Genomic DNA, 140,584 nt, shown 5'->3' with positions numbered 1-140,584 from the left:
ATATAAAATTTAATTTTTCATACCATTAATTTCAGCCCATAACCAATCATGTGCACACATCAAAGCTAGGAGAAAGGAAGGAATAATCGAATAAGTTTAATTTTAATTTTCAAAATATTAAAAAAAATATTAAAAAAAAAAGTAATATATACGGGCCGGGTTCGGGCCGGGGTCTTTAATACCCGGTCCCGGCCCATCCCCGCTTCGGGTCTAAGAGAGTAAGCCCAAGCCCGCCCCGTCACCCCGTTTTTGCGGGGAAAAACTGCCCCGTTAGGGGCGGTGCACCGCGGTTTCGGGGATGGGCGGGGCAAATTGACATCCCTAGACAGATAGAATTGGAATGTGTATTGAAATAGTGGAAAAATGTAGAGTCTGCTAGGTGAAATTGTTTGATGCCATGCCAGGGATCATAAAAGCTTAACATGTGAACAGAGAAGGAAGGCTTATTACATAAAAAACAGAAAAAGGAAAACAGAGTATTTAGAGAATACAAAGCATTATTTTTACATTCAAATTCAAACTCTACGTCTCCTCCTGTCTCTTCTCCTTTTAGGCAGGCTCCATCCGAAAGTCTCAAGACTATCAATCAACCATTTTACCAACCTTAGTGTCAGAGAGTCACTAAGAACCACTGCAACAATAAACCCGCCAATAAATCTCGCCAGAGCAAATCTCCAATCAACCTTAATTGAAGACCCTGATTGGTCTTCTTTTTCAGAAGTGGAAGGTGGCGATGGTGGAGTCTCGCATTGCCTTGGAGATGGTTTTCCACATAATCCCGGATTGCCCTCGTATGAAGTCCTGTCAAACGTATCAAGTCAGTTGCCTTGCGGTATTGGCCCTATGAGATTGTTGTAAGACACATTGAAGATTTCAAGGAATATGAGTTGCATCAGCTAGTGAGGTATTTCTCCTGACAGCTGGTTTTGAGAAAGGTCCAGTGACTCAAGTTCTGTTAAGTTTCCCAAAGTTATTGGAATGGCCCCATTGAGTAAGTTGTTAGAAAGATTGAGCGAATGAAGTCCCTGTAGACTCCCAATGAGGTTTGGAATTTCTCCTTCAAATCTGTTGGTTGAGAGATCATTGACCGCAAAATTGTCCATGATTGCTTTGTAGTACCTCTCCACCCCTTTATTTGTTATTGTAATTAAGTAACCATAAACGATGGGCAACATTTCATTGATCATAAGCAAACTTGTTTGTGCCTTCAAATAGTTTGAATGTTTTGTATTAGCCTCTTTCATGGAACTCCAAATGGACAAGTATTCTGATGGCAACTCACCTGTGAAGTTATTGCATGAGAGATCAATTATGAGCAACATGGGGAAGTCTAAATGCCTATTAGGCCTGCCTATCTTGCCATAGAACCCGTTTTGATGCAGCAGGAGAAGTTTTAACTCAAGAAGAGTCCCCAGCCAAGAGGGAAAAACATCACTGAGTTGATTGTTCGTGAGATCAAGATTCTCAAGCATGGCACAGTTCACCAGTGACCGGGTAATTGCCCTTGCAACTGTTTGAACTAAGGTCCATCATCCTCAAATTGCTTCCAATTTTGCACATTCCAGGAACGTTTCCATGAAAACTATTATTTCCTAGTATCATAACCACCAGAGAATCATTGAAGTTTCCTAGACATTACAGAAGTGTGCCTCTCAATTTGTTATCGGACAAACTGAGATACTCAAGTGAACTTAGATTGCAGATCAACGATGAGATTTCTCCAGTTAGCAGATTCTCTGAGATGTCATATTCAACGGTAGATGGTGGAGGAATTAGAAGGGGTCCCTGCAGCATGTTCATCGAAAGGCATAGCATCCGTAGATTAGCGTAGGGAAGAACATCTGGAAGTTGGTCAAAACCTGTAAAGAAGTTGTTAGAAAGGCCTAACAACTTCAAAGTTTTAGTGTTGGTGTTCCACATCCATTTGGGTATTTGGCCATGGATGTTGTTTCCGAAAGCTCCAACCATTCCAGTTGATCTTGATACCTAAGAAAATCTGGGAACTTGCTTACGTTGCATAGAGACAATCCTAGGACCCTGAACTTGGGAAGAGTTACATTCAGAGTACTTTCAGATTCAATGAGCAATGATACAGTGTTGGCGTTCATTTGGACATGAGTGAGATTTTTTAGACTAAGAAACATGTCAAATTTCACCATGCCACTCAAAACATTCTCATCTAAATAAAAAGTATTAAGATTCTTAAGTTTGAAAAGTGGCTCTGGAATCGGACCTGAAAAGTCATTTACTCTAAGAAGTAACTAAGTTAGGTGGGTAACGTTTCCTATCCAAGCTAGTAATAAACCAGTTATTTGATTTTGATCAAGGTATAATGCTATGAGTTGGGTAAGGTTTTGAAGAGAAGACGGGATTTCACCAGTCAAATTGGCAGAGGCCAAGTCTAGATAAGTAAGTCTGGATTGCTTACCAACCCAAGACAAGTTTCCACCACTAATATAACACCTCGTACAAAAAATTCACATATTTTAACAAGTTTGACCAAGTTTGATCAATTGAATAATATGTGGGTCCAAGTTGACTTTTTCAATGGTCAATGTTTTTAGTTTGATGAGATACCATTGTATAGATCTCGTCGATACGAGTTCATAGATTGGTGGCACGCCAAATTCCGAGTTACGAATAAAAAGTTATAGTTCCGAGAAGTTTTAAGCATAAGTTTTATATCAGTGTCCAAACTAGTCCCTAGTTTTTGTCTGATAGTGATCCAAGGCTTTATATAAGCCTCAATAAGCAGGAAAAATAAGAAATCAATTTCCAAGATACCCATTTCATCCCTAAAACCTGAGAAATTCTTCCCACAGACTCATGGGTCCGAACTGGATCTTTTCGACCCGTTTAACAGCGAATAGGGTCACTGTTGTTTTTGGCCATTTCGGCCATCAAGTTATTACACATGCGATCCATGGAGGAAGATCACGTTGAGGTGAGCTTGGACGCGAAATTTCACAGCAAATGGCGGCCGGCGAGGTGGGTGGCCGTCTCAGGCCAACCCGTAGACCTTTTCTACCATTTTTGAACCCTCTAAACTCATTTTCATGGTTATTTTGCCCAGATTCCTCACCGTTTGAGAGATACGACAACGGAAAGTTTGGCCAAAGCTTCAATCGAGTTTTCTGGCCACCGAAGGAACCTTTGGACAGAGGTGAGCTTATTGATGGGTTCCTTGTCTTTTGGGCTTTCCGTGGATATAAATTTTGTGAATTTTGGAGGTCGTTTGATAATTTTTCTATTTTTGGGTCAATTAGTTAATTATTGGATAATTTAGAACTGTATTTGGACAAAACTGGTCAAATTGGTTAAAATTGAAGTTGGATTAGTGAAATTAGATATTATTAGGACCTATTTGGGGGTTCAATTTTGAAATATTAGGCTTCGGATGAAAATCCCAAATTTTGGGTACTAGGTCCTAAGGACACGCGGTATAATTGGATTGTCCGGTGTCCAATTTATGTAATTTTATAGTACAAAAAATTAATTTAAGACATTTGGATCATATAAGTGTCTTCGGTTTAGTTATTTGGAGCCTAAAGAATATTTTATTATATTACATGCACTCTAGTTGAGCTTGGAGAAGATCTTATGGAGGAGCAGGAGTGAGCATCTGCAGTACTGTGAGTGGTTATTATTTTTAAAATGTTTTGGGTATATAAAATAATATATATGTATGTTTTGGATATTTTACATATATATAAATTGATTGAAATGGTTGCTTTATGCATATAAAATATCTGCTTTCACTTACACGAGTTATCTTTTTATGCAGATTTTAATAAGATTTTTATTCATTTTTAATTTTGATGAGTTCATAGTGAACTTGTGAATTATGTTAGTTAAATATCTTGGTATTTGAATTGAGATTTTAAATTATTTTGGAAAATAATTGATTTGAGAAACAGATTGAAAATTTATATGATTTTAAGCGGGAAAAAGTATATATGATCTTACAAGATTGTTTTAAGGATACTGTATTGGTTATTTTTAAACTGATATACCATGTAGTGCCAATATCTTGGATTAGTATTATATTGTATTATATTATATTATATTACAGTACGCTGGGTTTTGCCACGGTACTATGAGGTTGGGTTCAGCCCACAAGATATTATTGCCACAGACCGTGATGTTGAGTTTATCCCACAGGTTATTATTGCCATGGTACCGTGAGATTTGGCTCAGCCCACAGGATATTATTGCCATGGACTGTGAGGTCGAGTTTATCTGATGGTTTATTATTATTACCATGGTGTCGTATGGTTGGTCTCATCCAACGGTTTATTATTGCCACGGAACGTAAGGTCGGGTTTATCCGATAGTTTATTATTATTACCACGATACCATAAGGTTGGTTTCACCCAATGGTTTATTATTGCCACAGACCGTGAGGTCGAGTTTATCCGACGGTTTATTATTATTATTACAGTGCTGTGAAGTTGGTATCATCCAACGATTTATTGTTGCTATGGACCATGAGGTTGGGTACATTCCTACGGTTATTTGTTATTTCCATGAAACCGTTTGTATATTGAGGGTCGTGAGGTGGGTGTATCCCACGGTTTACAGATTGGTACATTGTATGTTACATTGTATACGTTTAAAGATATGCGTGATTTGCAAATATTGTGGTTATTTCTGCATTTTCATATTTATCTCGTGGAACTGTGTTTACAAGATTTTATGCTCATAATTTACATCATGTTATGGTATTTTGTAATTTTGTATTGATCGTTCATTTTATACCTTTGAGCATCAAATTTTTATGAGATTAAATTGGGATATAAGTTTGGGTTTTGTGAAATGAGTTTTAAACGGGAAACTTTTCAAAAGAGCGGAACGAGAGGTCTTGAGAGAAAGATTTTTACGGAAATAAATTATTAATTTTTTATATTATACTATACCATTCACTGAGATTCCCCTATCTCACATTTTATTGTTTTAAATTCATTCCCCTAGGCCCAGGCAGCTAGTAGCAGTCTATCTCGCGCACAACTTATCGCTTTGTTCCTTCCACGACAGCAGCCATATTTATCCTTTCTTTATTTATATTATCTTTTGGACTTATTTATTACTTGTTTGTACTCCTAGACTTCGTTGGCACTCAGTTAAGAACATAGTACTTATGTGGGTAGTTATGACCTGCAGTACAGTAGGCTGATTGTGACCTTATGCTGTTGTGGATTTAATTTTATATTTTTATATATTAAGGTATTATTGATAATGCTTGTGATCGATTGTCCACGTTTTAAGTGAGATTCCATTGGATGTCCTCTAGAGATTGTCCGGTGGAACTCCACTAGGCAGGACCACTAGAGAGATTCTGTGAGGGTTCCCAGAGCGGGTCTTGTCAACTAAAACCATTAAAAGAAAGTGAAAGGTAAGTCAGTTGAGTAAGGTCTGCCATGGATTCAAGTATTTGACCCACCAAATAATTATATGAAAGGTCCAAATATTGAAGAAACCTGAGTTTACCAATTGATTATGGAATAAGCCCCAAGAAAGAGCAATTACTAACATCTAATCCCCTCAACAAATGGAGCTTTACGATTAAAGAAGGTAGCTTGCCTGAGAAGTTGGTGCTTGCAAGCCTCAACCACATAAGGGAACTAGTTTTGCTAAACTTTGGCAAATAACCATAGAGATCTGGGTTTTCCCTCACACTAAGACTATGCAGGTTTGGTAGTTGAGAATTTCTTGTTAGAAAATCCCCATGTTGGTTATATTATTCAGAGAAGTCAAGCTTAAGGCTTATTTTTATTGCATAGTTGCTGTTATCAAAACTACGTCGTTTCACCTTTTGTCATTAAAAAAAACCGTGAGTTTTGACTTGGTAGTTTAAAGAGAAACTGGTATAGTCACGTGAAGGCTTTTCCAAGAGTCCTAACAGCAGGAGAGTTCTACAGCAACCATGTTCTTTGGTGTAATATAATCTAAGTTCTTTTTCCCTTTCTCTGAAAGGTTTTTTTCTCTTTAGAATTCTCTTGGGTGAGAGTTGTGAGGTGAGAAAGGTTGTAAAAGAGAATTTTGGGTCTGGTATATGGGTTTTGTGTGGAGCTTCTAAAACAAAGAAAGAGAACTAGATAAGATGTAAAAACATTCAGTTATAGTGCATTTGAACTCCTTGTGGAGCTCTGAGGACCTAGATTCAATCTTGAATCGAACCTCATAAATTCTTTGTGTTTTTTGATTATTTTATTAGTTTACTTCTTGAATGTTAGTGTGCTGAAATTGTAACAGTGGTATCAGAGCTTTTTTAATACATTCAAGGATTAGAGGAATTAATTCTTGTCTGCAACGCATTTGATAAAATTCCTAAGACGCAACTTTATGGGTTCAAAGGTTGAACTTGAAGTATTCAATGGAAAAGGGGATTTTCTTCTCTGGAGGCAAAAGATGAAGGCTATTCTAGTCCAGCAGAGAGTTACAAAAGCACTGGACAATTCTTTCCCTCCAGAACTGACTGAATCACAGAAGAAGATATGGATGAGATAGCTTATAGCACCATAATCCTCCATCTTGCATATAATGTTCTCAGAAAGGTAAATGATTCAGACACTACCTTTGCTCTTTGAAAAAAATTAGAACAATTATATTCTGTAAAATCTCTTCCCAACAAAATATATCTTCTAAAAAAATTCTTTGGATTCAAGATGAATCCTTCCAAGGATCTAGATGAGTTTAATATGTTGTGCTTGGATTTAGCAAACTATAATGAGAAGTTTTTAGATGAGCGCCAAGTTGTGATTTTGCTAAATTCAATTTCTGAAAGCTACAAGGAAGTAAAGAATGTAATTAAATATGGGAGAGAGGTTCTAACTACTGAAATTGTAATAAGTTCTTTAAGATCCAAGGAATTAGAGATGAAAATTGCAAAAACAAGAAAATATACATGGAGAATTGAAAAACAAGAAAATATACATGGAGAATGACTTATTACTAGAGGCAGGAAAGGTAACAGAGATTGTAGAAAATATAACAATAATTGGAGAAGCAAACCTAGAGGAAAGAGCATATCTAAGTCCAGAATAGGAGGAAAAAGATGCTTCTATTGTTAAAAAGAAAGCCATTTGATCAAAGATTGTTATAAAAGGAAGAAAAAAGAAAGCAAAGAAAATAGAGAAAGATCTAAGGAAGATGGAGATGCTGCTCTGGCCAGCAATGAGAGTGAAATTGGTGATGTTCTTGCTGTATCAACTAATCAAGCAAGTCAAGAATGGATACTAGACTCAGGCTACACTTTTCACATGTGTCCAAGAGAGGATTAGGTTAGGAATTACAAAAGAATCAGTGGTGGACAGGTTCTATTGGAAAACAATATGGTTTGCAATGTGGTTGGGATGGGCAATATCTCAATCAAAATGGCAGATGGAGTGGTTAGAATATTGAGCAATGTGAGGCATGTACCGGATTTACAAAGAAATTTGACTTCTGTTGGGGTATTGGATGAAGCTACATACTCTTGTAAATCTGAAAATTGACAAATGAAGATTTCAAAGGGAGTTTTGACAGTTATGAAAGGTATCAAGAGGAATGGACTATATGTTCTTCAAGGGCAAACAATAATAGGCTCTACTGCAGCTGCAAGTTCAGAAAATCATGATGAAACACAACTATGGTATAGAAGATTGGGCACATTAGTGAAAAAGGGCTTTAAGTACCTAACAAACAAGGTTTCTTTGGAACAAATAAGATCCGTAAAGTAGAATTCTGTTAGTATTGCATTTTAGGAAAGCAACAGAAGTTGAGTTTCAAGCTAAACTCACACAAATCAACCTCAATCTTGGATTATACACATGCAAATTTGTGGGGACCTTCAACAACACTAACCCATGGAGGTAATAGGTATTTTTTTTTTTTTATCTATTGTTAATGATTTCTCTAGAAAGGTTTGGGTTTTTCTTTTGAAGCATAAAAATGAAGCTTTTACAAAATTTAGAATCTGGCATGCTTTAGTACAAAACCAAACCAGCAAGAAACTCAAAGTTTTAAGAACTGATAATGGTCTTGAGTTTTGCAATTATGAATTTGATAATTTTTGTAGAGAAAGTGGTAAAATGAGACACAAAACAGTTCCATATTCCCCTCAACAAAATGGTATTGCTGAGAGGATGAATAGAACCTTATTAGAAAATGCTAGATGTATGCTCACTAGTTCTAGTTTACCAAAGCTTTTTTGGGGTGAGGCTATTATGATAGTATCATATTTAGTTAATAAATGCCCTTCAACAGCTATTGAGTTGAAAACTCCAGAAGAAAAGTGGAGTGGTCACCCGACAGACTATACAAAACTGAAAGGTTTTGGATGTGGAGCTTATGTACATCATAATGATGGAAAACTTAAGCCTAGATATTTAAAATGTGTTTTTCTAGGCTATCCCAAAGGAGTTAAAGGATATATACTATGGGTTAGAGACACAAAAAGTTATAAAACAATTATTAGTAGAGATGTTTTGTTTAATGAAGATATAATGCCTTGTTTGAGTGACCAAGTTGAAGATTCTAGTAAAACAACTACTAGAAATACTATACAATTTGAGGTGGAGCCTTATAACTAGGCAAGAAGTAAAGAAACTCAACAGCCAGCAGGTGAAACAGGTGAATTTCAGCAAGTACAACCACTGGAAGAAGTAAATGTATCTCAAAGAGAGAAATACCTCAACAAAGTCAAAGATCTGTCATCTCATAGCAATATAATCCTCGACAACATTACCAACTTGCCAGAGATAGAGAATGAAGGGTGGTAAGAACACCAACCAAATTTAATCCTTCTAATTATAATATGTTTGCTTTGGTCTCATATTAGGATCTTTCAGAAAATGAACCATAGTCGTATACCAAGGCAATAAAAGGTAAACAAGCTAAGCAGTGGCAAAATGCCATGTTAGAGGAGTTAGAATCTCTGCATAAGAATCAGACATGGATTTTAGTTCCCAAACCAAAAGGTCAAAAGTTGGTAGATTGCAAATGGATATTCAAGGCAAAAGAAGGTATGACTGATTCAAAACGTATAAGATATAAAGCTAGACTTGTGTCCAAGGGATTCACACAAGTAGAAGGTATAGATTACAAGAAAATCTTTTCTCCAGTGATAAAGTATACAACTATTAGAGTAATACTATTTTTGGTAGCTCATTTTAATTGGGAATTGAAGCAGCTAGATGTTAAGACAACTTTTTTACATGGAGAATTAGATGAGACAATTTATATAAAACAACTTGAAGGTTTTGAGGTGAAGAATTCAAAGCAAGAGTTGGTTTGCCTATTAAAAAGATCATTATATGGGTTGAAACAATCCTCTAGGTAATGGTACAAGAGGTTTGACACCTATGTAATTAGAATTGGTTTTAAAAGGAGTAGTTATAATAGCTGTTTGTATTACAAAGATGAAAATATTAATTTTTCAGTTTATCTACTTTTATATGTGGATGACATGTTGCTTGCCGGTTAAAGTTTAGAGAATTTCAATCAAGTTAAGGAAGCTTTGAAAGCTGAATTCGATATCAAGGAGCTTGGACCTGCAAAGAAGATTTTGGGAATGAGTATTAAAAGAAATAGAGGAAAGAATTTGTTATTCTTGAATCAGGAAGATTATATTCGGAAAATCCTTTCTAAATTTTCAATTTCAAAATTGAGATCAGCAAGTGTTCTTTTGGCAAATTACTATAAATTATCTGTAAAGCTTTGTCCTAGCACTGAAGAAGAAAAAAAGGAAACGACTAACGTTTCATACTCTAGTGCGGTTGGTTCTGTCATGTACACCATGATTTGTTGTAGACCGGATTTGGCTCATGTGATTAGTGTTTTGAGTAGATATATGGATAATCCAGGAAGAGAACATTGGGAAGCTATGAAGTAGCTATTAAGGTATTTAAAAGGAACTTCAAATGTTGGTTTACTATTTAGTCATTGTAAAGATGGTGTGGTACTTAGAGGCTATGTAGATGCTGATTATGGAGGAGATAGAGATAGAAGAAGATCTACTTCATCTTATATATTTACTATGTGTGACAATTGCGTTAGTTGGAAATCACAATTACAGTCTCATGTAGCTCTCTCCACAGCTGAGGCTGAATATGTTGCAACAACAGTAGCTATGAAGGAAGCACTTTGGTTGAAAGGCATGTTAGAAGAGTTAAAGTTGTTGGAGCAAAAGGTAGTGGTTTATTCAGATAGTCAATTTCTATTCAACTTTATAATAATCCAGTTTTTCATGAGAAGACTAAGCATATTGATATTAAATATCATTTTAGTAGAGATCTGGTTGAAGAAGGTTTGGTAAAGTTGGAAAAGATATCCACAGAAAAGAATCCTGTAGATATGGGAACTAAGGTGTTACCTGTGAGCAAGCTTGAGTTTTGCAAAAGTTTGCTCAAGGTTGATACAGGTTGATAATGAAGAAAGTGAGTTGAGAAGCAAAGGAAGTTCAATGCACTTTAAATTGCCTGACTTATATGGATCAAGGTGGAGATTGTTGGCTATATGATTCAAAGAAGTCAAGCTTGAGGCTTATTTTTGCTGCATAGTTGTTGTTATCAAAACTACATCGTTTCACCTTTTGTCATTAAACAAAACTGTGAGTTTTGGCTTGGTGATTTAAAGAGAAGCTGGCATAGTCACGTGAAGGCTTTTCCAAAAGTTCTAACAGCAAGAGAGTTCTAAGACAACATTTTTGCAGCAACCGTGTTCTTTGGTGTAATATAATCTACGTTCTCTTTCTCTTTCTCTGAAAGGTTTTTTTCTCTTTGGAATTCTCTTAGGTGAGAGTTGTGAGGTGAGAAAGGTTGTAAAAGGGGATTTTGGGTCTGGTGTATGGGTTTTAGGTGGAGCTTCTAAAACAAAGAAAGAGAACTAGATAAGCTGTAAAACACATTCAGTTATAGTGCATTTGAACTCCTTGTGGAGCTCCAAGGACCTGGATTCAATCTTGAATCGAACCTCATAACTTCTGTGTGTTTTTTGATTATTTTATTAGTTTACTTCTTGAATGTTAGTGTGCTGAAATTGTATCACCCCAAGCAATCCACAATCTTCCAACTTAAGGGACATTAAAGAAGAAAAATTTGCCAAAGAGTCAGCTACTGTGGATGTTATGTTAACAAAACTGAGATGAAGTTTTTCAAAATTAGTTTAGTTCCGAACTAGAGTTTCAAAATTGGAATTCTTGAGTTCTCGAAGACTTGTCCAGGTAAAAACATCAAGATTGAAGGCAGGTCAAGAGATGACAACTTGGAGAGATATGAGATTTGTGAAGGGATTTGGCCGAAAAATACAGAACTAGAGAGGTTGAGATACCTTAGCTCCGAAAGTTGCCCGATGCCAATAGGGATATGAGAGTAATTGAAGTTATTGTCAGCAAGGTTTAGCCTTTGAAGATGGAGGAGACTAAAGAGGCTGCTAGTGGAGTTGATAGAGCCAAAGAGACAACTACTATTGAGGCCAAGGCTAATCACATGCCCAGTCTCTTCATCACACAGAATGCCATCCCATGAGCAGCAGTTGCTACTTTCTCCTTCAGATTTCCATTGTAAATCCTTTGGATACGCACCGTTAGAACCAGATGTGGATTCGATAATGATAAAGCTTTCCTTGAATTGCAACAATGCGGACCTCTTGTCATCATGGCAAGATGGCCGCAAAGAAGAAGCAAAAGATATATAATTAACAACCGCTATATTACACAACAATAGCTTTAAAAGCAGACATCGGAACACAAATAAGCAGATTGGTAACCCCATTATGTCAAAATATCTTTTTATCGGTCTTTTTCTAACTAGATTTGCATAGAAGTGAGAACTGAAGAGCTTTTTATATTGCGATGGCGAGTTGAACTTTTTGTATCTGTATTAAAAATTGTGAGTGGTTGCTTACCCAAACTCTTATAAGTCACGGCCAGCTTTTTCTTAAAATGAAGTCAATACAACTAATTGTGTAACGCGGGTTTGAGGTTAACCAATTGATCATCTCCACGAACTTGCTTGTATCGAAGGCTTCTGTTTGGTTATCAATGTATCAAAGACTTTGATTGTTACCACGTATCTATTGTTGGAACTTAAAAATTGCCATATTTACTGCTATTCTTTAATTTCTTTTTTAAATATTGGATATAAATATAATATCTATATATATATATATATAGTCCTGCTCAAATAAAAATATATCAATATTTTAAGTTTAGGATAAATAGATTTGATCATTGGACTATGTATTAACCAAATACATATAATTTAACAGTTCTAAATAATTTAATTTTATTTATCTTCATTTTAAAAAGTTAATGGTATTATCTTGTGAGCACCATTTTACACTTATATACTAAAAAAATTATTATTTTTTGAATTTAAATTTCCGAGCTAATAGTGGTATAGTGTTATTGACCTATGACTTGGATGTCAAAGAAAGTGCTCTAAGAATTTACAAAATATTCATTTCATAAGAAGCAGCAGCGCCTTTATTATTTTTGTGTTTTTCTTTTGCTTTTGTTTTTGTTTTCCTGTTTTTGCTAATTTTGAGTGCTTGAAGATTTTTAAAAAAATAATAATAATAAAAGAATCAGCATCCGAAAACTGGTTGACTGCTAAAAGCTGATGTGAAAGACTCGCCAAATTAGTTATAAAGACATTAATTTTGGTTCTAAAAGTAGCTAGCTAAAGCAAAATATCTATTTGGACGTTTTTATAATGAGGATAAAGGCTATACTTTTTTTTTCTTTGGTTTATAGTAATTTTGTTTTAAGTAAATATCTTGATCGTGGACTATATTACCTTCATTTTAGTTTTGCAGAACATCCAATACAAGATCTTCCAATATGCTAAAAACATATTAATTCTTTTAAGTGGCAAGTTCTTACTATTGTTGTTAGAATTTTGAAGCAAGAGTAAACTGGTGCACTACCCTGGTTTAAAGTTTTGGTTGACCCTACAATAATAACAATAGATGGTTAAGGTCAAGTTCAAGAAATTGCCACTATGATCAACCGTGAAAAGCCTTTGATCTTAGAATTAGTGCGTGTAATGCCATGATTGATGATGGTTAAGGTCAAGTTCAAGGATATTCCGGGCTCAGCTTGGAAGTTGTTTTAAGGAGATGACAAATACATAGAAATGTGGTGTCTTAGGATTAGTATCAATAACCAGTCTGCTATGCCCAAGAACACAAAAGCTTAAAATATTTATCATACGTGAACAGGGAAGGAAAGTTAATTACATTAAAAGCACATTGAATAAATAAATAAATAAATAAAAAGGACAGAATATTTGGATTTTATTATTATTGTATTATTTTATTTATTTATTTTTGTGTGGCTGGAATAGGACTCTGTAGTCTAACTTGAAATCATTCTAATAGTAAAGTGCTAGCGAGAGCTGAAATGACGTGACAGGTTTATGAGTCCTGGCACAGCTCTTCAGAATCATATTGAAACGGTAGAACCTAACAAAGTCTTTCCCGAGACATTGCAAATAGAAAAAAACAAACATTGTAACATCTTGAATTAGTGAAAAATAATTAGTCTTCAGCATTCAAAATTTGGCAGCAGTGTATTATTTACTAAGTCAAAGTCAAAACCAAAGACTTGGTATTCAATTAGCTAGCCACCAAAAGTGGAAAACTGCTATATGCACTACGTAGGATTTGATACGCTTTAGTGTCTTTGTCCGAGATTATTCTTTGCAATTAGTATTTTCCGACTTTTCTTTTTCCCCATCTCAAATATTTAATAATAATATATTTGAAAATTGAAAAAAAGTATATCAAGTTGAAGGCTCTCTTGATATAATACAGACATGCTGAAAATTTCATACATTATTCTTCCATAATATTTTCTCTGTTTCTTTTTTTCCCTCTTAGTTTACGTATCCTTGGATAGTGTAAGTTTAATTCATTGTTGAATGGTAGTAGGTGACATATATATGCTGTTGTGCAAACAACGTTTTGTAAATTCAACACAAATGCTCGCCGGAAATAGATAACATCCTAATAAAATACTAGAAAAAGAAATGATTAAACGACATGTAATTGAGCTGATTAGATGCATAACCTCTCCTTTTCTCAGTTTCTTCAATGCCTCCTCCTCCTCTTCCTTGTCCTTTTTATCTTCACCAACCATCCGTGTCTCCTCATGATCACAAAGTCACTAAGAACTATTCCAACAACCAGTCCACTAATGTATCCCGCCAACACAAATTTCCAATCTAATTGGAGTGGAGACTCTGAATCATCATCTTTTTTAAAAGCTGAAGTTGGTTGTGGCATGAACTGTGAATTTACACATTTCTTTGATAATGGAGCACCGCACAATTTTGGGTTCCCCTCAAACAAAGTATTGTCAAATGCATTAAATTGGTTACCCTGAGGTATAGACCCTGGAAGATTGTTGTAAGAGACATTAAAGATGGAAAGAAACCAGAGCTGTGACAATTGTTGGGGGATTACACCGGAGAGATTGTTTTGAGAAATGTCTAACGATTCAAGGTCCTTCAAGTTTTCCAAAGATGACGGAATGTAACCAGTGAGCATGTTGTTGGAAAGATTGAGCGAGTGAAGTGCCTTTAGGTTCCCCATCAATATGGGAATCTCCCCTTCAAATCTATTGCATGAAAGATCGATGGCAGCAAACATGTCTTGGATGATTATGTAGTATCTCTCTACCCCTTGGAATGTTATCGTGATTCCATAAGGGTAAAATAAAACCCCAGGATTATTACCCGAAACATTATAATCCAATTGAGAATACATAAATGTTACACCAGTGCTTTTGACATTGATAGCTTTCATGGAATTCCAAGAGAAGATGTATCCAGATGGCAACTCACCTGTGAAATTGTTGTAAGATAGATCAATGACTTGCAACTTGGGAAACTGCATATCGTTTTTGGGTTTTCCAATGATACTGTGGAACCAAATATGACGCAGAGTTAGCAATCGTAACTCAGGAAGAGATCCCAACCAAGAAGGGAAAACATCATTCAATTGATTGTTTGAGACAGCTAGAACTTGAAGTATCATACAATTGGACAATGATTGTGGTAGATGTCCCTGCAATTGATTGTAACTCAGATCAATCATTTCCAAATTTCCTCCATTTTTGCATATTTCAGGAATGATGCCATGAAGAGAGTTGTTTTTCAGATTCAATACCAATAGAGAAGTAGAATTTTCCAAACATCGTGGAATTGTGCCGCTCAACATGTTATCTGACATAGAAAGAACATCCAGAGAAGTCAGAGTACAGTAGAGTGGTGAAATTTCTCCCGTTAGCATGTTGTTTTTGTTGTGGTTCTCTGACCACTTTAGAGAAGAAATGTGAGAAGAAAAATAAAAATTAATTTTATTACTCACTTGGAAATAGATTACAAAAAAAAACTTCTCTCGTGGAGGATTCTCACGTGGAACCTCTCTCTACACTGTCAAATTCTCTCTGGAATTGCTCACTCTTCTCTCAAGCTCTCTCTGGAACTTAAACACTCTCTCTCGGAGTTTACTCTCAATACGTCTCACTTGGGATGATATTGAGCTTGCTCGACTTAGCTTGGCTTGCATGCAACGTGATGGAGCCTATTTATAGGTTTACAAATTCGGTGCATGTCTTCCATTTTCAACCTCTTCTGACGTTAAGCACCGGCCTTCTGACATTGCCCACAATTGTTGAGCAAGTTGGAGTTCGGTGTTAAATGCAGCAATGGCCATTGTCAAAAATGGTGAGCTGCTGGTTTCACACTATCGGTGCAGTGTGGTGCGGCTGGACTTCACAATTCTCCCCCTCCAGCCGCATTTAAACGGATGGTCATCTACCATCCATTCCAGATATGTCTCTGCACAGCTTCAGCTTTTCTTGAGCAACAACTTTTGTTAGCATGTCTGCTGGATTCTCCTTTGTGTGGATCTTCATCAGTTTCAGCAACTGTTGATCTATTACTTCGCGTATCCAATGATAGCAGATGTCAATGTGATTTGTACGGGAATGATACATTGAGTTTTTGCTCAAATCCATGGAACTTTGGTTATCACAATGTATCTTGTAGTCTTCTTGCTTGATGCCCAATTCTGTGAGAAAATGCTTTAACCACAACATGTTCTTATCCGCTTCTGCTGCGGCAATGTACTTTGCTTTAGTAGTGGATAAAGCAACACACTTCTGCAATCTTGACTGCCATGATACAGCTCCCCCCACAAAAGTGTAGAGATAACCTGATGTAGACTTTCTATTATCAGGGTCTCCCGCCATATCTGCATCTGTATAGCCTTCTAAGATTGGATCACCTCCCCCGTAGCACAAATATAGCTTCGATGTATCTTTAAGATACCTGAGAATCTATTTGACTGCTTCCCAGTGTTTCTTTCCAGGATTTGAAAGAAATCTGCTCACAACACCTACTGCGTGAGTAATGTCTGGTATGGTACACAACATTGCATACATCAGACTTCCTACCATTGAAGAATATGGTATTGAAACCATCTCCTCTATCTCTTCTTTGGATGAGGGGCGCAATCTCTTGCTCAACTTGAAATGATTTGCAAGTGGAATGCTGACCGGTTTGGCTTTATCCATGTTGAATCTCTTTATCATCCGTTCAACATACTTTTCTTGAGATAGCCATAACCTTCTATTCTTCCTGTCTCGGATTATTTGCATTCCCAAAATTTGTTGAGCTGGTCCTAAGTCTTTCATATCAAAGGACTTAGACAATTCTTTCTTCAGCTGACTAATCTTAATTGTATCTTATCCAACGATCAACATGTCGTCCACATATAGCAAAAGTGCAATGAAGTTTCCACCTGAAATTTTTTGAATATAAACACATTGGTCTGCTGCAGTCCTTTTATAGCCTTAACTCACCATAAACGAGTCAAACTTCTTATACCATTGTCTTGGTGCTTGCTTAAGGCTATATAAGCTCTTCTTCAGCTTGCATACGAGGTTTTCTTTCCCTAAAATCTCAAATCCTTCTGGCTGCTCCATGTAGATTTCCTCATGTAAATCACCGTGAAGAAATGCTGTTTACACATCCATTTGTTCAAGCTCTAGGTTTAGACTTGCTACTAAACCAAAAATGATTCGAATTGAAGTCATTTTTACCATTGGTGAAAAAATCTCATCAAAGTCAATTCTTTTTTTCTGAAGAAATCCTTTGACCACCAATTGGGCTTTGTGTTTCACCACCCTTCCGCTGCCATCTTTCTTGAGCTTGAACACCCATTTATTTTTTAGTGCCTTCTTTCCTGTTGGAAGCTCAACCAACTCATAAGTATGCTTTTTTTGCAAGGATTCTATCTCATCTTGCATTGCTTGCAGCCACTTTTTCTTGTCTTGATGGGAAACAGCTTCCTGGAAACGCTCTGGCTCCCCCTCTTCAGTAAGCAGAATATACTCAGATTCTGGAAATCTCTTTGATGGAATTCGGCCTCGCTTAGATCTCCGAACTTGTAAACCACTGGTTTCAAGAGGTGTACCATCATCTAACCGTTGTGATGGCCCTGCAGCTGCTTGAGAGGATTGAGTCTCCCCCTGCTCAATATCCCCTTCTTCCTCCTGGTCTGCTTCTGGTATATCTTCATGCACCTCATTATCCTCTGTGGCTATTTGTGCTGGTGCTGGATTAGGACCAAAATTCTTAGCACTAGAACTACAATTAGGAGACATTCTGGGCTTTTCAATGTCTTCAATTGTCTGGTTTTCATGGAATACTACGTCTCTGCTTCTAATAACCTTCTTTGTTTTTGGATCCCATAATCTGTATTCGAATTCTTCATCTCCATATCCTATAAAGATGCATGGAATAGATCTTGCATCGAGCTTATGTCTGAGCTCCTTGGATACATGTACATAAGCTAAACAACCGAACACTCTTAAATGAGAGTAGGAGGGAATCTTACCCGACCACACTTTCTCCAGAATTTCAAAATTCAACGGTACTGATGGTGATCTGTTGATTAAATAGCAGGCAGCACGAACAGCTTCTCCCCAGAATGGCTTTGGCAGCTTAGCCATACTGATAATACTTCTGACCTTTTCCATAATGGTTCGGTTCATTCTTTCTGCTATTCCATTATGTTGTGGGGTGCGAGGGATCGTCTTCTTATGTCGAATGTCGTGTCTTCTGCAGTATGCATTGAACTCCTTGGAAGTATACTCGCTTCCATTATCTAAGCGGAGACATTTTAGCTTCTTTCCTGTTTCATGCTCTACCATGGTATGAAACAATTTAAAGTAATCCAATACCTGGTCCTTTGTCTTCAAGAAAATATACCCACACGTTCCGAGAAGCATCATCAATGAAGGTCAGGAAATACTTGTTGCCACCTAATGATTCCACCTCTATGGGACCACAAACATCAGAGTGCACCAGACTAAGCAACTCTGATCTTCTCGATGCAGAGGAACTGAAGGAGACTCTATGTTGCTTACCAAACAATCAGTGACTATAAGGATCTAGCGCAGCATCCTTGTAAACAGTGATAAGCTTCTTCCTCGGCAAAGTGGACAATCCTTTTTCACTCATGTGACCAAGTCTCTGGTGCCACAGATTTTGAGACGCCTCTCTTTCTACAATATTGAGGCTATCTGCATATATCTTCACATGAGTCTTGTACAGCGTTCCACAAATATGTCCTCGGACAACAACTATGACACCTTTCGTCATTTTCCATGTGCCTTTGCCGAAGTAGTTGTCATAGCCTTGCTTGTCTAAGGCTGCTCCCGAAAGTAGATTAAGCCGAAGATCTGGAACATGACGGACATCCTTCAAAGTGATTGTACAACCAACATTCGTTTTTACTTAAATATCACCAGTTCCCATAATCTTTGCAAAACTGGAATTTCCCATCTTTACCGTACCAAAGTCTCCTGCTTTGTACGTTTTGAAGAAATTTCTGTGTGGAGTGACATGGTAGGATGCTGCAGTATTGACTACCCATTCAACATCTTGGGTTGATATATGAAGGCATGTCTCTTCTTCGGTGGAGCAGAGCGCCACTTCTCCTGTAACAGTGATTAGTGTCTCTCTATCCTTCTTCGGCTGATTACCTTGGAGTCTCTGCTCTCTCAATAACTTTCTGCAGTTCTTCTTCATGTGACCCTTCAGGCCACAATGATAGCACTTATATGATGATTTTATGCCGTCTGTAGATCTGCCTCTGCTCTTGCTCCTACCTCTCCCCCTATCTCGACCACCTCTTTGCTGTCTTCCTCTCTCTGTGACGAGGGCATGTGACTGATCCATGCCAATGTCCTTTCTCCTGCCCTCTTCATTAAATAGGGAATCTTTAACCATTGACATAGTAAGTTTGTCATTCGGGCCCGAATTGCTGAGAGAGACTACCAATGTCTCCCAACTGTCTGGAAGAGAGCTTAGAAGTAGGAGGGCCTGATCCTCATCCCCTAGTTGGTAATCCACAGCAGATAGTTGATTTACCAAGCTTTGGAACTCACTGTTATGCTCGGCTACAGAAGTTCCACTCTGTAATTTTAGATTTACCAATCGCTTAAGCAACAAGGCTTTGTTCCGAGTAGTCTTGGCCTGGTACATATCCTCCAATTTTGTCCAGAGGGCATGTGCTTCCGTTTCCTTCGCTACATGATGGAAGACACTGTGGTCGATCCATTGCCTGATCTGACCGATCGTTTTCTTGTTTAATTTCTTCCATTCTGCTTCTTTGCTGGGATTGGGTTTTTCTCCTTTAGCTTCTATAGGATCAAACAGATCCTTACAATTGAGGAGATCTTCCATTCGAGGTCTCCAAAGTGTATAATTTGTGGCAGTGAGCTTAACCATAGCTTCTGAAGATGATTCTTCCATTGACATTATGGCTTGACCAAAAATGGAGCGAATTTGGCAAAACGGAGTTAACCGTTGCGTCCGGAACGGCGAAAATGGTGGACTTGACTCTTCCGGGGTCAAAATATAATTACCAGAATTTTTGGGGCAAAAATGTAATTTCCCAAAAATTTTAGGTCAACCTGTAAATATAGAAACCACATGGGTTAATCTGTAATTTCCAACAATTTAGAGGCTGTTCCGTAATTTCAGAAACTTCTGATGATGTGGCAGATTGCGTTGACATGTCAACACGTGGCAGATGACGTGGCAATTATGTGGCTGACGACGTGTCGGGTCGCGTCGCAGATGACGTGGCTGCGTACGATCACGTGTCTGCTGATGTGGTCGTCTTCAACCTCCAGACGGCGCGTGCAGCGCGTGAGGCGCGTGATCTGCTGCAGAAAATTTCAGACGATGCATGAGGGCGCGTTACGATCATCGTTTCTCTCCGACGAACTTGGTTGTTCTAGTCTCGTCGATTAATTTCACCTGGTATTGTCAAATTATTGATTTGAGCAACTTTTCGAAACACCAAATTGAAGAACAGAGGCTCTGTTTCTTCAAATTTTGAACCCAAGCTCTCGAGCTAGAGCTCTGATACCACTTGTTGTGGTTCTCTGACCACTTTAGAGAAGAAATATGAGAAGAAAAATAAAAATTAATTCTATTACTCACTTGGAAATAGATTACAAAAAAAAAACTTCTCTCGTGGATGATTCTCACATGGAACCTCTCTCTACACTGTCAAATTCTCTCTGGAATTGCTCACTCTTCTCTCAAGCTCTCTCTGGAACTTAAACACTCTCTCTCGGAGTTTACTCTCAATACTCCTCACTTGGGATGATATTGAGCTTGCTCGACTTAGCTTGGCTTGCATGCAATGGGATGGAGCCTATTTATAGGCTTACAAATTCGGTGCATGTCCTCCATTTTCAACCTCTTCTGACGTTCAGCACCGGCCTTCTAACATTGTCCACAATTGTTGAGCAAGTTGGAGTTCGGTGTTAAATGCAGCAATGACCATTGTCAAAAATGGTGAGCTGCTGGTTTCACACTGTCGGTGCAGTGTGGTACGGCTGGACTTCACAGTTTCCAGCCAAAATTTTCTTGATCGTTGGTGGAGGAATAAAAAGTGGACCTCGAAGCTTGTTGGATGCAAGTATCAATGTCTCAAGGTTGTTCTGATGCCTAAGGAAATCAGGAAACTGAACTAAGTTGCATGAACTCAATCCAACAAGGTTAAACTTTGGACGTGTTGCATTCCTATTTCCTTTCTCGAACAGCAGTGTCAGATTGTTGTGGCCTATTTGGAGTCCAATGAGGCTTTTCATGTTAAAAAACATGTCAAATTTCATAGTGCCACCTAAATGGTTGTCACTCAATGAAAGAAATTCTAGATTATTGAGTGTGGACAACCATTGCGGAACTGAGCCATGAAATTTGTTTCGGTAAAGATTAAGCACAATCAGTTGGGTAAGGTTTCCTAGTCAAGATGGGATTGCACCTGTTATTTGATTGCTTTGAAGTGCTAGAAAAGTGAGTTGGGTGAGGTTCTGAAGAGAAAACAGGATGGATCCATTTAAACTGTTGTCTCCAAGGTGTAGCATGCTAAGTTTGGTGAGTTTCCCTAGTGAAAATGGAATAGGCCCCAAGAAATAGCATCCACCAGTAGTTAGCCTCTCTAATGATTCAAGCATTTGGATTGAAGATGGCAGGCTTCTAGAAAACTTGGTACCTTCAAGTCTTAATATTTTGAGAGGACTAGGTCGGAGGAATTCTGGCAAATAACCAGTGAGATTGCTATTGGATCCTATATTCAGAATTTGTATATATGAAAGTTGAAATATTGTCGCAGGAAATTCACCCTGCAGTTCGCAATCATAAAGAAGGAGCGATGTCAAGGAGGTGAAAGTTGCAAAGAAATTGGGTACCACGGATGATATGTCTACATAATTGAGATTGAGAATTTGTAAACCAGTCAAATTTTGCAGTAAGGTTGTCAGATCAGGATTTTTAAGTTCCAAAATCTCCTTTTCGCTATTTTGATTGTAATTGAAAGACAAATCCAAGGAGGATAAGTTGGACAAATGTGAAATGTCGAAAGGGACTTGACGAGAAAATGCAAAATAGGAAAGATTAAGATGGGTCATCCCTGAAAATTGTCCAATAGAAGTAGGAATCTGAGAGAAATTGAAATGGTTATCAGCAAGATTCAATCTCTGAAGATGAACAAGGCGAAAAAGGCTGCTGGTAGAGTTGATAGAACCATAAAGACAACTATTGCTAAGGTCAAGAGCAATTACATTACCAGTCTCCTCGTCACACTCCATGCCATCCCATGAACAGCAATTACTAATTGTTTCTCCTTGTGAATTCCATTGTAAAACCTTGGGGTAAGCACCTTCATAGCCAGAAGCAGATTCGTTAATGAGAAAGCTATCTCTGAATTGTAACAAGGCTAACTTCTCATCATCATGGCAAGTTGCAGGCTGCAAAGAAGTAAAAGAGTAGTTATATTGATCATGATGAGCAACAACAATCCCATACAACAAACTTACTTTCAGAAACAGAAGCAGCAACATAGCCAATCCCATTTTGTAATATATAAAGCCTCGCATGTTATGGATGATTCTTTCTTTATCGTATGCATGGAAGTTGAGGTAATTTTAGTAAAGGTTCCTATATCATTAATATAGAAAGAGAAACATGTATGGACCAATATATTATGATCAAGCTTGCCCATATTCATGACGTTGCATGTGAATCTTCTTATTGTCAACTTGGTCTCATGTGAAGGATATAATACTTGTATTACATCAACTTAATTCAACATGTTTATACTTGCACCATAGTGATTGTCTACCAAAACCATTCATAAAGACTATTGCACTTGCCTTAACACAATTAGCTTCCTGTTCAAAGACTTGGTTGATTGACGAAGCTGGCCGCCAAAAGAGAAAAACTGGCTCAAAAAAACTTTTGATACCCAATTATATATTTGGTCCAACATGCTCTTCCATCTTTATCCATATATTGATATTCTTTCTGTTTCTTCTTTTTCCATGTTTTTCTTTCGTCAATTTTATTTATTTATTTATATTTTTTTGCTGATTCTTTTCAAAGTGAAATGACTAAAAATATATTTAACCTCTTGTTTGGCCATGTAATTTAACACCTACTTTCTATGCTTGAAAACAAAATATTTTATGTGAAAATTCTATACAAATTATTTAGTTTATTTCTTATGGCATAGGAAATCAATAATTCAAAAATAAAATTTAATTAAGAGATGGCACCACTAAAATGAAATATATATATATAGTCCGTCTATGGTACGGACGGTTCTCATGCGGACTACAGTATTGGTGACGGTTTTTCATAGTATTGGTAACGATTTTCTAAGAAACCGTCGTTAATACTATGAAAAACCGTCACTAATATTGCGGTCCTCATGCGGACCATCCTCACAATAAAATTTCCGTATATATATATATATATATATATATTTGTATGTGTAAGTTTTGCTATAGAAAGCTTCCATCCCCCTTCATAGTATATGTGCTTAATATTAAGCAACATATTCTAGGAAGCCTTTGTTAAGCAATATGTTGATTGATGGTAGGTGCTCATACTATGAAGGAGGTCAAGCGCTTTTTAACAAAATTAATATATATATATATATATATATAGGTTCAAATCAAGTTTTTGATGTTAAAATTGTTATCAATTTTTTTTTTCAGTATTTAAATTGCATTAAAAATTGAAATTTAAAATTATATTTATTAATTACGGATTCCGATAATGTTGACATTTCCTAAATAAAAATTTAACATGTTGTCTCCATCCAAAAATTTCTTGATTGATGGTAGAGGAATGAGAAGTGGACCTCGTAACATGTTGGATTCAAGTATCAAAATCTCAAGCTTGTTTTGCTGCCATAGGAAATCAGGAAACTCAATTAAGTTGCACGAACTCAATCCTAAAGTGGTGAACTTTGTAAGTGTTGCATTCATGTTAGCTTTCTCATCAATCAGCAGTGTCAGATTGTTATGGCCTATTTGGAGGTCAGTGAGACTTTCCATGTCAAAAAAACATGTTGAATTTCACTGTACCACCTAAATTTATTATAATTAAAGCCAAGCAACTTTACATTATTGAGTTTGGATAACCATTGTGGAATTGAACCATGAAATTTATTTCTGTTAAGACGAAGCTGAATCAGTTGGATAAGATTCCTGGGTGAAGATGGGATTGGACCGGTCATTTGATTGTATTCAAGTCCTAGATGAGCGAGTTGGGTGAGGTTCTGAAGAGAAGACAGGTACGGATCCATTTAAGCTGTTCTCTCCAAGGTATAGCTCCGTACGTAAGTTGGGTAAGTTTCCCTAGTGAAGATAGAATAGGCCCTGAAAAATGGCATTGACTAGCAGATAGAAACTCTAATGAGTCAAGCATTTGGATTGAAGATGGTAGGCTTCCAGAAAACCTGGCACCCACAAGGTATAATATTTTGAGATGGCTTGGTCGGAGGAATTAGAGCAAATAGCCACTGACATTGCTATTGGATCCTATACTAAGATTTTTTAGATTTGGTAGTTGAAAAATCTTTGCAGGAAATTCACCCTGCAGTTCACTACCATAAAGACCCGGCGATGTCGAAAGTGAAATTTGCTAGGAAATCGGATACTGTGGATTATATGTGTACATGGTTGAGATTACGTACTTCAAAAGCAGTCAAATTCGGCACTAGGCTTCTCATATTGGGATTTTTAAGCTCCAAAAAATTTTCAGACAAGGCCAGGGTGCATACGTCAGACAAGTTGGAAATTTCAACATGGACGGCTATAAATTATTAAGTTATAATACAATTTTTGTATCACTTGTTTTGACTTTAACGAGTTCAAGTTCACCACAAAGTCAGTCAATAGTCATTAATTATTTGTCCTTTCTAGAACTGGCCCACAGAGATTTTAGAACCGTTGCCGAAGACTTCTATGTACTTTCCCTAACAGATACTTTCATTCCCCAATTTGAAAGCCTCTAATACATGCACAAAATGGAATCCACCCAATTATTAAGTTATAACACAAATTTTTTTTTTTTTTTTTTTTCATTCAAGACTATAAAGTCTTTAGTCCCTAGTCCATGTGATTTTTGTAGCTACAAGCTAACGTGGAAGACTGGCTAGAAACTTTGTTTTCCATTAACACGCGAACTTTACACTTTTTTGTCTTTTTTATTTTTTACTTTATTTTTCTGCAGCTAAAGTTTGCAATCTAGCAAAGTCGCGAGCCTTAGGTGGGGAATATTCATTAATACAAAAAAATAATAAATAATAAATAACGATTAAGGAAATATTTATATATATGAGTTGTATAAAAATTTTATAAAAAAAAATTTTCATTTGTTATTTTTTTTAATTTTGTCATTATTTTATTTAGATAATACACTTTTAAAAAACTATTATTTATAATCTCATACAACAAACTAAATTTCAAAGACAGAAACAGCAAAATGGTCAATCCCATTATATGTAATATATATGTTAAGCTTCGATTGTTTTGTTTCTTTTTCTCTACTAGAAGTCTATAACCATGGAAGTGCTAGTATGTAATTAAAAAGGTTCTTATGTGTGTGTGTGTGTGTATATATATATATATATAAAGTTTTTCTATAATTAGAACGGTACTGATCCAAATAAAAAAAAAAGACGATGATTTTTTAGAAAAAAACATCGTCTTTTCTCTCATACAGACAGAGAAAAAGTGACGTTTAAAAAATGTCACCTTTTCTTTTGGTCCATATCAGAACCGTTCTGATCATAGAATTATCCTATATATATATATATATATATATGAAAAAAAATGGACAGATATAAATTATATTAAGTTATAATACAATTTTTATATCATACGGATTGACTTTAACCAGTTTTTACGTTCACGACAAAGTCAGTCAATAATCATTTATTATATGTCCTAAAATTGATCCACAAAGATTTTTAATTTTTATCTACATTTTAATTTTTATTTATTTGATAATATTTACACAAACATTAAATTTATTATTGTAAAAAAATATAATGATAGGTAGGTAGACTTATAACTTGTGATATTAATTTTCTCCATAAATATGATAGATAAATTTGTCTAGTGTAAATTTTGGACATTATTTATTAAATATAATTTTTTTTATTTTTATTTGCTTAATTATTGCAAGGAAATTAAAAGATAAAAAAAATCTATCAATAATGTTGATTTGGCAAAAAATTTACTAAACATAAAAAATGTTTATAAAAATTTTTAATGAAAAAATTAAAAAAAAAATCATAGTTTAGTAAATATTATTGATGGTTAGTAAATATTATTGATAAAAATATGCATATATATGATTTTTTAATATTTTTTTATAAATATTATTGATATTTAGTAAAACTCTTTTGTTAAATTAACATTATTAATATATATATATATTTTTTTGCCTTGTAATTGCATTCAAACAATTAAGCAAACAAAAAGAAAAAGTTTACATTTAACATAAAAAATCTAAAATTGCTTCATTACACTAGACACAACAATTGCTTGTGCTTCCACTGTGATCAGGTTTCTATGATAAAACCTTGGGATAAGCACACTCATAACCAGAAGTGGACTTGTCGATGACAAAGCTTTCAATGAATTACAGCAAGGTAGTCCTCTCTGAAGAGGAAGAATGAAATAATGAATAAGATGCCGTATGTCCATTGAATTAGAATCATGAGTTAAATACAATTACAAAGCTTTGATATGACAACATTGTGAAGTCCCACATCGGTTAGAAAAGGGAACGAAGCATATCTTATAAGAATGTGTGGATATCTTTCCCTTAAGACGCATTTAAAAACCGTGAGGGAAAGGTTTGGGCTCACCACCTTGCTTTCAAAGCGGATAGTATCTCGGTTAGGCCTGGGAGGCCTGGACCAGTGGGACTGGTAGGGGTTAGGGTGGGATCCCTAACCATTGAGACGCGTTTTAACAAAACCGTGCGGGCTGGATCCAAAGCGGACAATATCTCATGCGGGTGGGACTCTTAACTCGTGCGAGGCCTTCGCATATGGGAATGTAAAACCTTGAGGTTGTGGTGAGCTAGTACCCGGATCGGTGTGCCAGCGAGGACGCTGGGCTCTAAGAGGGGTGGATTGTGAAGCCCCACGTCGGTTGGAAAGGGGAACAAAGTATACTTTATTAGAAGGTGTGGATACCTTTCCCTTGAAACGAGTTTAAAAATTGTGAGGGGAAGGTTTAGGCTCACCACCTTACTTCCGCTTGGGGAAGGTTTAGGCTCACCACCTTACTTCCAAAGCAGACAGTATCTCGGTTGGGCCTAGTACCACTGAGACGCATTTTGACAAAACCATGCTGATTGGACCCAAAACGGACAATATCTCATACGGATGGTCTGGACTGTTACAAACATAGCTGCCAGTAGTACATACCAAGTATAGATACAATCACATATTGGCAAGAGATACAACAAATATATATATACGAAATGTTAAGGACAGAATAATACATATAAGGACAGAATATTAGGAGTAGAGTCAAGGGGAGATATGATCCTTATCACTCTCATTGTTATGGTAAGATGGCTGCAGCATATAGACGAGGACACACAGTTAGAGAAAGCAAGATGAAAAGCAAACATATCTACTAGTTTAGCGAGTTCATAAACGACAACCCCATTTTCTAAAGTTGCAAATGTTTAGATATAATGGAGGTTTGGAGCTTTTAATGACTGCTGCAAAAGCATCTATGCGTTACAATTTCCACGTGTAATTCCACTATGATCATAAATATCTATGAATCGATCTCATGGCAGAGGAAGCAAGGAGGCTTGCACGGTTTGCAGGGTTAGTCATTCTATTCAAATTATAAACTTTATCTTACTGATCTCGTTGTTAAATTTCTTGATCTTTGTTTTTGAGGAGAGCTTCACACTTTGAAAGCCAGGGTTATCATTTGCAAATCTAAGAGGTTTTGATATCGATTCTGTCATTAATCAGTACTACACTATCTAAATATCTTTCCTCTTTCATTCTTTGTTTTCTTTAGTATTCAATATATTTTGGTTAACAAAAAATCAATGATAAATTGTGTATAGCATTGATGATTCATGGTCAATGAATAACAGATTGAGAATAAAAATGCATTTGGTGAAAAAGAATTCCTAATATTTAATTAAGGAACACCATACCAAATATAAATCCCTTCCTGCAAGTTTGCCAACTCTCTCACTTAGTGAAAAAGTTGTAGTTTTATTTCCGTTACATGGATAAACTGCCTCTCTACTTCAAAAATTTTGTGAGCTCTATATTTGTCCTTTCAAAATACTTAAATAATATATATATACATATATATATATATAATTCGGTCAAGAATTAATAATAAGTAATTGTAGAATCTAATCTTTGCCGTGCCATTCATGAGATAGTTAAGAATTCAAATTGCAAATAGAAATCTAATATCATAACATATTGAATTAGTCTTTCACTCAAAATTTGTCTACAGCGCATTCTTTACTCATTAAAAGTCGAAATCAAAGACTTTGTGTCATTTTTCATTGTTCCTGGCGTATGTAATACTTGATAGTTGATACGCGATAGTTTTAGTCTTCGTCCAATATTATTTTTTCCGCAATATGCTCTTTCCAACTCTCTTTCTTCTACAAACATAATCAATGTTTACTTGTTCATGGGGGGAGCCAGCTGCCCCACGCTAAATTTTGAATTTCCATGTATATCCTTGTTATGTGATTTAAAAAAAAAAAAAAAGATTAATATTTATACCTTTTTGCCCCCTCATATACATGGTTTATAGTGTAGGTAAAAAGGTCAACGATGTCACTTTGAATTACTTCTCATTTATGATTATTATTAGGAAAGTAAAATCTATCAATTCCTATTTCTTTTAGCAAATTTTATATCACAATAAGTGATACATATTAAATTAATGCTAATTATAATTAAGTTAAGTAAAAATATTAATTTTTAAAAGTCATCAAAATGAATATTTTAGGAAGTTATTCCTACACTTGCTAAAAATATAAAATAAAAAATGTAGATATTCTCATTACCTCACTTGGGCTGCCACCATAAAAACAATCCAGAAAGGAGATCTTGTGGGAAGTATTTTAAGATAAATCCTATAGTTCTTTTATCAAATAAAAAAGATAAATCTGAAAATTACTTAAGATAAAATAATTGTATTCAATTTTTTTTATATAATTCTCTTCATGTTGTTAAACCAAAAAAAAAAAAAAAAAACCAAAAACAAAAACAGAGTCTCTTTATTATTTATTCTATTCAAACTTTTTTAACTAAAAATAAATTTCAGAGGTATTTTTATAGGAGTATTACCATTTTATTATAAATTTAAACCATATTTTTATTAAATCATGCCTAAATCAATTCTAAATAAAATTTCTTAAATTTAAGTAGTTTTATCTTTTCTAAAAATAGTAGTTTTTTTAAAGAATATATTACATTTTATTGTATAATCTTATTTGTTTAAACAATGATTGGTTTATTATGCTATATTAAGCATTTTTTTAACGTATTGCTAACCATTTGCTTTTTGTTTTGTTTTTTTTGGTAATTAAACTAAAATTTTATATTAATGTTTTATTTGCCTCCACCATTTAGAAATCCTGCTCTGCCTTTGCTACATGATTTTACATCACATGATATTTAGTGCATAAGAAATTGATAGTAGCAAATCAAGTGAAAAACTCTCCTAATACAATAGTATAATACAGATTTGCTGAAAATTTATGCACCATTCTTATATAAGATTTTCTCTCGTAGGACAATTCACAGTGACAGCACAAATGCACACCAGAAATAAATAACATCTAAAAAAAAAGCAAGAAAACGAAAAAAAAAAAAGGAAGAAGAAGATTAACATCTAACAAATATCGAAGGAGATCAGTCTGTATGCCAGCTTCTCCAATTCCGCCTCCCTCTTCTCCTTTTGATCTTAACCAACCATCCATGTCTCCTCACGATCACAAGGTCGCTAAGAATTATTCCAACAACCAGTCCACTTGTATATCCTGCCAACACAAATTTCCAATCTAATTTGAGTTGAGACACCGAATCACCATCATCTTTTTCGAAAGCTGAATTTGGTGGTGGCAACAACATTGAATTTTCACATTTCTTTGATAATAGAGCACCACACAATCCAGGGTTACCCTCAAATGAAGTATTGTCAAATGCATCAAATTGTTTCCCATGAGGTATAGGCCCTGTAAGATTGTTGTGAGAGACATCAAAGATGGAAAGGAAGCCGAGCTGTGACAATTGTTGGGGGATTGCACCAGAGAGACTATTTTGAGAAATGTCCAATGATTCAAGGTCATTGAGGTTTTCCAATGCTAATGGAATCTGACCAGTGAGTATGTTGTTGGAAAGGTTGAGTGAGCGAAGGGCCTTTAGATTACCAATCAATATGGGAATCTTCCCTTCAAATCTATTGCATGATAGATCAATGGCAGCAAAATTATCTTGGATGTATACATGGTACCTCTCTACCCCTTTATGTGTTATCGTGATTCCATAAAGGTAAATTAATCTCGAACGAGTAGTTCCCGAAACAATATAATGCAATATAGAATTCATATATGTTACATCAGTGCTGATGACATTGATAGCTTTCATGGAATTCCAATTGGAGATGTATTGGGATGGCAGCTCACCTGTGAAATTGTTGTAAGATAGATCAATGACTTGCAACTTGGGAAACTGCATATCGTTTTCCGGTTCTCCAATGATACTGTGGAACCAATTATGACGCAGAGTTAGCAGTCGTAACTCGGGAAGAGATCCCAACCAAGAAGGGAAAACATCATTCAATTGATTGTTTGAGACAGCCAGAACTTGAAGCATCATACAATTGGACAAGGAACGTGGAAGATGTCCCCGCAATTGGTTATCGCTCAGATCAATCATTTCCAGATTTCCTCCAGTTTTGCATATTTCAGGAATGATTCCATGAAAAGAGTTGTTTCTCAGATCCAATAGTGATAGCAAAGTAGAATTTTCAAAGCATCCTGGAATTGTGCCGCTCAACATGTTATCCGACAAAGAAAGTGCATCAAGAGAAGCCAGATTGCAGTAGTGTGGTGAAATGTCTCCCGTTAGCATATTGTCTCTAGCCAAAAATTTCTTGATCGATGGTGGAGGAATGGGAAGTGGACCTCGTAGCATGTTGGATTCAACTACCAACATCTCAAGCTTGTTTTGATGCCAAAGGAAATCAGGAAACTCAAGTAAGTTGCACGAACTCAATCCTAAAGTGGTGAACTTTGCAAATGTTGCATTCATGTATACTTTCTCATCAAACAGCAGTGTCAGATTGTTATGACCTATTTGGAGGTCAGTGAGACTTTCCATGTTAAAAAACATGTTGAATTTCACTGTGCCACCTAAATTGTTATGATTAAGGCCAAGCAACTTTAGATTATTGAGTTTGGATAACCATTGTGGAATTGGACCATGAAATTTATTTCTGTTAAGACGAAGTTGGATCAGTTGGGTAAGGTTCCTGAGTGAAGATGGGATGGGACCGGTCATTTGATTGTATTCAAGTCCTAGATGAGTGAGTAGGGTGAGGTTCTGAAGAGAAGACGGGATGGATCCATTTAAACTGTTCTCTCCAAGGTATATCTCGGTAAGTTGGGTAAGTTTCCCAAGTGAAAATGGAATAGGCCCTGAAAAATGGCACTGACTAGCAGATAGCAACTCTAATGAATCGAGCATTTGGATTGAAGATGGTAGGCTTCCAGAAAATTTGGTACCTTCAAGGTTTAATATTTTGAGAGGACTTGGTCGGAGGAATTCAGGCAAATAGCCACTGAGATTGCTGTTGGATCCTATACTAAGATTTTCTAGATTTGGAAGTTGAAAAATCTTCGCAGGAAATTCACCTTGCAGTTCACAATCATAAAGACCCAGCAATGTCAAGGAAGTGAAATTTGCAAGGACATCGGGTACTTCGGATGATATGAGTACATGGTTGAGATTAAGTATTTCTAAACCAGTACTCAAATTTTGCACCAGGCTTCTCATATTGGGATTTTTAAGCTCCAAATAGTTTTCAGACAAATCTAGGGAGGATAAGTTAGACATTTTGGAAATTTCAACGGGGACTTGACCAGAAAAAGCAGAAGCAGAGAGATCAAGATGGGTCATCTCTGAAAATTGTCCCATAGAAGTGGGAATCAGAGAGTAATTGAAATGGTTATCAGAAAGATTCAACCTCCGAAGATGAACAAGGTTAAAAAGGGTGCTGGTAGAGTTGATAGTGCCATAAAGACAACTACCGCTAAGGTCAAGCCCAATCACATTACCTGTCTCCTCATCACACTCAACGCCATCCCACGAACAGCAATTTCCACTACTTGTTTCTCCTTGCTGCGGATTATTCCACTGTAAAACTTTGGGATAACCACCTTCGTAGCCAGAAGCAGATTTGTTAATGAGAAAGCTATCCTTGAATTTCAACAAGGCTAACTTCTCGTCTTCATGACAACTTGCAAGCTGCATAGAAGTAAAAGAGTAGTGATCATGATCAGCGATAACAATCTCATACAACAAACTAAGTTTCAAAAACAGAAGTAGCAAAATATTCAATCCCATATGTATATATGTTTAGCTTCGATTGTTTTGTTTCTTTTCTTTACTATATGTCTATTATAACCATGGAAGTGCTAGTACCAAACTAGAAAATAAGGTTATCATATATGGAGCAAGAAAACGTGGACAGCTATAAATACGATTTTTATATCATATATGTATAGACTTTAAAAAGTTTACGTTCACCGCTAAAGTTAGTCAATGGTCATTTATTATTATTTGTCCTTTCTTGAACAACGAGAGATGTGACCCACTGAGCGTAATTTAGCTTTTTTCTACGGATTTAGATAAATTATTTTTTATCCAAAAAAGAAAAAATCCATTAAGATAAACTATTTGGATATATTATACTGCACACTTTCTAAGTTTCTCTTAATTACAACCAGATATTTTTATGAAGTTATAAAAATATAAGCATAAGGATATCCGATTGTAATAAAAGAAAATTTCGAGAGTGTACAGTATAATATACCCTAAACTATTAATATAAAATGGCAATTGCTCAAAATCTTCGGCGTTCAGTAACCATGTCTGGTTAAATTCAAATGATCCATACAGTTCCATACTGTTGGCGTTGTGAAAGAATATTGGAAGAGAAAAAAATTGGTCATTTAAAGAACACTTATTTTTATATTCTATCATGTATTTTTATGATCCCGCATATTTATTATCCTATAAGTTTTGCAAAATAAATGTCGAAATTCATGTTAAGAACATTTTTTAACAACTTCTTTATCTAATTCTTTTAATTGGCAAAGCCACAACTTTTAAGAATGGCAAATATCAACAAATTATTATCAATATTTATTTAGACCATAATATTAATTTTCCAAATTAATATTTTTATTTGATTGACATATTATTTTTGGAAGATCAATTAAATAGTATTAATCCCACATTGATTGGAGATGACAAAGAGACAAAACTTGCACATATATAAATTATGATTTTGAAGTTGTTTTTTTTTGGAAAAGTCCCACACCGAAAGCGCATGAAGTATTTGGCCAATTTTCTCTTATATAAATTGAAGCTCCATTAGCTTTGAAGAGATTTCTACACACCTCGAGAAGTTTGATTCAGTTGGCGTACCTTTTTCTTTTATTTTCTTTGAACTGTTATAGGTTTGAAGTGGTGATGCGAATCTACCCGAGACTGTTCAACCGTCAACCCGTTGGGGTGCTGACCCAATACAAATGAAGGTGGGATCGATCACTAGGGCCCAAGCCAAGAAGTTCAAGGAAAATCTTGCTGTCTTCATACAAGGAATAAGTCATAGTCAAGAGGGGCTGGCCATATCTAAAGAACCTAAGGCCTGTTTTACTTATACAAGTAATATAAGCCAAAACGGACCCGGGTGACGTTTTTGGTGACAGTATGGAGGTCAGGTTGTATGAATTGGAACCCCATCCTTATGAGTTCAATTCATATGGAGAATGAGTCATAGAAACCAGCCAAAGCAGCTTCAAAGCCAACCAATAAGGTGGTTTGCGCACAAGGGGAAGAAAAGGCCGGATTTGCTGTATTCCTTGCTGGCTTTACTGTATTTTACTGTATTAGCCTTTTCTCACACTTCCAAGCAAGGGCAACATGAGGAACTTCACAATAAGCTTATTTGGCATTCCACAAAGATTATTGAAGCTGATTTGGAGTCCAATTGGATCAAAGAAGGGTCATTACCAACATAGCCGAAAATTACCATTTTTAGTTTCGTAATTTGTTTTTACTTTTTGTTTTAGGAAACTACCATTACTTTTTGGCTTTTATTTATTTATTTTTTGGACAAATAACTTTAGGAAGGTTTTTATTTTATTCTTTCCATTGTAAATTAATTAATTCCTAATTTAATATAAAGGAATTAATTAATCAAACTTAGATTAGGAAAGGAAGTATAGTTTCGGCCAACTAGGTTTCTTTATGTGTGTGGCCGGTTTTTCCTAGGGTTTTTAAGGTTTATTTTGTTTCTTTCAAAGCCTATTTAAAGGCTTATTTTTCAATAAGAATACAACTTTGATTTGAAAAAGAAAATACTTGTGAGATTAATTATCTCTTTGTTCTTTGAGAACACCTAAAACACCATTAGAGAATTGGTTGTTTTAGCTTGACTTATCAATAGATTTTCCATCCCCTATTGTGGCGTCTACATTATACTAAGGTTTCTAACCACAGGTTGGTTAGGGGTTGAGGTCCATTCCATTAAAACTTGAACTTAATTGAGATCCGAGCTAATATAATACGGGTTTAGGCGCAGGTCGTCCTAGGTTCGTATCAAGTGGAATGCCCGCAAATTTAGGAGACGACAGATTGTTGGAAATTTTACGACATTGTTCCAACATATCTTTTTGGCACACCCAATGGGACTACACAAATTTTCAACTAAAGACAATGGTTCAGACTCGATCAAGGTCTCTAGAGTCCGACACCCGTAACAACAACAACGAAAAAGGAGTTCGTAAGACTCTCAACTTGACGGAGATGTCCACCCAAGAGTCAAGCCATGAACTATCCCGATATCTGAATGAGGGTCAAAAGAAGATGGAGTTATTCCAAGAAACCCAACAATGATTCCAGGAGACCCAGCAACGTCAGATGGAAGGCATTATGGATTTGTTCCGTCAATAATTGCAAGTTTCTCAAGCCTCGACGAGTGGCGTAAGGCCATTTACTAGCCAAGAAGAATAGGTGCAGGCCTTTTCGACCATGCTTGAATGCAACACGTCAAGAACTGATGCACCAACTATTCCGGTGAGAACAAACAAAAATGAAGGAAGGATAGTCGTGCTAGAATGACAACCTTATATTCCCCCACCAACTCGGAACCCAATTTATGGTGGAGGAGGAACTAAAAACCAAGGCCAGAATGTTAGAAATGGGTAGGAGGAACAGATTGTACTAGCCCCTCAGGCCGTATCACATGTAGTGCAGGCTTTTCAAGCCACACCTTATGGCATGCAGGCCCCTCAGGCTGTAAATAATGCTAATAGACGAAGGGCAGACTTTCAGCCCCATGTTTTCCTACCTATCCAAAGTTAAGATCATGGTAGGGGGCATGCTGAACAATTTAGTCAAAACTTTCTGTGTAGCCAAAATGGAGACACGGGCATAATGTCTGAAATTGGATGAATAACGACCATAACATGGATAGGGAGGCCGCTGAGACCATAATCTAGGAGATGATCGACCTCGTATTCAGAAGAGTTGATCGACCATCCTACAAAAGTCCTTACCCCGAGGCCATTGATCGAATAAAGTTTCCAAGAGGATTCAGATTTCCTGAATTCACCTTGTTTTCAGGTGAGGAGAATCAATCCACTGTGGAGCACATCGGCCGCTTCACTATCCAATGAGGAAAAGTTGTGGCCAATGAATTTTTAAAGCTCCATTTGTTTGCTAACTCTTTGACAGGTTCTGCTTTCTTGTGGTACATCAACGTGCAACCAAACTCGATCCATACATGGCAAGAATGAGAGTAGAAATTCCATGAGCAATTTTATAGGATTGAGCCGGAGATCTCCATGGCGGGTTTGTCTCTTTTGCGTCAGATGGAAGGAGAATCAGTGGAGAATTTTATTGCCCGGTTCAAGAGGGCAAGGATCAGAAGTCACTTGGATATACCAGAAAGAGAGTTTGTCAAGCCAGCCTAGAACGGACTGAGCTATAAGCTTTAGAAGAAGTTTGAGGGGACAGAGTTTCATGATTTGTTCGAGTTAGTCTCTCGAGCATCTAGATACGATAGTATTTTAAAGGAAGAGTATCAGAGGAAGAACTCATGTCAGGGATCATACTATAGAGACCCAAATATGGAGATTTACTTGATCAAAGCTGAAGACAAAGGAATCAAGGATGCCTCCGTCGAAATCGATGCTGCTGAGGTAGTGGCCACTAGGCCATATGTATGCAAAGCCTTAGCTAGACCAACAAGGAACCAGAGGATTGCTCAATTGGTCATGGATACGAAAAAGAATCAGCTCGAGCCGGAGAAAGTCTATAGTTTCGACATTTCCAAAGCTGATCAAATTTTTGACCATCTATTGGCCGACAAGGTAATTAAATCACCTAATGGCCATGTTTTACCCACAACTGAAGAAACTAAAAAGAAACCATACTGCAAGTGGCATGGTATGTGGACACATCAAACTGTTCACAGTGTGGTGTTTCGAAATGCCATCCAAGCACTAATTGATAAGGGTACCTTGAAGTTCCTGGAAAAAGTAAAGGACGTGATAGAGGTGGATAGCAATCCTTTCCCATCGGCCGAAGTGGATATGGTTTTAGCTAACATTTATGATTTGACCAAACCTAAAGTCAAGGTTTATTTAGGACAACCCTCATCTAGTAGAGTCTGGAAAAGGAAAAACAGATCAAAGAATGAGTATTCAGCCAAAAGGGCCAAACCATCTACTCAGGTACTTTGTACTCATTGCAAGCATGAATTTGATGATGGAGAGAAGCAACCTGTAAACATATGTGAGTAGAATGTGGTAAAATCGCCACCAAAGAATTACAGACCTCATAGTCCGAAGTCAGTGTTCCAGTGCTTAAGGCCAAAGGTGCAAGATGGGCATCGGAAGCTGACCCATTAATACCAGGGGGGGCAATTTGACTCCAAGCTTCAGCTAACATTTTTAAGAGAAAATCGAAAAGGATTGGTTTCTCATACAATTGAGAAGCCAAGGATATTTCAGCCACCGATTACAGAAATAGGCCGCTGGTACCGAGCAGAATATAAGCATTATCAGCCGCTCACCAGGACTCAGAAGAGACGGATGCAATGGCAACATGCTGCAGCTAGAAGATTGGCAGAAGAATCAAAAGCTCATGAGAAAGCTGCTGAAAAAAGGCCAATGACAATATTAACTCGGCCTGAAAATCAGAAAGATGATAATGTATTGAAGGAATTAAAGTCGCACCTTTGTGGTACAGAAGATAGGCTAGAGGGTTTGAAGAGGATGGCCTAATTAACGGCTAAAAAGTTCGTTGTCTCATCAGAATCCGTCCCTTCTGAAGTAAATAAGCAATCTATGGTATAGGTTAGGAAGCAAAGCGCTGAAGTTATCCCATGCATAAAGAATTTGGATGACGACCTTATGAAGGAAGACATGATTGATTCTTCAACCAATAAGAAGTTGAGGGTCAAATTTGGAACCATGGATGAAGTGACTTGTAATATGGTCGTTGTCTTGCCATTAGCATTTGAAGCTCACCCTAACCAAGTAAGTGTGATGGAAGGGGATGTTATGGAAGACGGAGACATCAAGGTAGAGATTGTAGAGGACACTGAGCCTTTAAGGAAGGAGTTAGATTATTCTCACCCTCAAGAGATGATTTTGAAGAAACCGACAGAAAGAATGGCACAACATTTGAAGCCACTCTATATTAATGTTCATTTTGATGGCATGCCTGTAAATAGGGTTTTGGTAGACAATGGAGCCGCGATGACTATTTTGCCTGCTTCAATGTTGGCTAAGTTATCCAAAAGCAAACATGACCTTATCCCAATCGAGTTGACAGTTAGCAACTTCCAAGGAGGAGTTACAAAGGCAAAGGGTGTTCTTCCAGTGGAGATTACTGTGGGGGAAAAGTCTATCATCATATCATTTTTTGTCATGGAATCCAAATCTAGCTACAATGTCTTATTGGGTTGTGATTGGATCCATGCAAGTTTGTGTGTGCCGTCGTCCTTGCATTAAGCTTTGTGGTTTTGGAATGGCGAGGAGGTTGAAGTGGTTCAGGCTGATAGTCGACCCTTCTTAGTTAGTGTTAATGCAGTTGAAGCTTGGTACTCCGAGGATGAAGTCGGCCTGGTCCAATTTTTTGGTAATGACAAGCAAGGCCACCCTGTAGGGGTCATGGCCTGGAAAGATATCAAAAGGTTGCACAAGGTAGCAAAGGAACTTGGGGATGAGCTGCTTCGACCGACAGTAGCCCGAATATTAGATATTAGCATAAATAGTTCTTAATGAATATACTCTAAAAAGAAGAAGAAAAGATAGTGGCAATTCAAACCACCATTAGGAAGTTAATGGCGTATATGGTAGAAAAGAAGTTGGAAGTTAATTCTGCTATAAACTTGGTCGAATGTATTATGGAGGATGATTCCGGTGTTGATGATAAGCCCATCTTCGATGAGATTCAGTTGGCACCAGTTAAGATGGATGACTCCAAAGTCGAGGTTCAGGATCCACTAATAGAAGTAAACTTAGGTACTGATGAAGATCCTCAGCCAACATTTGTAAGCGGCTTATTGGAAGCTGATTTATGAGACAAAATTATTGAACTTCTGAAGGAGTTCAAAGATTGTTTTGCATGGGATTACCATGAGATGCCTGGCTTGGATAAAAAATTGGTAGAACATCGTTTGCCAACAAGGAAGGATTTCGGGCACATAAACAACCACCGAGGAAAATGTCACACTTAAGGTGAAAGAAGAAATTGAGAGGTTGGTAAAGACCGGCTTCATCAAGACAACTCGATATGTAGAGTGGTTATCTAATGTAGTCCTAGTGGTGAAGAAGAATGGAAAGCTAAGAGTATGTATCGATTTCCGAAATATGAATTTGGCTACACCTAGGGTTGGGCAAAAACCGAACTGGACCGATCAAACCGACCAAACCGACATATTTGGTTTGGTTTGGGTTGGTTTTAATTTATTAATCGGTTTGGTTCGGTTAAATATATAAAAAAAAAAACCGAAATGGTCGGTTCGGGTTGTAGGTTGGATAAAATTTATCCAACCCAACCCGAACCAAACCGATCATCAATTAAACTAACATTTTATTTTACTTTTATATATAAATATAGTATATAATTATAAAATAAAACTATTATTTTATTTATTGTGAGAATGGGATTGAAGAGTGTGGAAGAAGACTTTTTAAAATAATTTTTATTTTTATGGGTTGTTAGTTTATTTAATTATAAGTTCATTTTAAAATTTAAGATTTCAAATATGGATTGTATTCTATTTTATAATTAATAATGGTTGTAGATTTGTTATAGAATTTATTTATTGGTGTATGATGTATTTGTATAATTAGGTTGTAGTTGTAGACTTATATTATAGTTATATGGTTTTATTTTGTATTATCTTACTTGTATTGTAGTTGTATGGTTTCATGTTGCATTGTAGTTAATAGTTAGTTTATTTGGTATTTTTGCTAGTTGAATGTATATTAAAATTATTTAATTTAGATATTATTTAATTTAGATAATAGCTTGAAAAATATGCTTAATTCAAAATATAATGCATGAATATGATTGAAGATTGATAATTAAAAAGGCCTAAAAAAACTTTATACAATTTTGAACCCAATGTGTACAATTTTTATCTCAAAATAGCATAAATAAAAAAATTTGGGCTGAGATCCAAACCGACCTAAACCGTTAACCCAACCCAAACCGACCAATGATCATCGGTTTGGTTCGGTTCGGGTTGAACATAGTGGTCGGTTTGGTTTGGTTTCGTATCCAATCCAAACCGAATTGGTCGGTTCGGTTTAAAAAAATCTATAAAACCGAACCAAACCGCACCGAACCCACCCCTAGCTACACCCAAATATGAGTATCCTATGCCAGTGTTCGATTTACTTGTGGATGGAGCGGCCAAGCATGTAATTCTATCTTTCATGGATGGACATTTCGAATGGGTTGTCATGCCATTTGGTCTGAGGAATGCAGGAGCTACATACCAAAGAGCAATGAATGCAATCTTCCATGATATGATTGGGCATATTCTAGAGGTTTATAATAATGATGTCATTGTGAAATCTGATGTCATGAAAGATCATATGGCTGATTTGAGAAAGGCATTCGAGCAGATGAGAAAACACAAGTTGAAGATGAATCCTATAAAATGTGCATTTAGTGTCTCTGCAAGTAACTTTCTAGGATTTTTAGTCCATCAAAGAGGCATTGAGGTTGACAAAAATAAAGTTTGGGCAATTTTGGAAGCTAAACCGCCGTAGAATAAAAAAGAGCTGCAAAGTCTTATTGGAAAGATCAACTTCCTTAGAAGATTCATCTTTAATACATCTAGAAAAATTCAACATTTCTCAAAGTTACTAAAATTGAAGAATGAAAAGGAATTTGAATGGGAAAGTCATCATCAAGAGGCATTCGATCGAATAAAAAAAAATACCTGGCAAAACCACCAGTCATTATGCCTCCTCGGAAAAATCAGCCGCTCAAACTGTATATTTCGGCCTCAGAAAATATCGTTGGCTATCTACTAGCCTAAGATAATGAATTAGGAAAAGAGTAGGCTATATATTACTTGAGTAGAATTCTCATGCCAAATAAGCTGAAGTATTCTCCGATGGAAAAGTTATGCTTGGCATTATATTTTGCAACAACAAAGTTACGTCACTACATGTTACCGACTATGGTGTTTATTATTTCTCAAACTAATTTAATCAAGTATATGCTGTCAAAACCCATTATCAGAGGGCGGATTGAAAAGTGGACAATAGCATTGTTAGAATTTGCATTTAAGTATGTGTCCCAAAAAGCAGTGAAAGGATAAGCTTTGGCAGACTTTTTGGCCGACCATCCGTGTTTAGAGGTGGAGGGTGGAATGGAACCAATAGAGATAGCTTCAATTTCCCTTACACCTTGGAAATTGAGTTTTGACGGATCAAGGACGCAGACTTCAGCAGGGGTGGGAATTGTAATTGAATCCCCTAAAGGACGAAAGACACAATTTGCATTTCAACTCGCCTTTGAATGTCCAAATAATCAGGCAGAGTATAAAGCTTGAATCATCGGTTTGGAAATTTTGAAGGAACTGGGAGCGTCTACAGTTGAAATAATTGGTGACTCAAAGCTGGTCTTGAAACATTTGACGGGTGAATACAATTGTCATAGCTTGTCTTTATCTGAATATTAGATGGTGGCAAATCAACTTATACAAAGTTTTGACGATGTAGTCGTTCAACATGTGCCAAAGGAATTGAATTTTAAGGCTAACGAGATGGCCCAGATAGCATCAGGAGTATATATTCCGGCCGAGTTGACGGAGAAGGTCATAAGTATACAAAAGAGGAATTTCTCAATGTTGAAGGAAAGATTCATGACGGGAGATATTTTTTGTACAGAGAGAGATGAAAATGATTGGAGAATTCTGTTGGTGAAATACTTAGAAAATTCTAATGGAAAAAATGACATAAAGACTCGCCTAAGAGCAGTTCAATATGTCTTATTTGATAAGCAGTTATATGAGAAAAGTTAAGACGACTTACTTTTGAAATGCTTAGGCAAACATGAAGCAATGTTAGTAATGGCCAAGGTGCATGAAGGCATCTGCAGTGCGCATCAAGCAGGAAAAAAAATGAGGTGCTTGATAAGAAGACACGTTTTTTTTTTTGGCTGACTATCCTGTCTGATTGCATTAATTATGCCAAAGGGTGTACTACTTGTCAACGTCATGGTCCAATACAGCATATCCCAGCCGTACCATTGAACCTGATAGTCAAGCCTTGGCCGTTTTGAGGATGAGCTATGGATTTGATTGGAAAGGTGTACCCTCCATTGAGTAAGCAGCATACGTTCATCATCATTACCACCGATTACTTCACTAAATGGGTCAAGGCATGACTGATGAAAATAGTGAACCAAGGCAATGTGATCAAGTTCATCAAAGAAAATATAATCCATAGATTCGGCATACCAGAAACTATTACTGCCGATCGCGGAACAGTATTCACTAGTGAAGCGGTTGAAACATTCACCAAGGAGTATGGGATCAAGCTCACTCATTCAACCCCATATTTTGCTCAGGCTAATGGTCAGGCCGAGGCAATAAATAAAGTCCTCAAAGGTATCTTGAAGAAAATGGTAGATGACAATCTAAGGGATTGGCACAGCTTGCTATCCGAGACTTTATGGGCTTATCGGACATCAAAGAGATCTGGTACCAGAACTACACCTTTCGCACTAACATATGGGCACGATGCTATTCTACCCATGGAAGTAACTGTGAGATCTCTATGGATTGCCCAGCAACATAATCTTACTCCGGATGAATATAGTCAAGCCATGATGCAAGAGATAGAAGAGTTGGACGAAGTGAGATTGGCCGCACTAGATCATCTCCAAATACAAAAGAAAGCTATGGAAAAAGTGTATAACAAGAGAGTACGATTTAAGGACTTCGGTGAAGGGGACTTAGTGTGGAAAGCAATCCTACCAATTGGTTCTAAAGATCCGAAATGTGGCAAATGGTCTCTGACCTGGGAAGGGCCGTTCACTGTCACCAAAATTTTAGGGAAAAGAGCGTATCAACTTCAAGACATGGATGGTATAAAGCATTCCAACTCGATTAACAGCTGCTTCTTAGAGAAATTTTACCCAACTAGTTGGGAGGCTCATGAAACAATGAAGGCAAAAAAAACTAGTTAGGTGCATTAAACATGAGATTAAGTCTTGTACTCATTATATCATTTGGCATTAATAAAGTTTAGGGCCGAAATTTTCACGGCCATTGTTCTTTATTTTTTGTATATGGCTTGGCTAATTTTGGCTGCTCATAAAATATGACTGTTATATGCCGAGTTCAAAAAAACTCAAGCATAGGATGAATTTTATTGTTAATCTCAAACAAGACTTAATAATTTAGAGAAGATAAATTTGTTTGGCCGACAAACGGCTAAGAATAAATTTATTAAGGAGCTATAAAATTCAATGGATCGGTCTGACAAAATAAATAACAATATCTAGAGAAGGAAAAATGATAAAAAAAAAAAAGGGCTACTGCTCTCCAAATACATCATAAGCTATTTTTTTGAAAGCTTCCCACAAACCATTACAGTGCTGGATAGTTTCTTCAGCTTGAGATCTCCTATTTCTAATTGCTTTGATCTTCTCTTTCGTATTGATAATTTTCTCTTTGACAGAAGCAGCTTGAGTAGACAAGTTCCTAGCATGATTAACCTTTTCCCTGAGATTAGCTTCTACAGTGGATAATTTTTCCTTCAATTCCTTGATCTCAATAGCTAGAATAGCAGCTTCTTGCTTTTTTGCAAAATGGTCAGCATGCAAGGAAGCAAAATTAGCTTGGAAATTAGAAAAAGAAGTGGAAAGTTTTTTGACCTCATCAATATCCCACTGTGCAGATAAAAAGGAATCCACATCCTGATGAAAAGTGGCATGGATCTCAGAGGCACAAGAACGGACACTAGCATCCAGTAAAGAAGTATTGCTGATGATGTCAAATGACTTGTCTAGTTTTTCTCATGCTTCATCTTTAGTTAAGGCCTCAAAACCTCCTTTGAAAAAGCTAACAACATAATCAAAACCTTTTTGGACTTTTTCAACTTCAGAATTATCCGTTTCTGTCTGAGTGACAATTGGAGTTTTTGCAGCAGGCATAGGCGAGACTGGTCCAAGAAGGTCGTCAACATCAAGGAAAGTATTTTCTCCAACAGATAAAATAACAGATAAAGAAAATTATTTCAATATTTGAAATATCTTGAAGTGTAAATTATTAGGTGAATATATATACGTTGGATTTGTTTCCTGTTGTGATAGAGGGAGGTTTGGGAATAGCAAACGAGGCCGGAGACACCAAAGGAAAAATAGAAGATTCGGCCAAAGAAGAAGGAGAGCATTTGTCCAAAGTTTGGCCATTATGTGATGATAAAAGAAATTTAATGAGTTGACATGTATGAATAATGGAAAGAAAATACCAAAAGTGACATAGCACCATATTAATAATATCACTATGTATGTCATTTATTGGAGATTGATCGTCGTGAGAAGATGGGACGATAGCCTTTTTATCTTCGCATGCCCGGTGTGGTTTTTTCTGCATTTATCGAAAAAGTTAATTTTAGTATAAATAAAACTAAAACCACATTTACGGTGCTAAGTTATACCTGATTTTGGGTTATAGGATTGTCCCACTTTTTTCGTTTTTTGGAAGTGGTTTCATCAGCAGATGAAGGGGCTAAAAGTTGGACATCAGATGAACAACCTACAAGAGTAAAATAGTTAGTTCAAGAAAAACCATAGTTGCCGAAGGATGTTGTTTGCATAAAACTTACTAATGTCTAGAGATTGGTTGGAATGTGGAGGCAAAAATGAATCCATTATCTATTCAAACTAACCATCGATAGCCTTGGTGGTGGGATTGTGTTTGGAAAAGACACGGATGGCAACATCCTCAACAGGACATCAGAACACAGCATTGACAATCTTGGTCCACCAATCATTGTAGTTCCAAATGGTATTCGAATTAGACAAGAAGACACTGTACTTGAAAGAATAGCTGGATTGCTTGAACGTAGTATTGCATTTCCTGAATTCGTTGATTGAGGAAAAGGATGGCCGATCTGTGGAACAAAGACACCCATGGTACAGGAATAGCTTGGCAAAGACCAAATTGTCGAGCCACGAGGTTTGGACAGTAAACTTCTACACCACACTGATTGGATTTGAATTTTCGATCGAAAGGAAGATCTCGATTAATCAGCATGCTACACCAAATAATCTTCAAAGTCTTCATTAATGCAGGGTTTTTCTCTATTTCCTGGCAATGATTAAGTACAGTACTCAACCAAGAAGGAAAAAAAGGATATCTGGTCAACACAGAAAAAGTCTCCGGAGCTCGATGGTCTGTGGAGTAGAAGAAGTCAAAGCAATCTTTGGCCGAATGTCCCTGCAAACCATTTTGAAGGATTTGATGGCCTAGGAGTGTATTAGGTTGTCTTGTGGACAGAGACAGCCTTTTCTCAAGAAAGTAAACATGGAGCCAAAGCTGCAATATCCACATAGGACTGGCGTGATGCGGACCCATGTTAGCAGTGACAACATTGTTGATTCCTCGGTATAGGTGACCAAGAACAAGTGGTCCAAAAGCATAAGGTGAACCAACAGCAAGATCTTCATCTATGTGAATGTACCCTTTCATCACTTGCATCGAAGGCACGCAAAAGATGTACCTACACAACCACAAAAGAAGAAAAGAAAGGCGTTCTTTATCCGAGGGTGGATTGTCTTTGCCTTGGATGTTCTTCAGGAAATGGTTGTAAAAAGCTTCTTACTTTGGGAAGTTGGCTTCTTCATAACGTAGCATGTCATCTCGAGATAGAGCAGTAATGGACAAAAGTTTGCCATGAGGTCTAAGGCCAAGCAGAACAGCTAGATCCATCAAGGTCGGTGTCATCATTCCAAACCTGAAATAAAAAACATTGGAAACAGAAGACCAAAAGCAAAGTGCAGCTGCAATCAAGCCGTTGTCGCATGGGATGTCAAGACAGGATAGACCTATCGTGGCATAAATTCCAGATTTCTTCTAGGTACTGCCATAATAGGGGTCCAGTCGATCCACCCATGTAATCCACTTTGGAGGTGTGACCGGCCATGACTTGAAAGGTTTAGAATCATCCCATTTAGCCCATTCCAAGGATGTTGAGGAGAATGGTAGAACTCTATCCAGGCGAGTTCGGAATGTATTTTCAACTTCACAAGGCATTTTGTCTTTGAATCGAGGGCCAAGGCTAAATTCTTTGTAGAGCTGGTTTCTCTCAATCAAAATCCTGTCATCAATAGCATCTTTGGTATAATTGATAGCTACTCAAGCTGCTCCACATATGACGATTTGTCTTTATTGGTGGTCTGCCATATACAGAAGAATACTTCAAAAAAAAAATATATATATATATATATATGATATGTTAAATTACGGCTATTAGTACTTTTGGTTGTGGAGATGAATCGTGAGCCTCATTGTTTTTTGTTTTGCGGTTTTAGTAAATTTGTGTCCTTATCTAGCCGATTATCTTAAATAATAATAAATAAATAAAAAGAGCATTAGATATTATGATATTTATATATATATATATATATAATAAAAAGGTGCTAGTGGCCGAATAAAGACATGGGCCACCCTTTTGACATTTGTATAATACAAAAGCCAGGTCATATTTTCATGCTTCTCATGGTCAAGTATATTAAAAACAAAAAAGAAAAAAAAAAAAAAAAAAAAAAAAAAAAAAAAAAAGAGGCATGAGAATGCTAGTGGCCGAATAAAAACATGTGAGCACATTTTTGAAACTATATTCACGTGAAACCATGTGCATATATATATTATAAGGAAAAAAAAAAAAAAAGGCATGATGTACTTTGACATATATGAAAAGGGACCACTATGAAAGCATTCATGCTTTACATATATTTATATATATCTATATATATATATATATGGAATTGAGAGAAAACATGGGTGGATGAATAAAGTCATATGGGCACCTATAAAACCGTGTACACATATATACATATACAAACAAAAGAAAGAAAAAAAAAAAAAAAAAAAAAAAAAAAAAAAAGAGAAAGGATGGGATGTTTTGGAACAGAGAGAAAGTTTGTATGGCCTAGTAGAGATAATGTGAATACACTTTTGCTATGAAGCCATGTGCTTTGGTGTGTGTGTGTTTTGTGCTTCACGTGAGTATACATATACAAACAAAAAAAAGAGGAAGCATGGGGTGTTTTGATATGTGTGTGTGTGTATATATATATACATACATGGAACTAGGGGTGGGCTCGGTTCGGTTTTGTAGATTTTTTTAAACCGAATCGACTAATTCGGTTTGGGTTGGATACAAAACCAAACCGAACCGACTGTCACATTCAACCTGAACCGATGATCATTGTTCGGTTTGGGTTGGGTTCACGATTTGGGCCGGTTTGGGCCTCATGATGGGCTTCAGCCCAAAATTTTTTTATTTTTTGTTTGGGCCGGTTTCGACCTCATGATGGGTTTTGGCCCAAATTTTTTTTTTTTACTATTTTGAGATATGAATTTTGATACATTGAGCCAAAATTGTTTAAAGTCTTTTTTAGGCCTTTTTAATTATCAATATTCAATCATATTATTATTCATGCATTATATTTTAAATTAAATATCTTTTTCAAACTATTATCTAACTTAAATAATTTTAACATACATTCACCTAAGTAAAAATACTAAATAAACTAACTATTAAGCATCAAACATGTGAAATAATACAACATAAAACCATACAACTACAATACAAGTTTATAGCTATCACCTAATTATACAAATACATCATACAATAACAAATAAATTCTACAACAAGTTTACAACCAATATTAGTTATAAAATAGAATACAACCATATTTGATATCTTAAACTTCAAAATTAACTTAGAATTTAATAAACTAACAATACATAAAAATAAAAATTATTTTAAATAGTCTTCTTCCACACACTTCATTCAACGAGCAACCACCATCAACCACAATCCCATTATCACAATACGCCATGCAAAGCCATATTCCATTCATCCTTCAACAAGCATTAAAATTACACATTAAACATTAAATATTAAATGTAACTAGCAATCAATAAACATTAAGTGCAATTTAGTATATTACTAAAATATTATCTAATTTAAAAAATAATTGGAATTAACAACAAACTTACCAAGCAATCATAGATCAATTAGATGGAGGTAGATTTTGTTTTGTAACACAAGATGCTCCTAAACAAATTAAAATATAATATTAAATTAATCAATAATTATACAGTGAGTAGCTCAGTTAGCTAGCAAACCAACCTATGTTGTAAATCTGGATAATTATACAAATAATTAAAATCTAAAATGAATTCATATGAAATTAAAGGAGAAAGTTCTCACAATGCATAGATATATATATATATATTTTAATCTTTCCTCATATCCAATTAGTTAATTACCAATGAATGTAATCCAAGAGCAAAAATCAAAATTTAAATGACAGACATTTTCTTATTTAGAACCCAAGTAAGGAAGAAAAACAACAAATGAAGTTGAGGTGGAAAGAGGTGGGTGGTAAGAAATAGAGAGACTAATCTAATGCAGGTATAAACTATAGGCATCAGCAGAAAAATCCTACACGGTAAAAAACAGAAAAATCCTACTATATATATATATATATATAAATAAAAAATAAAAAAAAGGTATTTCTTTCATCATCCGAAATTCTAAGCAACCAAACAGTCACAACCGCACATTTCCATTTCCAAAATCTCACACTTTTATTACAAAACACACAAAGATTGAAAAACAAAATCACCGAATGCCTACTTTACAAACTGTGAAAAAAAATTTGATTTTGCAACAAAAAGGCTTCATAAAAAGAAATAAAATTAGGGATTTTTAAAGAGAGAGAGAGAGAGAGAGAAACTCACAGTGATGTTAAGAAACTACCATTGAAGCTTGAAACCAGTCCTCTGCTCCAAAGACTGTTTGATGACAGAGAGAGAAATAGGCGTCTTGCAGATGCGAGAGAGGAAGACACTTCCTTTCTCTCACAGGGAAGGGGAAGCGTGTTTTAATTAGGAGAGAAAGGCTTAAAATATATATGTACAGAGGAGACAGAGGAGGCAGAGCCAGAGGATCTGGAGGAACTTTAGGAACCCTTCTCTTCAAATACCACTGGCTAGTGCAGACAAACCCTTCTCTTCAATGTCAACAAAAAAAAAAGCAAAGGAACTTCAGGAACTTCAATTGCCGACTAGATCTGCAAGAAAGAGAGAGAAACAAATGAGAAAAAAAAGCATGAAAACAAAACCCTAACAGAACCCTAATCTGTCCGATTAGTTGCCGATGCCCGACGGTGCCACACCATACACAGAGAGAGAGAGAGAGAGAGAGAGAGAGAAGCAATAATACAATCTGAGAAATGGCTAACCTTAGAAAAGTTCCTGGAGAGGTGGAAAGAGACGAGAGATGAAGGCAGAGAGCAAGAGATACAGTATAAGGCTATAAGCATCAGATTTCCTTTTTAATTTTCAAGCATCAAATTCACAGAAAAAGTAAAAGCTACGATTGGTATGGGTTGGGTAAATTTTCTACCCACCCGTAACCTGAACCGAAAATGATGGGTCCTCTGCGTCTGTAACCGAACCGACCCGATTAAGACTTAAAAACCAACCCAAAACGACCCAAATAGTTCGGTTCGGGCGGGTTGGTCGGTCCAAGTCGGGTTTTGTCCACTCTTACATGGAACCAAGAGAAAGTTTATATCGCTAAACAGAAGACATGTGGATACCTTTTGCATATACATGTATGGAGCCGTTACTACAACATATATTATTTTTTATAACATGTCAAAAATGCTATAAAAGATATATAATTGTATTTTCAAAAATATCATAACAGTCCATATTATAAAAAGTGTAATTTTTTTATAGCATTTTTAAAATGTCATGTTAAATATTATGAATAATTATTTAATAGCATTTGTCATGTGCTATTATGTATTTGAAAATAGTTACAAATATTATCTTATGGCATTTGATATGCTGTGTTAAATATATTTTATAGTATTTAAAAATACTATTTTAAATAGATTTCATAGCATTCGGAAATGCTATGCCACAATAACAAAAATTTAAATTTATAACACTTTAAAATGTTACTAAAGTTATACTATGGTAACATTTAATTAGCTAATGACAATCATTACAAATATCACTAAAAATTAGGATGACAATTCAAAATATCTCAATTAATGACATTTATTAATATCATTATAATATTAAAAAATCATTAGATTATACAATAAATTGATTAGTGACATTTGAAAATGTTAGAAAAATGATTAATGACATTAAATTGAATTTTAAATATTAATTTTATTATAGAAGTTCAAAAATACCAAAAAAATATGATTATAGTCATTCTCAAATGTTACTAAAAAGGATTATAATAATAATAATTTAAATCATTTTAACTTATAAAAATTAATTTCACTATCTATAAGAGGATTTCAAATTTTAATTTTAATAATACTTTTATTACATTTTATGAATTTAATTTATAGCACAACGGTTCCCCCTTTTTTTTTTTTTTAAGTGAAAGTTATCTCAAATTTAAAGTTGATAATAGTGAAAAACAATAATTATAAAAGTAATATATTCAAAAACAAATAATAAAAATTTAAAATTGATTTCTTGAATAGATTGTTATCAACCATTTAAAAGATAAACAAAGGTACATATGATAATTCAAATTATCTACATATATGCGCGAGCGAGAGAGAGAGAGAGAGAGAGAGAGAGAGAGAGAGAGAGAGAGAGAGAGAGAGAGAGAGAGAGAGAGAGAGAGAGAGAGAGAGAGAGGTTTGCACAACCAAGTTTCTTTCCTATATCTGCGACAATTACAAAAAAGATCTTTCAGTCTTGATCTAGGAACCCAAATGAAAACAACAATTCCAAAAAAAATAATCTTCATTAATGATTCCATCTCTTATTGCTTTTGTTCAAAAACCTGCAAGTAACAAAAATACAAAAGCTACTCCTAGAAGCTTTCGAATCGGAAGAGGCAGAGAAATACAGAGATAAAAGCAAAGCAAGAGGCAGAAAAATATACAGGTAAAAGCAAAGCACAACAAATAAATAGAACAATCCATGAAAGCTGCACATGTATAACAGTACTACTTCTTGGCACCAAAAGCTTGCCCACATAACCTTTCCAAAGTGCTTGCCATCCCCAGCTGAATATACCAAAAATTCCATAAAAATGAAAAATAAAAATAGAAACATAATAATTATACTTATTTTCACAATTTTCTTTAGAATTTTGATAAAAAAAATTTCAAAAAAAATCCAAGTAAGAAGTTTATTAAGAAACGAGTACCAAGAACCATAGTTGAAGCCAACGACAGTGGTAGAATAGAAATGACATATTATTTTTAAAATTTTGGAAAGAATTTTGTTTAAATAGGAAAGAATTATGGGAAAAAAATTAAATTTTTTTGTTTTGGATAACTAACATCCTCTCTTTTAGGTCGTTTTTAAATTAATATTCAAGTTTTGTAGCTATGTATAGTTATATACACACAATTAGGGGAAACGAACTTCCAAAAACAAAACCAAAAAAAAATTAAAAAAAAAATTAGGGGACAACAAATCAATAACCTTTGCCAATAAAATGTTATCAGATAAATTTTGCTACCTACTTAATTAAGCTATACTTCGTTCCAAACTATTTTATGGTAAAAACACTGCTTTTTTTTAAATATGAATATTGTTCAACCCAAATTAAAATTAAGAAAAAAACTTTACATAAAATAAACTCTTACAAGTTTGTTTTTTTATTTTATATATATATATATATATATATATATATATATATATATATTTATAGTCTTCTATACTTTCCTATCAAGTTTCCAGAAAGAATTTGGAAAAAAAAATAAGTAGGAAAGAATTTTGGAAAAACAAATTAATTTTTTTTTTTTGGGATAACTAACAACTTCAATTGATTTTATTTTTCTTTTTATACAACTAACAATATCAAAAAGAAAAACTTCGTTTTAAAAATAAAATCCAATGACACTTTAAAATATCATAAAATAATTTATTTAATAATATTTAATAAATCAGTGACACTCATAGAAATGACATAAATATAGTGTAACTAAAGGATTGATGAACATATTCAAAAAAAAGAAGAAAAAAAACTAAAGGGTTGATGAAGAGATAGACAAATTTAAAAAGAAATTTGAATCTTTAAAGAGTACAGGAGAAGATTTAATATGTGATATTTTGGATTAAATTGACGCTAAAATAAGTGTTACTGTATTAGGATTTTCTTGTATAGTAATTAATTTAATAGCAACTATAAATAATGTTTTAAGTATATTTGATAGCATTTGAAAATGGTATAGATTTCTATAGCGTTTGAAAATATTATTGAAAAGTAAAATTTTATCTAACATGTAAAAAATTAATTAAAAATGCTCTTATTATATATTATTAATAGCATTTTTTTTTAAATGCTATAATCTTAAGCTATAAAATCTCATATATGTTGTAGTGCATGTGCCTTGGTGAGAATCTTCAGGTTTCACATGTTTATGTCAGGACCCGTCCAAAATTCTTCACCGGAACCCTAGATAAGCCCTGATCCCAGGAAAACCCTACCGGACCCTCCAATGGAAAATCCGGCAGAACCTCCCCTAAGGGTTGGACTTACCACAATTTTCCTGCACTGAAAACACACTTCTAGAAACATCCCCTTATTCCTCCCACATTACTACAATTTAATTCCACAAATTTGCAGCACTCCAAATGAATAACAGGAATCAGTGCATAATTAATAACTAAATGTCCAATACAGTATACAGAGCATTATACAAATAAATGTGGAATTAATACAATGTCAGATAAAGAAGCAATACAAGATGAAGAGGAAAAAGGAAGGAAATGCTTCTTGGACTTTCGGCAATGAACTGAGACTTCAGGCTCGTCCCGGACGATCAACGTCTCCCAACCTGGACCTAAGGGAATAGAATTTAAAAATATGAGATGCTAATCATCTCAGTGGGTGACCCTATCTACTGTACAATTATAAAGCAACGATAATTATAGTACAATTGTTTAATTAAGAATAAATAAGTAAATAAATAATAATTAATTGAAAATAATATTTTCTCTCAAAACCCTCACGATTCACTCGGTTGGAAAAGTTCCCCTTTTAAAACATTTTCACAAAATCCATTATTCGTATTCCCCAAAAACCAAGGAAACAATTAGTTAACTAAATATCAAATAAAATATAATAAAACAAGCATCCAAAATTTATAATGAAAATAAAATCGGAATAGAAATAAAAATAATTTCGTAACAATTACTGACTGATTAATAAATGTCATAAACAAATAATATACAAGAATTTAAAGATCCAAAATTTATAACGGAAATATAGAATAAGACATCATTAGATACAATAATTAAAATCATAATTAAACTTGTATTAAAGAAATTTGGCATAAGTACAAAAATAAATCCAATATATAAATGATAAAATTTATTGTTTAAATCAAGAAAATAATCAAAGAAACATTTTAAATCAATTTAAACATCTATATAAAACAAATGATAAAAATATAATAGAATTTATTTTAAAATACCAATCGATTTAAATGATAAAATCAAGACAAATAACTTTTAAACATTAATGAGAATAGGTAATAAAATCACGATAACAATTTCATAAAATTTGTGTAAAGTTTTAAATTTAAATAAATAATAACAACAACATTAAATATATTATTAATTTAAATACAATTTCAAATATTTATTTTGAAATCCATGTTCTAAAAATCACTTGATGCACCCACTATATACCAGTGGCGCCAACAGTACCCAGCGTCCCAAGGTACCGCCAGACAGAAGGTTAAAGAGAAAAACTGGCATACGGTCGCGTGGCATCCCACCGTGCCGCTGCAAACAGGCATCCCAGCTATGGAGGGGCGGCCTACCCTCATCCGATGGCAACCACAGGACAACCCCATAAATCACCTGCGCGCTACTCACACCCACCTGCGCGCTAATCATATCCATGTGCGCACTAATCACATCCATATACACAGAACACCAGTACGTGTATGGTGCATCTAAAAATCATAAAATCCATATATTTATTTTAAATCTCAAAATTTCATAAATACTACCGGGTTTATTCTATCCAATTAAATCCGTAAATTTTCTACAATTCCTTTACAAATCATCGTCATAAATTCATCGCATAAATTCCATAAATTTCAAATCCATCAACTCTCAATTCCATCAATTTAAATATCCAAATCTTCCAATGGCATAAGATCAAGCCATTAATATTCCCAGCATAAATATTTTTAAAACATAATAATTTAAATCCATATTTTTCTCAAATTCTCAAAAATCAATTTAAATCAGTACTACGAAAACCATATAAATTCCATCAATATATAATAAATTTAAAATAAATAATTTCCTTCAAATCCATACAATCAATCCATACCCAAGTAAATATTAAATCACATAAATTCATAAGGTATTAAAATCATATAATTATGCACAATAAATATAATGGTAAACATAACCATAAATTAAAGGAATTAAAACCACAATTCCTTTAAATTCACAAATATATTTTTGGCACCAAAACACACATTAAAATTATCATAAATTAACAATATAAACTTAGGGAGTAATTTTATTAAATCACAAACACATAAAACATATTTTTTAAATAATCAATTAACACAAAATAATTTTGAAGGTGGGTCACTCACCTCGAGCACGCAATTAACCCAAGATCCTCCATGGGATCAATTCCATGAAGTACACGTGCTCCTAGAACAACAATATTACACAACTCAAATAAATTAATGTTTTATTCGGATAAATAATACCCGGTACCGGGGGGACTAACACAAATGTTAACCAAAATTGACAAATAATATACTGAAATGAAGCTTATGGAACGAGGATCGCATTACTGGACTCTATTGACCCCAATTCTGCCGGTGGTGGTCCGAATTTTCCTGAGAAGTATCGGCCGAACTTCACCTCCTCATAACTCACGAACCACTTCGAATTTAAATGATTGGAGACCATAATTGAACTCAAAGGACCCAAAATAGGGGGAAAGGGGTGACAATTCGGACTGGACTGGCCGGAAACGGCGAGAATCGCCGGAAAAACTCAACCCACCGCTGCCGACTTCACCGGCCCGATCTGGGCGTGTCCGAATGCGTCTGATCGGGAAACTTGGAGGTCGGGATCGCCGGGAACTGGGCTTCACCGGTGGCCGGAAACGGAGAAACGGCAAGGGCCCGAGAGGAAGAAAGGAAAGGAAAGGAAGAAGAAGGAAGAAGAAGAAGAAAGTTTCCCCGGGGGTGGGGGGGGGGGGTGGGATGTTTTCCCACATGGGGGAAGGAAAAAAAAAAAAAAATAAAATAAAATAATTAAATAATAATAAAATAATATGGTATTTAACCATAGTTGACATGTGGCATCTCACCATTGTGACACATGGCACTTTTTATTAAGTCACACGTGGCACACTATTCACATATTTAAAAATATTATTAAAATAATACTATATTTGAAAAACTCCACAGGTCCATAACTTTCAAACTACATGTCCAAATCGGACGTACCGCTAGTCTATGAACTCGTATCGACGAGTACTTCACAACCATGCATGAGTCAAAGCTCAACTTTGCATGAATAAAAAGTCAACTCCGGCACCCCTTGGACAATTTGGACCTCAACTTGTTTTGCTCATAACTTTCAAACCGTAGCTCCGTTTTCAACATGCTACTAGTCTACGAACTCGTGCCAATGTGTACTTTGTAACGGTACCTCGGTCAATGTGAAATTCCATCAGGATCAAAAAGTCAACATTTGACCCATTCTCGGTCAACAACGGTACCCAGTCAACCTTGGTCAAATTTGAGAAATTTCCGGTGTACTTCGGGACGGGATGTTACATTTATATATATATATATATATATATCAAAAAAACAAAAGAAAAGAAAGCATATGAAACTGTGTGCTTTTGTGGATTTTGTCCGTGCTTTACATGTATATATATATAAACAAGAGGATGTGAACATATGTGTTGGTGGGAGCATTGCTTTGTGCAGGATGCAGCAGATAAACAAGTCAATATATACACTTGTTCGGCTGATTAGTGAACTGAAGAGTCAGCAGCAAACACAAGAAGCCATGCATGGAGAAGGTCACGGGTGCAGTAAGTGAAGCAAGAGAAGCTGAACTTACCTTTCTGTAGAAAGGTTATCTCTTTTGACGACACCATTTGGAGGGAAAAGAAGCTCTTTATTAGGAGGCCTTTTCTAAGCAGAGGTAGTACTTGGGGTGGTATTGGCTGCCATTAATAAGAGGTAGAGAAACTTATCAACAAGAGATACAAAAAGAAATAAATGAAACAAGTGCAGTAGGGGTGCGTGTACAATTAGTATGTATAGATTTTGATGATGAAGAAACTTCAAGACTTACCTGTGGAGCCGTGATCTTGCACCAGATGAAATTTGCGTGTGACTTATCGATAGTATGAGGCGGGATGGAGAGAACTTATGCTTGAAGAAGATTGAAGAGAGGAACGACCTGGGAGATAGGAATTCTATATATTTAATATATAGGTCTAGGTTTGTTTTGTCTTCATGAGATGTATATTGCGGTATAATAAAATTTGGAAAAGGTTTGGGAAATCCCTTTAATTTGGAGACTTAAGATGGAAGCTTTTGTGAAAGTAAAATTTTCGGGGTTAATAAGAAGGAATTGTTTCTAGTATGGTTATTTGATATTCGGTGGGATCCATAAGGAAATCAACACGCAGTTGGAGGATGATTTTGGTTATTGCACCATGTCATATCAATCTTGGCTTGGAAGGATTCGTTTGTATAAATTTGGAAAGTAATATCATGGCTTGGCTTGGCTTGGAGAGAATAAGCCGTGTAAGGTTGGTATATAATGTAGGAGCTCATAAAGAAGGATTAATTGAGATGGCCATTGGATGGGTATGAAAGTTTTACTTGGTTTCAACGTGACATATGCCGAGTGTCGAAGAATGATCGGAGGAGGTCCAAATTCAATCTTAAATATGGCTAACTTCATTATGGAAAGAATAAACTATCAAATTTTCATGGGTAGATAGTTTTCTTTTGGCAAATGTAATTTGGAAATTTTGGCAATTCTTGATCGGCTGGACTAATAAATTGGAAGTTTGGAAGCTGATTTCCCAATTGAATGTGGATTTATTTGGAGAGTATCATAGGTGCGTATTGGATGATATTGTATTTTTGATTCTTCGCTTGTCCGTAAAGATATTCACTAGTAGACTTGGCAACTTTTGGAGAAGATTGAATGGAATTTGGATGGATCTTTTTTTTTGTACGGTTAAGGTCCAGTTTTGGTTGCTCATGATATGCAAAAATTGATTGCCAAAATTGGAGAGCATGGGTTTGACAATTTTAGAAGCAACGTGGGGCTTTTTTGTTTAAAGAAATCTTGAGCACAGTAATTTAGCACATGACATGAGCAAAGGAAATGGTATGGGGATGCTGCGTGGGAGTCTTGTGCTAGGAAACATGGTCATGCAATTAAATAGCAAACTGGTATAGATGATTTTTGGCAAGTCAATGTGGTCGGCATGCATTAAAATCAAAAGATCAAGGCCGGAGAGCTAGTTCAATATTGCTTTGCAATTTTTACGTTCCACTTCAAACTCACAAAGCAAGGGGGCAATGTTTGGACCATAATATTAATTTTCCAAATTAATATTTTTATTTTATTGAAATATTATTTTTGGAAGATCAATTAAATAGTATTAATCCCATATTGATTGGAGATGACAAAGAGACAAAACTTGCACATGTATAAATTATGATTTTGAAGTTGTTTTTTTTTTAAAGTCCCACATCGAAAGCTCATGAAGTATTGGCCAATTTTCTCTTATATAAATTGAAGCTCCATTGACTTTGAAGAGATCTCTACACATCTCTACTACAACTACAAGACACTAGACTAATTAGTTTATTCTTTTTAGAATTTATTTTTTTTAGTTTATTGTTTTTAGTTGTTTTTAATTGAAAATTTATTTTTAAAATTCCTTTAATCATTAAGGCAATCGGACCTTATAAGATTATTTTTGTTCTTCAATAATCGGAAGTTTGATTCAATTGGCGCACTTTGTTTTTATTTTATTTTTTTTAACTATTATAGGTTTGAAATGGTACACCCGCAAATTTAGGAGATGACAGATTATTGGAAATTTTCCGACATTGTTCCAATAGTATTACTTTTGAAAATGAATATCACCCAATTCTTAATCAAAAAAGAATATGTATATATATATATATATATATATCACCAAATTCGTATCTCCTATAAAAAAAGATTCTTTAGCTAAATATTTTCTTTCCATTTATTAAATTCATCTTTTGTTATTACAAGATAATTATACATTGAATTTAGAGTAAATAATATAGTGTTAATTTATATCTAAACTATTGAAATTTCCATACAACAAGATTCTTTCAGCAAGAAAAAATTCTATTAGCAAATGGTATTGCAACTATTTTCCAAAAAAAAAAAAATCCTATTGCAAATAATACTATGCTGTAAAAGTCAAAGCAATTATTTCATGTTTAAATCTAATATTTACTTTGAACAGTTTAAATGGTAATTACAAAATTCAGATAATAATGACCACTCTTGATAATCTCTATGTTCAACCTAGAGCCAATCAAGTATATATGATGCTGTAATCCCCGCACTAGTATATGTATGTATGTATATATATATATATATATATATATATATATAAAATCAAACTTCTATCAGGTTGACTTGATAGTTTACAATCAAAATTTTATTTTTCAACTTTTAGATGTCTTACTGATTGAGATTTAAAAGCAAATTTTTTTGTCTCTAGAATCCTATAAAGTTTATTTTACCCAAATAGGATTTTTATATTTCATTAAAACTCATATTTGATTTTTAATTGAATTTTAAATTTTAACTTTCAAAATAATCCAATAGTTAATAAAAAAAAAGACCTAATGATGCTAAAACTATCATGTCAACCTAATGGAAAATGGACTCTAGATATAAAGAAAGAGTCATATTCTATAATAATGCTAGAATTATTAAAATATTTATCAAATTTGTTAATCAAATAATATGGCAATATTCAATTGATTTTTTTTTAATTCACTTTTTCATTTGAAAATTTACTCATCAATATTTAGGTTATATGAATTCGTCAGACAATAATATTTAAACACATGTCATTTGGCAAATAAATATGATGAATATTTTGGTATGAATACCATTACTAAATGTTCCAATGTTCTCAACTTAAGATGGAAGCTTATTCATGTGTCAAGTATCAAATGTGTCTATATTTTCAAGAAATCAAAGCTGGTATGAATTACTTTATGAAATGCTGGACACTTTTTTTTGCATAATATGTTATATGATGTGTATTTATAATTTGAAAAACTTGTAGATGGTTGGAACCATTATAAAATCATTTACATATAAATAGATATAGAGATAAGCTCACATCAGAATGATCTGATAGTTTTAATATCAAAATTTTCTTTATTAGCTATTAGATCACATTAAATATTAAAATTTAAAATTTAAAAATAATAAAATATATACATAATAACAAACTAAAATATTATTTTAAAAAAAGTGAATCGTCAAAATTTAATAATTAATAAATATAATATTAAATGTTAATCTTTATTATGATTCTAGAATTGAAAAAGAAAATTACGATATTATTTCTGATATTAAAGACATGATTTAAGCCCTACTTCAATATATACATATATATATATATATATATATATATATATTTATGATATTCTAATAGTATATGACATTTTGTCGACTAATAAGAACGTAGAACTATACATGTATTTATTCCTAACGAATCTCTAGGTAGCGAGGTTCGGTGAAATATATCAACATATACTGACGTGGTTTGTCCAAGGAATTACAACTTTTGCACATGTAATAACGATCATACCGCTTGAAAATACCCATAATCGATTTTCCTACATTCAATATCTGATGGGGGCAAAAAAAAAAAAAAAAAAAAAAAAAACTTTATATATTAATAAAAATAGACAAAAGAGAAGTGAGATAGGAAAAAGGCTGGTCATAAAGTCAAATTTTGTGACGAGAAAAACTCATATAATGGCAGTATGGTGTCATTTTTACCATTTCAAATTATTATATTCTACTTGTTTCTCCTTGCTGCAAATTATTCCACTGTAAAACTTTGGGATAACCACCTTCATAGCCAGAAGCAGATTTGTTAATGAGAAAGCTATCCTTGAATTTGCAACTTGCAAGCTGCATAGAAGTAAAAGAGTAATGATCATGATCAGCGATAACAATCTCATACAACAAACTAAGTTTGAAAAACAGAAGCAGAAAAATATTTAATCCCATTATATGTATATACGTTTAGCTTCGATTGTTTTGTTTCTTTTCTTTACTATATGTCTATTATAACCATGGAAGTGCTAGTACGCAACTAGAAAACAAGGTTTTTATATAGAGAGAGAGAAAACGTGGACGGCTATAAATACGAATTTTATATCATCTAGGTATAGACTTTAACCGGTTTACGTTCACCACAAAAGTCAGTCAATAGTCCTTCATTATTTGTCCTTTCTAGAATAATTAGAGAGGTGACCCACTGAGAGTACTTTAGCTTTTTTTTTTTTTTTTTTTTTGGGGGGGTTCCAAATAAAGACCTACAGATTAGATAAACCATTTTTTATCAAAAAAAAAAAAAAAACTTTAAGATAAACTATTAATATAAAATGGCATGCAATAATTGCTCAAAATATTCGCCGTTCAGTAAACGTGTTTGGTTAAATTCAAATGATTCATACAGTTCCAGTATATGTATATATGTTTTGTTTCGATTTTTTTGTTTCTTTTTCTTATCTCTATGTCTATTATAACCATGGAAGTGATAGTGCGTAACTAGAAAACAAGGTTTTCATACATAGAGAGAGAAAACACGGACGGCTATAAATACAATTTTTATATCATATATGTATAGCCTTTAACCAGTTTACGTTCACCACAAAAGTCAATCAATAGTCATTTATTATTTGTCCTTTCTAGAACAAGTAGGGAGGTGACCCACTGTGAATATTTTAGCTTCTTTTCTTTTTTTTCCCCAAGTACAGATCTACAGATTAAGATAAACTATTTTTATCCAAAAAAATAAAAAAATAAAAAGATTAAACTATTAATATAAAATGGCAATTGCTCAAAATCTTCTGCGTTCGGTAAACATGCTTTGTTAAATTCAAATGATTCATATAATTCCGTACTGTTGACGTTGTGAAAGAATATTGGAAGAGGAAAAAAAAATTGGTCATTTAAAGAACTCTTACTTTTATATTTCATCATGTATTCTTATGATCTCGCATATTTATTATCCTATAAATTTTACAGAAAATCAAAAATAGATATTGAATCTCATGTTAAGAACATTTTTTAGCATCTTCTTTAGCCAATTCTTCTAATTGGCGAAGCCACTGTTTTTAAGAATGGCAATATCAACAAATTATTATCAGTATTATTTTTGAAAATAAATATCACCAAATTCTTGATCAATATATATATATATATATATATGTCACCAAATTCGTACCCCCCTAAAAAATAAAAAACTTCTTTAGCTAAATATTTTCTTTCCATTTAATTAATTGATTTATTCTTTCAATTTATTAAATTCATCTTTTGTTATCACGAGATAATTATACATTGAATTTAGAGTAAATAATATAGTGTTAAGTTATATCTAAACTATCGAAATTTCCACACAACAAGATTCTTTGAGCAAAAAAGCATTCTTTTAGCAAATAGTATTGCAACTGTTTTTAAAAAAAAGAAAAAAAAAATCCTATTGCAAACAATATTCTGCTGTAGAAGTCAAAGCAATTATTTCATATTTAAATATGATATTTCCTTTGAAACAGACTAAAAAGTAAATATAAAATTTAAATGGTAATGGTCACTATTGATAACTTTTAATTTCTATATTCAACCAGGTCTAGCTAAAAAGGAAATATAAAACTCAAATGATAATGGCTACTATTGATAACTTTTAATTTCTATGTTCAACCAGGTCTAGAGCCAATAAGGTATATATGGTGCTGTAATCCCCCTGCCAATATATGTGTGTGTGTATATATATATATATATATAATCAAACTCTTATCAGATCGGTTTGATAGTTTTATCATGAGAATTTTATTTTTTAATTTTTTGATATTTTAAGAATTGAGATTGAAAAATAATTTTTTTGGTTCTCTAGAATCCTATAGAATTTATTTGTCCAAATATAATTTTAATATATTATTAAATTCATACTTGATTTTTAATTGAATTTTAAATTTTAACATTTACAATAATGTTAATAAAAGAAGACCTAATGATGATAAAATCATCATGTCAACCTAATGTAAGACTGACTCTATATATAGAGAGAGTAACGTTCTACAATAATACTAGAATTACTAAAATATATATCAAATTTATTAATCAAATAATGTGACAATATTTAATTATTTTTTTTAATTTACTTTTTATTTGAGGGTTCATTCATCAATATTTAAGGTTATATAAATTTATCAATCAATAATATCTTAATATGTGTCATTTGGTAAATAAATTTGGTGAATATTTTAGTACCAGTAGCATTACTTAATGTTCTATTATTCTCAACTTAAGATGGGAGCTTTTAAGGTGTCAAATATCATTCCATGAAACCAAAGCTGTATATATATATATATATATATTTGTTATGGTATGAATTACATTAGTAACTACTGGATACTTCTTTCTTTATTAGTTTTTTTATTATATCAAATGTTAAAATTTAAAATTTAAAAATGATAAAATATGGATTTAGTGACATACTAAAAACTTATCTAGGAAAAGTGAATTTTGTTGGAATACGATGATAAAAAAAAATATAATTTTAAATATCAATCCTTGTTACGACTCAAAAATTGAAAAATAAAATTATGATATTATATTAAAGACATAATTTGAGCCTAATTGAATATATATATATATATATGATATTTCCAATGGTATATGATATTTGGTGGACTAATAGCAACATAGAACTATATATGTATTTATTCCAAACTAATCTCATATTAGGTAGCGAAGTTAGATGAAATATATCAACATATACTGACGCGGTTTGTCCAACGAGTTCAACTTTTGCAATAGTCATTCTACGATCATGCCGCTTGAAAATACCCATAACCGATTTCTTACATTCAATATCTGATGAGAAAAAACACCTTTATATATGAATAAAAATAGACAAAAGAGACAATAAGCGAGATAGAAAATAGGCTGGTCATAAAGTCAAACTTGGTGACGAGAAAAACTCATACAATGGCAGTATAGTATCATTTGTACCATTTCAAATTGATATATGCCACGTAAATCTAATATTTTATAAGTAACCGATTATTCAACAATAAAATATATGGATCATATTCAATATTTATTGTCCGATTATTCAACATACATCCTATTCAATATTTATTAAGTGTTCAATTATTCAACATAGATCCTATTCTATATTATTAAGTGTCCGATTATTCAACAATCATACCCTTGAAAATATGCCAAGAAGAATTTCTTACATTCGGTACCTGCTCAAAACATATACCCTCGTAGATGAAGAAAAACATACATAGACAATAAGGAAAAAGAAGGAAAAGAAACACAAAATAGAGGCAATAAGAGAGCTGGTAAATAGGCTAGTCATAAAATCAAACTCTGTGTCCCCTCCTGACTCCTCTTGTCCTTTTTGGTGACTTCCAAAATAGTCAACAAATTTCTCAAACAACCAAGCCAAGCCATGCCTCCACGGGGTCACCGTGTCATAAAAAACAACTGGTACAGGTAGCCCGCTAATGAATCCAATTGTAATAAATTTCCAATCTAATTGGATGCCACACCCTGATTTTCCATCTCCTTCTAGGATTGGATTAGGAGGCTGCGGCGAACTTTCACTTTTGTTTGATAATGGATCTCCACAACAATCCTGGATTATCCTCAGCAAATGAACTGCTTGAAAATGTACTAAATTGACCACCTTTCGATACAGGGGCTGAGAGATTATTATGTGACACATTGAACACTATGAAGGTTTTGAGCTGCAGTAACTCTTGAGGAATATCTTTCCTGAGAGAGAATTTCTAGAGAGGTCCAATGCATCAACTTCTGTTAAGTTCCCCAGCGAGCATACTGTTGGAAAGTTCAAAGGAATGAAGGCCATTTATGTCACCAATCAATCCGGAATCTTTCCTTCAAACTTGTTACTGGAAAGATCAATAAAAACAAACACATCTTGGAGGCCCTCATTTTCAAACTCTACCCCTCTGAATGTTACCGTGATTACGTGAGGATGATCTATCTGCCTGCACATCCTCGAACCACAATCGGCTTTCATGTACATAAATTGGCTTTCATCAATAGGTTTCATGGCATCCCAACTGAAGATGTATTGATATGGTAACTCACCTGTAAAATTATTGTAAGATAGATCAATGAATCACTCGCAACTTGGGAACTCAAACATTGTTTTTGGTTGGCCAGTTAGGCCTTGAAGCTCGTTATGGTGTATTGTGAGAAGTCTTACAATTGGGATGCAGAACAAGAAAACATTATTGGTGAAGCTGAAGCTGCAAAATTATGGTGCATTCCCATTGCTTTCAAGCAGATTGCACCAAGGAGGTCGAATGTGAAGCTGCAAAATGAAATATTATTGGTTAAAATTGGGATGAAGAACAAGAAGAATGAAAGAAGAAAATAACATCAACAAAGGAAAAAATTACCATAAAAATTAAAAATAAAAAAACAAAAGAAAGAAAGAATTTTTTTAGTCATAAAAAACTAAAAAAAACGACTATCTTAAAAGTGGGAAATAAAAATGTTTTAATAATATATGTTTAGAAAAAAAAAAACGTGTTTTAAATTTTAAACAATTATCTTTTAACTTTCTTCATTTTTGGTTTTGCAGCACATTAATACAAGAAAATAATAAAATAACGATTGACGAAAATATTTATACATGGGAATTGTGTAAATATTTTATAATGCTAGTGGGCAAGTAATTTGGAAGCTAGGAAAATAGAGACATAGTGAATCAACTATGAAATCTCAACAAAAGCTTTTTATAATAATCAAGTGATTTTTAGCTATACTACTAGAATTAGTTCTGTTTTAACGAGTACGGTAGCTCCGTTGGTTTGAGCACCTTCGAGTCTACTGGGTGGGGGACATAGGGGAAAGCCAAAAAAGATAATAATAATAATAATAATAAATAAATAAAAATACTAGAATTAGTTCCTGTTTCGTGCAGAAATATTTCAGCAAAGCTTTTTATGTAGGAGGCACGGTGTTCGATATGTAACATGAATCAATGAGAGCGCAACTGTGGAGCTCAACAGAAAGAAAATGCTTAGACCTCCTTCAAAGAACGACCACCGGAGTCTCTCTCCTCCAAACCCACGCCTTTATGCTCCGTAATGCCCTTCAAACCAATCTCAGTCTTTTTTCCAAATTCATCGTTTATTTCTTTGGTTTATATGTAATTTTGTTTTTTAAGTAAATATATTGATGGACTATATTACCTTCATTTAGCTTTGCAGAACATCCAATACCAGATCTTCCAATATGCTAAAAATATTTTAATTCTTTTAAGTGGCAAGTTCTTACTATTGTTGTTAGAATTTTGAAGCAACAGTAAACCGGTATACTGCCCTGGTTTAAAGTTTCGGTTGACCTACAATAATAACAATAAATGGTTAAGGTCAGGTTCAAGAAATTGCCACTATGATCAACTGTGAAAATCCTTTGATCTTAGAATTAGTGCGGGTAATGCCATGATTGATGATGGTTAAAGTCAAGTTCAAGAATATTCCGGGCTCAGCTTCGAAGTTGTTTAAGGAGAAGATAAAAATATAGAAATGTGGTGTCTTAGGATTAGTATTAAAAACCAGTCTGCTATGCCCAAGAACACAAAAACTTAAAATATTTATCATACGTGAACAGGAAAGGAAAGTTTATTACATTAAAAGCCCATTGAAAAAATAAATAAAAATGACAGAAACATATGAATTTTTTTTTTTTTTTTTGGGGGGGGGGGGGGGGCTGGAACAGAGTATTTGGAATACTTGTGCCAGGACTCTGTAGTCTAACTGGAAATCATTCTACTAGTAAAGTGCTAGCGATAGCTGAAATGATGTGACAGGTTTATGAGTCATGACAGAGGTCTCCAGAGTTATATTGAAACGGTAGAACCTACAAAGCCTTTCTCGAGACATTGCAAATAGAAAAAACAAACATTGTAACATCTTGAATTAGTGAAAAATAATTAGTCTTCACCATTCAAAATTTGGCAGCAATGTATTATTTACAAAGTAAAAGACAAAACCAAAGACTTGGTTTCCACTTAACTGGCTACCAGAAGTGGAAAACTGCTATATGCACTACGTAGGATTTGATACGCTGTAGTGTCTTTATCCGAGATTATTCTTTGCGATTAGTATTTTCCGACTTTTCCTTTTCCCCATCTCAAATATTTAATAATAATATATTTTGAAAATTGGAAATAAAGTATATCAAGTTAATGGCTCTCTTGATATAGTACAGATATGCTGAAAATTTTATACATTATCCTTCCATTAGATTTTCTCTGTTTTTTCGAAACCCCACCCCACACCCACTCACCTCCCGAGCTCCCCCCCCTCCTCCTTTAGTTTACATATCCTTGGATTATGTAAGTTTAATTCATTGTTGAATGGTAGTAGGTGACATACATATATTGTTGTGCAACAACGTTTTGTCAATTCAACACAAATGCTCACCGGAAATAGATAACATCCTAAGAAAAATACTAAAAAAAGAAATGATTAAACAACATATAATAGAGGTGATTAGATGCATAACCTGTATATACTCAGTTTCTTCGATCCCTCCTCCTCCTCCTCCTCCTCCTCCTCCTTTTGATCTTCACCAACCGTCCGTATCTCCTCATGATCACAAAGTCACTAAGAACTATTCCAACAACCAGTCCACTAATGTATCCCGCCAACAAAAATTTCCAATCTAATTTGAGTTGAGACACTGAATCACCATCATATTTTTCGAAAGCTGAAGCTGGTGGTGGCAACAACTTTGAATTGTCACATTTCTTTGATAATAGAGCACCACACAATCCAGGGTTACCCTCAAATGAAGTATTGTCAAATGTGTTAAATTGGTTCCCCTGAGGTATAGGTCCTATAAGATTGTTTTGAGAGACATTAAAGATGGAAAGGAAAGAGAGCTGTGACAATTGTTGGGGGATTGTACCGGAGAGAAAATTTCGAGAAATGTCCAATGATTCAAGATCCTTCAAGTTTTCCAAAGATGATGGAATATAACCAGTGAGCATGTTGTTGGAAAGGTTGATCGAGTGAAGTGCCTTTAGGTTCCCAATCAATATGGGAATCTCCCCTTCAAATCTATTGCATGAAAGATCAATGGCAGCAAACCTGTCATGGATGAATGTGTAGTATCTCTCTACCCCTTTGAATGTTATCGTGATTCCATAAGGGTAAAGTAAAAGCCAACTACTAGTACCCGAAACATTATAATCCAATTGAGAATTCATAAATGTTACATCAGTGCTGTTGACATTGATAGCTTTCATGGAATTCCAAGTGAAGATGTATCCAGATGGCAACTCACCTGTGAAATTGTTGGAAGATAGATCAATGACTTGCAACTTAGGAAACTGCATATCATTTTTGGGTTTTCCAATGGCACTATGGAACCAATTACAACGCAGAGTTAACAGTCTTAACTCGGGAAGAGATCCCAACCAAGAAGGGAAAACATCATTCAATTGATTGTTTGAGACAGCAAGAACTTGAAGCATCTTACAATTGGACAATGAGCGTGGTAGATGTCCCTGCAACTGATTATAACTCAGATCAATCATTTCCAGATTTCCTCCATTTTTGCATGTTTCAGGAATGATTCCATGAAAATAGTTGTCACGCAGATCCAGTAGTGAAAGAGAAGTAGAATTTTCCAAGCATCGTGGGATTGTGCCGCTCAACATGTTATGTGACAGAGAAAGAACATCAAGAGATGTCAGATTGCAGTAGAGTGGTGACATTTCTCCCTTTAGCATGTTGCCTCCAGCCATAAATTTCTTGATCGATGGTGCAGGAATAAGAGGTGGACCTCGTATCATGTTGTCTGCAATTAATAATGTCTCAAGCTTGTTTTGATGCCTAAGGAAATCAGGAAACTCAATTAAGTTACACGAACCCAATCCTACAAGGTTGAATTTTGCAAGTGTTGCATTTTTATTTCCTTTCTCAAAGAGAAGTGACAGATTGTTGTGGCCTATTTGGAGTCCACTGAGGCTTTTCATGTTGAAAAACATGTCAAATTTCAAACTGCCACCTAAATTGTTATCGCTTAACGAAAGAAATTTTAGATTATTGAGTTTGGATAACCATTGTGGGATTGAACCATGAAACTTATTTCTGTGAAGACTTAGCTCAACCAGTTGGGTAAGGTTCCCGAGTGAGGATGGAATAGGCCCTGAAAAATTGCACTGACTAGCGATTAGAAACTCTAAGTATTCAAGGTTTTGGATAGAAGATGGTATGCTTCCAGAGAACCTAGTATTTCCAACTCTCAGTATTTTGAGAAGACTTGGTTGGAGGAATTCAGGCAAATAGCCATTGAGATTGCTATTGGATCCTATAATAAGAATTTGTAGATTTGGAAGTTGAAAAATTTTTGCAGGAAATTCACCCTGCAGTTCACAATTATAAAGACCCAGCGTTGTCAAGGAAGTCAAGTTTGCAAGGAAATCAGGTATTGCAGATGATATGTTTACATAGTTGAGATTAAGTATTTCTAAACTGGTCAAATTCTGCATTAGGCTTCTCATATTGGGATTTTTAAGCTCCAAAAAAAAGTTTTCAGACAAGTCCAGGGAAGATATGTTAGACATATTGGAAATTTCAACGGGAACTTGGCCAGAAAAAGCAGAAGCAGAGAGATCAAGATGGGTCATCCCTGAAAATTGTCCAATAGAAGCAGGAATCTGAGAGTAATTGAAATGGTTATCGGAAAGATTCAACCTCCGAAGATGAACAAGGCGAAAAATGGTGCTGGTAGAGTTGATAGAGCCATAAAGACAACTACTGCTAAGGTCAAGCCCAATCACATTACCTGTCTCCTCGTCACACTCCACGCCATCCCATGAACAGCAATTACTTGTTTCTCCTTCTTGTGGATTATTCCACTGCAAAACCTTGGGATAAGCACCTTCATAGCCAGAAGCAGATTTGTTAATGAGAAAGCTATCCCTGAATTGCAGCAAGGCAGACTTTTCATCATCATGGCAAGTTGCAGGCTGCGAAGAAGTAAAAGAGTAGTGATCATGATCAGATTCAGTGATTACAATCTCATATGACAAACTGATGAGTTTCAAAAACAGCAGCAGCAACATAGCCAATCCCATTATATATATATATATATATATATATAAAGCCTCGATTGTTATAGCTGGTTCTTTCCTCTATAAGCATGGAAGCTGAGGTAAGTAAAGGTTCTTATTAATCATATATATGTACCAATATACTATGATCAAGCTTGGCCGTATTCACGACGTTGCGTATTTTCTTACTGTCAACTTGGTACCATGTGATGGTTATTATTAATTCAAAAAACTCACTATCCATTACCCACTTATTCCCACAGATATTATGTACGTGTACCATTCATCAAAGACTTACATGTATTGGTGCTTGTTGAAAGACTCGGTTGACTGACGATGCTAGCTGCCCATGAGAAAAGACTGGCTTAAAGACTTTTGGTACCCAATCATTTGGCCCCACATACTCTTCTCTTCCATACTTATTCATGCATCGATATTTATTTATTTTCTTCATTATCATTTTAAAATGTAAAATGTAAAAAATTATTATTAAATAATATTATTTCAAAATGTAAAATTGTCCGGTAGAAATAGAAATCAGAGAGTAACTGAAATGGTTATCAGAAAGATTCAATCTCCGAATATGAACAAGGTGAAAAGAGGTGCTGGTAGAGTTGATAGACTTTAACCAGTTTACGTTCACCGCAAAAGTCGGTCAATAGTCATTTAGTATTTGTCCTTTCTCGAACAAAACGAAAGAGGTGATCCACTGAGAGAACTATAGCTATTAATATAAAATGGCAATTGCTCAAAATCTTCAACGTTCAGTAAACATGTTTGGTTAAATCCAAATGATACATATAATTCCACACTGTTGGCATTGTGAAAGAATATTTGAAGAGAAAAAATAAAAATTGGTCTTTAAAGAACTCTTATTTTTATATTTTATCATGTATTTTTATGATCCCGCATATTTATTATCCTATAAGTTTTACAGAAAATCAAAAATAGATGTTGAAATTTATGTTAAGAACATTTTTTTAAAATCTTCTTTAGCTAAATCTTCTAATTGGCAAAGCCACTCTTTTTAAGAATGGCAAATATCAACAAATTGTTATCAGAATGACTTCTGGTTTGTGAATCCCACCCCTGTTTAAATCAATCGCATTTGTGGTGAATAACTTCATTGGATAAGCCTTCCTGGAGTAAAATATGGTCAGTTGAGTCAAATTTCACCAACGGATACGTTGATCTATGACCAAGCAAGACAATGATGCCTCTTTTCACGGAAGGCTGAAGATAGTGGAACTTTTATTGTTCAAAATAGTATATTTCTTGCTTGACTTGGCTGATATGGTCAGTTCAGTCAAATTCCACAACGAATACGTTGACCTATGACCAACCAAGACCATGATGCCTCTTTTTATGGAAGGATGAAACTAGTGGAGCTTTTCTTGTTCAAAATAGTAAATTCTTACTTGGCTTGGCTGATATGGTCAGTTAAGTCAAATTTCACCAAAGGATACGTTGATCTATGACCAAGCAAGACAATGATGCCTCTTTTTATTGAAGGATGAAGCTATGAGTAGTTTTTATTTTTTCTTGGACGATGAAAGCTATGGATATTTTCTGTATTGAAAATTTGGAAGTTTTATTGGTCAAAAGAGTATATTCTTACTTGGCTTGGCTGAAGATCACAAAAGTCGTCAAACACTTATGTTATGACTAACCAAGACCAAATGGAAGACAAGATTTCAGTCTTGATGTCTCTATAGAAAATTCTATACGGTCAAATTGGAGGGGTATGATAAAACGGAGAAAAGGAGTTTATTAGCTGGAAAAAAAGCCACCATGTGCTGACAACAGGGCCCAAAGTTGGTATATGCTGAAAAATGAGTCAAGTAATTCCCTAAGTATACGGGCATTGTGCATTGGAGAATGATATTTTGTCACTGTTGGGTGATCTGTATCAGTGGGATCTATATTTAAGCATTTACTTTTCCATTTATAAATTTAATTTTTTTAAACCTAAAATTGATTTAAATGTAGCTAATTATTAATTAACATATAAGTAACGATGTCACGTATAATATTCATCCATGATAACAAGTAACAATATTTTTGTGCATTTGACATTTATCCTTGTGTTTGGAATATTGTTTAGGAGATTACCCTACCCAGCATGTGACAGCCCAGACCACCCGCATACCATTTTAGGCCTGGGGAATCCTCTTACAACCCAGCTCTGGGAAATCCTCTTACAACCCAGCCCTCACGGGTTTAAAACGCGTCTAGAAGAAAAAAGTATCCACACGCTTATAAGCCATGCTTCGTTCCCCTTTCCAAGAGATGTGGGACTTCACAATCCTCCCCCTTGGGGTCCAGCGTCCTCGCCGGCACATCGATCCAGGTCCGGCTCTGATACCATCTGTGATGGCCCAGACCACCTGCATGTAGATATTGTCCACTTTGGGCCTGGTGAATCCTCTTACAACCCAACCCTTACGGGTTTAAAATGCGTCTACAAGGAAAAGGTATCCACACGCTTATAAGCCATGCTTCGTTCTCCTTTACAACCGATATGGGACTTCACACAGCATGTAGGTATAATGATTTCTCACTGTCAAGTAAGTATGAGTGTCTGACATATAACTTAACACTAAACTAGCCACCAAAAAAGTCCAAATAGGTAGATACATGTCTTTTAAGCTACTAGAAGCAAAGGGCCTTATAGTGTGTAATGGTTATAGCATAGTTCTATAATGTGACCCACAAGCTCATCCCAAATAGGACCAACAATTTAGAGCGTCTCTAATAACGGGAAGCAAAATTATAGTTTTGACATTTGAATGGAAGTTGTAAAAATTTAACGTCCTCATTTAAGATGCTATATTTGATGCATAAATCATACGCTACAGAGCAAGTAAAGTTTGTCTGAGATGGAATTTAGAGTTGGAAATGTACAGCTTATTTTCCTCCTCAAACCATCAGGTCCTGATCATGGTGTTACATGGACATCTTCATGGGTAACATCTCAATTCTCATGTGTGCGAATATATATAGTATTAATTATGTGACCACCTGTGTTCAAATTGATTGAATTCTTACAGCAAACAGATATTGTAGTTGTAATTATTGCCATACAAATAAGGCACTTCCCCTGTTTTAGCTCTGCTTCAGTATGAAAAATTTCAAGCAATTTTTGGTTGTTTGTGTTGAAAATACTTCCTTAATGAGCAATATACATGACAAAAAATATGAACATAGTTTATCAAATCATTTAACATTTCGGAGTAGATCACAATGAGTGTTTTGTTCTTAACCAACTTGGTCTATATTTGAGTTTTAAAAGTCTAACTGTATTAGCTTAATTATTAATTGTCACATTGGATCAAATAGGAAAATATTTTTATACAAATACATCCATTTGCACCTGCAAGAAATTATGAAATAAATCATTCCAGCCATGCTATATATTATAGATTCAAAAGGAGGAGGTCAAAACTTTATATATCGAGCTCAACGAGCTTCAAGTGTAGTTATGGTAACGCTAATCAAAGACACAGGTTCTCCTGATCTTGACGTTGAAGAGTTGGCATAATGTGAGGTATTCTGTTGGAAAATAAAAGCAGGTGTGTTAAGTGGATGAAGAGAGGTTTCATAAGCCACATTGTCGTTCGATCTGTTGCACCTTCCAGCACACATAGTAGCCCAACTTGAATGCATTTTGACATTTCCTCCTGAGCAGAAAATGGCTGACACATCTTAGCCATTCCAAAATCTGAAATTTTTGGATCCATTCAAGCATCTTGCAGAACATTGTTAGGTTTTAGATCCCTGTGGATGATTTTAAGTCATTGAATCTTGGTGAAGATAAAAGATCCCTCGAGCAATTCAATAACAATTTCAAACCGCTTTGTCCAGTCCAACTGTGACCTTCTTGTTGCATCTAGAACATATAGCGATAAAGCTTCAGTCTAGATTAATGCTCAGTTAAAAATGTAATGCATGATTGGAATGATAATAATCATGATTTTCATCTGTGTAATTCTACTAAACTGGTAGTTTGGTTTGATAAATTCTCACCAAATATGAAATAGTCCAAGCTTTTTTTTTGGCAAGTATTTCATGTATTAACATCTTCTCTTCCTTATGGATGCAACAGCCCAAAAGCCTCACAAGGTTTCGGCACTGCAGTTTTGCTATCACCGTGACTTCATTCTTAAACTCTTCCATTCCTTGTCCCGAATGCTTTGATAACCTTTTCACAGCTATTTCCCGTCCATTCACTAGTTGACCCTGAAATCATACACCAGTTTTATCTATATCTATATATATATATATATATGGGGCATGAAATCCCCTCTCTCTCAAGCTCTCTTACTCTGGCATTATAATTTAACCAAACTGTTTCAGTTCTAATCACGTAGAGTTTGTCCTTTTAAATTTGGTACTAAATATTAATCAAAGAGCACTAAATTTGGTGCTAGATTTTGTTGCCGATTGATCGTAGAGGAGAGCTAGCTAGATTTTGTTGCAGGCAGAAACAAAGGACAAAAAAATAAGGCTTAAATTGCAACAGCAATTAAACCAAAACTTTTTTAGAGAGAGTATTAATTATCACATAGAATTCAAGAAGCTAGCAAATCCAACTTTGGGCTTCGAGAATCTATGATAGCACTGAATTTGAAGAGAATTTTGCTTGAGAATTGATCCAATTTGAAGGTGAATAAAGCTAGTTTCAAAAATATAAATCCAAATATGCCATCCTTGTGAAGATAAAAAATTAGGGATGTATCGTTGTTCTTTGTTCTCTGTTTTTGGTTTGTGTCCTTTTTGGCTTTTATTTTTTCTAACTGTTTGCAAAGCCACACAAATGATGTCTAATGACTAGACAACAATGCACATAATTAATTCATTCCCATTGTTATTCCATGCTCAAGTTCCAATATATTACATATATTTATTGGATTTTTTTTAACCAATAAAAGTCACATTACAGAATAGTGCTATAATAACTATTACACACTATAGGACCTTTGCTTTTGGTAGCTTAAAAGACTTGTATCTAGCTATTTGGACTTTCAAGTATAAGTGGCCAGTTAGTTTAGAGTTACACAATTTGTCAAAAAATCCCACTTTTTTTGACAGTGAAGAATCAATAATTACATACTTGCTGGGTAGGGTATAATCCCCCAAACATTCCAATATAGCAATACTACATTGGTGGTTTTAAATAGTAGCTATTTTTGAACAAAGTGTTCAATAAGTTATGGGAATCTACTTTGACAAAAAACTTATGAAGTCCATCCAATATAAAAAATTGATCTTATATAATGCCGATCTCAAACAATAAGGATGAGTTTCAAGAAAATGATATCCAATTATAAAGATGTTAAATATTTTCTCCCCATGTAATTAATAGATTTATTGTTCCATTTATTAAATTCATCTTTTGTTATCACATATAATTATATATTGAATTTAGAGTAAATAATATAGTGTTAAGTGATATCTAAAGTATTGTAATTTCCATACAACAAGATTCTTTCAGCAAAAAAAGATTCTTTTAGCAAATAGTATTGCAACTATTTTCCCCCAAAAAAAAGAAAAAAAAATTCCTGTTGGAAGTAATGTTATGCTGTAGAAGTCAAAGCAATTATTTCATATTTAAATTTGATATTTCTTTGAAATAGTCTAAATACTACTTACAAAATTCATATTATAATGATCACTATTGATAACTTTGAATTTCTATGTAATCTCTACGTCAATATCTATATATGTATATATATATATGCATATATAATCAGACTCATATCAAGTCGATTTGATAGTTTTACTATTAAAATTTTAATTTTTAGCTTTTATATATTTGAGGATTGTGATTTAAAAATAAATTTTCTATCATTTAGAATTTTATAAAGTTTATTTTATCCAAATAGAATTTTAGTATATTTATTATTAAACTCATACTTGATTTTTAATTAGATTTTAAATTTTAAATTTTAAAATAATTCAATAATTAATAAAAAATATCTAATGATTTTAAAATCATCACATCGATCAAATGTAAAATCGACTCTATATATAAAAAAAGTAATATTCTACAATAATGTTAGAATTATCAAATATATATTAAATTTATTGATAAAATGATATGGTAATATTTAATTGAATTTTTTTAATTCACTTTTTTGCTTAAAAGTTTACTTATTAATATTTAGGTTCTATGAAATTTGTCAACTACTAATATCTAAATATATAATATTATAGAATATTCTATTATTCTCAATATAAGATGGGAATTTATTAAGTGTCAAATATCAAAGGTGCCTATATTTCCATGCAATCAAAGCTATATATATATATATATATATATATATATATTTATTTTATTTTTTTTTCACTTTACGCTACAAACTGCTAGACACTTCTTTTCGCATAATATGCTGTGTGATGTGTATTTACAATTTAGAAAACTTGTGGATGACTGAACTATTAAAAAAAAAATTATTTACATATAAATATCTATAGAGTTAGGCTATTTACATCTATATATATATATATATATAATTAGACTCTCATCACAATAATTTGATAATTTTGATATTAGATTTTTCTTTATTAATTATTGGATCATATTAAATATTAGGATTTAAAATTTAAAAATAATAAAATATAAATTTAATGATATATTAAATTTTTATTTAAAAAAAATAAACTTTATCGAAATTCGATAATTAATAAATATAATTTTTAATATTAATCTTTATTATAATTTAAAAATTGAAAAAGAATTATAATATTAATTTTTATATTAAAAATATAATTTAAATCTATATATATATTACCAATAGCATATGATATTTATTTGGGGGACTAATAGCATCATAGAGCTATATATTTATTTAATCCTAACGAACCTAAGGAATCTCATATTACGTAGGGAGGTGACGTGAAATATATCAACATACATTGACGCGGTTTGTCCAACGAATTACAATTTTGCACATGTCATTCAACCACCATGCTGCTTGAAAATATATGAATTAAAATAGACAAAAGGGACAATAAGCTTGATGGAGAATACGCTGGCCATAAAGTCAAACTTTGTGACGAGAAAAACTCATACAGTGGCACTATGGTATTATTTGTACCACTTCAAAAAATTATTATATGCCATGTAAATTCAACATTCTATAATTATTGTCATACAATAGTAAGATAAAATATATGGATCACATTCAATATTTATTAAGTGTCCGATTATTCAACAATCATATCCTTGAAAATACGCAAAGCAGATTTTCTTACATTCAATACCTGCTCAAAACAAATACCATAGATGAAGAAAAACACATATGGACAATAAGGAAAAAGAAGGAAAAGAAACACAAAAACAGTGACAATAAGAGAATGGAAAATAGGCTGGTCACAAAATCAAACTCTGTTTCCTCTCCTGACTCCTGTTGTCCTTTTTGGTGACTTCTTTCCAAAATATTCTAACAAATTTCTCAAACAACCTAGCCAATGCAAGCCTCCATGTGGTCACGGTGTCATAAAGAACCACTCCTACAGGTAGCCCGCTAATTAATCCAATTGTCATAAATTTCCAATCCAATTGCATGGAACACCCTGATTTTCCATCTACTTCTAGGGTTGGATTAGGAGGCTGCAGCGAACTTTCACGTTTGTTTGATAATGGAGCTCCACAACAATCCTGGATTATCCTCAGTAAATGAACTGCTAGAAAATGTACTAAATTGACCACCTTTCGATACAGGGCTAAGAGATTATTATGTGACACATTGAACACTATGAGGGTTTTGGGCTGCAGTAATCTTGAGGAATATCTTTCCTGAGAGAGAATTTCCAGAGAGGTCCAACGCTTCAACTACTGTTAAGTTCCCCAGTGAGAATATTGTGGGAAAATTCAAAGGAATGAAGGCCATTTATGTCACCAATCAATTCCGGAATCTTTCTTAAACTTGTTGCTGGAAAGATCAATAAAAACAAACACATCTTGGAGGCCCTCATTTTCAAACTCTACCCCTCTGAATGTTACCGTGATTATGTGAGGACGATCTATCTGCCAGCACATCCTCGAACCAAAGTCGGTTTTCATGTACATAAATTGGCTTTCATAAATAGGTTTCATGGCATCCCAACTGAAGATGTATTGATATGGTAACTCACCTGTAAAATTATTGTAAGATAGATCAATCAATCACTCGCAACTTGGGAACTCAAACATTGTTTTGGGTTCGCCAATTAGGCCTTGAAGCTCGTTATGGTGTATTGTGAGAAGTCTTACAATTGGGATGCAGAACAAGAAAAACATTATTGGTGAAGCTGAAGCTGCAAAATTATGGTGCATTCCCATTGCTTTCAAGCAGATTGCAAAGCAAGTCAAGGAAAAACACCAAAGAGGTCGAATATGAAGCTGCAAAATGAAATATTATTGGTTAAAATTGGGATGCAAAACAAGAAGAATGTAAAAAGAAAACAACATCAACAAAGGAAAAAATTACCATTAAAAAATATAAAAATAAAAAGAATTAAAAAATAAAAAACTAAACAAACAAAAAAAGAAAGAATTTTTTTAGTCATAAGAAACTGAAAAAAGGACTATATTAAAAGTGGGAAATACAAATGTTTTAATAATATATGTAAACCAAAAAAAAAAAAAAAAAAGTGTTTTAAATTTTAAACAAGTATCTTTTAACTTTCTTCATTTTTGGCCTTGCAGCACATTAATATAAGAAACTAATAAAATAACGATTAACGAAAATATTTATTCATGGTAATTGTGTAAATATTTTGTAATGCCAGTGGGCAAGTTATTTGGAAGCCACGGAAAACAGAGACACAGTGAAACAACTATGAAATCTCAACAAAAAGCTTTTTATAACAATCCAGTGATCGCTAGCTACTACTAGAATTAGTTCCTGTTTCGTGCAGAAATATCTCAGCAAAGCTTTTTATATAGGAGGCACGGCGTTGGATATGTAATATGAATCAATGAGAGCGCAGCTGTGGAGCTCAACAGAAAGAAAATGCTTAGACCTCCTTCAGAGAACCACCACTGGAGTCTCTCTCCTCCAAATCCACGCTTTTATGCTCCGAAATGCCCTTCAAACCAATCTCAATCTTCTTTCCAAATTCATCGCCACCTGCGCTTCTCTCTCCCTGCTTCCTCACGCTCGCCGCGTCTTCGACCAAAGACCACAAGGAGAAGACTCTTTCCTCTGTAACACCATGATCAAAGCCCACCTGGATATACGCCAATTCGCTGAATGTTTCACTCTTTTTAGAGATCTTAGGAGGGACACCGATTTCGTTCCTGATGACTATACGTTTGTCTTGTTGGCCAAGTCCTGTGCTTTGAGTGTGTCCATTTGGGAAGGGGAAGGGATACATAGTCATGTTGTTAAAGATGGGTTTTGTTCAAATTTGTATGTATCGACGGCTTTGGTTGATATGTATGCGAGGTTTGGGAAAATGGGTTGTGCCAGAAAATTGTTCAATGAAATGACAGTGAGAAGCCAAGTGTCGTGGACAGCTCTCATTTGTGGGTTTGCAAGAGCAGGAGATATGGTTAATGCAGGGAAGCTTTTTGATGAGATGCCTGAGAAAGATTCAGCTGCATATAATGCAGTGATTGATGGTTATGTCAAGTTCGGGGATATGGACTCAGCTCGGAAGCTGTTTGAGGAGATGAAAATTAGAAATGTGGTGTCTTGGACTAGCATGATTTATGGCTATTGCCATAGTGGCAATGTAGAGTCTGCTAGATCATTGTTCGATGCCATGCCCAAGAAAAATCTTGTTTCCTGGAACACAATTATTGCTGGATATTGCAAAAACAAGCAACCCAGTGAGGCTTTGAAATTGCTGCATGAAATGCAGGCTACGACATTGTTTGAACCAGATGAAGTAACTATTGTAAGCATTCTTCCAGCTATTGCAGATTTGGGAGCTCTGGATGTAGGTAGTTGGGTTCACCAGTTTGTCAGAAGGAAAAGGCTTGATAGAATAATCAGTGTCTGCACTGCACTAATAGATATGTATGCAAAATGTGGGGAAATTACTAAAGCGAAAAGAATTTTTGATGAAATGCCTGAAAGGGAAACAGCTTCTTGGAATGCAATGATATATGGCTTCGCAATAAATGGCCGAGGTAAAGAAGCGCTGGACCTATTTTTGAAGATGCAACGATCAAACTTTAAGCCAAACGATATAACTATGCTTGGTGTTTTATCTGCATGCAACCATGGTGGTCTGGTGGAGGAAGGGAAAGAGTGTTTTAAAGCAATGAAGGACTTCAAGCTTATCCCACAGATTGAACATTATGGTTGCATGATAGATCTTTTGGGGAGGGCAGGATGTATGGAGGAAGCTGAGGAATTGATAAAGAGCATGCCTTACAAGGCTAATGAGATAATTTTAAGTTCTTTTCTCGTTGCATGTGGATATTCCAAGGATGTTACAAGAGCCAAAAAAGTATTAAATGAAGCAATCGAAATTGATCCCCAGAATGATGGAAACTATGTTGCAATGAGAAATTTGTATGCAGCAGAGAGTAAGTGGAACGATGCCGTTGAAATAAAGGGGTTGATGAGGAAGAATGGAGCAAACAAAGACGTGGGTTGTAGTGTCATTGAGGTTGATGGTATAATCAGGGAGTTTGTGGCTGGGAACAAGTTATATCCACATTGGGAAGGCATGCATTTAGCATTGGGGCAGTTATGGAGGCACATGAAGTAAAAGATCACTTGATAAAGAATAGGTTCTGAGACTGGGGAAAGAATATGATAATGACACTTGCATGGGTCGAAATTATTTATTAAATGTATGTATAAAATTAAGCTAATTCTCTGTACATTAACCTAAAATTAAGAATAGTAGGACCCAAGTAACCTTTTCCGTTTCTTTCTTCAATTTAAGGCACTGAGAAGCTTATTCGCATATGTCAAAGAGGATTCTTTATCAATAAAGAAGGGATAAGCAAAAGAATGCTATGACATTGGGCAAAAAAATTGAAACTTTTTGCAATTATAAGATACCAAGTAGAGGAACCAACCCACATGCTCGCCCTTCAAGCAAGCGAAGAATCAGACCTCAAATAAAAATAGTATACCTTTCTTACACTCATGAAACACGCCGTTCCCTGTTATCTATCATTCTCGTTCAAACATAAATACACGCTTTGTTGTAGCTCCTCTTAGTAACGAGTTTTGGCAAAATGGGGATGCTTATGAGTCTCATGGGATCGGGAGGAGGTTGGTTTTTTTTTTTTTTTTTTTTTTCCATTTCATATTTTAGTTTTCCTTAAATTTATCTTTGGATCGTCCTAACTTAGGTTTTTGTATTGTTTATTCTGGATAATCATCTTCCAACCCATATGTTACTCATGCTGTTACATTAGTTCTTGCAAACATTTTTCCCGACTAATGACAGAAATCCTTATGCCCAAAAAAAGAATTTTGACTCAAATGGCGACACGGCAGCTTTCATGAACAAATTGATTTCCAATTTTTCAATACTATTTTGTGTAAACAACAACTTTGAAGTAATTAATTTATGAAACATAATTCTTGGGCTGTTCTATTTGCAAAACAGGGCTGCCATCTTCGCAGATGATGAATTTTGTGTTTGAAAGAGTGTCAAAGCAGTTCATGGAGACAAAAATCAACAACTTTGAGGAATTCCATGTTGCCACTCTTGACATTTTCAGGTAAGGATTAACATTCTCATTATCATTTTTACTTCGATTAAAAACAAAACATTGATAAAATTTTGTTCTAAACTTTGCAAATTTTTAACCGCTTTCTATAACTAGTAAAAGCCTTCAAGTAAGATCTAAATCCTCCCTCTGAAACAATTTTATCCAGCGCTATCAACTCTGCATTGCCCGGAAAACATTACGATGTGCCATCACGCGACGAAGTAAAGGTCAGTATACGTAGGAAGTAAAAGTTGCGCTGCCATGTTTCCTTTCATCCTAACAGGTGTAATAAACAATAAGCAGGCAGTTTTCGATGTTTGGAAACAAGCCAAAGAAGAAAGAAAGAAAGAAATTTTCCAGGGGTTTATAATGGAGAAAGTTAATCTTAGCAAAGTTGATAAGACCACCGTGATGACAGGAATACTGACACCTCCAGTAGCCATGGCAGCCAAAAAAGCGGGAGAAAAAGTGCCCCAGCTGAAGATGATCAAGGCCGTTCCTGATGTCCTTTTTGTGCCATCAGCAACGGTTTTGAGTCTTATGTCTGTTAAGATCTCTAGAAGAATTTTTATGAGGAATATTAGATCTTGATAATGGGAACTTTCTAATATGGTAAGTAACAATAGTCTATAAAATGAGTAGCATGGTTCATAAATTGTATAACATTGGATATATTACTCAATGTTACTTATTTTATGGATAATTTATAAACCATGCTACTACTCATTTTATGGAATGGTCTTACCAAATAATTCCCCTTGATAATGGCCTATATATCTGTAAATGAGGAAGTTGAATTCATGGAGCAAGCAGATATTATCATAAAATAATAACGTTGCCATGTTCAGGACAAGTTGTTAATAAAATTTATTTATAATTTTTAACCATTTTGCATTACTGGTGTTATTTTAAATAAATAAATAAATAATAAAATAATAAAAAATTTAAAAAAAAATAATAATAAAAAGCCTACACGTTATGAAGATAAAGGTAGGGCTTTACAAAAAATTATATTAGAAGTAACAAGCATTTCTTTTTAATTAAATTGTAGGTTTGAGACATTTATAGAGTACTGCTACATATTTACCCCAAAAAAAAAAAAAAAAAGCACTGTTACACATCGAGTCCATTTGAGATTAATAAACTTGTCTCAAAAATATTTTGAATAAAGTCAAAAAGAAAGATTATCTTTGATTTGTAAAACGAACACAAATATTTATATGGTTATGGAATGCACATTGAAAGTTCTACGATAAATAACTTTTTAGCAACAAAAACAACAACGAAAAAAAAAAAAAAACAAAAAAAAAATCTTTCATTAATTATATATATATATATATATATATATTGAAAACTAAAAGAACACGAAAAGTATCATATATTTGATAGGCAATTTTACATTGGACCTTCCTTTAAAGGAGCGGGCAAAGGCCATGTTTCTAACTTTACTTAAAACCAGCTTTTTCGCTTCCCACGATATCTTGTGTTCCTAGGAGTATCAGGCTTCTTACTGGAAGCTGATTTTACATTAGATTTCACATTTCGCACACTGGTCTTAGAGGGCAAATCAGCTTCTGATACCGGTACCAGAACAGGAGGATTGCTTTGCTGATCTTCCGTTGATACCTGAGTCACCTCTAATGGCTGCTCTCTTACTTTTTCAAAATCATGCAACTCTTCCTTGGCTACCTCGTTATGCATCAGCATTCCATCCCCTGTCTGTACACCCAAAAGAACCAACACTTCAAAAAATATCAAATGCTGAACCTATGGCTCATAACTTCTACAATCATCATTTACCATGTTTATAATTTATTACCAACATTTCTATATCAACCTTCACCCAAAAAATTAAAAATTAAAAAATATAAATATAAAAAACATCTCTAAATCATCAAGCAAAAACTGAGAGGAAACCATTTTGCAATAGAAAAACCCACATTTTTATACAAGCTGCCAACCTGATGATGATCTGTGCCTTCAATCATATCAGGATGAGGCGCCACCTCTCCGTAACTTGAAACTGCACTCTCAAGCACAAGTGGATCTCTGAAGTTATGCTCGGATGTATGCTGAGATTCTATATATGGATGGTCAATGAGTAATCTATTTCCAATTTCAGAAGGAGAAGCAGGATTTTGAGAAGAGCTGGCAAATGCATCACAGGCTACGAGGGTTCTCTTGTTTACGGAAGAAAACTTTCCGGGATTTTCAGTTATCACCTTGTCGATTCGCGCCTTCAACTTGAGTACTTGAGACTGTGCTACTTCCATCTTCCAGAGTATTTCCTCCAAGAAACTATCACCATCTTGAAACTGAAGAGATGACCATCCATCATTTGTCCCAAACTCATCATTGCCATAAGTAGCCTTACTACCTACAAGATCAATGAACGATGTTGAAGAACAGCAAAAATAGTTAACTATTGGTGTTGCAGGTCTGGAATAATCTCTCACAAGCACATACATAGAATTACATATGATGAAGACTAGCCTAAAAAAATAAGGCATTTTAAACATGCTACTAAATCAACCAAAACAAAAACAAGTGTAAAATATGTAAGAGCAGAGTCTTACTAGAAAATTGAATAAAATAATTTATTTACAATACTCTTCTGCATTAATGAACATTGATGACTGCCTGAAGTTGATACCAATAAAAGAGGCAAGTACTGAGAAATATTTTTTGTTCTAAAGATAAAAGTCGAAAAAAGATTCATCAAGCAAATTATATACTGGTAATAATAGAGACTACCAAGCAATTGAGGATACATGGAACAAAGTTGAGTAATGGAAAAACAATAAATAAATCCTGCTTTCAAGCAAATTTTACACTGGTAATAATAGAGACCAACAAGCAATTGAGGATACATGCACATGCAAAAGTAAGAAAATGGAAAAACGATAAATAAACCCTCCTTTCCTTTATTTGGTCAATAAGAAAATGGAATTTGTATATGATGGAAGGGCTACTGGTTCTAAAACTTATCATTTTAAGGAAATCATATGGAAGAAATGGTTTCCACAACTGCTATGGTACCTAAATTTACTGGAAATGAAATGGTTGGGAAACAAACTTAAACACTGCTATTTTTGTGCAAAAAGTATATCCAAAGCCCTAAGAAAAGGCCCATTTGCATGACATTTCCTGTTTTTCTCATCTGCTGGCAAGATGAGCCATAATGCAACCACAAAATTTGGACTAAATCAAAATCCATTTTTCATACCTAGATTATCCAAACCATCTTCCACAGAAGCACCATCAGCAACAGACTTCCTATTCTCTGAAGAATAAAAAGGACATGAAAATACAAATCAGACATTTTGTTGAAGGCAAACATATACTGCATGAAGCAGAATTTGTGAATTTCATACCATAATAGGAGAACAGGTTATGGTGTGACATATATGATGCTATATCAGTTGTCTCCTCAAGTCTCTTTCTTTTCTTCCTCTTCATGAATCTATCTCTTCGCATTTGACTTGAAAATGGAAGTGATTTGGTACCAACATTTTCTGACATTAACCTTCCAAATTCAAACTCCTTCCTTTCATCATCTTCTGCAATTTCCCTTTCATACTTCAATGCTTGAGACTGGAGCTCCTTTATTTGCAGTTCTAGCCATTTACAGCGCCACATAAGAGGACGTATGAATCTTCTCCAGTGAGCTGTCACCTTTCTCCTCCTGGAAAATTAGATAGACATACAAATGCAGATATATCATTCAGGAGAAAGCACATGCAATTGATGATTGTATGAAAATGTATTTTTTCATGGTTTCACATATTTTTTAATGCTACCCCAGATATAAAATTAAATTTTTCATAAGAAACATAAATTTCAATGCCACATAAATGAAACCAAATTATAGATTACCTCATTCGAAATGCATCACCGTATTGGTCAAACTCAAACAGGGAAGCATTGCCACCACAAAACCGGGAGTCAACTTCATCAGTGTCCATCACTGAGTAATCCTCTGTCCTGGTTATTGTATCGTCAAAAGAACTTGACTGTGAATTCTCAGTTGCATCCTGGCAGTCAATTTCAACTAGTCCAACATTGCTAGGATTCCCAGGATCAGTTATATTTAGATCCTCATTCTCACTTCCATTTGTGGCTGTGATTTGCCCAACCGATAATGCTTCCATGTCAAACATGTTCTCCTCACAATTACTCGTGCAAGGCATAAGATTATCTTCTGGGTTCTGATGGATACTTCCATTCCCATCATGCAATGAAACTTTCACTGGAGCTTCTGACCTTGGCTTCATATCCAATTCAGGACCCATCATGCAATTTCACTTGAATATGGTTCATTCCATCTAGCAATCACAATACCTACAACTCCATCAGCATCAATATCGATTACAGAAACATTAGCAACTATATAAATACAAAACAGACTCCAAATTCATAGTGATTAAAATAACGTAGAACTACAAATTTCCAATCAAAGATTTCAAGTTGCAAAACCCCAAAAAAATATTAACAACCGCATATGAGCCATAAAACAAATTGAAGGACCCAAACAACTTTAAACGAAAAACCGCTTTTCCCCCGACCTTCTTATGTTCCGAAAGAAAGATTGAAACTTGCAAGGTTTAAACACATATCTACCCATAGCTAACCCATAAATTTTATCAAGACAAAAGCTTTTCAAACCAGAGAACAACACTACCTACAAAAACATAGAAAATCAAAAAAGAGACACCAAACAAATCAGAGAAACCACCACCACCACCCCCAACCCCACCCCCAAAAAAAAAAAAAATTATATGTAAAGCATAACTCTAGCGATGGAAATAACATTCTGTGCCACAATAAAGAAGAAAACTGATAAAAATCTTATGGAGAAAAAACATGAACTTTATAAAGTTTAGCAACTACACGAACTGATCACGCCATTCTAATTCCCTCAATTCCGATGTCAACCAAAAACCCTGAGCCCTAAAACACAAAAATTAGACAAGAAAGAAAAAGAGACCTGGAACTTTGAGCGAGTCTTTGATGGGTGAGGCAGAGAGTAAAGCAAGCACACGTTAACACCGTCGCCGGTGAGAGCCGACCGGAGTGTGGTGATGAGATGACTGGTACGGAAGAACTCTTCCAGTGTGAGTGGACGACGACGATTATTAGGTGTGAATTTGTGGGACTAAAGTCTCCGTCTCTCTACAGACGGTCCGATGTGGTCTGATCAAATCAAGATCATTCGTCTAGTGGGGTCCAATGGGTTCACGTGTTCTTTCTGGGAAGGCCTTGTTTGGCAATTGCTTATTCACCAAGAAAAAGTCTTTACTGCGTCCTTTACATGGAATGATGGGAAAGTAATTGGATTCTCGCTAATATGTGTAGTTTTACTCAACAATTAATTTTTTGGGGAATAAAAAAAGTAAAATTAAGTTGACTTTTTCACTTATTCTATATGAAAAATAAATAATTAAGACATTAAATAAATTCAAATTTCTTGTTTACTATTTATTTCAAAAGAAAAAATATAACTATTGTGGAAAAAATGCTTTTTTATTTTTTTTTTCAAAACACTAGCATTGTACTTTGGACACTTAGTATTTGCAATTTGTGTATAATATTTAACTCATTTGTTTTATTTATTTAGAAAAAAAAATTGTGAGAAAAAGTTGAGTTTAAAAAAAAAAAAAAAAACCTTTTATTATTTTTGTTAGGAAGAAAGCATCAAATATGATAGAATAGAGTTTTCCTAATTTTGATTTATGTTATTTTAAAAATAAAACATTTACCAAAATTCCAGGGTTTTTCCCAAATACTCCAAAAAGTAGGAAAACGACAATTCAGTTCGATCGTAAAGTAATCAATCAACCAGATGAGTCAGACTGTCTGTCGGATGTAAGAAGAGTAGTTGGCTGGGCGCGTAGAAAATAAAACCTCTCCCTCTTATGAAACATAAGCCAAAGCCAAAGCCAAAGCCACAGACCCAGGATTTCGGTACTGATACCCCAACGTGCTAGAAATCCAAACCTTAAATTCCTCAAAAATCTTGTTGCCCTGGCCATCTACGAGCAAAACCCATTTGACATCAATGGCTTTTTCACCGATTTTACTTACCATTTTCATCGTCGTCTTCCTCACCATCACTGCCATACCACTCACCCACTCTGTTCCTTTTGTTGTTTTGCATGGTAATTACTTTCATCTTATTGATATTCTCTGCAATTTCATGGGTTCTGCAGCTTTTACTCTTCTTCTCTTCACTATGTATTTTGTCCATACCCACTATGATGTTTTGAAAGTTTTGTTTTTTAGAATTGAACTTGATGTAGCTATAAAGAATTTTAGTCTTCTACTGCAATGAATGTTATTTCTGCTTAGTTGTGTGGCAAAAGTTCTGTTTTTTCCTTTTTTCATTTTCTTTTCTTTTTTCTTTTTTTTTTTTTTGGGGGGGGGGGGGGGGGGGGGGGGGGGTGTGTGATTCAGACTTACTGCGTAATTTTTGTTTTTCTAGTTTTCGTTTAATTTCTTTTTTTTCTTTTTTTCTTTTTTTCTTTTTTTTTCCTTTTTGGGTCATTGAGCTTTTTCGTTCTCCGCTATTTTGCCAGTTCTTGTATTAGGAAAACAGTGTTGTCTATAGCATATGCCCCAAGGATCATTGTCTTAATGGAAAATAGTTCTGGAAAAACAATGGGTTAAAATTTGACCTTTTGGTATCATATTCTGTGGTATGTACTATTATTTCCATGATTCCCTTTTTGTGGATCTTAATAAACAGCAGAGCTGTTCTTGATTAAATTTGATAAACGTATTATGAAACAATAGAATTAGAAGTCTCAAACTAGCATTTCTTTTTCTTTATCTTTTACTCAATTTTTCAGCAACCAAATGGTGGCCCTGTTTCTGTTGTTTTGATTCTTAACTCATAAGGAGAAAAAAGAATGAAAATGTAAACTCCTCAATTTAAACCACTGTTTTTTGCATTTCTTGTACAGGCATTGGAGATAAATGCAGAAATCGAGGAGTCACACGTTTTACTAAACTCCTAAGCAAGTGGTCTGGTTCTCAAGGATATTGCATGTAAGCTCTCATATTTTACATATTTTATTTGTAATGACTAAAACATATAAAATTCTACTTGTACATATAATTACTTTGAGTTTTCTTCATTACCTGCAAAGATATTCCACTTTTTAGGCTAATATCCAGTTCATAATTTATAAACCTGCTACGCAAATTTTGAATGCAATGGTTTGTCTCTGCCTTTTTTTTCTTTTTTTTTCCCCCCTTTGCCTACTGCAGAGAAATTGGAAATGGTTCATGGGATTCCTGGACAATGCCTCTTTTGCAACAGGTAATTCTCGAATTTATATATAATAAGTGCTCTTCTTTCATTTTTGTTTTTTTTTTTTTTTTTTTTCTTGGGTATGATATTTCACTGTAGTAATTCGCTAATCATTTTGTAGTTTTGCTTGCAGACAAGTATCGTTTGTGAGAAGGTGGTGAAATATTTTTGGTAATACATTTTTATTCTTCTATTTTGGCAATTAAAGTATAACATTTTCTTAAGAACTTTCATTGCAATTTATAGGTGAAGAGCATGAGTGACCTAAGTGAGGGTTACAACATAGTTGGACTTTCTCAGGTGATATTTAGGTTTCCACTGTTTGAAGATTTCAGATTGTTTTGATGATTTAGTTGCATTCTAACATATAATATTACCTTCTGCTTTTTTTCAACAGGGTAATGTGATCGGTAGAGGAGTTATTGAATTTTGCGAGGGAGGACCTCCTGTAAGAACTAATTCAACGATTAAACTGTTACTTTTATTATTCATAATTTGATATTTTATTAGATTTTATGAATTAAACTATTTCTTAAGCAACACAACGCTATTGCCATGCACAAGTTTTACATGCATTGGCTACCCTGACTTTTAGTAATGACTAATAGAATTTCCAAAATAGTAACAGAGAAGATTTTATCAGAAGACGACTATGGAAAGATGCTAGCAAGAGTGTTGGTTTGAACCTAACATTGATCTTCTTGGAACAATTTGCATCATTCTGTTGTGGACATAAATTATAGCATATTAAAGATGGTTGCTACCATGCTAAGAATAGTTCTTTTGAAAATTTATTGATGGTCTGACCCTGGAAGATTTGGAACCTCAGAAATGGTTTATCATTTCAGCATCTTGATCATTGGTTTCCGTTGTTTTTTCTTCATTATGTTTTTATTTAAAAAATTTTTAAAAAAACCTATCTTTATATAACCATTTTTGATTTTGTACATTTTTCTCTGCATTGATCAATGATCCATTCATTTTTCTTTGTGAAACAGGTTAAAAATTTCATATCACTAGGAGGTCCTCATGCTGGTACTGCTTCTATTCCACTTTGTGGAGTACGTAGTTCTTGCACTTACCTTACTATATCTTCTTTTGATCTCTTGCAGTTATCTATTCAAGAGAATAGTAACTTTAAATTTTTATATAATTGGCTAATTTAGCACTTAAGATACCTAAATCATTATTATTGCATATTATGATAAATACATATTGGCCATTTTTCCATAAAAAGAAACAATATTCAATATGGATACAGTTAATATTGTTGGAGAATTATGCAATAAATGCTTTATATATGTATATATATATATATATATATATATAATTTTTTTTTTTCCTTGTTCTTGTCTAATGGTTATAGAGCATATAAAATATACATGTCCATACAAATAGAGATAAAAATATGTGACAGTATGGTTTGGCATATACTATTTTGCAGTCTGGATGGTTTTGCATTCTTGTGGACAGTTTAATCAAGTTAGAGATCTACAGCGACTATGTACAGGTTTAAACTTCTGCTTTTAACAATAATATTTCAAAGTACATGAGATAGAAAACACTCATGATTTCTGCACTGAGATCATTGTGACAGAGGCTAATGGTTCCGTATTACTATTTGTTCTCTCATTTATATCTTGTTAATTTCCCATTTGGCAATTTACCTCGTTTAAGTTTCTAGTCTTTGATGGGTTTGTAGGAACATTTGGCTCCCAGTGGCTATCTTAAAATCCCAACAGTGAGTATAATATTTGAGTTTCCTAAACACCTTTTCTTTTTCTTTTAGCCATTCAAATCAAAGGGTTAGTTGATATGTAGTAGTGCTCCTGTTTTTACTTCCATTTATACTTTTAATATCTTTGCTGCTTTCTAAAGATTGCATTTTTCCAGGATATTGCTGGCTATATTGAAGGATGCAAGTTTCTTCCCAAACTTAATAATGAGATCGTTAATAAGAGAAACGCCACCTACAAGGAAAGATTTGTGAGCTTAGAGAATTTGATACTTATAATGGTGAGTTCAAGGTTATACTAACCTCATGGCTTATGCTACAATTTAGTTTTACAAATTATTTCTCAAGTTCTGTAAGGCTTCTCTCTTTTCCTTTGTGTGCTAGAACAGTTTGAGGACGATACAATTTTGATACCTAAAGAAACCTCGTGGTTCGGATATTATCCCGATGGGGCCTTTTCTCCTGTTTTGCCTGTGCAAGAAGTAATTTTAATAATTCAAAAAAATATTTTTCTGCTAAGCAAGTTTCTATTTATCAATCTAATGGTTGGTTATTTTATGTAACATGCTTGGAATCCTACAGACCAAGCTCTACACTGAAGACTGGATTGGTTTGAGAACATTGGATGAAGCTGGGAAAGTTAAATATATAAGTGTTTCAGGCAATCATCTGGCCATCTCTCAGAGCGACATGAAAGAGTATATAGTACCTTACTTGGAGGACCAGGAAGCATCATCAAAACCGCTGATTATAACGAAGACTTCATCTTTCAAGTGGCTTTCATCAATCTGGAACATGTTTTTGGGCGTGGCTGAGTACACAGCGGAGGATGGCCAGCTGTTACTGCACAATGCTGTGTAATCAAGTTGCAGAGTGCCCACCATTTTACTCGTGAAGGAGAAAAATGAGAAGACTGGATTTGAGGAAGAAAGAAGAAAGCAGAATACTTTGTTGAGAACGATTAGCACCACGTGTACCAAAATTGAGTCTTTAGAGGTTACAAGCTATGACTATGAGAGTCTTGATATTCATGACTTGGTTGTGTCCGTTAATGGTATAATGCTAAAACATGTTTGGTGCTTTTAATTGTCAAGAGTGGATAATTCGGCTTCTTATTGGGAATATTACATTTTGGGAATGTAAAATAGATGGAATATTTTATCAGAATCTAAAATATAAATGCCTCATCAAAACTGTGAATTCAACCATGGCGGCTGGTCAACTGGTGGCCGACCACAACAATAATTGCAAATTGTACAGAAAAAATTTCACAACTCGGTCGCAGTATTTGCGCACGTGGGATCGCTGTTTTTCTATGTGGTTTACCGTACGCAAGATAATTTCCAATCATTGTCTCTTAAGTGGAAGAAGATATATTTATTTATCATCCATTACGTAATTATAAAGTTTTTTTTTTATTTTACTGTAATATAATATTATAAATAGGGATAAAAATACGTATATACATATGAATTTTATTTATTGCATAATACAATTTTTATTTTCCGTCCTGCTCGGCCCAAAATAGAACACCTTGAATGATAAAATCCCATCAGAAAGAAAAACCAAAAATAAATGACAAATTATTGTCCAGTCTCAAACAGCTTTAAAATTATATTATTATATAGAAGAGATTGCCACAATGAATACAGACAACCAAAAAAAGAAAAGAAAAAATGAAATATAATAATAAGATACAGCTTTTTTAGCATGATCCCCAACCTAAAGTCGTTTAAACCTGTAACCTTTTGATACAAAAGGGGTAAGTTACTGAAACCTAAATCAACCAGATTTATGCCTAACAAGGAAATGAGATTCAGCACAGAATAGTTACAGCGCTTGGTAAACTTTCTTTTACACGGGGATTGCAGAAAGCAGCAGTTGGTTCTCATGATGGACTATGCTGCTGTCCAAGGGCCTCATACCAGGCGTGCAGTTGAGCTGAAATTCATCGGTATTCCCTAACAGGAGATGTCTTGCTGAATAGCATCCTTAAATCTTTTTATAGCGATGATTCTATGTGGTGATGCTCAAGATTGCGAAGCACGATTCTAGCAAAAATTTTGGCTGCAAGCGGAGCAGTTGCTGCTGCTGCAGCTGCCCGAAGAACACGTGCAGCTCCTGCATTCTGCATTAGGCTCGCATGATGCATTGCATGCCGACCACCAGGAATGGTAAACTGTAGTTGAAAGAGTAGAGCAATAGTTATCGAAAAATCAGAAAAAGAACTAGTACACAGTAACTCGAAATGTGTATGAGAACCATGCAAAATAAAAAATCGACATGCTCAAATTACCTGCAGAAGAGCAAATGCAGCACATGCCTTGAGTACAGATGATGGATTTCGTAGCATGGCAACAAATCTTCCAATTTCAGCTCCACTGCAGAGTACAATACCAAGTAAAACGATTTAGTTTCTCAAAATAAAAGCAGAAACATTTCTGGAACATAGACACAAAATGCAGTTGATTATCATGTTAGTGCAAGACAAACTTATGTAACAGCAACTTTGTTTATTAACATAATGTATCAGCAGATATGAGGGAATAGTAATTAGAGTAGAAAAGTAAGTATTCCAATCATAGAATTGCTCAGTAATTGGACCAGAAATAATGAATTAAAGGACATAGGGGGAAAACCTGCATCTAAGATGTCCTGCCTCCTGAATACGAGCTCCTTCTGTTACTTGTGCCAATGCTGCAGGTGCTGATGATGCAGCGGCAGCAGAGAATGATTGTGGATCAGAAAATTTTAGGACAAAAGATTCAATGTTTTTTAAAGCCATCCTTCTAGCCCCGTCTAAGCTCACACTCTTCGAGACACTTTCTGATGAACTTCCGATCAGTGCATACTCATCCATTCTGCAGAAAGTATAGAGTAATTCAATAAATAGGCATGCAAATTTTCTGTGCTCAATACTTGTATATCAAATTTTACTTTGCTGGACACTTCTGTTGGTATTATGACAAAAGAGCTTTATTGATACTATGGCATCCTTAATACTCCTTGCACGTGCCATACAGGAAATTTATCCTAATAATTGAGGCATGTTTATGGCTTGATAACTAAACAAAATAAGTTTGTCAAGTGAAGCAAGGCTGCAATAATTACCTTCCATCAAACATGTATGCTAATGCCAATGCAGCCATGAAACGCGCCATCTTTGATACTGATGAAGAGCAAAGATGAACTAGTGCAGGAACTCCTCCTTCCTCCACAATACGGAGAGCATTACCAGGGTTAAATGCAAGATTCCAAAGAGCTCCTGCAGCAGTTTCGTGGACATCCTGAAAGTGGAAATTATAATTGAGCCCAAATCAGCTATTCCCTCCTATGGCAGTAAAAATTTTGACAGAAAGCAAGAACACAAACTTGTCCTATATATGCAGTATGCCTGAAAAACTTACACACATATCTCCACATATAAAAAGACTAAAGCAGTTTCCTCAAGTTCACATTTTCAACATATGTAGATCACAGACTAGTGAGAAATGATAATAAATCTTGAACACATAAGAGGTTAAAGAATCTTTATAAACAAAGAACTTATAAAATTTTCATAGTAATACCGAGGAAAGAAAATGTAAGAAAATGAAATGCTTACTGCAGTGTCAGAGCGTGCCAATGCAATCAAAGGCGCAACCCCTCCTTCTCGTCCAATTGCAATGCTACAACAACAAAAGTAAATAGCTTAACTACTAACAGCATAATGAAGAATAAGTATTACTTTTATACAAGCACAGACGAATCACATTGAACATCTAGGCATGATTAGCTATTGTGAACATGAAAGCTTTGCAAATAAGTAATATAGTATGCCAGACCTACCAAAACCAAACACAATTATAGATCCTAGTAGTGTCATTGACAATTTTCATTACCAAAACTAAAACAATCTCTGTTTTGAGAACTTTTCCACTTCATTAAATCTGATGTATTAGATCCAAGCCACATTCCAAATCTGAGTTCCAAATCCTTAACAAAATTCACAACTATAATGCACTTACAGCTGTACACGACATGCACATTTTCAATAAGTTGAGAAAAGTAATCATTATTTTTGTCACCAATGCTAAATGCTAAAGAAGACAACATCCAGGATCAAGTGTTTGAACATCAGATGGTATATATTTAATATTTGATGCAATATTAAAGTAGTATCTGGAACAAGACATTCAACGTATTTGCTAAATATTTGAGCACTAGAGCTTCAAATTTTTTTACCCTCTTGCATATTGTTATACACAGAAAATAGAGCATATTGTGTCACGCCAATAGAGATGCATCAAAAGCCCATATGGATACTGGACATAGCACACAGCTCAATGAGATAGATACAATGTTCAAAAGTAAACTACTAAATCACTTTGAAAAAAATAGTAAAAGAAGGAGCACAAATGGACATACCTATTTGCTTCTGAGACTGACAATCCCCAAAGAGCACCAGCAGCCCTCTCTTGTAGACCTGGAGAGGCATTTGAGCAGGATTGTGCAAGAGCAACCTAAATAACCCACATGAGATAGCATAAACATACAGTTAAAACATATAAATGGCATAACGAGACAACAATTTGAACCACATATATAAGCATCAATACACACATGAGATAGCTCAGCAGACCATCTACCTTGTATACTCCATCATCTATGCATAATATCATAACAAATGGAAGCCTCAACTAAAAATATCAGTTACTTGAATATAAAATAGAATGAAATTCTCTTTGTTTTCTTTGTAAGAAATCTCAGCATTACTGAGACTGGAGGTAGATTTTTTTTTTTTTTTTTTTTTTTTTGGGTGAAAGACTGGTGGTAGATTAAATAGCAAAACTGCACAGAAACACACAACTTTAATTCTGTAAAAGGCATTATACATAGTTCTCCACCATGAAGCACCATTTTATTGTTGTTAACTGTCTACGAGGATATCATGGACTACAATGACTAAAATCGAATAGTTAAATGCATTACCAATGCTTCAACACCGCCAGCTGCTGCAATTGCTTCCCGATTTCTGTCATCAAATGAAAGGTTCCACAATGCACCTGCAGCTTCTTGCCTGTTTGGAAAGCACATATGATGATAAATACTAGTAAAACCTCACTTGGATGATAAACAAATTATTAACATTTTAATAAAACATCAATTTTACCATTACTAAAGTAGAGATAATAATAGAGGAGACAACAGCATTAGAAACAAAGAAACGAATGCATCCATAACATTACAGAGTAGTTTGTTTAAAGAAGAATGTAAATATAGAATCCACGGTTTTCTACCTAACACCTTCGTGGGGAGATTGTGTAAGCTGTACGAGTGCTTCAAGAGCACCTGCCTCCTGCCCAACTGCAGCATTATTACTATTACTATCTCCATGAGCAGCCAAATTTGCCAAGGCACGCGCAGCCTGGTTTACAGAAGAAATGGCATTAACTAGTTGCCCAAAGATAAAAGGAGGAAAAAAAAAAAAAAAAAAAGAGGAACACATGTACACCCTCATATGTGAAAAAGAGAACAAAGAGAACCAAAGAGAAAGACAATACACCAGTCACCACAAGCAAAACCTTGACAAGCTTTGTGTCAAAGGCAAAGCGATGAAGATCATGTTTGGAAGATTTTTATTTTTATTTGCTTTTGCACATATATACTTGTCCATATGTTTCAACTATCTATTGCATAGTTGCAGTAAAGGCTTTGTCATATGGTTGTCACATTGTGTTTTACTATACGGTAACATCAAATAACCCAACACAACCTAGAATAATATAAATAAATTAAACAGATAAACAAAATCTATGTAGTAACTCCAAACAATTAACAAGTAATGTCAAAACAAACAACATAGAATTCTGATATTTTATTTGTAAGCACATCCATGGACATGCAATATGCCCAGGGACATCAGTACTCCCATTCAGGAGACTGTACAGAGGAAAGTACTGCTACCTGCTCTTGCACTCCCTCATACTTGCAGTTTCGAGCAAGCATCACCAAAGCATGCACACCACCTGCCACTGCAACCTCTGTGCTACACTCATCGTCAGCTGCCAAGTTTGCAAGTGCACCAGCTGCACGTTCCTGGAACACATATATGAGAGGAAAACCACATATTTAGTCATCTCACAGCAGCACTGATAAAAAATGCATGAGAATGAGCACTGTATTTTAGCAGAGAACGAATGCATCGCATGAAAGGAACATACCAGAACTCCATCACCATCAGAGGACCATTTGAATATAAGATCAACTAAAGCTTTTACCCCACCAGCCTCAGCAATGGCACTCTGAGGAAAATCTCATTTATTACATATTTGTACTTAAGCATATACAATACATGATAAATCCAATAGTGAAAAAGATAAAAACCTTATGCTCTTCTCCAACAGAAAGATTCCATAGGCCTCCAGCAGCCTCTTCAGCAACCAGCCTGTTCATAGACCTTGCTAAACCAGCAAGAATATTGATTCCTCCTTCTTCAGCAACAGCTTTTGCAACACTGGAATGTACAGACAAATTTGCTATAGCCTATACAAGTAAATGTACAAGGAGGAAAAATAGAGTTAATCTAATTTCATATTTGTGCATAAAAATCAAATTTCAATGAAGATCATTAACTGTGTCTGAATGCAGGAGTTACACTTTATTATACAATTTACCAACCTATTCACATTAAGCTACAAACTAAATGAATCATAACAATCAATTAGATTCCTGCATTCACACAAAGTTCTACCTTTGCAGCCTCTGACTGGAGTCCCTCCCGCCAAGATTTGGCTAGGTTCAAAAGGAGGTGTATACCACCATCTTGCATAACAGCTTCAGCCCTTCCATGATGTATGCTAGTATTTTCATCATCAATCACAACAAAAGTAGCAAGCCCTGTAGCTGCTCTTTCTTGGACATCCTCTTGTGAACTATGCATTAAATTGAGCAGCAGTGCAGCACCTTGCTTGAGCCAAAATTCATCCAAACCTTGTTGATTGCTCTCAGCAATGCGCAAAAGAGTAAGAGATAGGATCCACTCAAGCCAAGTCATCATTTCATCCAATTTCTTATCTTTGTTCCTTGAATTCCTCCAATCCAGGAACACATTTCTTCCCTTTGGGGTAACATCGACAAATAAAGATGCTATATCTTTCAAAATATCAGTAAATAGGGCAAGTAACAATTTACCTTTATTTTTGCTGGAAGCAAAATTGACGTCCTCTTCTAAAACTGGACAATTCAAGGCACACAAAACCTTCAAGCTCTGTGAGGATGATAATAATCTTGAAACAGCAGTGGGGCCAATATCACTTCTTGAAACGTCTAACCCAGTTAAATTAGGCAGCTTATGCCAATGATGTGAAACCACACCCCACTTCATATTTGAAGTCCCAGCAACCGAGAGGAAGCGGACTGATAATACATTCCCCAATGCTATCTCATCCACATTCAGACAATCTATGAACCCAATATCAGTCAATTTAGGACAATGCTTCGCCAAGGCGTTAATTGCTTCACCATGAACATCCCTAATTCCAGAAAGCCGAAGCTTCTTCAATTCAAAACAGCAAAGAGCTGTTGCTTTTATAGCATCGCTACTAATCCTTTCACAAAAATCTGGTCCAAGCTGGAGGCTTTCAAGTGCCTCATGCCTTGCCACAATCACCGAAAGAGTAGCATCGGTTATTTTTCTGCAATAGTCACCGCTTATTTCACGCAAATTCCGAGCTTGAAGATGTATTATTGCATCAGCAGATTCCGCCCCACGGAACCTAAGCTTCTGCAGATTCACACACCTTGAAGCAAGTGAAGCTGCCATTGCAGCATCACATTTATGGGCACGAAGATCCAAAGAGGTCCACAGACAAGGAGATACACCAAGAACCCTCCATGTCCGACATGTTGATGATAAGCTTGCCCTGTCACGATAATTCAGACACGAAAACAACTGAATTACTGTATCATCAGGCAGACCTGTCCAATCAACAACCCCATTTCGCTCCAAGCTCGAAACCTCATCTTCAATTTCGGGATAGCTCGGAAAAACCACCTTCTCCTTACCCTTCCTAGCCACCTTCCGCCGCACCCTACGATTCATATCTCTGCCAATCTACATAGACCCAGAAACCAATACCATTCACCCACTAAGACCCAAATCCAATAACAACTGAAGGCAACCTCAAAAACCCAGAACCATATATCTTTTTAACCTCAAATAACCCAATCCCGAAAACCAATAAACGAACACAAACAAACCCCAGTAACCAATACTCTATCGCCCCTAAAACCCTATCACATAGAATCCCAAGTCCGGAGGTATTTCAAAGCTGATGCTATTTGGGTTTTTTTGTGTACCTTTAAATCTTCAAGCTTTAAGCTTTATGGGATTGCATTGAAGAAGCTTCAATGGAGGTTGTAATTGATGAGAGGTAAGCAAGAAAAAAAGGGAGAGAGAGGAGACAAAAAGCTGAGGAAGGGTCGGAGAGAATTCAGGTGTTAGAATGATAATACAATGATACAGAACAAAAGCCAAACCCTCAAACCATGTATCTACCCCTCCCCCCCTATTTGCCTTTTGTTTTTTGTTTGTGCAACCAAATGACAGAGGAGAGAGAGAGCGTCTCAGAATATAGGAGGAGGAAATTTGGAAATACAATTCACAGCATTGAGGTATGATGAATCGGAGAAGAATAACTTGAGACTACATCAATTAGGAATAGGAACCACCATTAATCATTGATCATTCATCCTACGCCTAAGTCAACATCTTATACTTGCAATTTTGATTAACAAAAATACTTTGAATTTTTTACTTTTATTTTACACATTCCTAGTATTCATAAATATATATATATAGTATATGATATGTAAAAATAAATTTTGCATAATGTCGGCATATATAATATATGATATGTAAAAATAAATTTTGCATAATGTCGGCATATCTTATAAATATTCGTTTGTATTTTCATAATTTTGGAAACTGTGGCATAATGGGATTGTATTTTCTAAATCTATATCAGCTTGAAAAATTAGTTTGAGATTGAGCAAGTTTTTTAGCAGTACTTTATAATTTTTGCATAAGTGCATCATATATTTCTTTTGTTTTTGCACTTGGGTTTTCTAATTTTATTTTGATATTACAAGCATTTGAATTATTTAGATACATTCTTTTTTTTAACATATGAAGAGTTGATCATGTGGGGATAACTCAGTAAAATTCATTATTTTTTTCTACGATATTTTTACATCATTAATAATTCAAAATTAGGTTTATAGCTGAATTGTTTATGAAATATAGGTTAAAATACAAAATATTTATATGTATAAAACGAAGTGTAAAAAGTTCATAAGGATATTGATTAAAAATATGTAATTTTTGAAAGTGTATTTATTAAGAAAAAAAAATTTTCATTGGTTATTACAAAAAGTAATATGCATTAAGAAATTTGAGTCTTATTCGATACATAGATTATTTTAATTTATAATTGTTTGATTTAAATATATATATATATATATTTATATTTTATAACCCTCAAGAGTTTTTATTTTTCGAGCCATATAATTGTAGCTTGTAATAAAATTGAGGCATTAAAGTGATTGATATGTTGAAGAACTTAGATTAACATGAGCTTTAAATTGTATTATATATATATATATATATATATATATATATAAAGTGCTTTTAATTTGGGTTTGCTTGTTTGCTAGAGTTTTTATTTCTAAAATCCATCAAGAGTTGTGTCCTACTAAAAATGAAAAAAAGTACTCGATGTCTTAATTAACCAAGTCGGCCAATTTTCATATAGGTTTTATTTTCCTGGACTCCTAACTTATTCACATGCTTTACTTATCCTACCCTTAACACTTAAGCTCACATGTGGAACATATGACATTAAACTTTCAGTGAGTACACGTTTTAAAAATGCAAAAAAGCATTCAAAAAAACAAAAAAACAAAAAAACAAAAAACACAAAACAAGCAAAAGTACGCCCAATAAAATTTAATGACAAATATTGAGAGATTTGTATGAAAACACTACCAGTTATAGTGAAAACACTTTCACATTTAACTTTTTTATTTAAATTTTGATTTTGACTTTGAATTGGTTATTATACACCGTGATTGCATATCTTATACTAAAGTTTTAGATTGCAGTGAATTTAGTACTTAATCAAATTCAGTGAATATTGTTCATAAGGAAGCCAAAAAAAAAAAAAAAAAAGGGTTTGAAGGTGAATGAATATCTTACTAAACCCAAAAATATGCATTTTTGTTGGTCCAATACGGTGCAAAAAAGTCATACCAAATCTATAATATCTTCCCAATTTATTCATTTTTCATATCAATTTTAAATTCATATAGATCATGGAATCATCTGTTATTAGAAGCCAATTACGTATAAATATATAATTGTATTATAAATAGATACATATGCAGTTAAAGATTGAATAAAGAGGATATTCAGAAATATGGCTGGTTCTAAGAAAGACAATTTTAGATTTGTGATTTATAGGGGCTAAAGAAAGCACCATGCTTCCAATCGCAGATAGCCACGTAGCATACTAAATATCTTAAAATCATATCACATGCCAATTAATATTTTAACTAAGCTACTAATTATTCTATTCTTATGTCTGACATACGATGTAAATGCACATGTTATAAGATGTTAAAAAAATGTAAGTCCGTGGAGAAGTAAGGAGGCACAGATGAATATCAATGGAAGCCTTGGCTTAGACAGGAGACAATAGTTGTTTTATTCTTAAAAATTTTATTTACTTAAAAAAAAAAAAATGAAGGGATAAATGGAATGAATTTTGCCTGATTGGCAGCATAAATTCAACTGTCCAATCCATCGTAATAATTATGATGTGGTGTCATTTGGATCCAATCAATACGCCCCTATAATATATATCTGTATAAAAATACTTTTTTTTTTTGAAATACTAATATAATATATGAAACGTGTATATAAATTATATATATATATATGATTTCTTTTGATGAAAAAAATAATAATAATAAACTATGATTTTGAAAAAAGAAAAAACTATGCATCATATGGAATTCGTAGGATGAACAAGAAGAAGAAAAAAATAAAATAAAATAAAAGCATGGGAGGGGAACAGAAGAAGCTTGAGGGCGGTAACTCATCCTCCTCATCACCAACGGCGTCGTCGTCGTCGTCGTCGTCGTCATGTTTTTCACATTTCTGGTCCTCGGCACTCAGAGTGAAGCCCCTAACCCATCCGACGGAGGTCTCCGTCCGTACAAATTCAGGCGACGGTCTGGTTCGTCGGCTCGGCATGTTGGAACTCGTCCTTATTGGTGTTGGTGCATCCATCGGCGCCGGAATCTTTGTGGTAACCGGAACCGTTGCTCGTGATGCCGGCCCTGGTGCGTCCAAATTTTGTTCTTTCTTTCTTTTTTTAATTAAAAATATATATATATTTGAATGATTCCGACAACGCTCTGTTTATCGCAATTCTAAGATTGATAAAGTTCATCCTTTGGAGAAAAAAGAAACCAAAAAAACCATTTTTGTTAAATTAGAGGGGAATTATTTCTTTGTGGGAGCTAAGTATTACTCGAAAAGGTACTGATTATATTCCAATTTGTCACTATAGTTTTTTTCCCCTTCTTGCTTTACATGGTTTTGTAATTTTATCATAATATGGTAGCTAAAAACGCTGAAATCAGACCTCCATTTTCATCAATCGTACAAAATGGCATATGGGAAATACATATTACTCTAGTATCTATGAAAAGGGGATGGAAAATGGTGGGAAATATAAGAACTTTGACTGTTCTCTATCTGTTATTTGCTCACTTGTTTCTTTGAAACGAAGTTGATTTGCAGCTTCAAATGGCTTGCTCAGCATTTGTTATTGTGATGCAGGAGTCACCATTAGTTTCCTTTTAGCTGGGCTATCGTGTGTGTTAAATGCACTCTGTTACGCAGAGCTGGCTACTCGTTTCCCTGCCGTCGTTGGGGGAGCATACCTTTATACTTACTCGGCTTTCAATGAACTCACTGCGTTTATTGTTTTTGCACAATTGATGGTTGACTATCATATTGGAGCGGCTAGCATAGCCCGAAGCTTGGCGAGTTATGTAGTTACCGTTTTCGAACTCTTTCCATTTCTCAAAGATAATATTCCAGACTGGATTGGACATGGGGACCAAGAGTTTTTTGGAGGAGCTTTATCTATCAACATATTGGCTCCAATTCTGCTTGCACTCCTCACCATGGTTCTTTGTAGGGGTGTTGGTGAATCCTCTGTTATAAATTCATCCATGACTACATTAAAGGTGCGAAACCTCTGCTACAAATTCATTCATAACCACCTTAATATTTTTTTTTTTTTTTTCCCCCTTGAAGTTGATTTTTATATGTGAGACAAGCTGAACTAGCTTTTGTAAGCCAACTTTGCTGCAGGTTGTTATAGTTATTATAGTCATCTGTGTTGGTGCTTTTGAGGTTGATGTTTCAAATTGGACCCCTTTTTCACCGAATGGTTCTAAGGCAATATTGACTGGAGCTACTGTTGTATTCTTTTCGTATGTTGGATTTGATGCAGTAGCTAATTCAGCTGAGGAATCAAGAAGACCACAGGTAGACAAATTGACTGTGATTTGATATCTCTTGAGACCAACCAGCATAGCTAATGCGAATATTCTGTCATTTATATACTTTAAAACTCATCTAACGTTTTTTCTTTATTCTTCTTTTTCAACTTTGATGTTTCAGCGAGACTTGCCAGTAGGAATCATGGGTAGCCTTCTAATATGTATTTCTCTGTATATTGGTGTCTGTTTAGTCATTACTGGAATGGTGCCCTACTATTTACTGGGAGAAGATGCTCCACTGGCTGAAGCTTTTACATCCAAGGGTTTAAAATACGTTACCGTTTTAATCAGCATAGGTGCTATTGCTGGACTAACAACAACCCTTTTAGTTGGTCTCTATGTTCAGGTGAATCATTTCAGATTAATGACCTGATTGATGCACTTTCATCATGTTGCATGTGCTAGTATATATGACTGAACTTTTCTAATGACCAGTCTCGGTTATACCTTGGCCTTGGAAGGGATGGCTTACTGCCTTCCATATTTGCTAAAGTACACCCAAAAAACCACACCCCAGTTCATTCTCAAGTTTGGGTTGGAATTGTTGCTGGAACGTTGGGAGGGCTGTTTAATGTGCATGTGCTTTCACACATTCTGTCAGTTGGGACATTGGTAAGTTAATGTCCAATTCATATGCTTTACTAACGGTCATTCACCAAAAATGCTAAACGATATTAGACCTTTATTGCTTTGGTATGTTTGGTGAATTATCATTATTAATTTTTCTATGTTGCACCTCACTCCACTCCCATCTTGTTTCAGACAGGCTATTCTGTTGTAGCAGCCTGTGTGGTAGTTCTTCGCTTGAAGGATAAGACAGGAAGTCAAGTGTCTTCCTCAGCTTCAAGGGAAGGTGTAATCTGCCTGTCCACGATTGCCTGCTGTGGTTTTATTGCTGGATTGTTCTACCGTGTCAATGTTACATTTATTTTACTGCTTTTGGCTACTGTGGTGGCCATACTTGCTATTGTTGCTCTATACTTTCGCCAGGTGAGTATCTATCTGTGTTATATATATGTTATTCCATTTTGTTTGTTGCAAATTGCATGCACTTTTACAATGAAAAAACTTGTAATTGGGGGGAAAAGCTGCACTGGTTCCAGGATTATGCATTTTGTTTCTGAGAGTTGTTATGATAAGATCATTATGATCCGATCATTATGATCCCTTGCAGTAAACAACCGAGCCAAGATCATAAAAAGAAATTTTTAAGGCTAATTAGGTTTCTATCCCACCAGTTCTGAAGTGAGTCTAATCCTAAAGCTTCTTTATGAGTCTGATTTTGATTTCCAAATTTCTAGAAGTCACAAGTCTATTAGCTTTCAAATGGGAATAATGTCACTATAAAACAGCATGTAGTGCATTGGTTATATATTTTACTCTTGTTGTTTCTTCAAACCCCTTTGTTATTCTTGTGCCCAGGTTTATGCAGATCCACCGGGGTTTTCGTGTCCTGGGGTTCCCATTGTGCCTGCTGTTTGCATCTTCTTTAACATGTTTCTATTTGCACAGGTAAGCTTACATGGTTCCTACCGTTGATCCTGACTACATTAAATCTAAGAAATAAAATGTCAGAGTCAATAAGTAATGAATGACTTAATTCTAATTTGCAGTTACACCATGAAGCGTGGGTGAGATTTGTGATACTCAGTATTATATCAATTGTTGTTTACGCATTGTACGGGCAGTATCATGCTGATCCAAGTTCAGGTGAGACTATAATTTATCACAGAACACCTGGAGAAGAAGCTCCTTAAATCAATTCATTTAGAAATTTCACGTGCATCTCAGCAGTCCTGTTATTTGTCTGTTGTATCAAAATTATATTGTACTACATATTAGTCAGAATTTTTATTATTTTATGTATTCGATATTCCTGTAATAAAAATAAAATGTTACTGAAGCCGTTCCCCAAAAAAAAAAAAAAAAAATCCGAGGGCCTGCTAAGATTGGTGGCTTATTTAAGCGACTGAAAGCTGCAAAGAGCCGCAGCTAAGTCTTATGATGTGATTATTCTGTTAGAATTCATCATCACATATGTATACATATAAATATGTACATGTATATGTATTTGTAGGCCAAAAAACATGTTTATATATGTATAACATTTAGCTGTGACAATAAGAATGCCCCTAAATATCTTGTTATGATTTTTGAAGAAATAAATTTTTTTACCTCATTTATTTTTCGACTAATCTTTTGGCAAAGTGACTTGAGTTGCGGTGATTCAACAGGAGAAGAAAAAATAAAAGATTTGGTCAAAACTTGCCAGCTGTGTATGATCAAATTAGAATAATTTCATGTGTAGAATATAAAATCGCAAATGAATATAAGAATGATACCATGATACCATTATATTATATGAACACCCCCTCAGTTGAATTCTTTTACATTCCTTTTCGGAACATAACACCTGGAGCGTTATTGATTACTAAAGATCAATTTGGTATATTGAAAAGAGACATAGCTGAACAATAAAGCTAATTTTTTTTTTCAATCTACGAGCATAACAACATGGTATTTGATTCAAATTTCCAATTTCTATAGCAATGTTCTTCCAAACAGATCCTACTGGAACCGACTGCTGCTTGCCTTACTAATTTGAACTCTTCATTCAGAATTTCGATTTGAAAAAAATGAAGAAACCCCAAAGATTCAATATGGATGATGCAGCCCCATCATTCAATTGCATACAAAATCGGAGTAAAATGCGATAGTCCTCCTTTCGCAGTTCTGAATGCTCAGAAGTTCCACATCAAAAACTTCAAATTGTTTTGAGCTGAAAAAGGTGGAAGGTCCTACCTGTAGGAAATAAAGACAGTCTCTTATGAAACAATAAGACTAAATAGAAATGCATATGATGATCAACCACAGCATAAAAGAACAGAGAATGATGCAAAGCCACAACATAGAAAACTGCCAGTTTTCTGTATAATGAAATAAGAGATCTGAGACTGACTGGTGGTCCGAGTTCCGGTGGAATGATTATTCGTCTCCTTCCACCAGGTTTCATGTCGCGTATTCCTTCCTCAAATCCTGTATAATTCTATAGTTTAGCATGCAATCATAGATAAAGCACAAGTTTTTATTTCCATCTCAATAACAGTTCTCTTAACCTGGTACCAAGACATTAGTTCCCATGCGGATTCTTGCAGGAGAGCCTTGCAAGTATGTACTGTCAATCCGACGGCCAGACTCATTATAGCCAACGTAGTGGAAAGTCACCTGCAAATTACCTCATGTCATGGATAGTTCAAAGCTGAAAAGGAAAATTTCCCTTCCAAATTCAAGTAATTTTCATGATGTTCAAGTTAGGCATCAATCCTGTACTCTTTAATTCTAGACTTCATCTTCCAGAATCTTGGAGGTTACTGGAAAGAACATATAAAAGTAAAGGAAATTATTAACTTCTAAAGAAATTGAAAGAAAAACCTGTTGACCAGCCTTTGGGCAATCACCTTTACCAACTTCGAAATCTCGGTATATAAGTCCCGAGTCAGATTTGGCATAATTCTCGGCTGTTACTACCTTAACATCAAAACCTTCTCTAATGAAATTGGGAAAGTCTTCAGGTGCATTGTTTTCTCTCTGTATCCGCTTGTTCTGTTCTAGCAAACGCCTCTCATCATATGGATTCTTACTCTTTGTCTTTCCAAATGAAGATGATGTTGGAAACAAGCCTGTGGTGAACGAAACGAAAAGGATAAGCCTCCGCCTCAAGTTACTGTCACAATGTAATGTATGACCATGCTGTGTCCTGAACATGCAAAAGCAAGTTTCCATAAGAAACCGGGTATTTTTATTTTTTATTGCATTAGGTAAATTGAGAACGGATGGAAACTATTTCGATCAATTCATGATAGTCTAACCTGTCATCTCCCAAGCTGTGATTTGAACAGCAATTCTTTATTTGCCTAGTTTGAGCAGAGCAAATTCCTAGCATTGAAGAAGCAGAAAGGGTAAGCATGGAAAAGAGAAAAGTAAACAAAATAGTCATGCTTTGGCTGCTGAGATATCTTTAATACATTTACATTAAACCCCATGAGTTATAAAAATCTTTTTATTTACACTTCTTCTCATATGCCTGCTACCACTTGGTTTATTGAGAGACGCAAAATAGACAAGAGAAAGCTATAAGTTAGAGAGACCCAGTTGCCAAAGCAAGCAAAACCAAAACCTAAATTCATATATTAAAAGTCCCAACAATACAGTGAATGCAAAGGTGTTTAAATAGAATCCTAATCATAATTCATAATCAAATATGAGAGACTTGTTCCAGGGATTTATAGGAAATATCCAAAAAGCATAACTATAAATGAGAATGAGAATCTCCTTTGGTGTAACAATGTATATCAATTCGAGAGACGAGTTTGAGGCATTAACTTTTTAGCCTGCGAATTTTTGATGCAAAAAAAAGATATTTTCTAAAGCATAATGCTAACAAAATAAATCAGTGTTTTTTGAGCAAGAGGAAGTTACATAAAAATAAGAAAAGTAAATTCAATTGGAAAATAAATACAGTGGTACCCTGAAATTGAAAAGCGAGAAAGAAACTCTGGAGTTTCTTATTCCAGACCACAAATACATATGGTTGAAAATACAAAGACAAGAGGGAAAAATAATGAATGAGATTTACCGGGAAAATATGCCTTGCTTGTGGAAGAGAGAGTCGAGGAAATCATCAACATGGCTTTTTCAACTGGGGATTTAAGGTTTAGACCATGTACGCTGCTGTCAGAGAGAAATACCGACACAAACTGCTAAGACGTTTCCAGTTATTAACTGATGTTTATCTTCTCAGTTCGCTACCTGGTAAGGAGAAAATTTCACATTACTCCTTGCTTTTCTTATAATATCATTTATTGCTCCTTTAGGTTTCCTCAATTGTTATGGCAACCCCTGGAACAAAATTTATTTTTCATCTAATTGTCATTTCGTAAGCTTCAAATATGTGGTCCGAAATATTACAACAAATATTTAAAAACCAAAAATAAAAATAAAAAATTGCACAGAACACAACATGGATTGAGGTTATAAATGCATATAATAATTCTTTACCTTTTTTTTAAATATAATACTCGTCCCTTGGTTGAGATCTTAGTCTTTAACCAAAAGACACGGGCAAAATATTTCTTCGTTATTTATTTTTTGTTATGTGAAAACAATGTGTTTGCGAGCCCATTGAGGCCAAGTTTCGATAATTTAGTGTGATAACTAGAATCTCTTCCGGATACAAATGGGCATTTTGAGTTGCAAATTCAATACTTTTAGAATTTTTTTTCTTCTTAAATGAGATAAAATTCAAATATGCTTGATGATTTTACAGTTGGCTATGTTCTTTGAGTCTCACCCCTAGAAACGCAAATCATTGAAGCAATTGGTTTTAACTCATTCCAATGTTCCACCATTCCGGTTATAGTTTGTGCAACTTCTTTTCATTTTGCCAATAGAATCATCTCGCACTGGTTAAAGAAGGCAAAACAACATTCATAAAAATATACTGCAAGCATCATTATGTTGAACAAATATTTTTTTTTAGCTTCGTCTCAATGAAAAAAAGTAGAGAATTGTTAATGAAACTAAGCAACAAAATGCGGTGGAGCTGTTGAATGGATTATCTGATAGGGCTTCAATAACAGAAATCATACCACACCATGGTCATTAATGCTTCTCCAAACAGTTGCCGGATCCGGGGGATTAAAGAATCTCCACCTAGTGTGTAAAATGAAAATACTAGATACCCAAATAAAATACAAAAATATAGTAAGTATATCTTAGAGGGAAAACACATGGTGAAAACGTAAGATGAAGAATCTATACTACAATGTAAGCTTATTATATCACCTAAAACAGTTGGCTAAGCGTAACCCTCTTGATCTCTCCATTGATTCCGTTTTTTGAAGCCTGATTTGTTCTCTAAATTTTGCTATAAACTCACCAGCCTTCCTATCAACCTCATCAGAGTCTGTTGTTACTGAATTGTTCACAGAGACAGCATCTCCATCTGAGCTTGCTTGGACATTTTCAGTCTTACTCTCCAAATCTTCTTCAGACTCAACAGAAACATTCCCAGAAAATTGCTCCATCTCTTTCTTTCCTTTTTCAGAAAATGTTGGCTTTGGCATATTACAGGGAATGGGATTATCAAGATTTTGCTTACTGCTTCCAGTTCCCAGATTATCAATACTTCCATTTTTCTTTCTCATATGTCCAGTTTCAACATTGTTGTCAGTCTCTTCAACCTTCTGAGCACCAGTTTGGCTTCCCTGCCTCTTTCCATAATCAGTCATTCTACTACTTCTAATTGTTCTGACTGATTTTCCCCTTGATGATGTAGCTTTGCTGAAGCTTGCAGATTTCATTTCCTCTCTTCTACCTCCACCTAAATCCTTCAAGCGAGCTTTGGAGCCTCTTAAATCTTTCTCATCCAAAGAACTATAACTATATCCCCTCGAATGCAACGTGCTTGATGAAACTTTCTCATTCTTTGCATTTGGCGGTGACGAATCTTTTTCATCTAAAGAACTATAACTGTATCTTCTTGAATACAATTCACTCGATGAAACTCTGCCATTCATTGGTTTGGGTGGTGATGAATCTTTATCATCTAAAGAACTGTAACTGTAGCCACTTGAATGCAATGAACTCGATGAAACTTTGACATTCATTGGTTTTGGTCGTGATGGATCTTTTTCATCTAAAGAACTATAAGCGCATCCTCTTTCATGCAATGAACTCGATGGAACTTTGTTATTCATTGGTTTTGGTGGTGATGGCCTTGGAGAAGCCGAAGGAGAAGATCCTTGAGAACTCATTTCTTTTCCTGCATCTTTTATTTTCGAGTTCGATTCTTCTGAAGAAATCGAGTCTGATGAAGTACTCTTTTTAGGCGAGGAAGATGTGGAACTAGCTTGAGATGAGAAAGACACCGTGGACTGCAAAGACCGTGTCGTGGTGGATTCAAACTGAGCTTCATCAACAGAGAGTGGCCTAAAATGTGAAGGACGAGCAACAGGACTAACTTGTTGTTCTGATGTGGAACTAGCTTGAGATGAGAAAGACACTGTGGACTGCAAAGACCGTGTCGTGGTGGATTCAAACTGAGCTTCATCAACAGAGAGTGGCCTAAAATGTGAAGGACGAGCAACAGGACTAACTTGTTGTTCTCTCATTTCCCTCATTCTGGATCTCGAACGCCACGGAACTGGGGAAGGTGATGAGAAAGTTTCATGAAACTTAGGTTCTAAATATTGAGGACCGAAATCACCGAACTGACTATTTCTACTGGTAACAGAACTTTTAGACGAACCTTGGGAATCTGAACCAGACTCACTCCCATTAACAAATCGAGGACTATCACATCTTCTTGTCCTTGGTTTCAAGCTCCGTACAGGCAATCCTAATGGCTTGTAATCAACTCCCGATCTGGATTCACCCCATTCACCAACAGCTAGATTTGGTTGAGCTACAACCACCATGGATTCACCCTGAAAGTACTGAGAATTCCAAGCCTGAGTCAGGTTTCTTTCATCTAAGGCAGATGAATTTGCAACACCATTTTCAGAAAATGGCAAATTGGGTCTGCACTGTTCATCAACAAGAGGGCTTTCCTTGGACCAGAAAGTCCTGGGATCTTCACCAAAAAAACAGTGACCATTCTTTCTTTGACTTACTATTTTCTCATCAGACCCATATGGGTTTTCATACCCATCTTCAAAAACTGAAGAAACATGAAACATTCTAGACATATCAGATTGTAAATTGTCTATCCTTGAGTGTCTTTCACAGTCCGTTTCAACATATCGTCGGCTAAACAAACCGTATGACACAGCAATGCCAATGAAAAGAAGGTGAAGAAGCTCCCAGAACTTGGTGATTACAGATTCGTTGATAAAGTCAGGAGCTTGTGAAGGGAAAAGCGGTAGGATAATGATAAGTATGGCAAAGAACAGAGCTTTACACAAAAAGTTCATATAGGACTTACCTCGGTTAATGGGGTGGTTTTGTTGAACAGCTGAACCCGGAGCTGCATATGAAAAATGGACTTTTCTGTAAGGGTTTGCATCCTCCATTGATGAAAAAGCGAGCTTTAGCTGAAATTTTGGAGTTTGTGTGAAATGGAGATAGGTGAAGGAAGGAAGACTTTGAAGCCAAGGAAAAGAGAGAGAGTGAAGAAAAAAGTGTGATGGGGGTGGTGCTGTAGAATTCAAAAGTGACAATCATTATGACCGTTTTGGCTTAAAAGACATGAGTGCCCCTGGATTTTGTTGGTTTTTACACCAAATTCCTCAAATCTCGTCCGTTCTTTTCGGATATGCCATTTTTATCAGGTTTAAACGCATTCTATATTTTCTACCAAACTGCGTAAAACGACAATAAAACACAATTCTTGCTCTCCTTAAAGTCTAGGGCTGAGCAAGGTTGTTCAGCACAAAACTCCATTGATGTTGTTTATGATTTAATTTCATGATTTGGTCTTGTTATAATAAGAAAGTTCTTTGTGTGACTTTGCAGCCGAAAAAAACAAAAAAAAGATATATATATATATTTTTATATGACTTTCTAATGCTTCCAAAATAATAAATACTAGACTCTAACGGAAAGACACAGGAAGTAAATGGAGAATTTCACAACTTTGAGTCAAAATGTTCTTTTCTAAAAGAAAGAAAATATTAACTATAATGTAACTTCTCATATAGTCTTCTTCTTCTTCTTCTTAAAAGGGCTCAGATCCTTTGGAAAATTGCATTACTTTAAAAGCATAAACAGTTATTTTATTAATAAAAAAAATTATAAAAATTATAAAAATTATAAAAAAAAAAAAAAAAAAAACAAGAAAGTAAGTTAATCGAACAAATTAGGGAGTTAATTAATTATATGGTACCATTGACCAGGAAAAAAGCCAGTTTGGGATCCAAAATACTAATACTAAATTCTAATGGAAATATACAGGAACTAAATTGAAGAATTTCATAACTTCAAGTCAAAATGTTCTTTTTTAAAGGAAATAATTTTTTTTTTCCAACTATAATGTAACTTCTCATATAGTCTTCTCCTTCTTAAAAGGGCTCAAATCCTTTGGAAAATTGCTTACTTTAAAAGCATAAACAGTTATTTTTATTAGGAAAAAAAGAAAAAGAAAGTTAATCAAACAAATTAAGGAGTTAATTAATCATATGGTGCTATTGAGCAGGAAAAAAGCCAGTTTGGGATCCAAAATAATAATAGTAAATTCTAATAGAAATACAACAGGAGCTAAATTGAAGAATTTCGCAACTTTGAGTCAAAATGTTCTTTTTTAAAAGAAATAAAATTTGTTTTCTTTCTTTTTTTTCCTTTTTTTTTTTTTAAACTCTAATGTAACTTCACACACAGTCTTCTCCTTAAAATGGTTCAAATCGCCTGGAAAATTGCATTACTTTGAAAGCATAAACAGTTATTTAAAAAAAAAGGAAAAAAAAAAATATGGAGTTAGTTAAGCATACGATGCTACTGATCAGGGAAAAAGCCAGTTCGGATCCAAAAATATAATACTAAATTTTAATAGAAATATACAAGAACTAAACTGAAGGATTTCACAACTTTGAATCAAAATGTTCGTTTTTTAAAAGAAATAAAGATTTTTTTTTGTTTTTGTTTTTTAGCTTGAATGTGACTTCTCATATAGTCTTCTCCTTCTAAAATGGCTCAAATCCGTTGGAAAATTGCATTACTTTAAAAGCATAAACAGTTATTCTCATTAAAAAATAAAAAGAAAAAAAAGAAAGTCAATCAAACAAATTAAGGAGTTAGTTAATCATATGATGCTATGGACCAGGAAAAAAGCCAGTTTGGGGTCCAAAATAATATACCAAATTCTAGTAGATATATATAGGAACTAAATTGAAGAATTTCACAACTTTGAATCAAAATATTCTTTCTTAAAAAGAGCCTTCTCCTTCTTAAAAGGGCTCAAATCCTTGGGAAAATTGAATTAATTTAAAAGCATAAACAGCTATTTTTATTAAAAAATAAAGTTAATCAAACAAATTAAGGAATTAATTAATTAATGGTATCACTGTTGAGTAGGAAAAATTCAAGGCAACTGGGTCAACCAACCACCCATGGGCCCATCCAAGCTCGGCCCATAAAACTTTTTAGTCGCTCTGAGACTCCACAGTCGGGTCATCACTTTCTCGGGAAAACGCTTTCCCAACTGCTTCCCAGGTAAGAAAATCCTAGCGCGAAAGGATCAGGGGAGAGTGACAAAAATGGCAGGAACAGGGGAGTTTGTTGAAGCAGACAATGCAGAGGCCATTATCACCAGAATTGAGCATAAATCTAGGAAGATTGAAAGCCTACTCAAACAGTAATGATCAAATTCACTCTTTGATTCAAAGTTCAACCATTTTCCCAATTTAAACGATGTTTCTTCTCCATGCAGGTATAAGCCAGTTGAAGCTCTCAAAACTGCTCTGGAAGGCTCGCCTCCGAACACCCGAGACGAGCGTTGCAAGGTTTGTGTTTTTCTTCGGAGAAAATTTGGCGAACTAAACAGAGGCGGGGGAAAAAAAAAAACCAGTTTTTTGTATTGTTCTCTCGAGTTCTTTTTCGTAAATTATTTTCCAACACTTTCTCTTTAATCAAACATATTTCTTTCCCTGTTTATGGTTGTGGTTTACGTTGTTGGTCTGTTTGGCGGGTAAATGAAAGGGAATTGATGTGAACTAGGGTTTATGCAGTCTGCAAACTGGATTGTGGTTCATAGAGCTATTATGGCTATAAAGGATGTGGATGGGATGTTTTCTTCTCTGGATCCAGAGTACTATGATATCCTCATGAAGTAAGAACTCCTTAATTTCCAATCTTTTATATCAACAATACTATATGACATTTTTTTTTTCTTTTAACATCCTTATTGTTTTTACTTGAATATTATGCTGGTAATTCTGATATGTGCTTTACTCTTTTTAATAAAACTGAAAATCAAAGATGTGAAATTTTGTGACTGAATGATAAGTGCTGAATACATTTATTTACTAAACTTTTAGCTAAAAATGCAATGCTGCGTCTAACTTATCTAATCAAACTTCTGAAAGAATACAACTCTATATAGAGGTTACACTTGATATTATATAAATTTAGCTTGATTGGAAAAGATAACGAAATCAAGTGGTTCCCTTGTCATTCTTTAGTAGCTTTGCACTCTTAAAGATGCTTCCCAACATTCTGTATGGGTCTTTGGCGATCGAGATGGATGAAATTGGATTTTATACCCTGGCCTTACTATCAAGGCTTAGGAAATCATATCTTAGGTTACAACCTTGTATCTTATCATTTATATGTGTATGCTATGGTTTAATTATTCTCTGTATATATGACTTGCATTCACTTCTTGCATTATGCTGAAGTTGGTAAATTGGTTCTAAAAGAAAAAATCACATTCTTGAGAAATTCGGTATTGGCTGCATAAATCTCCATTGGGAACTTGAAGATGAAAACTGTCTGCTAGAGTGAACTTTAGAATGAATCTTTTATTGAGTACTCATATTAAGTTGTGGAACAATGATAATTGTTTTGGTATGTCAACAAGTTGTTTTTTAAAAAGCTTAGGTGCTTTTTAAGCATGAATATGTGAAATAAATGTAGATCTATTTTTGCTAATTTTGTTTACTATTCCTTCCCTCATAAATTATCTTCCTCGATTCTTCTTAGCTTGTTACGTGATAATCTTAACAATTTGGGATTATCATCATTGTAGGTACTTGTATAGAGGCTTATCAACAGGAGATCGGCCCACTTGTGACCAATGCCTTAGGATTCATGAAAAATTGACAGAGAGAGCTGGTTTGGGATGCATACTCCGCTCACTTGCAGACACTGTAAATACTGTTTGATTTCCATCGCGCTTGCATTGGAAAATTTGTTTTTATGAGGATGATCTTTTGAAGAATGGAACTGCTGTTATCCTCTTGGTATGTCTACAAACTATAAGTACAAACTCAGGCATTTTCAGAAGTTGTATATCACTCTTCTGAACTCGGGTTTAGGAGCTTCCCTTAGAAAAATATCGTTGTTTCATATTTCCTTGTACACCTGCCTAATCGTAAGGATCTCGCTTCGGTCTTCTAATTTTTTTCTCATACCTTTTGGTTGTTTTTGTATTTCGTGAATTTGTAAAAGAAGAGAAACGATCTCTGTTTACTATTGTTTATGGAAAGTGGGGAAATTTCTGAGGACAAAGTAGAAAATAAATTTGGTTGCTTGTCTTATTTTCATTTGCACCCTTCTATTTTAAAATTCACAAATATTTGATTAGATTCTATTTTTGCCCGACCTTGTTTTCTTTATTCCCATTTGATGAGTTAAATGCTAGAAGATTTTTTTTTTTTGGGGTAAATAGTTAAATGCTGGAAGTAGCAGTGATGCTTCTAGCATAACGAATAATGTTCCTTAAACAACACAAATGAATAATGTTGTTGTACTTGAATCATTACTCGTATAAACAAAAAAAGAAATCAAATTTCTATTATCATCGAAATTAGCCCCATTAGTAAATACAACCACCATTTTTACTTGAGTACCCTACACAAAGAGATCATATCCTACGAATAAATTACCCACCGTTATCATATATATCTTGCATCAATTCTCCACGTTCCCCTGCATTTTTCACCGAGTTTCTTCTAAACAACCAAAATGATCTTTCCCTGTGGAAAACCTTAGTTTTACCACAACCTTAGTTTTACCACATTTTTGTCAATTTACCCACTTCTAGCCATAAATTAGGATCGGGATGATGAAGCATCAGTCTGTCGATGTTGCATTTGCAATGTGGCCCAAGGGTTCATCGGCACGGGTCGTTGGACACCGGGGACAGCTGGCTGCCGGTTAGGTCCCGTTGGACCAAAGGTTGAGGAAGGAGGAGCAACAGCAGTAGAGGATGATGAGGATGAGACAGCCACTCGCTCGCATGAAGGGCACATTGTGAGGGTTGTGGGAGGGCTCATGTGCATGTACATCTGAGGTGAAAGTTTGAGGGCTCTAAGCTCCTGGACCTCCTTCTGCAATCTCCTGTTTTCCTCTGTTAGATTCTCACAGCACCTTCTTAGATACTCACAGTCCACCTCCGTTTGCTTCAGCTTGGTCCTGCATCATTTTCAGTGTGAAACCATTAAGTCTTTTGAACACCTTAATCCCCTCATAGATCATAACTCCACAACCAGAGTAACAAACAAATACAACAAAATGCTACCAAGAAGATTTTCGTAGCAAAAATTCCAAAAAGAATCTCCTTATTAATCCGCTTGGTCATGTATTGATACTTAATAAAGTTTTGGGCTATATAATCAGAGTTTTAGTATACACCCAAATTGTCTACTTTTCTCAAAACAATAATCAAGCAGTTTTCAATATGTCTCCCAAACAAGTGGCTTTAGAGGAACTCTATTATTTCATTTTTTTCATTTTTAGAGTTGAAAAAGTGGGTGAGTTATTATGGAACTGGGCATTGATTGCTTGGTACAAGAGTTTGAAGAATAATATCATTGATAAGAACAACTTGATTTTGACTTATCCCATTCAATGCTTGCACATGAAAATTGAGACTTGAGAGGCGCAGTAAATGTGAGGATATGTTACAAAACGCATTTAATTCACCTCTAGAAAACTACCAGACCAGACCCTTTGCCAAACCCTATTCATTGTCAATCATACCCTCAACTCACTCGCAAAATATCTCACCTTGCCCTCCTGTTCTGGAACCACACCTCCACTTGCCTCGCCCTCAGGTTCAATTGCTTTGCCAAAGCCACCTTTTGTTTCTGAAAAACACAAAAGAATAAAAATCAAAATCAAAATAGAAAAACCATCAAAATCAAGAAAAGCGAAACCTTAGGGTGAATAGTAAATTCAATTACCAACCAACCCCACCATCAACTGCCCATAACATACCCATGAGAGAAAAAAGTAAAAAGACCAAAACACCAATACGAGTAAGACAAATATCAAAAGTGCCACTGACCGGGTTGAGAGTGTTGTGCTCCTTGAAGGTTTCCTCAAGCACCATAGATTGCTCCTTTGATAGCCTGAGCTTCTTCCTGGACATATCGCCTCCATTGCCGTCTTCGTCATCGCTTTCACGCGAGCATGAAGCCCTTTCCCCTTCTGTCTCCTCCCCAATTGGCTCTCTTTCGCTTCTCTTCCCACTTGCACTCGATATGGTGCTATTCGGCGACGAAACCCCATTTTCTTCCTCGAAATCGGCCACCACCGATGGTGTCCGGTTCACGTCTAGTCCCCTAAGAAACGACCTCGTATCCGAGTTTCGATCTGTAAAAAAACAAAAATAAAAATAATGTTTAGACAATCATTTTCTAAATGAAGAGACGAAGGTGGCCAGCTTCAGAACCAAAAAAAAAAAAAAAAGGATAAATAATAACAATAATAATAATTCATAGATCTGTTGGACAAAATATATTTCCATTTGAAAATTTTTGAAATATATACGAAGAAAAAAGATAAGGAAAATATGAAAACCATTACGCAATATTATTACGGGCATGTAATATAGGTTTTTTTTTATTTATTTTTTTATTTTAACACTCAAAACGTAAAACTTCGAAAGTAAAAAGAAAGAGAAAAAAGATTACCAGAAAATTGAAAGATTTCGCTCCATGAAGTCTTATGATTTTGCATGGGAGGTGAAGGATTGTGTTTATTCGGAGAAGGCTGAGTTCTTCCACATCCCAAGCTCAAGCTCAACGCCAAACCCAACCCGTCATCTTTCTCACCCATTTTTTCCTTCTCTGTTTCTCTCTCTAGAAAATGAAACCGAAAGACGATTATCTCTCTCTCTCTCTCTCTCTCCCCCTACTCGTCTCCTCACAAAAACAACAACCCAACAAAACTCTCGCTTTCTCCTTACTCTGATTTTTTCTGGGTTTTTCTTTCTGATTCCCGCTACAAGTGTTTGGATCTGAGAAAGCAAAACGGAAACAAGGGATGGAAGAAAAAAAAAAAAAAAAAAATGGCTGAGCTTTGCAGCAAGGAGCTGTGTCAGGTTCTCAGACTTTTTCTTTTTGCGGTACAGTAAAAGGATGATGGGACTATATATAGATACAGAGAGAGAAAATGTAGAGATAGGAAGTGAGAGAGAGGGGGAGAGAGAGAGAGGGTATAGTATAGTATAGATTTAATCATGACTTTTTTGTCAGAGGCAGGCTATTGGCTCAATAATGATATGATGGCTCTGCTTGGCTTTAAGGCCTTTAGGCTTATAGGTCATAGGAGATAATAGACTTTAGCTTTAGCCTGAGTTAACCCTCGTTAAACTACATGTTTAACCATAGTTACAATCGTGTTCTTCTTCTTCTTTTGTTTTTTTATTTTATTTTATTTTTTTTGATAACTCTGGTTAAACTACAACTTTCATTTATGTTCCCATTTTACCGTGCACTTTTTTACTGTTTTAACCATGGTTAAATGTCTTGCCTCTTGGGACTTTTATTTATTATTAGCTTCTGTTAGAAAGCGACTTTCTCGCTCGTTGAACGTTGACGGTCACGATTTGTGTAGTTTACCATGTCCACCAGCTGTTTATCCCACGCGCTTGATTAAATCATTAGAACATGATGATGTTACCATCGTCTGATTGAAATCTCTCACAGGACCCACACACCGTGGGGTCTTTTTTTTCCCCTTTTTTTCTTCCCATGTGGGACCTAGAGAAATGGCTTTTTACCGGCACGCCAGCAACAAATCACGAGGCAAATGTGTGTGTTTTTTTTTTTTTAACTCTTGGGTGGGACCCGGAGAGTGAAAGAAGGGTAGGACAGCGCGTGGGTCTCGATCCAAGGGGTGGGTCCAATAAAAAGAGCGTTTGGTCAGAAGGAAATGAAAATTCAAGGATAGGTTAGGACTGGGATGAAGGGCATTTAGGGTGTTTTGTGGGGCAAATTTCAACCATGGTAGCCTGTGAAGGGAACATGCAATTGGCATTTACAATTAAAGCAAACATTTAAAACGAGAATTCAATGCAACTTTGAATACTTGGTTTTACTACTCTTTTCTTTGCTTTTAATGAATTTATTGACTTAATTGCTTCTTCAACATAATATTAAAAGTTAAACGTCTCAAGGTGGGGATAACATATCATTTAATGTCTCCCTGTATATCTCCTTCATTAATTGCGTTTGTGATTGTATATAAGTGTATATATAGTATTCTATCTACTAATAAATCTCTAAACCATAAAGATCTACAAATTGGTGTTTTTATTAGTTGATTTGGTTTGAGTTTGATATGACCCAATAGTCACATGAGATGGTAACCGAATATGCATGCTAGTTTGATATACAATACAAGTTTTATATTTGGCAACAATTTCTAGATACGTTTGGTAAACGATTCTTGAGTCTTTGATTATTAATTTTATCAACTAATTTTATTTATTACTTTTTGATATGTTTGATTGGTAACAATTTGGGTCTTTAATGATGATGACGATGTATGTAAGCATAATGAGTGTTTGTGAATTGAAAGATCTAGACTCAAAAAGGGTGGTAATTTGAAAAAATGGGTTGTGTTGAAATTTGAGATTAACAACTTGTGACATATGTATATATGTTCACCAAAAAAAGAAAAAAAAAATGTGGCATGTGTGTATAAAGCCCATTCAGCAAAGTAGATATGATAAGACATAAAAGTAATACTATAAACACCAAATTATTTTATCGGATTTCAAACCCAAGTTACTACTTTCTAACATGGCAGTACAACTTCTATATTATAATTTAATCATATTTTTGTACCTTATTTGCTTTAACAAAAATGACACTTGGTATCCCAACTTTTATTACATAAATTGATGGTTATATACCATGTTAAAAAATACTTGGATACTGAAAAGATATCCAAATGATTAAACCTTTTAATTAAAAAATAAAAATAAAAAGAGTTTTTTTTTTTTTAACAAATATATATATATATATAGTCGAAGCTCATGTGGATATTAATGCAAAGCACAATCTAGATAAAATATGAAAGGAATACCAGATAATTTAAATCTTATATTACATAAATACAAGGTTTTGTATTATATTTGAATAGGATAAAGACATTTGATTAGTAACATCGAAAAAGACAATGGAAATAAAAGAAAAAGGCAAACAATATAAAGCACTAAAATTCGAGAAACATGGCATGGGAAAGAAAGATGGCGTGCGTTTTGGATGGCCGTGGGTAGTTGGCAGTTTTATTGTGGCAGGGAAAATATTTCATAACATGCATCAGATATAAAGAGGTTGGATTCACATGTCGTATAGAACTGCCAAATCATATGGACCCAAATTTTTAGTTTAGATTCCCAATCCTATATAATTATTTAAAGTGGTTGCATGAATTTCTGTTAGCTTCTTATAATGAAAGATGTACCCAATAGACAATAAAATATAATTTTATAAATCTTTATGCTAGTAAAATTATTTATTAAACTAAACTTAATTATTTGACAAAAGTTTACAAGAATGTATGAGAATAATTATTTGTTTTAATTTACTGTGAATTAATTGTGTTTAAAAACCAGAAATATAAATGATAAGAAAATCCTCAAATATATAATTGTTTTATTCGGTTCACTGAAACTGGAGACGATATTGGATAGACCGAGACCCGACACTCAAAAGCAATTACAAATATAAAAATATCATTGTCGAAGCTACCATCTAATTTCTATGGATCCCTATTTCCCACTGAATCTTTTTATTATTATTATTATTTATTTATTCATTTTTTTTGGGCGTTAAATATGCGTTCAAATTTTGGTTAAAAATATTATTTTTGAAATTGCGACTATATTTTTGTTGTGGTCCAAGTGTAGCGAATTAAGTGGTATTAATTTGGCATTTGAGCTCTCTCGGCTTCGAGCCGATATGGTGGAGGAGGGGCTGTTTGGGGGGACACGTTTAGAGGAGGCATCACGTGGATAACATGCAGGAGTTCACGTGCACCAACATGCCTTTGCTCATCCACTTGGCAACACGTGGTCCCATAATTGCACTCGTGCGGTTGCATTGTCTCTCTCCAACCGGACACCCACTTCTCTTCAATCATTGGATACTCTGCCATTTCCATGCTTCAAAAGTTTATCTCCCCCTACTCACGCGCCACTCCTATAGTCTGCACAACACGCTCTCCAAATTCCAATAAAAAAAAAAAAATTGAGCAATATAACAAGAGCCATTTCAAGTAAAAGGCTCAATGATGGCTTGGAAAATTTAAGCTTGGTTCAATTAAATTTTGCTAAAATTTAAAATATTACAGTTTTTTAATTGATTTCATATTTTGAATTTAAAACTTCAAAATTATTATTAGTGAGAATTTATGACGATGATGTGTAACATATTTCATATTAATTATTTATATGGAGTTAGGCATGGATAAAGAAATTATAGAAACCAATTAATTTGACTAACATAATTCATTATAAAACAATATCATTTATTTGATAGTCAATTTGATTAATGTGCTTGTAAAACGCCATGTATTTTTATTTGATTGGAAAGTTTGAAAAACATCCAACCAATTCGACACTTGGCCTCACATAATATAAAAATTTTGAAAAATGGAATCATAAATGCAATAGAGGATCTGAGAAAAGTACATTTTTCCACAAGTTGAGCTTAATTTTCAATTATGACCAACCCCGAAAGAGAGTGGAAATGATTAAAGATTATATATTATTGTGGGGGTGTGTCCATGGAAAGATTATATAATATCCCAAAGGGATTGGGATATTAAGTGGGGGCAATGGAATCTAAGCATGATGATTTGAAAATGAGGGAATTGGTCGGCTATGATGGAGATCTTACACAAAGTATGAGTTAGCTGTCCCACGTGTTCACCTTCAATCATTGATCCCACCACCACCTCATATATTCATCACATCCAATCCCCAATCCGTACGAGGGATCCTCCATGTGCTTGGCACCTGACCCCGGTCCATACCAAGTATATTTTACTTTCCCCCCACTCTCTCCCTCTCTTTTTGCCCACCCTTTCTTTCTGTGGCCATTTATTTTATTTTATTATTATTGTTTTTTTTTTTTTTTGAATTGAGTTTTCATATTTAATTTCATTATTTGCCAAAAATTATTCAGCCACACGTTTGGGATAAGGATTTTCTTGCTCCTAAAAGGTCGATGTATAAATTTATGGGACCCCTTAAAACAGTGATGCAGACACCATGTTTAGGTTTTTTATATTAGGGGTTAAAAAGATTGTCAATTATTATCCCAAAAAATAATAATTTCGCCACTTGGACTATTTTTAAAAAAAGTAGACATCGTATTCAAATGACACGTACGTACTAAAAGCTTCACTTTTTAACCTCTGTAATATTTTTAAAAATTGTTTTATCCTGGTGAATACTATATATATTTTAAATATTATAAGAGACATATTATTTTTCTTTATAATAAAAAAAATGTAAAATAGGTATCTTAAACTAAAGCGGGGACGATAATTCTTAAATTAGGATGGTGATGATGACGTTTATACAGATGATGATTTTTCCATGCCTACTAATAGCATTGATGGATGCCTCCAATGATCTTCTCCACTCCCCCTATAGCATTTATTAAAAAAATAATAATAATAAATCATAAACCTTTGATCAAAGAAATTGACATCTGAACTAGTATCAGCATGCCGATGATCATGTTAATCATATTTGGTTGGTGTCGAACAAATTGACCATAAACTCGCAAATTGATTATCAGCTTTTACTTTTATAATTAAATTTCTAAGATTCGGACCGACATGTCACTCACATCTTGACTAGTTTATTTGTATTCATGCGAATTATCTATAGAATATACCCCTTTATTATTTAATTAATTTTTTTTACTATTTGGAAGTGCAAAATTTTATGAGTTAAAAAAAGTTTTTATAACAACGAGAATTATGTACAACAAGCAACAGCAAGGCACACGTGTGCTCACATGTGGTCAAATGCAATCTTGTTCCTGGTCAAACCTCGCACCAATCATTCATCATTTTTCTCCGAACCTTCAAATTCGATCCATCCAGTTTTTTATTTATTATTATTATTTTTTTTATAAATTCCTATATAAAAACCATAAAATAAAATTTAAACCAAGCCACTGTACACCGTCCGATGAATTCCAAGTAGAGAGAGGATGGAAATAAACAAAATTTGGTGGAATATATAATTCGGTGATTGCACGTGTGGGGAACAAATCCAAGGGGTCGTGGGTAATGTAAGTTTGGACTGTCGGTGGGATCCACATGCTAAAGCCTAGCCTGTTGGCCAAAATTGCACGTTTGAGGTTATCGTCCAGTGGGTCCCACGTGGTCGGGCCATGTGATGTGAGCAGTGAGCACAGCAGGTCGTAGCTGAGGAAAATTTGTTCATCGGGATTTCACTTCACACGCACTTCCCGATAGCCTTTATAGGAGAAAAAGCTAATCCAGCCCAATTTTGAGAAATTGGGCTGGATCATCACTTCAGGTACGGGCCTAAGAATCTAATCCAAATAAATTTAGGGCCCATAAGTGTTTATTAGGCTCAAATTCCAAAACCCTTCATAGCCTCGCCGCCGTTGTCCGTCTCAGGCGTCGTGTAACCCGTATCAGCCTGCCTCCATTGACACTCTCCCACAAACATCTCCGTCTTGTGCGTCGTTTGGAAGGGTGAGGGTTGCTTTTGGTTCGCGATTCAACGACGTTTCCCGATATTATTCTCAACCATACTTCGGTTTGTCTCTGAAAACATAACAAAGAAACAGCAGGTAAGTTTGAGGTTTAAATGAGCCTCTCTTTTTTTTTTTTTTTAATTAATTAATTAATTAATTTATTTTTGATAAACTGTGTTTTCTTGTGCAGTTCGGAACTGATTGTATACTTTTTAACTTTGTTTTTCTCAAGAAGCATTTGATTGCTAAATGTAATTATTATTTCAAACATAATTTATTTTAGTTTTTGTTTGAAAGCAGTAAAATAGTTATTTGGTTGGTTTGTTTGAATTGCAGGAGCTTTGAAATGGGGAAAGCTTCAAAGCTAAGGAAGAAGGATAGCGAAAGTGACAGTGAGTTTGAGAATTATGGTGATGATGATGATATAGGCAGCGATGAGGTAGCTGTCTGTTAGTCTAATTTTATGTGGATTTCTTTGTTTTATTTTATTTTTGTTAATTCAAAGTTTCGTAATGTAGATGGAACAAGAAGTAGAAGAAGGAGAGGAAGAAGAATTTAATGATGCTGAAGAGAATGAGGAGGAGGAAGACGACGACGAGGATGATAAGGATGAGGATGACGAAGAGGAAGAAGGGGAAGAAGAAACAGAAAATGGCGATGGGAAAGACATAGTAGATAAAGACGCTGAGATGGAAGAACTCGAGAAAGAATATATAAATATCCGTCATCAGGAGCAGTAAGATTTCTGTTCATCTTTTTTATTTGATATTGCTTAATATCAATTTAAGATTTTTTTTTTCTCTATGTGTTAAATGTACGAAAGAATGAGAATTCTTTTATACAACAAAATATGTATTAATATAAATAATATATATGTGGAATTGCATTTTAATCTTCATATGTATAAATTTTTGCACAGAAATCTTGTACAGAATTTGAAGCGTCATAAGGATGAAGATCTTCTTAAAGGTCAAGCTGTGAAGAATCAAAAGGTATGGCTTCCTGTATTCTGGGACTAATTTATAATTGTTCCTGATCAATATAAAATATTCATACTTTTTTTGATTGTTTCTTTTTGGTCTTTTTGTTATGCTGAGACATATCGTTTTATGATTCTTGAATTTTATCAAATTTTAGTAACTTCATGCCTGATTTGATGTTTCCCATATTGACCCTTTATTTATTTTTTTTCTTGGTTGCTTTTTAAATTTCTATAAACTTATTTTCCCTATTTCTTTGAAGGCTCTATGGGACAAAACTCTCGAGTTCAGATTCCTGCTCCAGAAACCATTCTCCAGTTCAAATAGATTGCCACAGGTCACTTTTGGCAGCTATTCTAATTCACTTGTATTAAAATTTTCAATTTATTCAAACATTTTGGTCCTATGATTGCAGGAGCCAGTTAGGTCTTCGTTCTGTGAGTCAGACAAGGATGTCAGTGCAGCATATTCAGACCTGATTATCTCTTCCAAGGAAACTTTAGATTCTATGCTGGAACTACAAGAGGTATCATAAAGGGCATAATGTTTACAAGGATGCATTTCTTTGTTTTGTTAATAATGCAAAACCGCTCTGTGTTTCTTCTTGTTCATCTTATGTCTCTTTGTTGTTACAGGCTTTACTTGAAAAGAATCCATCTACTCTTCAAACCGCAGATGGTAAGTATGCTCTTATAATTGCAATAAAATGTATGGTCGATACTATGAAGTTTTTTTCTTGTTATGCCTAGTAAATTTGTTTGTACTTTTTTGGATTTACAGTTATAGCTTTTATTTCATCAGATTTTAAAAAACAGCTTTTATTTCATCAAATTTTAAAATGTGATTTGACATGGAAGTTCACGAAAAATATCCTTCCTTTCCATTGGAGGGTTCTTACATTTAAAACTTCCTCCTGTCCTGGAATAGTTATTGTTCATTTAGACACACATAATGCCAGTGGGTACCATTCCTATCATTATTTGGATTCTCATGACTCCATACTGGATAAAATGACTACTGTCTTTGATTTGAATTTGACATGTGCATGGATGAATTTTGACCTGTTCTGTTCTTTCTGACATGTTTCCTGTTCTTTAACCAAATCAGAAAAATTATCCAAGCATTCAAAATCTTCAAAGAATGTTGATGTTGATGGTGATGGTGATGAAGATTGGATGCGGATTTCTCAAATGCACATGAGGTATTTCAGTCATCTTCCAGATATGCTCCTTCTATACGTTAACAATTTCATATTGAATCTGTTCCATTTCTATAATTTGAGCTTGGAACCTTTCTCCTTGTATTTTGTAGAATTGCTCCGTTCAGAAACAGGTCTATAGATAAATGGCAGAGGAAGACTCAGGTGACAACTGGTGCAGCTGCTATTAAAAGCAAACTGCAAGCTTTTAATCAGGTTTGCGTCTCTATTTTAACTCACAACCATGCTTCCCTGCTAGATATACAGCAAGATAAATTTATTTTTTTTTTATTTTTTAACCCAATCTTTTTATTATCCAGAATGTAAGTGAACAAGTTGCTTCTTATATGAGAGATCCGAGTAGAATGATCAAGCAGATGCAGCTACGGAGATCAACGGTTGGCGTATTTGGGGCTGTAAGATTATATTTTATTTTGAGTTGGTTTAGATTTATGGAATCTCATATAGCTTGCTAAATGTCTTTGCACATGCCAAACTCATACTACATACTCCTAAGCTCTTCGCATTTTGTTCATAACTAATACTGGACATATGGTTGATCAGGTTTCTGAGGGGGAAGATATTCCAAAGGAGGAGGTTATTCTAATTTGCACTGCCTCTTTACATTAACTAAGTTGTGTTTGCCACTGGCACAAATTTACTAATTCTATCCTTTTACTTCTGTTAGAATTCTCAAACCGATGGTAGTACACTGGCAGATGGTGATCCTGAACTTTTGGATGATTCAGACTTCTATCAGCAATTACTTAAGGAGTTTTTTGAGATGGTTGACCCAGCATCATCTGGTAAAAATATTGTGGCTTCTTGTGTTGTCTTTGCTTTCTTAGCATGGAGTTGGACTCAATATGTTTTTAGTATTGTAGTTTTGCAGTGACTCATAATAATCAACTTGCAGAAGCAAATTCTGGTATCTTTTTGTTTATGCTTTTGACACCCAAGTCATGCTAGTTATCCTGTTGAATATGCTGAATACTAATGTTAAGCTTGTGGATAAACATGTTTGTTCAATAATTTGCCATCAGAGGGAATATTTTGTTTATATCTATGCTTCATATTACAATCCACTTATCTGTATTTTCTTCATGCAGTGGAATTTTAAAAGTTTTAGAAAGTTATTTATTTGTTTTATTCACTATTTGATTGTCCACAGAAGCGGCCTTTTATGCTCTGAAAAAGTTGCAAACTAAAAAGAGGAAGATTGTTGATAGGCGTGCCTCTAAAAGTCGCAAGATAAGGTATCACTACAAATTTTGCTTTCCGCTTAATGTTTGATGTATCATTAATTATTTGGAGATATTGGTCCGAGGAGTACACTTGGTCATAATTTTCCTGCGTTTAACTTTTGCAGGTACAATGTTCATGAAAAAATAGTAAATTTCATGGTTCCTCAGCCAATGGATCTTCCTTCCATGGCTCCTAAATTGTTTGAAAACTTGTTTGGGTTGAAGACCCAAAAGCCAGCTTCTGTGGCGTAACAGCGCTTTTGTATGGTGATGAGTTAGCTGTAGGCTCGACAAGATTTTTGGCTATGAAATTTTGTAATGCTGATTAATTGTTTGTCGTCAATTGATTTGATATATTATAATGTTTGTTGATACTACGATACTTCCCAATCAATAGAGTCGATGTTGTCTAAAAATTTTAGTTTTCTTTGTTAAGTGTTGCAGTAGATAAAGGCATAGTTATCTGGACTGTTTAAGAAAGTCATAATTATTTTGAGAATTAAGTTATAATTTTAGAGTAATTATAAAAAAAATCAGTAAAAGAGCAATGGAAAACCTCCCATCACTAGTAATATTGTTAAAACCGAAACCTAGATTATTCAATTATCCTCCTGAATTTACGTACATTACTCGGACGTTTGTTGATGTAAAAAGCTATTTCTAATCTACATTTGAAAAACCAATCCAAAAATTAAGTTAATAATTTTAGATTAATTGTAACTAAATTAGTAAAAGGGCTAATGCAAAACCTCCATCATTAGTTATATTGTTAAAACCGAAACCTTAGGTTATTCAATTATCCGCCTGAATATGTTTGTTGACGTAAAAAACTATTTCTCATCTACCATTGGAAAACCAATTGTTACAATACAAAGTCACTTTATGACACAAGATTTAGAAAACCGGGTACATCATTGTTGCAATAAATAGGATAACCAATCTACGTTGTATCTCGTTCAAGCCTATGCCAAAGCACTGAGACTGGAAACAGTTGAGACGACGCGAGCTTGTGATGATCAGCCTATAAATAGAAGCCTATCATCACGAATGCTCCACTTAACTTCAGCAAACCAGGAGGAAAGCATATCAATCAGCTCTTCATTGTAGATCAAGATCATTGTCTCAGTAACGTTCTGCAAATCAGTCGGCAAAAATGGAAAATTCAATTTTACAATACAATTAACTATTGATGATGATGAGGCCCAACTTTTTGACCCACAAAACATATCACACACGTTAGACACTTTTGACATTTTCTATAGAGAACATCTCGAACTCTCCCAAACATAAGAGTTTGAGAGGGAGACTTACCCATGTTTACTAGAATCAAATAAATAACGGGGGATTGACCAAAAAAGAAAAATTAGAAAAAGATACATTGAAAGGTGGGAATTTACATTGCTTCTTGAGCTCCTTCTTGTTTCAACTGAGAATATATGTATTCATCGACCCTTTGCTTCGCCAATGCCACCTGTTAAGTTAAAACAATCTAAAAGATCAAGAACAATCAAATATACATTTTGAATTTCTTTTCAGGAAATACTTAACAAAAATAATTAACTCCAGTGAAAATGCGAACAAAAGTTTCCACACCTTAACAGTTCATGCACAACCGATAGATACAGTGAATAAGAAACAAAGTGGACATGAAGTTATCATGAATAACAATGAAAAGATGAACATACCTGTTGGGCACTACCACCAAATTGGATTTGCCTGTGCTTTTGTTCACCTTTCCCACCATACACCTGCAACAGAAACCCATAGAAGAACATAACGAATTGCAAAGAAAATGTTACTTCAAATTGTGGTGGATTATGTAAATCTTGAACTTTAAACCTAGAAGTGAAATAGTGTAATACAAATAACCTATCAATTTGCCATCAACAAAGACTCCTCTGACGTCATCTACCAATTATTAATCTAGAACAACAGCACCAAACAAAACAAGACATGTAACTGTACCAGTTTACCAGTAGCAAAAATACAACTGAAGAGCCAAGAGCATCTCCAATGGTTCTCTGTTCATTTAAAAATCGTTTGCCACATCAGATAAATAGATAAAAATTTTAAAAAATATTCTTCAATAGCTCTATGCATTAGTTCTGTCAAGCTGATGTGACAACAAAAAAAATTAAACTATGAAGAACACTGTATACTTCTGGAAGTTCTGTTAGACATGCTGAGTCAACATTTTATTTATTTTTGTTAAAAAAAAAAAAAACTCCTGCGTGAGTTTTTGATTTTTTTTTTAATTAGATATAATTTTAAAATAAAAAATTATATATTAGCATTTCAGAAAATTTTAAACAGAACCCATTAGAGAGAAATTGCCTAAAACATTATCTATTAAATAGAAAGAATACCATATAAGCATGAACACTTTCCAAAATCAATGCTGCATAGACTCCAATAGAAAGAACCATTGGAGATGCTCTAATCATAACAGCTTGAAATACAAATCTGCCCACCTTGATCATTGCTCCAGATTCATTCCTGATCCTTGATATGTTGGAGCCGCACCTGCCGATCAAACCACCAACTAGGGTTTCTGATATCAGCATCTCGAAGGTTACATAATCAGCTGCAAGATTGGTTGTCCTAAAGATGATGTGGTTATAAGACAATATTAAAACTTGATTATTGCCGCAAATGTGGCAGTTGAGATACTTTTATATGGAGAAAATTGATAACCTGAAGTTGGGTCTAAGTATGGTTGAGGTGGGCGAACTGATGTATAATTATACGTCGGGCTTATAGAAATCACTTGTCGAGGTGGGTTTTCCCTAACAACATGGATATGAAAACTAATTAGATATACTGAAAAAACACACATTCTAAAGGCTGAAACAAGAAGCAATGCAAAATATACCTTAGTTGACAACCAATCTCCCCAAGAGCCTTTACAACAGCAGAAACATCGCCAGATACCTGAATTGAACAGGCATTTAAATCATTATTCTATATTAAAACTAGAAAGAAATACTGATAGTCCATGTAAAACAAGGAAAAAGGTTAACATTCAACCAATTCATATAGGGAAATTTTAAACATTGAAATATTTGAATCTCAAATCTTCCACCCAGAGAGATATCTATTGTCAAATGCTATCGAGTATTGAAGCAGAGGTTTAATGTTCCATCCTGATTTTACTTGGTGCCTCTGGACCTACACCTCCCTCATCCATTTAAATTTTCACAATGTCAGAATCAGTTCTCAATATTACATTCCAGCTATAGTTGGGTTTGTCAAGAAAAATCTCCATTAAAAATAAAACCTCACCAACAAATTACAAGCATTATGTTAGGCAGAGATATAGAAAAATGTCTTTTGAAAACTAAATCACAGCTTTAGACCATAAAATAACAGAAAGCATGCACATGCCTTCTCCTTTACAATTTACAATGGTAGTGAAGCTCACCTGTACCACACGATCAGATTCATAAGCAGATGCACACAAAGGCAACTGATTCTGAGCTAGTATCGATATGGTGGCACCAGAAGAATTCCTCAATTTCTCAATATTCTGACCAGACATCCCAATTAAGCAACCTGCCTGCGACCCAGCAATCAAAAGCCTTATTGTATTGGCAGCCACATGTCCTGAACCAACTTTCGATGCCTCAGTTCCAATATCATCTTCCTGCCAATAATACAAATGGAAAAAAGAAAACATCCATTTTATAAGTCAATTCGAAGAGTCAGTAAAATTAGTATCCTTCTGACATGACAAGCAGCAAAAACACAACACAAATCGCAATTTACCGTAGCGCATTGTCAACTGCAATGGTAAAAAAAAAAGAAATTACCTTTAGAATTAAACCCGCAATATGCTGTAGCGCATTCTCAGCGTCAGAAACTCCATTGTCATTATCCTTAGAACTTATAATAATCACACGCTCTTCGTGTCGCTGCAAAACGTATAACAGTCATCTCGTAAGAAAAAAAAAAAGAGGTTTGATTTTCTTTTACTTTCTCGGGAACCAAACAGAGGGCAACTAAAACCTAATTAACGATGGCCGGGATTGACTTACGGCAACAGCATCGGCGATTTTGATGGTAGCTTTGGTCTCCTCGCGAATCTTCTGGATTCGGCAACCTTCTTTACCGATGACCTTGCCTATCTGCCTCGATGGAACAACGATCCTGAAGAGGACGTCCTGAGCTTGAGCCCGCCGCTTCGGCGCCGATTCATCGGCCTCTTCTCCAGCTCTCGTTTCAGCTGGAAATTCGTCCTCTCGGCGGCGCTTCCCGGTGGCCGATTGTCCGATTCCGGATCCCGGATCGGATAGCACAACGGGATCCGTGGGTTTAAAGGGAATTTCGCCTGGTTGCGCCATTTGTTTGCGTTATGTGTTTTTGGCTCAAAGAGGATGGTTTTGGGGCGAAAACGCTGAATAACGACTATGAAGCTAAGGAAGGGAAGGGTTTAAAGCAACAGTCAAATTACATATTTGCCCTTATTTCTCATTTTTACGCCAATTTTATTTACAAAATAATTTCGTTTAATCATAAGCAAACAATGGATTTGTCATTTTCTTTTCCCCCAAAATTATATTATAGAAATTTGAATTGATTTGTTTTCGTTTGTGTTTGAACATTTGGAATATAGTATCGAAGATCTAATATTCATCATAAACTAAAAGGTTTTATGTCCGAAGTGAAGGACTTAATTTCCACTTGAAAACATAGCCACATATATATATATATATATATATATGAATTGGGATAATACTTTTTTCTTTTATAGAATACCTTTTTTTTTTTTTTTTGGGGTGAATCTTTTATAGAATACTTCTTGACTGATATTCATATTTGTATTGGTATTACATTAATCTCATGTTGTATGATCAAAATCTATAATATAAAAAAAAGCTGTTAAATTTCATGAATCTTTATGGATGGTCCAACAATTTAATATTTTTTGCACATAAAATTTTGGTTTAAAATAGGGGCAATGGAAGAAAAAAAATGACAATAAAAATTGTGAATAATTTACTCTCTTTTTTTTTTTTTGAGGAAGAAAAAGAAAATGAAAAGGACACCCTTTTGGTAAGTTTAGACCAAACATAAAGAAGAGAGTACTGTAATCACAGAGAAGAAGAAAGCATTGTTTAATCCTCATTCATCCTGACAGTAGAAAATTTTGCTAATCGGTGGTCCATATGGTATCGCAGTAAGAAATTTCTATATCCAAAATAAAATTTCCATGAAAGGATCTTAATTGATTTTGTTTCCCCAAAGCCCTAATACCCCCACATCTACGAGAGAGCTTTTACCATGCCCTTTCGCAAAGCTTTCTTCACCATTCTCTCTCACTGCTTCTCCACCGCCACCACCACTAGCACCAGTATCAGCACCAGGCTTCAGAAACTCCCGCCCCTTTCAAATATACACACCAAGTACAAGCCCCAAGCTATCCAGCAAGCCCAGAAGGCCCTCACGGACTACCTCCACGCCACCAGGTCATTGCCCTTCACCTACGCCGAGCACATTGGCAAAAACTCTATCTTTTCCCTCTCCAATCTCATCAGAAAGATTGATTACTCGGTCTCAACTTTTCCTAGGAACTTCAGGAGGCTCCTCAGGTACCATCCAATCAATGAATTTGAGTTTTTCTTTGAAAGCATAGGCATAGATTACAATGACGTTTCTGGGTTTTTGCCTTCCAATAAGTTCTTCTTTTCGGAAGATGGCACCGTTTTGAATGCTGCTTGTGCTCTTTCTGGATTTGGGTTTCCATGGAATATGTTGGGGAAATTGTATACGGAGGATACTTCTATTTTCAGTAAGAGCTCAGCGGAGTTAACAGCTAGACTTTCTAGGATTAAGGAATATGGATTTAGTAATCTCTCTGTGGTTGGCTTGTGTTTGGCTTTCCCAAAATTGTTGAGTGGAGAAGATGAACTGGGGGGTGATATTGAGGCATTGTTTGGTGATTTCGAAAGGGTTTTCGTAGAATTTGGTTTGGGAAATTGTGTTGAGGGAAATGTGGATGCTTGTTATGAGGTCTGTAGGAAAATTCGGGTGTTTTATGATTTAGGTTGTCAGAAGGGCAAGGTAGGGGAATTGATGAGTAGGAAGAAAATCCTTTTTCTTGAATGTTCAGAAGAGGTTTTGGTACAAAAAGCAGACTACTTTTGCAAATTTGGTATTGGGAAGGGTGAAGTGGGTTTGTTGCTTCTTCAGAGTCCAGAAATTTTGAATCTTGATTTGGAAACTCCAGTAATCTCAGTGTTGGGATTCTTGCAACATTTTGGACTGAGCAAAGAAGAATTGCAATCTGTTAGGCAAAAATACTCCCATGTGTTAGGAAGAAATAAAATGGTCAATTTACCTCATTCGATAAGGGCTCTGGATCTACAAGATTGGTTTTTCAATAAGATTACATGTTCACATGAGTTATTAGCAACTTATGCAATCGGCGATCCAAATGAAGATATAGACCAAGGGTTTATAAATGGGTTGAAAAGGATCCAATCTACCAGAACCCCCATTCATACAATGAATAAATTGAATTTCTTGCATGGAATTGGGTTTGGAGAGAATGCTTTGACTATGAAGGTCTTAACTCATATGCATGGCAATAGTAGTGAGTTACAAGGACGGTTTGATTGCCTTCTCAATAGAGGTATCAAATTCTCCAAACTGTGTACTATTTTAAGAATGACTCCGAAGATCTTAAGTCAAAATCCAGAGAATCTAGAACAGAAGGTCAATTTTCTGTGTCAAGAAATGGGATCCTCTTTGCAGTACCTAGATATTTTCCCAGCATTTTTGTGTTTTGATCTGGAGAACCGAATTAAACCCAGATACAGATTTCATGTGTGGCTCACAGAGAGGGGCTTGTGTAGCAAAAACTACTCAATTGCAAGCATGATTGCTACTAGTGAAAAGAGCTTTGTATCACGCCTTTCTGGAATTCACCCAGCTGCTCCAAAGCAATGGTTGGAGTGTTTCTTATACAAAAGATATTAATGGTCGCCAAGAAGAGACTTCTCTGATTTAAGTCTTTAACCTTGCATTCACAATGTATATGTTCATTCTAACAAAGTGTGTGCTTGCAATCTTTGATGTGCAATTTGAAAGTGCTGTGAATTCATATGATTGAGACTGAGTGTAATTTTATTGTGTCTTGTACATATGTGACCATTGTGATAACTTTGTATTAATTCCGGCAACAAAGATTTTGATGCAGAAATAATCATTCTTTTTGTACATGTACATTTCATTTTAATTCTCTCTCGGCAGAGTGGATAGAGTCTCTCTGCTATAAGAAGTTAGAAGCATTGTAACTCATACAATTAGGAATAAAGCTGCAGGTTGATGGAGAAGGAAGCTGGAAAGTTATAATTTATATATGTATATATCCATCGGATTGATATAAAAGATGGGATTTAAAAGGCTCATGGCATTGTGAATCTGATATGAACCTAATTATATAAATGCACATACAATTTTGGTAGTATAGGCGATGTCACCCATCCGTTGGTGAGGGATGATTGTCACATGATCATATATGCAATTGCTGGATTGAACAGTGATAAATGCTTGTGGTCCTTTTTTTTTTTTTTTTTGTTTGGGTGATAGCTTGTCGCCCACCTCTTGGAAGGAGACATTGCTTTCTCTCTCTCTCTCTCTCTCTCTCTATATATATATATATATTACTAAAATGAAATAATTATGTGTATGTTTTATAAATCAAATAAGCTTAATCATATCTTTCTATTTTAGATTTAGTAGAAACTTATTTGTTTTAGGAGTACAGTTTTTTTGAAATCCTAAGAGTACGCTATTAGTTGAAAGCCTGAGCTGATGGAGTTGTATCAAGGTGTGTTTCCTAGTGCTTTTCTATAAGTGCCGTTGTCCAGTAGTTCGTTTAGCTGGAAATTTGTTTTGTCTGAGTATATGCCCAGCCTTGCGGTTTGTTTAGGTTGTTTTCAGGGCTTTTAGCCTCCCTTTTTCATGAATAGATATAATATATAAATATTTTCTTTATTCTCTCTGAATCTCATCTTCGGTTTTATTAATTTATTTGGACAAATTTCGATTTGACTTATTGTTTTTTTTTTTTTTTGGCGTAAAGATTTGACTAATTGTTTGTGTTGGAATGTATAGTCAAAATTATTAATTTCTCAATCAAAACATGGAAATTACAAAACGACGCCCAAAAATTCATTAATATTATTATTTTTTGTTTTTCAACCAACAAAAACTTGTTGAAGAGAGCGGCAATAGCCAATTTCTAGAAGAGACCAGAAACCCCGTAAACTTCCTAAGGGACCCACCAAAATATACTGTTGTGATTCTCTGCATGCTCTCCACGTGTCATCTGATTAAAAGGACTTCCGTTACATATTTTTTATTGGACAAATATTTCAGTTACTTTAGTAGTCAGATTTAATACGTTTCTTTTCCCTATTTGGTTATATTCCAAACACCTAAACAGGATATAATCCCATTCCTTTATTCCATTTTTTTTTTTGGTGGTAATATCCTCCTCTTGGTAGATACTAGATAAAGATGGTGGCTTTCTTACGTGATAAAATGGGGTTTTTTTTTTTTTTTTTTTTTTTTTTTTGCCTTTGTTGTGTGCTCAAAGACAACAAATTTCTTGTACAATAAGATTGGTTTTTAATTATGATCGTAAAACCTTATTTGATATACACATACACATACATGTTGTTAATTAAAGACTTTATAACCGGTTTTTTAGATTTAATATGTAGTTCCCTTTTATATTATATTATATATTTTCATATTTAATAATTGACTGCAAATTTAATTAGAATTAAAAAAACAAACCTGAGACATTGAGAAAGCTAATCATGATATAATCTTCTTACTACTTTTGATTACTACACAACTAATCTCGAAGTTTTTTCGGAAAGAAGATTAATTACAACACATCTGTTTTCTACTTCTTAAAAACTTATCATATAAGGAGGAAAAACTCTACATTAAATGTAAAAAAATAATCCTTTTTTTTTTATTAATATTATTATTTAAAAAATAAATATAAAGAGAATAATAAATAGTAAAATTTTAAAAAAAAATTCATTTATACTTTTTCAATTTTGTTATTATTTATTTATATTTCATATTTTAAAAAATTATGAAGTTCTTTATTTTAGTTTAATAAATATATCAAAGAAGACTTATCAAAGAAGATTTATTTGTTAATTTTTATAAGTCTGACAGTCTTTACAAATTAATATTAATAATTAATAATTAAAAATTTATTTTTTCTAATATTATTTGATTATAAAATAGAAAACTTTTTTTCACAATTTAAAAAAAAAATTACATATTTTTATTTTTTATGTATCACCATTTAATATTTAAAATATCAAAAATTTATACATTTATCAAGTAAAAAACATCTTTTTTCATAAATCCTTCACAACTCAAGCACCACATCGTAGAAATTGGTTGTCGCATTTGGATAACAAATTAATCCAAACAAATTATAAGGGATTTGAGTAAAATTGATAACGACAAATTTCTTTCCAATCAGAATATTTTTGGACAAAACTGAATCACAAAAGCTTCATCAAATTGTTCAGTAATAAAATTTTGAATATATTTGAATTGTTTGTTTGTGTTGTTTTATACATATTTAATTTTTTGTTTAGCCTTGTACTTTCAAATATTTTTAGCATTTTTGATTGTATGTTTCTTAACAATGTTAAAAGTATTCTGTTTTATAATTTTGAATAATTGTAAAGTATTTAATTCTTAATTAGAAAATAAATGATAAAATTTAACAGACCAAGACTCCAAAAACATGAACTCTAACCAATAAAAATTGTTCCAGTACCATATCTATGGTATATCATGAAAAATAAATAAATATATATATATATATATATATAAAACAAAATGAATTATTACAAAATAAAAATGAAACAAAAAAATAAATTTTACTGTTTTATATTTGTGAGCTTTCATGCTTTGTATAGTCATTTTGTTTGCAACGATTACCGTACAGTATGAGTTAAATAGAGAGATGTGAGAGGAAAAGTGGAAATGTATAAAGAATTTATTAAAAAAATATTTAATTGTCAAACATTTTTAACACTAATTTTAAATAAAAATAAAAATTTAGATTTATAATAAAATTGTATAAAATATATCAATTAGAAACTCTCTATAAAATATTAATTTATAATTTTTAAAAATATTTTTAATTGTTTAAATTAATTTGTAAAATCTAATAAATGATTAATTTTTATCAAATGATTAATTTTTATCAATAGTAAAAAGTAAAAAAATATTAATTTTGATTTTTCATACAATTTAAATAATAATAATAATAATAAAATTGAACGGGTGTGGATAAAATGTCCTGGAAAAAAAGACGGTAACTCCCCTGGTTTCCTAATTTAATATATTATTTTCTAAATGACCTTTCCCCAGTTCCTTTTGTTGTATCAGACCAGAATCAGGTGTAAAATACCAAAACTATCCTCCATTCGGAAACAGACACGCAAGCGTGCGCACTGACTTTTTTTTTTTAAATTCATATATATATATATATAATTTTTTTTTTTATATATTTTTATTTCTCTCATAAATTGTTTCCAATGGACTCCAATTCTAATTCCATCTCCTTCTCCTAAAGACTTCAAAAACAAAATTCAGTAGGAAGAGTAGTCAGACTGGAGAAAAACCAGTGCCCAAGAAAACACACACCCAAATAAAAACCAGCCAAGAAAACCTGCGAAATTTATGGTGTTTTGTTCTGTCTCATCGGATTCCGAAGTGCAGACGTTCCCTCCGACGACCGGAACCGTACCTAAACCACCCATGTCATTCACTGTCTCAGCCAAGTCCCACCAACAACCTCTCCACAACTTTCCCTTAACCGGATTGAAATGGCCTAACAGCAATCCCACCACCACTACAACCACCAACACCACCACTTCCCAACACCAGCCGAGGCTCAGAAACGAGTTGGCCCAGAAGTCACCGCTCCATGACTCGTCGTCGGAAGGGGTCGAACCTAAGTTGAATGACAACCCAATGAACGGTTTATCCAATGAACGGCCTCAGTCTGTGAAGAAAATTACGTTTTCCGAATGTCTGGTCGAGAATTCGGAGGACAAAATAAATTCGGTTGCTGCAGAGGATTTGAAATCCAAGGTCTTGTTGCGTTTGCGTCCGAAGAGCAAATTCGCTAATGAGGCTGTGGAAACAGTAGGTGTTCAGACCCAGAAGCCGGTTCTTGATGATGTTTACGAGGAGATGCCCAAAACGTGGAATTTGAGGCCCAGAAAACCGGTGGCGAAGCCCTCCTCCGCCGGTGGAAGCCCACCACCGAGGACTGGAGGGTCGGCGGTGCAGGAGAACAAGACCCCAATGCAACAAGCGCGACCTGAATTAGCCGGGTCCTTACGGGTGGGAGGTGAGACCAGAGCTGCTGAGAAGAAGAAGAATAGGAAGTTCTCGATTTCGCTTTCCAAACAAGAGATCGAAGACGATATCATCGAGATGACCGGGTCGAGGCCCACCAAGAGGCCCAAAAAGAGAGCTAGGGCTGTGCAGAAACAACTTGATGTACTTTTCTTTTCAATTCAATGGCTTTGATATATGTGAATTTTTATTTTTTAATCTTATTGGGTTAATTTTTATTTATTTATTTATTCTTTTTATATTTGGTTGTAATTGGCTTTGTTTTGGGGTTATGATAGCTTGGTTATTGATGTTGTTTTGATGGTTTGCAGAATGTTTTCCCGGGCTTGTGGTTGTCTTCGATAACACCAGATGTCTACAGAGTCCCTGATACTCCTATTAAGGTAGTTTAGTGATTATTTAGATGAGAGAAACTTTTTGTTATCAATTAGTTTTCATAGTTTGCTTTTAGTCTACAACAATGAAAAATATGTTTTGCAAGTTTTTAATTGCCTTTTTTACTTTCTTTCTCTTTTTTATTTTATTTTATTTATTTATTTATTTTTCCCTACCCTCGCTTGATAACCTCTTACAGTTTTCGTAGGCTTGTGTTTTAGTCTTTTCAAATGGCAAGATGATGATTTTGATTATTTTTCATGCAGGGATAGATACATTGTCTAAAATGTTGGAGCTTTGAAGACTAATGAGTGCTTTAAGCATTTTGACATCAACTGGAGGTATAACAAACCATAGAACTTGAAGATGAAAGGACAGTTAATTTATCACATATTGCTGCCTTTGTCTATTGCAGAGCCTGGGGAATGTCGAAACATTTTATCTTTTTTAGCTGTTACAAATAGTTATTAGTGTTCTTACTAATAAGAAAAGAAGAAGAAGAAGAAGAAGTAGTAGTGTAGTTGCAAATGTAAATAGTTTTATCTGTTATCTTTTGGACGAATAAAGATCTATAATGGCTTTGGTTTATAATACTAGTTAATACATTGTCTTTTCTGTTGAATTGAATATGCTTTTGGTGCGCCTCTTTTCCAATTTATAATAGTTGCGGTTTCTTACCAAAAATTGATTTAGTCAGTTGTTAGTTAAGCATAATTGAATTCATTTTTAGTTTGCAAAAGGTTGAGAATAATTTAGTGCTTGGTATATGCAAGTATCTATGTTTTCTGTTCTTTTTATGCACATGGTCAAGCGGAAGTGGTAGGTCCACTGATTCTTGATCTATTATATAAGCATGTGATACTTTAATGAGCTACGTACTTATTATATTTTTCTTTCCCACCAGAAGAGTCCATGCACCATACTCGAGGCCATTACATATTGAAACAAATTTGTCAGTTTCTTATTAAAAACGGACTTTGTCAGTTGTTAGTTAAGTGAAAAAGATCTTGGTATCTGTGAGTATCCATGTTTTCTATTCTTTATGTGCATGTGTTCAAGCGAAAATGGTGTGTCTGCTGATTTTTGATTTGTTTTTATAAACATGTCATACTTAAGTGAGTTGCATACTTCTGTTGAGTTTTTCTTTCTGACTGGAAGAATCCATGCAACATGCACAAGTCATCTGTTAGTAGTTAGTAGCTTGAGATGTGGGGGTGCTGGGGGTTTAGGAGGCCTTGATCTGCTAGGATTAGGTGTGAAGTGGTAATTCAGATGGTGGAAAACGAACACATGCATGATAGATGCAAGATAAGTTGTTTTCTGTAGAGATCCTGTCGTGTAGCGTACTTTTAATGAATTACCTTAAAATAATTTAAATAATGTTATAAATGATTTGGGAATAGTGTATGATAGATAAGGAATTAATTTCTTCTGTTGTTGGATATTTTAATATTTCGTATTAGTCTTGAAGATTGCCAACATATTTCCAGATATTCAGTGATTGAAAATCTTTAGTATCTGCATTAAAAGAAGATTCTCTTTGGAATTACGCTTGAACAATTATTGAAACTAGTGGTTAAACTGGTTAATGCTTTCTTTTTGTTCTACATGAAGGGTGCGTGAGAAAACACACATCATGCATCCTATCAATCTAAGAATGTAGTAGAGTTTAATTGGTTATGTACCATTACTGTGTGATTCTTTCTTGTTGAAAATGCTGCACGGTGCACGTGACTTTCAGTTTAAGAACGCATCGGAGTTTGATTGGTTATTTTCTCTTTTTATGTGAGATTCTTTCCTGTTAAAATGTGTGCATCATGCATGCGGCTTTTTTGCTAATACCTTGAGAGGCAGGCAATTGAAATAAAAAGTAAGAGTAGAGTGTGATGGAAGACCAACCATCTTGAGGAGGAATATCTTTTACAAGTAAGACATTGTCAGGTGAGAGAGATGATGCTCATGTAGA

The 140,584-nt window shown here is 34.6% G+C and overlaps 19 protein-coding genes across 30 annotated transcripts; 9 read left to right on the top strand and 10 right to left on the bottom strand.

Annotated features, from left to right (window-relative positions):
• Positions 1-515: 515 nt before the first annotated feature.
• Positions 516-1,968, bottom strand: LOC132804452 (receptor like protein 28-like). Its single transcript, XM_060818856.1, has 4 exons — positions 1,674-1,968; positions 1,485-1,592; positions 919-1,282; positions 516-801 (listed from the first exon to the last, which is right to left on the bottom strand). Exons 1-4 carry the CDS (start codon positions 1,966-1,968, stop codon positions 516-518), a joined length of 1,053 nt encoding a protein of 350 aa, XP_060674839.1.
• Positions 1,969-14,070: 12,102 nt separating this feature from the next.
• LOC132804451 (putative receptor like protein 25) lies at positions 14,071-15,273 on the bottom strand. Its single transcript, XM_060818855.1, has one exon. It carries the CDS (start codon positions 15,271-15,273, stop codon positions 14,071-14,073), a length of 1,203 nt encoding a protein of 400 aa, XP_060674838.1.
• A 6,043-nt stretch (positions 15,274-21,316) lies between these two features.
• On the bottom strand, positions 21,317-22,423 carry LOC107435135 (receptor-like protein 7). Its single transcript, XM_016046690.2, has one exon. The coding sequence runs from the start codon at positions 22,421-22,423 to the stop codon at positions 21,317-21,319; it is 1,107 nt and encodes a 368-aa protein (XP_015902176.2).
• Positions 22,424-29,790: 7,367 nt separating this feature from the next.
• LOC107435134 (receptor-like protein 7) lies at positions 29,791-32,505 on the bottom strand. Its single transcript, XM_060818854.1, has one exon. The coding sequence runs from the start codon at positions 32,503-32,505 to the stop codon at positions 29,791-29,793; it is 2,715 nt and encodes a 904-aa protein (XP_060674837.1).
• A 9,588-nt stretch (positions 32,506-42,093) lies between these two features.
• Positions 42,094-42,894, top strand: LOC132804450 (uncharacterized). The gene has a single exon (XM_060818853.1). The coding sequence runs from the start codon at positions 42,094-42,096 to the stop codon at positions 42,892-42,894; it is 801 nt and encodes a 266-aa protein (XP_060674836.1).
• A 35,256-nt stretch (positions 42,895-78,150) lies between these two features.
• On the top strand, positions 78,151-80,261 carry LOC112488757 (pentatricopeptide repeat-containing protein At2g44880). Its single transcript, XM_025076911.3, has one exon. The coding sequence runs from the start codon at positions 78,342-78,344 to the stop codon at positions 80,085-80,087; it is 1,746 nt and encodes a 581-aa protein (XP_024932679.3). The 5' UTR covers positions 78,151-78,341; the 3' UTR covers positions 80,088-80,261.
• Positions 80,262-80,400: 139 nt separating this feature from the next.
• LOC107424234 (uncharacterized) lies at positions 80,401-81,932 on the top strand. The gene is made up of 4 exons (XM_016033977.4): positions 80,401-80,602; positions 80,943-81,057; positions 81,215-81,275; positions 81,352-81,932. Exons 1-4 carry the CDS (start codon positions 80,566-80,568, stop codon positions 81,637-81,639), a joined length of 501 nt encoding a protein of 166 aa, XP_015889463.1. The 5' UTR covers positions 80,401-80,565; the 3' UTR covers positions 81,640-81,932.
• Positions 81,933-82,409: 477 nt separating this feature from the next.
• LOC107424233 (uncharacterized) lies at positions 82,410-86,284 on the bottom strand. 3 transcript variants are annotated; one of them, XM_048479423.2, is made up of 6 exons: positions 86,036-86,284; positions 84,925-85,373; positions 84,423-84,733; positions 84,275-84,331; positions 83,010-83,425; positions 82,410-82,767 (listed from the first exon to the last, which is right to left on the bottom strand). In XM_048479423.2, exons 2-6 carry the CDS (start codon positions 85,341-85,343, stop codon positions 82,498-82,500), a joined length of 1,473 nt encoding a protein of 490 aa, XP_048335380.2. In that variant the 5' UTR covers positions 85,344-85,373; positions 86,036-86,284; the 3' UTR covers positions 82,410-82,497. The 3 variants fall into 3 exon arrangements, with proteins under 3 accessions (XP_048335380.2, XP_015889460.3, XP_015889459.3); XM_016033974.4 differs by having other exon boundaries at positions 82,989-83,425; positions 84,925-85,389; positions 86,036-86,282; XM_016033973.4 differs by having other exon boundaries at positions 82,989-83,425; positions 86,036-86,281.
• A 567-nt stretch (positions 86,285-86,851) lies between these two features.
• LOC107424251 (uncharacterized) lies at positions 86,852-91,275 on the top strand. 3 transcript variants are annotated; one of them, XM_025076148.3, is made up of 12 exons: positions 86,892-87,206; positions 88,011-88,095; positions 88,318-88,369; positions 88,482-88,514; positions 88,607-88,660; positions 88,758-88,808; positions 89,359-89,421; positions 89,805-89,870; positions 90,063-90,101; positions 90,254-90,376; positions 90,485-90,577; positions 90,678-91,275. In XM_025076148.3, exons 1-12 carry the CDS (start codon positions 87,107-87,109, stop codon positions 90,954-90,956), a joined length of 1,038 nt encoding a protein of 345 aa, XP_024931916.3. In that variant the 5' UTR covers positions 86,892-87,106; the 3' UTR covers positions 90,957-91,275. The 3 variants fall into 3 exon arrangements, with proteins under 3 accessions (XP_024931917.3, XP_024931916.3, XP_015889485.3); XM_016033999.4 differs by having other exon boundaries at positions 86,893-87,206; positions 88,494-88,514; XM_025076149.3 differs by lacking the exon at positions 90,485-90,577 and having other exon boundaries at positions 86,852-87,206.
• Positions 91,276-91,678: 403 nt separating this feature from the next.
• Positions 91,679-98,865, bottom strand: LOC107424247 (protein ARABIDILLO 1). The gene is made up of 12 exons (XM_016033996.4): positions 96,829-98,865; positions 96,462-96,620; positions 96,299-96,379; positions 96,042-96,173; positions 95,375-95,502; positions 95,067-95,154; positions 94,503-94,597; positions 93,700-93,763; positions 93,207-93,382; positions 92,735-92,956; positions 92,392-92,476; positions 91,679-92,274 (listed from the first exon to the last, which is right to left on the bottom strand). The coding sequence occupies exons 1-12, from the start codon at positions 98,176-98,178 to the stop codon at positions 92,098-92,100; spliced, it is 2,757 nt and encodes a 918-aa protein (XP_015889482.2). The 5' UTR covers positions 98,179-98,865; the 3' UTR covers positions 91,679-92,097.
• Positions 98,866-101,094: 2,229 nt separating this feature from the next.
• Positions 101,095-104,863, top strand: LOC107424245 (cationic amino acid transporter 9, chloroplastic). Its single transcript, XM_016033994.4, has 8 exons — positions 101,095-101,480; positions 101,983-102,395; positions 102,523-102,699; positions 102,835-103,059; positions 103,149-103,325; positions 103,476-103,703; positions 104,136-104,225; positions 104,327-104,863. Exons 1-8 carry the CDS (start codon positions 101,198-101,200, stop codon positions 104,468-104,470), a joined length of 1,737 nt encoding a protein of 578 aa, XP_015889480.3. The 5' UTR covers positions 101,095-101,197; the 3' UTR covers positions 104,471-104,863.
• Positions 104,864-105,037: 174 nt separating this feature from the next.
• On the bottom strand, positions 105,038-107,534 carry LOC107424246 (peptidyl-prolyl cis-trans isomerase FKBP20-2, chloroplastic). The gene is made up of 6 exons (XM_016033995.4): positions 107,350-107,534; positions 106,583-106,649; positions 106,146-106,470; positions 105,830-105,938; positions 105,673-105,749; positions 105,038-105,515 (listed from the first exon to the last, which is right to left on the bottom strand). Exons 1-6 carry the CDS (start codon positions 107,399-107,401, stop codon positions 105,396-105,398), a joined length of 750 nt encoding a protein of 249 aa, XP_015889481.2. The 5' UTR covers positions 107,402-107,534; the 3' UTR covers positions 105,038-105,395.
• A 691-nt stretch (positions 107,535-108,225) lies between these two features.
• On the bottom strand, positions 108,226-110,920 carry LOC107424244 (uncharacterized). Of its 3 annotated transcripts, none has more exons than XM_025076123.3 (2): positions 110,698-110,920; positions 108,226-110,616 (listed from the first exon to the last, which is right to left on the bottom strand). In XM_025076123.3, the coding sequence occupies exons 1-2, from the start codon at positions 110,783-110,785 to the stop codon at positions 108,554-108,556; spliced, it is 2,151 nt and encodes a 716-aa protein (XP_024931891.3). In that variant the 5' UTR covers positions 110,786-110,920; the 3' UTR covers positions 108,226-108,553. The 3 variants fall into 3 exon arrangements, with proteins under 3 accessions (XP_024931891.3, XP_024931892.3, XP_015889476.3); XM_025076124.3 differs by having other exon boundaries at positions 108,226-110,581; positions 110,698-110,843; XM_016033990.4 differs by having other exon boundaries at positions 108,226-110,920.
• A 1,945-nt stretch (positions 110,921-112,865) lies between these two features.
• LOC107424250 (actin-related protein 2/3 complex subunit 5A) lies at positions 112,866-114,964 on the top strand. The gene is made up of 4 exons (XM_016033998.3): positions 112,866-113,061; positions 113,137-113,209; positions 113,435-113,535; positions 114,454-114,964. Exons 1-4 carry the CDS (start codon positions 112,964-112,966, stop codon positions 114,587-114,589), a joined length of 408 nt encoding a protein of 135 aa, XP_015889484.1. The 5' UTR covers positions 112,866-112,963; the 3' UTR covers positions 114,590-114,964.
• Positions 114,965-115,194: 230 nt separating this feature from the next.
• LOC107424248 (homeobox-leucine zipper protein HAT3) lies at positions 115,195-117,883 on the bottom strand. Its single transcript, XM_016033997.4, has 4 exons — positions 117,344-117,883; positions 116,716-117,023; positions 116,436-116,515; positions 115,195-115,841 (listed from the first exon to the last, which is right to left on the bottom strand). The coding sequence occupies exons 1-4, from the start codon at positions 117,486-117,488 to the stop codon at positions 115,478-115,480; spliced, it is 897 nt and encodes a 298-aa protein (XP_015889483.1). The 5' UTR covers positions 117,489-117,883; the 3' UTR covers positions 115,195-115,477.
• Positions 117,884-123,287: 5,404 nt separating this feature from the next.
• Positions 123,288-127,255, top strand: LOC107424237 (uncharacterized). 4 transcript variants are annotated; one of them, XM_060819006.1, is made up of 15 exons: positions 123,288-123,468; positions 123,597-123,657; positions 123,743-123,845; positions 123,925-124,142; positions 124,326-124,398; positions 124,649-124,723; positions 124,802-124,912; positions 125,022-125,064; positions 125,494-125,587; positions 125,698-125,800; positions 125,905-126,000; positions 126,149-126,181; positions 126,273-126,390; positions 126,756-126,840; positions 126,954-127,255. In XM_060819006.1, coding segments are annotated over exons 2-15 (1,281 nt in total). In that variant the 5' UTR covers positions 123,288-123,468; positions 123,597-123,655; the 3' UTR covers positions 127,081-127,255. The 4 variants fall into 4 exon arrangements, with proteins under 4 accessions (XP_060674989.1, XP_015889466.3, XP_060674988.1 ...); XM_016033980.4 differs by having other exon boundaries at positions 123,288-123,502; XM_060819005.1 differs by having other exon boundaries at positions 123,288-123,513.
• Positions 127,256-127,557: 302 nt separating this feature from the next.
• LOC107424235 (flowering locus K homology domain) lies at positions 127,558-131,239 on the bottom strand. 3 transcript variants are annotated; one of them, XM_025076665.3, is made up of 10 exons: positions 130,863-131,239; positions 130,638-130,739; positions 130,250-130,471; positions 129,701-129,759; positions 129,523-129,614; positions 129,300-129,412; positions 128,794-128,849; positions 128,514-128,576; positions 128,226-128,299; positions 127,558-127,961 (listed from the first exon to the last, which is right to left on the bottom strand). In XM_025076665.3, exons 1-9 carry the CDS (start codon positions 131,166-131,168, stop codon positions 128,251-128,253), a joined length of 1,062 nt encoding a protein of 353 aa, XP_024932433.3. In that variant the 5' UTR covers positions 131,169-131,239; the 3' UTR covers positions 127,558-127,961; positions 128,226-128,250. The 3 variants fall into 3 exon arrangements, with proteins under 3 accessions (XP_024932433.3, XP_024932432.3, XP_015889464.3); XM_025076664.3 differs by lacking the exon at positions 128,794-128,849 and having other exon boundaries at positions 129,195-129,412; XM_016033978.4 differs by lacking the exon at positions 128,794-128,849 and having other exon boundaries at positions 130,863-131,237.
• A 665-nt stretch (positions 131,240-131,904) lies between these two features.
• LOC107424236 (transcription termination factor MTEF18, mitochondrial) lies at positions 131,905-134,235 on the top strand. The gene has a single exon (XM_016033979.4). It carries the CDS (start codon positions 132,109-132,111, stop codon positions 133,804-133,806), a length of 1,698 nt encoding a protein of 565 aa, XP_015889465.3. The 5' UTR covers positions 131,905-132,108; the 3' UTR covers positions 133,807-134,235.
• A 3,160-nt stretch (positions 134,236-137,395) lies between these two features.
• Positions 137,396-139,245, top strand: LOC107424238 (uncharacterized). The gene is made up of 3 exons (XM_016033982.4): positions 137,396-138,387; positions 138,555-138,626; positions 138,885-139,245. The coding sequence occupies exons 1-3, from the start codon at positions 137,560-137,562 to the stop codon at positions 138,888-138,890; spliced, it is 906 nt and encodes a 301-aa protein (XP_015889468.1). The 5' UTR covers positions 137,396-137,559; the 3' UTR covers positions 138,891-139,245.
• The last annotated feature ends 1,339 nt before the right edge of the window (positions 139,246-140,584 follow it).

Source organism: Ziziphus jujuba, chromosome 7 (assembly GCF_031755915.1).
Source record: "Ziziphus jujuba cultivar Dongzao chromosome 7, ASM3175591v1".
Classification (NCBI taxonomy): domain Eukaryota; kingdom Viridiplantae; phylum Streptophyta; class Magnoliopsida; order Rosales; family Rhamnaceae; genus Ziziphus; species Ziziphus jujuba.
Note: the sequence above shows the minus strand (reverse complement) of the source record. Positions and strands in the feature narration are given on the sequence as shown.

Bases quoted from the DNA above. Each gene is read 5' to 3' on its own strand.
- LOC132804452 (XM_060818856.1), bottom strand. From the start codon at position 1,968: ATGGTTGGAGCTTTCGGAAACAACATCCATGGCCAAATACCCAAATGG. The intron at 1,593-1,673 runs GTTTGTCCGATA...TTATGATACTAG, and splicing joins AAGTTCACTTGAGTATCTCA to GAAATAATAGTTTTCATGGA. The intron at 802-918 runs GTCAGGAGAAAT...TACGTTTGACAG, and splicing joins GACCTTTCTCAAAACCAGCT to GACTTCATACGAGGGCAATC.
- LOC132804451 (XM_060818855.1), bottom strand. From the start codon at position 15,273: ATGCTAACGGGAGAAATTTCACCACTCTACTGTACTCTGACTTCTCTG.
- LOC107435135 (XM_016046690.2), bottom strand. From the start codon at position 22,423: ATGGGATTGGCTATGTTGCTGCTTCTGTTTCTGAAAGTAAGTTTGTTG.
- LOC107435134 (XM_060818854.1), bottom strand. From the start codon at position 32,505: ATGGGATTGAATATTTTGCTACTTCTGTTTTTGAAACTTAGTTTGTTG.
- LOC132804450 (XM_060818853.1), top strand. From the start codon at position 42,094: ATGAAAATAGTGAACCAAGGCAATGTGATCAAGTTCATCAAAGAAAAT.
- LOC112488757 (XM_025076911.3), top strand. From the start codon at position 78,342: ATGAGAGCGCAGCTGTGGAGCTCAACAGAAAGAAAATGCTTAGACCTC.
- LOC107424234 (XM_016033977.4), top strand. From the start codon at position 80,566: ATGGGGATGCTTATGAGTCTCATGGGATCGGGAGGAG. The intron at 80,603-80,942 runs GTTGGTTTTTTT...TTTGCAAAACAG, and splicing joins TCTCATGGGATCGGGAGGAG to GGCTGCCATCTTCGCAGATG. The intron at 81,058-81,214 runs GTAAGGATTAAC...AATTTTATCCAG, and splicing joins GCCACTCTTGACATTTTCAG to CGCTATCAACTCTGCATTGC.
- LOC107424233 (XM_016033974.4), bottom strand. From the start codon at position 85,343: ATGATGGGTCCTGAATTGGATATGAAGCCAAGGTCAGAAGCTCCAGTG. The intron at 84,332-84,422 runs GTATGAAATTCA...TTTATTCTTCAG, and splicing joins TAACCTGTTCTCCTATTATG to AGAATAGGAAGTCTGTTGCT. The intron at 82,768-82,988 runs GTGGGTTTTTCT...TTGGGTGTACAG, and splicing joins TTGGCAGCTTGTATAAAAAT to ACAGGGGATGGAATGCTGAT.
- LOC107424251 (XM_025076148.3), top strand. From the start codon at position 87,107: ATGGCTTTTTCACCGATTTTACTTACCATTTTCATCGTCGTCTTCCTC. The intron at 89,871-90,062 runs GTTTAAACTTCT...ATGGGTTTGTAG, and splicing joins TCTACAGCGACTATGTACAG to GAACATTTGGCTCCCAGTGG. The intron at 90,377-90,484 runs GTGAGTTCAAGG...GTGCTAGAACAG, and splicing joins AGAATTTGATACTTATAATG to TTTGAGGACGATACAATTTT.
- LOC107424247 (XM_016033996.4), bottom strand. From the start codon at position 98,178: ATGAATCGTAGGGTGCGGCGGAAGGTGGCTAGGAAGGGTAAGGAGAAG. The intron at 92,477-92,734 runs GTTTTCCCCCTA...TGTACTCTGCAG, and splicing joins GCAGGACATCTTAGATGCAG to TGGAGCTGAAATTGGAAGAT. The intron at 92,275-92,391 runs GTAATTTGAGCA...TTTCAACTACAG, and splicing joins CTGCATTTGCTCTTCTGCAG to TTTACCATTCCTGGTGGTCG.
- LOC107424245 (XM_016033994.4), top strand. From the start codon at position 101,198: ATGGGAGGGGAACAGAAGAAGCTTGAGGGCGGTAACTCATCCTCCTCA. The intron at 102,700-102,834 runs GTAGACAAATTG...TTGATGTTTCAG, and splicing joins AGGAATCAAGAAGACCACAG to CGAGACTTGCCAGTAGGAAT. The intron at 104,226-104,326 runs GTAAGCTTACAT...TCTAATTTGCAG, and splicing joins ACATGTTTCTATTTGCACAG to TTACACCATGAAGCGTGGGT.
- LOC107424246 (XM_016033995.4), bottom strand. From the start codon at position 107,401: ATGTTGATGATTTCCTCGACTCTCTCTTCCACAAGCAAGGCATATTTT. The intron at 105,939-106,145 runs GTTTTTCTTTCA...GGTAATTTGCAG, and splicing joins GCCCAAAGGCTGGTCAACAG to GTGACTTTCCACTACGTTGG. The intron at 105,750-105,829 runs GTTAAGAGAACT...AGAATTATACAG, and splicing joins AACTAATGTCTTGGTACCAG to GATTTGAGGAAGGAATACGC.
- LOC107424244 (XM_016033990.4), bottom strand. From the start codon at position 110,785: ATGGAGGATGCAAACCCTTACAGAAAAGTCCATTTTTCATATGCAGCT.
- LOC107424250 (XM_016033998.3), top strand. From the start codon at position 112,964: ATGGCAGGAACAGGGGAGTTTGTTGAAGCAGACAATGCAGAGGCCATT. The intron at 113,062-113,136 runs GTAATGATCAAA...TTCTCCATGCAG, and splicing joins ATTGAAAGCCTACTCAAACA to GTATAAGCCAGTTGAAGCTC. The intron at 113,210-113,434 runs GTTTGTGTTTTT...GGGTTTATGCAG, and splicing joins CCCGAGACGAGCGTTGCAAG to TCTGCAAACTGGATTGTGGT.
- LOC107424248 (XM_016033997.4), bottom strand. From the start codon at position 117,488: ATGGGTGAGAAAGATGACGGGTTGGGTTTGGCGTTGAGCTTGAGCTTG. The intron at 117,024-117,343 runs GTAATCTTTTTT...GTTTTTTTACAG, and splicing joins CGAAATCTTTCAATTTTCTG to ATCGAAACTCGGATACGAGG. The intron at 115,842-116,435 runs GTGAGATATTTT...AAAATGATGCAG, and splicing joins TTCCAGAACAGGAGGGCAAG to GACCAAGCTGAAGCAAACGG.
- LOC107424237 (XM_060819006.1), top strand. The intron at 125,065-125,493 runs GTAAGTATGCTC...TAACCAAATCAG, and splicing joins TACTCTTCAAACCGCAGATG to AAAAATTATCCAAGCATTCA. The intron at 125,801-125,904 runs GTTTGCGTCTCT...TTTATTATCCAG, and splicing joins AACTGCAAGCTTTTAATCAG to AATGTAAGTGAACAAGTTGC.
- LOC107424235 (XM_025076664.3), bottom strand. From the start codon at position 131,168: ATGGCGCAACCAGGCGAAATTCCCTTTAAACCCACGGATCCCGTTGTG. The intron at 130,740-130,862 runs GTAAGTCAATCC...TACGTTTTGCAG, and splicing joins AAATCGCCGATGCTGTTGCC to CGACACGAAGAGCGTGTGAT. The intron at 129,760-130,249 runs GTGAGCTTCACT...TGTTCAATTCAG, and splicing joins AATCTGATCGTGTGGTACAG to GTATCTGGCGATGTTTCTGC.
- LOC107424236 (XM_016033979.4), top strand. From the start codon at position 132,109: ATGCCCTTTCGCAAAGCTTTCTTCACCATTCTCTCTCACTGCTTCTCC.
- LOC107424238 (XM_016033982.4), top strand. From the start codon at position 137,560: ATGGTGTTTTGTTCTGTCTCATCGGATTCCGAAGTGCAGACGTTCCCT. The intron at 138,388-138,554 runs GTACTTTTCTTT...GATGGTTTGCAG, and splicing joins CTGTGCAGAAACAACTTGAT to AATGTTTTCCCGGGCTTGTG.